At 38.7% G+C, this 135421-nt stretch overlaps 1 protein-coding gene and 2 long non-coding RNA genes across 10 annotated transcripts; all 3 read right to left on the bottom strand.

Moving 5' to 3' along the window:
- Positions 1–17480: 17480 nt before the first annotated feature.
- Positions 17481–22099, bottom strand: LOC109092491. 2 transcript variants are annotated; one of them, XR_006160187.1, is made up of 3 exons: positions 21889–22099; positions 21712–21735; positions 17481–19408 (listed from the first exon to the last, which is right to left on the bottom strand). It is a non-coding gene; the product is annotated as an uncharacterized LOC109092491 (long non-coding RNA). The 2 variants fall into 2 exon arrangements; XR_002018248.2 differs by lacking the exon at positions 17481–19408 and having other exon boundaries at positions 20736–21735.
- A 3949-nt stretch (positions 22100–26048) lies between these two features.
- On the bottom strand, positions 26049–27654 carry LOC109092378. Its single transcript, XR_002018216.2, has 2 exons — positions 26741–27654; positions 26049–26706 (listed from the first exon to the last, which is right to left on the bottom strand). It is a non-coding gene; the product is annotated as an uncharacterized LOC109092378 (long non-coding RNA).
- Positions 27655–28603: 949 nt separating this feature from the next.
- On the bottom strand, positions 28604–77160 carry LOC109092377 (trinucleotide repeat-containing gene 6C protein-like). 7 transcript variants are annotated; one of them, XM_042757469.1, is made up of 22 exons: positions 76341–77160; positions 64350–64441; positions 61169–61190; positions 50326–50646; positions 43974–46184; positions 43197–43403; positions 42401–42558; positions 42125–42202; positions 41949–42006; positions 41701–41846; positions 41438–41524; positions 40810–40956; positions 39599–39718; positions 39304–39387; positions 38901–39144; positions 38111–38275; positions 37282–37470; positions 36280–36429; positions 34738–34953; positions 34456–34529; positions 33641–33780; positions 28604–33220 (listed from the first exon to the last, which is right to left on the bottom strand). In XM_042757469.1, exons 2-22 carry the CDS (start codon positions 64401–64403, stop codon positions 32833–32835), a joined length of 5259 nt encoding a protein of 1752 aa, XP_042613403.1. In that variant the 5' UTR covers positions 64404–64441; positions 76341–77160; the 3' UTR covers positions 28604–32832. The 7 variants fall into 7 exon arrangements, with proteins under 7 accessions (XP_042613403.1, XP_042613401.1, XP_042613404.1 ...); XM_042757467.1 differs by having other exon boundaries at positions 41438–41584; positions 76341–77156; XM_042757470.1 differs by having other exon boundaries at positions 41438–41584; positions 43353–43403; positions 76341–77156.
- Positions 77161–135421: the final 58261 nt, after the last annotated feature.

Raw genomic sequence — 135421 nt, 5'->3', positions numbered from 1 at the left:
CTCACTACTAACTAGTTGCTTATTAGCATGCATATTATTAACATATTGGCTGTTTATTAGTATAAAGCACTTATTCTGCATGACCATATTCTACATCCCTAATCCTACCCAATACCTAAACTTAAAAACTACCTTACTAACTGTTAATAAGCAGCTAATTAGGAGTTCATTGAGGCAAATTCGTACAGTAATTAATGGTTAATAGCGAGAATTGGACCTTAAAATAAAGTGTGACCAAAATTTAATTTCCATCACAACATTAAACATGATACATTATTCATGATGTTTTGATTAATTAATTAAACAAACAAACAAAAACCTGCTTATCTGCTAAACACACAAAAGTGGTGTTCAAAGTTACATGCACTGTGTTATAACCTCAAAGCCATAACATTGCAATTTTTGCACAACCTAGCATCACTTTTATTAAAACAAAATTTTCAACAGAATTTGCACAACTATATAGTTTTACTACCATCCAACAGGATCTGAAACAGGGACAAAAAGGTCTATTTTTGTAATTAACGACAGACAAGAAAGTGATTTCCAAGTCAGATCAGGAGGGTAGGCCTACTTGATGTTTCAGGTAAACACAACTTGAGCTAACAAGAACTGCTTGTTTATCAACATCAGTGTATATGAAGATGCCAAAATACCCCAAAGCCAAAAAGAGTAATGTATCCTTACAGTATACTGCAGCTCACCACAGTGTTTTAAATCTGGTACCACATTGTGGAACATTCCCAGGATTTCTTCCCTTAATTTGTATGACAACATAAAGGCTCCACACTACACGCACTAAAGACTGAAGTCTTCTAATTAAGTCATGAATCAGGATTCTTTGCCTGTAATTGAGAATAAACATTGACGGGACACCCAAGCTTAGACATAGACACTCTCATACAAGAATTTACAGAGGGAAGATACTCATAGAGGTTCAAAAATCAAATTACATGAACATGTAACTTAGGCACCTTTTTGTCAACATTTAACCTATTAGACAAGACATTTCTTGAAAAAGTATGTCCTGACATGCTGGAATGTGCCTGCAGTGTATAAAGGTTTCATTTCCACATGTATGCAGACACATACTCACAAATAATATATTCAAACATATACTGTGAGACTCTTTATGAAATACACAGAAAATCCTGCACTGGGGTGGAGACGTTTCCATGACTGAAACCTAATTTCTGGGAAGATTTTAATCAAAGCTTCAGTGTCTGATCACATCAACTAGAAACACTGAAATCTAAACAAAAATCACCGGTCAAACACCCTGAAACTGCTCCAGTGATACAGTTATGACTTGCATGTCACACAACACCACAGACTGGTTCAAAGGATTAGAATAGAAGAAATATAAGTGTCATTAAAAAAAAAAAAAAAAAAAAAAAACTGACTGCAAACTTGTGTGTACATGTAATTATTATTATACAGTATTAAAAAATTCCTTCTAATATTATAACATTACTTTTACTGTTTTACAATAAGAATATGGTAAGATACATATATAAAAAATATGAAAAATAGATAATATATAGTTGGGTTCTTGGTGGCATAGCAAGTAAGATCAGCCCAATGGCTATATTGTAATGATGCACTGACATGGAACTTGCAGTTCAGTTGTCAAGTGAGTCATACAGTATGTTGATTCAGAAGCCAGTGAATGATATGTTAGAAGGATTCGTGAGATGGATGCAAACCAGAAACTGCTGAGATTGTGAGCCTTTTTGAATGATTCATTAAAAGAACCAACCCATAAATCATTTGTTCATGAATCAGATTAAACAAGTGCTGTATGCTTGTTTATGCATGCGGCATGTAAGAAAACACTGCTGTGATCTGAGACACACTTGTGGTTTGTCATGTCTTAAATATGGAAATTTTAGTTATGCCTACCAATTAAATTGTTAACTGAATTTAAGAATGTGTTTTTCTGAGATGACATGAAGGATCACTCTGCATGGCCCATTTGCTTCTTACATCTTGAGTGTGGTAAATTCTTTTTCTTTTTTCCCCCAAAGGATACTAAACTAACTGCAGGAACAGGTTGCCTGGAGCAACCTATACAGTTTTAATGAAGGACTCAACACTTATGAGAAATTGCAGTGAATCATGGGTTTCCCCTACCTGAGATTTAACCTGCAACCTCTTTCTCTGACCACTAGACTGTCACCACCCCCACTGATGAGCAGATGCTGATCACATACTGTGTATATGTGAGTGAGAGAGAGAGATAGCTGTGTGCTGGCCAGACAGCAGATGGGCTGTGAGCTCAATTTTTAGCCAAAGTGATGAGAACAGCAGAGCATGAAAGCAAGCAAAGTTCTTTATTTTGGACACACAGCTGTCAAACACGTAGCCCATGCTACCCTTAAATGTACACCCTTTCTCTCTGTCTTTTCATCATTTTCTTTTATTCTTGATTCAAGTCTAAAAGACCAGAGATATGGCACAGTCCCCTCCTTCCCACTTAATTACCACATCAAAGATGCATTTTTGAATGTTTGTGGCTTTCTTGTCCCAATGAGCCCACTATTGATACTGATACATCAACTCTCAATAAACTACACATCTATCTATCTATCTAATAAACAAAATAATTCCAGGCCATGGAGTTTACATTGTATGTAACTTGAACAAAGAGGAAGGATTTATATTTTGATATTTAAAAAAATGAAAAATCTAAAATAAAATCTATGTATAAATCTGTATTTTTGCATTTAAACTTTTTAAAGCTAAAGGAAGCTACACAGTGCATTTATTTTATATTACACAGAATCTATCAATCCATCAATCCATCAATCTATCTGGACAAGAATATCAAATTCAGTAATGTTAGTATATGTTAATATAAAAAATGCATTAAATATGTATCTAATAACAGACTACAGTTTGAAAACCACTTTTGTTTTAATTATTTAGTCAAGCTTTATTCAGTATTAACAGGTGCATCATATCAAGCACAAAGCCATGCAATATCCCTAGACAAACATTTTTGGTAGATGTCCAGTGTCTTTTCCTGCACGAATATGCCTGTGTAGAAAAAAAAAATAGGTCAAAAAAGTAATGGTTTATGGGGTCAAACTTGACCGGTCTGCACAAAGCCCCGACCTAAACCCCTCTCAGCACCATTTAGATGAATTGGAATGCTGAAGTTGAGTCAGGCCCCACTACCAACATGCCTAACATTACTGAGGTGTCTGAAAGAGAGCAGTTCTGTGCATCTAGTAGAAAGCATTCCCTTGCTTCTTGTCAATCCCTTTACATGGTTTTGTAGCCGCACTGGGTAGTACGTTAACGTTAGCTCAAATGATATATAGGGAATTTTAATAATTAATCAGGAATATGATTAATATATATATCTCGCGTAACAGTTACATTAAAATTACTGAAGATGAAAAATAGGTCAATTGTATATATCAATAACTCATTACAAGGCACTGTAATTTACTCATTAATATGTCAATATTCCATTCTTCATATCAATTAACGTGATATCTTTTACTGGGAATTAATGCAAATCAAACAGTGGTTTGTCCAGCAAACGGCCGTAAGATTAACTTATCAACTTCAATAAAGTTATCACTTCTTATAATTTCCAGGAAAAATAGTTTCTGGCCATGAAACCATTCTCCATCCTTATAAAATTTAGGTTACTTAAAAGTAACAAATAAGCTTTGTAGCTAAGATCAAACATTTCATTGACTTCGTAATGTGAGCATTTTAGACAGAAGCAATCATGAATATATTGGCTTTTAATAATTGAACTAATAATACATCAAACTACGATTCACACAGAGTAAATATGCGTATAACAATACAAACAGTAAAAACAAATACAATACAAAACGAATAACAAAATGAGAGGGAGGGAGAGAGAGAGAGAGAGAGAGAGAGAGAGAGAGAGAGAAAGGGTGAGCGAGAGAAGGTGAGAGAGAGATAGGCAGAATCATGCAGAATGATCGCGCAGTATGGCAAAATCACATACAGTTAACCTTTTTGAAAGACAACAAGGAATCAGATCACCTTGAAAAGGGAACAGACAACCTTAAGCAGCGTTTAAATCTCTATAGGAAATAATACTTGCATGTGGGTATCTTTGTGCCTGCTAAGAGCTGCGTGCGTCGTGCTTTTAGAGCTGGGCGTGTTCTCTCGTGTCTTCCGGGGCGAGCAGACTCGCGCGAAGTTTCAAAGGTTCAACGAACGTGGAGTTTACCAAAGAAATAATTCAGAGTTCGTCTCCCTCGTGTAGGGAGAGGCGAATATAAGAATAAAACTTAGTAAAGAAAAGCAAAGAAAAACGGAGATGGAAGCTCCCTAAGGAGCCATCGCGACAGACGTTCTCTCGACGAAGTGCCGAAAAAAAAAAGTGCAACGAGAAAGTTCTGTGTCAGTCTCTTATGGAGCGACTGGGTTCACGCCTCTGTTTGCGCGAACAACCAATGAACGTCCACGATCTGAAGCGGGAAAAAGTTCCTTTGTCTCTGGGGAGACACCCACTCGAGTGAGTTATGGTGTTGTCAGAATTCAGCAATTATATTCCAGCAAGATGGTAATTCCAGAATAATACATTTTACTGTAATTTCCTATGTATGAGTGGTTCGGTCAAAGCAAGACGGTTAAACAGATACCAAAAATGACAGGTAAAGGTAGGAGAAACATAAAGTTACATTCATATGCAGAATTACACACATTTAAAGTTTGATTAACACAATAAAATTGCAGATACTCCAATTTGATATGGAAGACATCTAAGCACAAAAAAGGAAATACCGTCAATACATTTAGAATATATTTACTTTCCTTTTTCCTTACAAGAATTCCTAGCGATCTGGGCTTTTTCTGTTTCTCCCAGTTTGGGGTAATAAAGTTTTACGATCTGGTCAGGAATTTAAACCCAGCCATGCTGGCACCAGGCCGGCCATTCAGCTTGCAGAGAGTTTGATTTACCTGCATGAGTTCAGGGGCTAAAAGCTTTGGGTTTTAGCCAAGGAATGTGCATTGTTTTAGATTCAACGAGCCGTGATTCATTAATTCAGAACCAATGAATCAATGAACTGCTCATACGCTACAGTCCCCCTTTCCGTCGGATGAAGTCCCTGTGTGGACATCATCGGACGGCAATCATCACAATGGGCAGATGGCAGGTGAATCATGATGGTCGTGTAGCAGGTGGATCATAATGGCAGGTGGTTCCTGGAGCTGAGGATTCAGCTTGATGAGGTTCAGTGTGGTCTCGGAATTGGCACCCCCCTTCCGGGGATTCTGTCTGAGACCTGTAGAGATGCACAGTGCAATGTCGGCAGTGGTCCAGGCTCGGACCGCAGATGACGGGTTCAGAACGGGCCGTCGAGACAGTGCTTGGAGGGCTGTGTCGATGGGAGCAATGTCAATGTGTCGGGACCCCCTTTCCTCAATCCAGAGTTCCAGTTCTGGATCTAAGATGAAGTTGTAATTCTTGAAGGATGGGAGTTCCAGTGCTGTCTGGTACTCTTCACTCAGAAAATGGTATAAGGCCAGGTCGTGAAGGTAGGGCGTGGCACCTTTCGGTACTTGAATCCCCCTATTCGGGTTGGGCAAATTGACACGGCTGGTTGTGTCATGCTGGTCGTAAGTGAGAGTAGCTGTACGCACGGGAGTGTTGACGAGCCATCTGTCACCTACAATCTCTGGTTGCGTCTCTGTGACTTGTGTACGAGGCTTGGATTCGGCAGGGCAGTGTGTGTCGCTGACCAGGGTTTGCAACCCGCAGATTCCTTCAGTGTTTTTTCTGAGGAAGGGTTTTGCTAAGGCAGAGATAATGAATGTCTTTGGTCAAAGTACACATGTGCAGGTTTGGGGCCAGGTACAGCTGTGTGTCGCTGTCGTGGTAGGCCACCACATCTGGAATGTGTGTCTTGGTGTGGGTGTTGCTTTTCCAAAACCTGACATTGACAATGTCTTTAAGTCTGTAGACTTGGCTTGACTCACTGATGGGTTGGTTCAGGAGCACATCCACTTCCCTCTGCTCGGGATTGACGTGCAGTAGGATGGCGCTACCCAGAGAGTAGGCCAGGTGTATTTGTAGAGGGTCAGCTGGCGTGGTGATGACGGAAGCCAGCACAGTTAGCACAAGGCTTAAGGGTATCATGTAAGGTGGGATTCTACCCGTGGTTAGGCTGTCATTGGAGGAGTTAACCTCCCACAGCATGTCTGTCGTTAGCGCTGTAACCAGCTGAGTCTTGGCAAAGTAATTCTGGAAGGCAGTAAACAGCGGTTTCATGGAGTTCACGGCCTGGTTCGCTGCATTGACACTGGACATACCAATGTTAAACAGAGTTCTGGCGGCAGCGGCGGCTCCGAGCAAAGCTCCCAGGAACCGTTTGGAGTGGTGGTTGTGTCCAACTAACTCCACTTGTGTAACAGTCATTTTCTCACGTTGGCTGAACACGTGTTTGACATCGGCCTCAGCGTGAGTGAGGGAGTTATCTGTCCATCGGGCACCTGCCAAGCTGTATTGGGCTACGGTGCTGGGGTAGTGTGGTCTGTAGTCGGTGGTCAGGAGTCTCAGTTGTTCTCTCTGTGGCAGCCGTCCTCTGGTTGGCTGACAGCACAGCATGGCGAACCACAGCAGCATCCTGGTACAGACAACAGGGAGATAGAGACAAAAAGGGGGAGGAAGAAACAAGCGAGGGTTGTCTTTGGTTGGACAGGGCAGTCTCTTTACTTTGTGGGCGGCGACTGGGTTTAGCTTGCCTTGGCCCATGTTTTGCCACATCTTGCTGTTGGCATGACGCTTGCTTCAGTGTCTCGTCAGTGGCTCTGGTGCTGCGTTGTGCAGCACATGATGCGTCATGAAAATACATTGGCATTATCCCCCTTTTGCGCCGTGGCATTACAAGCCTTGGCATTGTGATGTCAGACGGTGCACAACCCAACATGTGCTTTGTTTCATGCAGTGGTCTGAGGCACTGGTTGTCAGTGAGTGTGGACAGCGTGCAAGGGTGGATGGAGGGGTTTGAGAGGTGGATAAGCAAAGTCTTTATGGAGGTGTCAGAAACCCGCTCGTCTGCTATGTTGATATTTGTAAACAGCGGAGCCAGCGTAAGCGGCTCTGAGGTAGGCAGTCTAGTTTGTAAAGTTCTTATGCTTTGTGTAATCACTTTAACCTTGAAAGTGGGTGGGTGGGTTGGGAGTGACCACAGCCTGTTGTTTAGTGCGCCAGTTTTGGCGAGGGTGTCAGTTTGAACATTTAAGTCCTTGTCGAGACCTGGTAGCTTCGAATGTCCTTTTACCTTCTTCCAGTACACAGTCACATTGCGTGTTTTTGTGATGTTATCACGTTCCTGGAACAGGTGTTGGTTTTTGACTGGCTTGTTGTTTGCAGTTTTGAAACCATTCTGTTTCCAGCTCGGAAGATGGCACACAAAACTGAGTCTGGCATAGTTAGAGTCTGTACATGCTTTGTTCAGAAAGATGTTGAATACAGCTGGTGAGTTGGCGTAGCTGAACGGGCACCTGTTGAAGGTGAACTGTCGGTTGCCAAATGTGAATGCCAGCTTGTGTTGGTTTTCCAGGTGCACCGGAATGGTCCAGAATCCAGAGGCCACATCAAGTGTAGAGAAGATTGTGGCTCCTCTGATTTGGGTATTTCTTGTTCTAGCTGGGTCATGGGCCGTTGTGACAGCGGCACCTGTTGATTCAATTTCCTGTAGTCAATGGTGGGTCGCCATTCGCCGTTAGGTTTGAGGACGGGCCAGATGGGGGCTGAGTAGGTGCTGTTGCATGGACGGATGACACCTTTCTCAAGCCTAGATTTGATCATCTCCTGCACTGGTTCGTGTGAGGCGATGGGAATCTTGTACTGTTTGACAAAAGTGGGAGGAGCATCAGGGTGCGTAGGGATGTGCACCATGTGGAGGTTGGTAAGACCACAGTCTAAAGAGTCTTTGGCACAGGATTCTTTGAATTTATAAAGAAACTTGTCTGAGTCCTTGACGAACTGTATCGCTCTGAAGTGCATTAGCGTCTTGTAGAATTCGCTGCACTGGAGATTCAAAACCTGGGTAAGGCTCCTCCATCGGTGTGTCATCAGGTCGGTTTGGTATTAAGAGGTGTAGCAGGTTCATCAGTCTCACCGACGCTCTGGTGGGAGACTGTGTATACTGCGAGGTGTTGGTCCTCGGTCAGCTCCGTTCTGCACACCTGGTCTTTGGTCACTGACATGACAGATGTGATGGCGATGAATTTGAAGGGTGCAGTGAACAATGTGTTGTCTGTACTCCCTTCAGGTATCAGTGCAGGTGGAATGGGCCCTATGACAGGTCGTACACGTTCAAAGTCATGAAAGTCATGGCTCACTAGCCATCCCAGCCGGTAGGCCTTGGGAATGTTGATGTCAGTTACCGTCCAGTTGTTGCACAGGATGTAAACTATATGAGATGACACTTCAGTGAGGGGTGTGGCTTTAAAGTGTGAGTCCGAGTTCCACACATTCAGATGAGGGTTGGAAGGAACCCAGCGTGTGGTTTAAGGTTTGAACACATCGCATGTTGAGCCGAACAGCGACCCCTTTGGTGTAAGCTGGTATCACCGTTCCCTGTTCGTTGACTAAGGTGCAGAGGAGCGAACTTGAGCCCTGGTTTGTTGTTGAGGCTGTGTACCCATGGCTGGCTGCTGGGGTTCCCGTGAGCTCTGTGACCTGGCAGTCTGGCTCTGTGGGAGTTCCCGTGACCTCTGTGACCTGGCAGTCTGTCACCGGCGACCTGTGTGGCTGGAGGGGAAGAGTTTCTCGCACTTGAGCCCAGACTTTTAGCTGTTTGAAGTCCAGTAAAGGTTCAAAGCGATCTAGCAGGTCTTTGCCGTTGGGGAGTGGGTAAGTGTCCATTGGTGAAATGTACACAGGATGTACTAGACTCATAGGACCAATCGTCAGGTGAATGGAAGCTACCTTGTCAAACCGGATGTCATTCTGGCTGTATGACTGTACATTCAGTTCACAAGTTTGAGGTGTAAGAGTTCGATCTTGTCTCTTAGCTTCAAACTGGAGTCTTTTGAAAAGTTGAGATGAGATCACTGTAAGGTCTGATCCTGTGTTGATCAGGGCTTCCATGCTCACTCCTTTTCCTAACGTGATGTTCAGGTGGAGTTTTTTCGGCCCACCCCCTTTCGACGAGGTTGCCCAGGAATGTTGGCATCGGGGCAGGTGTGACGATCGATGGGTGGTTAGGACCGGTCTCGTGTAGCTCGCTGCGGAGGCAGGTAGCCAAAACAGCATTTTCTGGTACCTTGGGATTGTGGTACCTGGTGTGAGGAACTGTGCTGTCTCGTTCAGGGTGTGCAGCTGTCAGCTGTGGAGCTTGGGTGATGCTGTCACCTTGTGATGTGACAGTTAGCTCTGTGGTCTGTGGATGACGAGCAGTGTTCGGGGTGCTTGGCTCAGTCAGATGGCAGTTAGACAGGGTGTTGGTTTCAGTTCTTATGCTTAGACATAGGAGGTCTGGTTCATCTTTCTTGTCTTCCTTGTCTTCCTTGCGAGTTTTCATGTAAAGAAGCTCTTTCAGCACCCTCAGGATCTCTGCTGTCTCAGACGTGGCTGCCCTGTGTTTTTTCTGATGTGTGCTCAGGATTGAGCTTACCAGTGTCGTGTCGAGAGTGGTTCCACTGCCGGCTGTCGGGGCTTTGTGTCCTGGACGGTGGGGATCGGCTCTTTTTGGGTCGCCGGTCCCAGAATCTTTCATAGCGCTTGCTCTGGTGCTTTGGACGAGCACCACCACGATTATGTAGCCCTCTGCTGGCTTGGAACGGTCTTGACTCTCTGTAAAAAGGTCTGTGACTGTGGTGTGTGTGGGGCGCCCTCTAGGGTCAACTCCGAGCAGTGCTCAGAGACAGAGTAGATTGTGGGGTTTTTCACAGTCTTTTCAGAAATAGTCTTTTGCTTGGTGTAAGCTTTGTGGGCTAAGTCCCATGACTCTTGTGTAGACATGCTACACGGACACGCTGAGAATCCGAGATGAAAACTCCAACTGGCATGTAGGTTTCGGAGGAACAGAGTTTTAAAGTTTGCATCCTGTTGCATACCTGGTTCGTTGCGTGCTCCGAAGTAGGCTTTCCGTAGTTGACTGTAGAAAGTCTGTGGGTTTTCAAGTCGGCCCTGTTTGAGGTCCATAGCGTTAAGGAGCCTGTGGTCTGAGTCTGGATCAGAGAATTCAAGAATCAAAGTTTTTCTCAGTTGCTGGTAGTCCACTTTGACAGTCTCTGGTTGACGATCCAGAATCCTATGCACATCACGGCGGGACGTGATTCTTAACAGGTACAATTTGTCCAAAGCTGTCACGTTGGCGACAGTTTGTAAGTGAAAGTCAATGTCTTGTAAATAAGCGTGAACGTCATGACCTCCTGCAGGATCTGGATTGAACGTAGGGATGTTTCTTGCTAGCTTGTCAAGTTCTCGGGGAGCCGTGCAGGGTTTAGTGGCATGCGTTCTCTGGAAGGGCTCTCCCCCCCTCCGTTGCTGACAGGTATTCTTGGAAGCTGGCTGGTGATGTCTTGAGCCATGGGCTTACGCCCCCCTTTTCAGCTCTGGGTTCTTGGCTGAAAGGGTTGGAGTGGCGGGCCGGGAGAAACTCTATGGTGTGTGTTTCTCTGTTCCAGCCACTCTGTAATCTGTAAGAATGTTTCAGTTCAGCATGAACAGTGTCAAGTTCATCTTGGAGGCTCGTCTCTCTGCAGAGTAAGCTTGTCGATTTTAGCTCGGGGCGCTTGCAAGTGTTTTTCACAGGCCCTGGCTTTAGAGTCTCTTTCTTTCAGTTCAGTCTTTGCTCTCTCTAGGAGAGTGTCACATTGCTGGAGTTTTTCGTTGAGTTCCTTTTGGGCTTCTCTCTCCAACTGTCCTCTTTGGTCTGTGTCGAGGCGAAGATCTTGCAGGGCATTTTGAAGTCTTTCTACTTCTTTCTGTATCTCTGGATCTGTGGCGTCCTCTTTCTCGGGCTGGTTCTGGGTCTCGAGGAGGAGCTGATCAAGGCGACTCAGGGTTCGGGCCTGGTCCTTCCAGGCCTCCTCCGCTTGAAGCATAAGTGTTGCTGCTTGCTGTTTCAGGTCGATGTTGCTCCATTCGCTGAGCCGTGCCTGGGTGACGAGAATGTGAACTAGGCTTCCGAGGATCCTGGCGAGCTCTTTGTAGTTGTAGCTTTGGGTTGGATCATGTGCCATCAGTTCATCTGGCTCGGTGTCCAGTTGCTCTTGGTTTAAGGTGCTGCAGGTTACTGGCGTCCTTGGGCAGGAAGGGGGTCATCACTGCTTTCAACCATGTCGAGAGGTTTGCCCCCGTGGACTGCTGGACTGGATGAACGGAACATCCTGGCTCACTGTAGGTGAGAGAAAACACAGCATACACACAAAGAGACCAATGCAAGTTCGTTCTACGGTTAACGAGCTATACTCATACGGGCTATGCCGTTTATGAGAATTTTGGGGATTACTGATGCAAACAGTCAGACAGTTCGCGGAGCCAATTAACTTGGGTCAACGAAGGACCTGAAATGGAGATTTGACAGGCAGTAGCCTAGCGGGTCACGTGATTGACACCGGCTGCTGGTTGTCACTCTACTATTTAGCTTCCTTGGTGGCTCTCATAGGTTACTGTCTTTCTGTGAAATGAAAGAAACAAATCACAACAGAACAAAGGACAGAAAAGATCAAAGTGAAACAAAACACTTGAAATGAGATAAAACAGTAGTAACACGATATGTGTTAGGGAGAATAAGGAGGCCTAAGCCTACTGCTAGGTTTTAAGATAGGGCCAACAGGTGAGTGGGGCTATCGGGGTAGGAAACCTAGGAAGATGGTGTGGTTTGGAGAAGAGATGGGCCAAACACTTAAAATATATCCGGGGGAATATCTAATATTCTGTGGCTTATAATAAGTGGATGGGTTTTTATCACATTTCGGTAACGCTGGTCGGGCAACCTTGCTCACTGGAAACCTGAGATGACTGTCCAATCACCAAGGGAGTTCTACAATCAAATACACAAAGGACGAACAAGGGAAACTTAAAGTGAATTAAGGCTTGTTTGTTTAAAATCAATTGAGTAAATATATATGTAGAAATGAGAGGTAACAGCTTTACCTAATAATGATAAAACAAAAAGGGAATTATGATAGTGATGGTAATTATCAAAATAACCTAACCCAAAAGAGAGAAGAAAAAAAATCAAAATCACAATAGAAATAGACAGGATGAAACATGGGAGAAGGCAGCAGTAGCTGGTTTTCACCACAAGGGGATGAAACTCCCTCTCTGTGCTTCACCTGGTAAATAGAAAACTTAATTCAAATTTTAAAATTCAAAACTGGTTTAAACTGAAATTTAAAATAAGCAAGAAGAGAGCTGAAAGCTATGAACCGACTTAACAGGAGACGGCCACTAGATGGCTCACTTCCTTCTAAGTGGGTCAGTCAGTGGTTAACCTGAGACACTTTACAATTTACACTATTAAACAATTAAATTTTAATTCAAATCATGTATGAACCAAACTTAAAGTAAGTGTGAACAGTCAAAGGCAGGAAAATTTGTCTAACATAAAATAATATTCGCACGAGCAAAGCTGTAAATGCAAATAATTATTGAGAATTTAGACGGGCTAATTCAACAACCACAGGTAAAAAAAAAAAAATAGCATTATCTGAAACGGCCACGAGATGGCGTAATTGCACTCATGCAGACTGAAGTCAGAAGGCAGGGCGTAATTTGAGACTACTAAACCCTTAAAGGACGCCCTCTGGTGTTTAGTTAGCGGAATCTACACCCTACTTCAGTGTGATTTAGAATCTGAGCGTTTGTCAGCGCTGATTCTCCAACAGACAAAGGTTTGTACCTTTAAGGTGCTATACTGCACAAGAGCGTGAGGCAGGATTTCTTCGCTGCAAAACACGCAAATGTGAACAACAGGAATTGTCCGTCTGTTGCACTCCCATACACATTTATCAAAATAGCACATATGAATTAAATGTTTTAGGTTTAAAATTGGGTAGCTAAGCCAATTTTTCAACCAGGAGTTTTATCGTTTATTTTTGAATATCACTGTGGTTAACCACGAATTCAATAACGATATGTAATTACAAGGCCTTTTAATTACTGAATCAAAGGAACATCGCTCTGATCAGATTTACGTCTCGTCCTAAAAAAAAGAGATTTCTTCGTCTTTAATAGGCGGGTTACTAATATTAAAATGTTCTCACTGCAGAGAGATCTTGATCTTCTCTTAACAGGACATTTAACATTATACTGCAGTGTACTTTCAGCAAAATAACAGTGACTATATACTGTTAGGTATTTCTAGAAACTGTTAATGTGCTGACTGATCAGCATTTTTGCCTCAGTCAGTTAGGAGTGAGTTCGCGTCTTGCGACTTATCTCACAATCTCATAATTTCATAGCGCGCGTGCAGAAATTATTAATAACCATATAAACAGATTGAAACTGAATTGCTCATAAAACGAAGTTTGAAATGCCCGCATTCTCCACCAAAATAATGTAGCCGCACTGGGTAGTACGTTAACGTTAGCTCAAATGATATATAGGGAATTTTAGTAATTAATCAGGAATATGATTAATATATATATCTCGCGTAACAGTTACATTAAAATTATTGAAGATGAAAAATAGGTCAATTGTATATATCAATAACTCATTACAAGGCACTGTAATTTACTCATTAATATGTCAATATTCCATTCTTCATATCAATTAACGTGATATCCTTTTACTGGGAATTAATGCAAATCAAACAGTGGTTTGTCCAGCAAACGGACGTAAGATTAACTTATCAACTTCAATAAAGTTATCACTTCTTATAATTCCAGGAAAAATAGTTTCTGGCCATGAAACCATTCTCCATCCTTATAAAATTTAGGTTACTTAAAAGTAACAAATAAGCTTTGTAGCTAAGATCAAACATTTCATTGACTTCGTAATGTGAGCATTTTAGACAGAAGCAATCATGAATATATTGGCTTTTAATAATTGAACTAATAATACATCAAACTACGATTCACACAGAGTAAATATGCGTATAACAATACAAACAGTAAAAACAAATACAATACAAAACGAATAACAAAATGAGAGGGAGAGAGAGAGAGAGAGAGAGAGAGAGAGAAAGGGTGAGCGAGAGAAGGTGAGAGAGAGATAGGCAGAATCATGCAGAATGATCGCGCAGTATGGCAAAATCACATACAGTAACCTTTTTGAAAGACAACAAGGAATCAGATCACCTTGAAAAGGGAATAGACAACCTTAAGCAGCGTTTAAATCTCTATAGGAAATAATACTTGCATGTGGGTATCTTTGTGCCTGCTAAGAGCTGCGTGCGTCGTGCTTTTAGAGCTGGGCCTGTTCTCTCGTGTCTTCCGGGGCGAGCAGACTCGCGCGAAGTTTCAAAGGTTCAACGAACGTGGAGTTACCAAAGAAATAATTCAGAGTTCGTCTCCCTCGTGTAGGGAGAGGCGAATATAAGAATAAAACTTAGTAAAGAAAAGCAAAGAAAAACGGAGATGAAAGCTCCCTAAGGAGCCATCGCGACAGACGTTCTCTCGACGAAGTGCCGAAAAAAAAAAGTGCAACGAGAAAGTTCTGTGTCAGTCTCTTATGGAGCGACTGGGTTCACGCCTCTGTTTGCGTGAACAACCAATGAACGTCCACGATCTGAAGCGGGAAAAAGTTCCTTTGTCTCTGGGGAGACACCCACTCGAGTGAGTTATGGTGTTGTCAGAATTCAGCAATTATATTCCAGCAAGATGGTAATTCCAGAATAATAACATTTTACTGTAATTTCCTATGTATGAGTGGTTCGGTCAAAGCAAGACGGTTAAACAGATACCAAAAATGACAGGTAAAGGTAGGAGAAAACATAAAGTTACATTCATATGCAGAATTACACACATTTAAAGTTTGATTAACACAATAAAATTGTAGATACTCCAATTTGATATGGAAGACATCTAAACACAAAAAGGAAATACCGTCAATACATTTAGAATATATTCACTTTCCTTTTTCCTTACAAGAATTCCTAGCGATCTGGGCTTTTTCTGTTTCTCCCAGTTTGGGGTAATAAAGTTTTACGATCTGGTCAGGAATTTAAACCCAGCCATGCTGGCACCAGGCCGGCCATTCAGCTTGCAGAGAGTTTGATTTACCTGCATGAGTTCAGGGGCTAAAAGCTTTGGGTTTTAGCCAAGGAATGTGCATTGTTTTAGATTCAACGAGCCGTGATTCATTAATTCAGAACCAATGAATCAATGAACTGCTCATAGGCTACAGTTTAAAGAAGACCTCTGCAATGGATATTACCACACTCCACGTTTCCACACTCCAGAGAGTACTACTGAACTGATATTTTAGGCAACTATTTTTTTTTTTTTTTTTTTTTACAACTCTCCAGGATTTTTTTTTCATGCTTTGCAAGTTGGAGATTCCTCTTATTATCACAGTCTCTTAAGTAAAGTGTCAGAGAAAGAGTGGGCTGTGAAGAAAGACCATAGAGTGAGGAAGAGATGAGGGAAGTACACTGAAAATAGAACAAGCAAGAGATATTGGATAATGACTCGCTACGTGTGCCTGAAACAGAAACAAGGCCACATACAGTATAGAGATATTTGGCTAACTTTCATCACTGAATGTGAAGAAACACAAAGAGGGACACACACAATGTATGTGATTGTTATGTGTTAATTGGCCACTGGGACACAAGGGGTTGTGTATATGCACATGGCCTCCTTTTCTGTCACTTTCTTTTTTTATTCCTTTCATAAGGAGCAGGTGGTGAGCAACGGCACACTTCAAAACAATACAAGAAGAAAGGAGACAGACTACACATTTGATGTTAGATTTTAGATGTCCCTTGTGAAACAAAAGTGCATTTTAAACATACTTCTTATAATATGATTTAGAAGAATACTGTGTGTTGTTACCTAGAGGTTATTTTTTTTGGGGGGGTTTGTGATATAGTTGTTCATGAGTTCTAAAATGACTTGAAAAAAAGATTTTTATTTTGCTAAACAAAATTCAAAGATCAAGTCAGTAAAATGATCCAATCTCTATATCTTCTTTTTCACAAGGGGTTATAAGGAGTCTGTACCCCAGATTCAACATAATCAGCAGAAATTAAGTGAAGTTGCTTGTGTTTTATGGGGCTCCGACATTTTCAGCAGTTGTTTTTGTGTGACTTTGGACATTGTAAAGCTAGATATCTGTGGAATATCTGTGTAGCTATGTCTTGGGTTCATGTTTGGGTATTACAGGAAAGAACCCACCAAAACCATTAATGTTAATTATATCCCCATGTATTAATTCTAAGACCCTTATGAGCTGCAAGAAATCCAAACAATAAAAAAAATTCTAGCACAAAGGTCATGTCTAAAACCCGGTTTACGTAAATAGAAGCAGAACTATTACAGAGCAACAGCATTTCCTGTGAATCAGATGAGTTACACAACAAACAACTGCTAGTAATCAATTAAGGGTCCAGCTGTTATTTACTATTGATCGATTAGTTACAGTTTTCAATTTTAACTGGTTAGGAGGTAATCCAAGAGCACTGATATAACAGTCCAACAGCACTAGGACTTTTCAATGTCTGTATGACGCTGCGTGTCTGTGTTTTCAGGGATCTGGACAGGCTGTCAGTTTTGCTTGGATTGGCCAGCTATCCAGTGCATTGTGATTGGCCGAATACCTCAAGTGTGTGATGGAAATGTTATGCCCCTTACCATACTGTGATTCTGTGTCCCGGCGCAACAAGACAAAACAATAAAAACCCATTATAAACAAGGCATTTGTTGCATTCAGTGAGGACATAATTACTGATTATAATGACTTATACTGTCTTTTTATGCGTTGCGTATCTCTCTGTGTAAACATAAAACCATGTCTGCATTTGTGATCGGAGAAACGACAAACAACAAGCGCTACTCTACACTGCTCAAAGTTCGTGATTAAATCATCAGTGGCAAATCCTTTAAATATAAAAACGTACTTACAGACTGTGAGTCAGAAGGACCAGGCTGTCCTTGCAAAGTTGGAATTGCCCCAATTTATAGAAACAGACACCGGCATTGTAGAATACTCTCCTAGGAAACAGTCCTTGTCCTGCGTGAAATGCGCTGCACACATCTGAATATTTGGGTTGAACTGTTCTGGAACAGTGTTGTAAATACAACCTAACCACTGATTTCTAGTTGTGTAGAACCTTCCTTCTGGAAGGCCAAACAAAGTAGTTTCGCTTTCACAACGAAACACAGCGTCTCCACAACATAGCGGCGGCAACAGCAAGAATAAAAGTTACGCCTTCTTTCTTTGCATGAACATTTGGGCAGTGTTATGCAAATCTTCCCACATCGTGATGTAGACGTAGGGGCGTGTTAGAATGAGCCATTTTAGGAGGGCGTGGTTGACTTAACTTTTATAATGAATATCTTTTTGGATTTGAGACTTTAGTCTTTGTAACTTTACAGATCTTCTTTAAGCACCAAGAGCTTGTAACACACCAAAGAGAAAGGAAAAATGTAAATCTTTCTCTCAACTGTGCAAAAACACGGCTCCATTCAGGAACAAAACACCAGCATTGCTCAGAGACACACAACAGTTAGTTCTGCTTTGGCAAGTTTTTGGAAATATTTTCATGGCGGGACAAAAATAGATAAAACTGGCAACAGCATTACCACCTCAGGTATGCATTATTTTTTATTAATTCAATTGATTGTTGTCAATTATTCCTTACATAAAAAATTAATTATACAATGTGTGAAAAAGATAATCAACCTGTCACGTAATGACTCAGAGAGATGGTTTGCAGTTCAACAATAAGAAGTTTATTGCAGCCTGGCAGGGTAAACAGATGCAGATGAGTAAATGGTACTTTGTAAAATTGTACGGGATGATGAAATGGTAATGGACATTTTTTTGCAGGTGCGGTGGAGATTGTGGACTTCTGGACAGAGGATTAAGCACACACCTCGAGTGGATGTTGGTGAGTAAAGAGGTAAGCAGAACACTTTGGAACACACAATGGGAAGACTTGGAGACACGGAGAACAGGACTTTGGAGAATACGTTGGAATATTGTTGCTGGAACTTGGAATACAGGTAAGCAGTCTTTACTCAAACAAGACCAGATAACTATGAGCATCAAGGTGCGTGCTTAAGTATAGTGGCTGCTAAGGAGCTGAATTGGTGTCAGGTATGGGTGGTTGCAGAGGGAGTGCAGTGAGTAGCAGGAGGGATGATGGGAATTGTAGTGCAGACATGACTGAGCTGGTGACTGTGACACAACGAAGTCGGACCCTAACAATAACAAGTTAATTGCAGCATGGAAGGTTAAACAGATGCATGTGAATAAATAGTACTTTGTAAAGTTCAATGGAAAGATGAAACGGTAATGGACATTACTTTCTTTGCAGGTGAGGTAGAGATCATAGACTAGTGATGTTTGATTCTTGAACGAATCGTTCGTTTGAGCCGGTTCTCAGGAAGTAACCAGTCTAGCCAGTCAAACTGAATTGAACTTTAGTTCTGGGTTGATGATGCAGGACACACAGCCGAAGTACCACGTCTGACTCAAAAAGAACCGAATGAGCCAGTTCAACTAACTGTCAAAGTTTGCAGAGGATTCTTTTATTCTTTCTTTATACATTAGACATGTAGAACATATCCGTGTTTGTTTATCAGTGTCTGTAATGTGTGCTGTAGGTGTGAAACTTTTAGGAAGTTGTAGGCTAGTCAATACTGGTCAGTCGTATCTGACACAAAGGATCTGTGAATGAAACTGTGACCACAAACACCATTTACTTAAGTGAATGAAAGGCAACAATCAGCAATATGCATTCACACAAATAACTTTTTATTTGAATGTTTCAATATGTGTTGACACAAATTACTTTATGGTTCATTGAAACAACATGGCACTGAGTTGCAAATATGCTTTTTGATCTGGTTCAATGATCCAAACTGTCCAAAAAAAAAAAAACTGGCTCGCGGAAATGAATTAGACTTTGCATCACTATTGTGGACTTCTGGACAGAGGATCGAGCACACACCTCGAATGGATGTTGGTGAGTAAGGAGGTAAGTAGAACACTTGGAACACACAAAGTGGGAAGACTTGGAGACACGGAGAACAGGAACTTGGAAAATACGTTGGAATACCGCTATTGTAATTTGTAATACAGGTAAGCATTCTTTACTCAAACAAGACCAGATAACTATGAGCATCAAGGTGTGTGCTTAAGTATAGTGGCTGCTAAGGAGCTGAATTGGTGTCAGGTATGGGTGGTTGCAGAGGGAGTGCAGTGAGTAGCAGGAGGGATGATGGGAAGTGTAGTGCAGACATGACTGAGCTGGTGACTGTGACACAACGAAGTCGGACCCTAATTTATGGAAAACAAATATAAAATAATTAGTATTGTGAATGAGTTGAGCTATGTAATTTAACTGAATTACTTTGCAGTCATGAAACTTAATTTAACTGGGGTGAGAAGCAAACATCCTGTGCTACTGTAAGATAATTGTTATTTATCCACAATGAGTGGTTTAACAGCTTTCCATGTTTATTAATTTTTTTTTTTTTTTTTTTTTTTTTTTGTATACAGTCAGCTAGTAAGTTGTCAAAAACAAACAAACAATTTGCCAGCACCACAGGGTAAGAATGCAATCATCTGATGCTGACAGCTTTTCATCAACCGTCAGGTTTGAGCATATGAATATGTATGAGTGAATTATAGATTGTTTGTACTCTAACATTGTGTCATATAACAACCCAGCTCCACCTCCTCTTTTTCATTAGTCTTTTACATCTGCAATCAGTAAAGTGTATTCCTGGCCTTTAGATCCCACAATGCACAATTTACAGCTTTGTAGGGCAGTGACCCCAACACTGGATGAAACCCCTAAACAGTAGGCCACTTGAGGGACTCAAACTGTCGGCTGTATAAAGGAAGTGGAGTGAGAGGCCCACTTGTAAGGCAGCCCCCTCCCTCCCCTATCAAATCTAGTAGGGACAGAGGGGGTGTGCCACTAGCCTTTTGCACCCTTTGAGCTCCCGTTCTCTGTTCATGTCTGGCTCCCTCTTAACCCTAAAATCTCTCTTTCTCTTAATATTGATACCCATCTCTCTATTCTGCATTTGGGCCCCATTCATCCTTCATGTCACCATCTTTAACCCTGGGGAGTATGTGTAGGGGGTCAGGGTTAGGTAGGTGCAGAGCCAGCAATAAAGCCTAAGAGCAAGGGAAAAGAAGGGGTGGAGGGGGGACAGCTCTCCGTCTGTCACCCAGCTCTGTTTTCTCCCTGCAAACCACTAACTACCCCCCACCCAATGCTGGATTCAGAGTGGACCAGACAAAGAACTGTAACCATGATACTGTATGTGTATTTAAATTACACATTCATGCCTTCCCCTGAGACTAGTCACAGATCAATATATTGAGATTATTAGCTTCAGCCAATAATCATGTCCACTTGGCCATTTAACAGAAGAGTCTATTTCCTTGCTTTGTAGGGTGGCCATATGCGTTGTTCATACGGGACATGTCCTGGCCAGGATTTTAATATTGCCAAAATATCCAGGTTTTGGCTGTTTGCACTGTGCAGGCCGATCACTGTGTGACATTCATGAGAGCTATAGAGAGCAGAGCAGACGGCTCCTTATGCTTTCGAATCGCTCTCGCTCCTACTTTGGTCTTTTTTGATCGGTGCGCAGTGACGCTTCAAGTTAAACGAATGAACAAACACATGCGCTTATTTGCATCGCTTTGATCGTTCCCTGTAGATCTCACCTTCTCACGCGCAGCCCCACGATTGGTTGATTATGTACAATACCTGCATGTTATTGGTCAAACTGCTGTTTTAGGCAATATTAAAATCCTGGCCAGGACGTGTCAAGTATGAACGGCGCATATGGCCACCTTATTGCTTTGTCAGCTCCAAAGTCTGCTGGCCATTTTGTCAATGCAATTTCTGTTCAGATTTGTGAATTTCGAGTAAATGTTGTATAAAATACATTTTCATTTCAGCAAGTTTGTGTACCAGGGTTGTGAATCTTTTTGAAATTAACTGAATGCCTTTTAAATTTCAATTAAATTCCTGACTTGAATTTAGATAAAAATAAAAATAAATAGGATACAGATCTGTGTTATTGTGTCAAAGTCTTTATAGTACTGTACATCATAGGCCTTACATGTCCTAAACAATGCATTAAACACAATTTACTATGTACTCTGTCTAGTGTAAGAATTTTTTATGGTTATTTTGTCAGGGTCTGATAATCAACAACCCACCACCCTCTACCAAGGAAAGCCTTGACAAAGTTGAATGCATTAAATGTCCAACATTACACAGTTTCTTGGGTACATTAAGTGCATCATCTGAATATTTGATTTGCACTGTGTTGAATTTCTTTAAATTAAAATTCAGCAAGTTCCAATTCCAGTCATTCCAAAACAACCTGTAGAATGTCGCAGATTCAATTCAAATTAAAGCTCATCAATTGAAAGAGAGACGATTCATAAATTCTCAGTTTTCCCAATCCGCTCATGCATATTTCACTTATTTTATAGCACCATTTTATCAGTTATTGTCATATTAATAAACAAGCATGGCCTGCACATGTTACACAACACCAAACCAAAACATACAGACAAGAAACTGTCAGGAACAAGAGCAGTAATCCTACCTTGTCAAAAAGAGACTTCCATTGCTGAGAGAAGCATTTATGTAATACAGAGAAAGAGGAAGGAGAAAGGAAAGAACAAAGATATAATTGAGAAAAAGATAAACCAATCTAAAATTAATCTCTGTTCATTTCTGCTTTTCAACAACATAAATCATGAATCTGCACATGGTCACTTACGTCCTCTGGAGCTACAGGAAGGACATTGGTGCTCTCTAGCACCTCGATCTCTTCACCTTCTGCGTGAGCAGCGACCGCTGGGGATGAGTTGACCATAGCCCCTTTGCCCCCTCCAATTCCACCCAAATAATGATTATCTCTTCTCATACAATTCTGTCATGATGTCTTGTTCAGGTATATTCCACCACATATATCCACATATATGGTTTTGACAACTTCTGGCATTATTCCAGCCCTGTCATAATATCCTATTGCACGTGAGCTTATCCCAAACTAAGTGGGTATGTGGAGTTCCTCCTCGCTTCCATATTTCATTAAAGGATGTTTTAGACACTGTTAATCCAGACGTCACACATAAATTCGCGTTAGATTTTTAAACACTTCCTAGTAGCATCTGGCTTCATCCTCAAACAGTCACCTGCAAGAGAAACATCGTTTCTTTCTGAAATCCATTTATGCTGTTTTGTGTTTTGTATTAAATTATAATCATCTAGTGTTGTGCCTGACGTGATTTTGCTCAAACTGGATACCCGGTGTGTCACAAAACAGAATGCGATAACATAAAGCGTAATGATCAGGTTATTTACAACAGCGGCTAGAATTGTTTATCGTACCACAGTTAATCCAGGCAAGACTAAAAATAAAACAGTGTGAAATGCGTAAGTGTTAATTTGTGGTGCGTCATTGTACCTTGCTGTTGTTTCGCATCCACAGAGTGTGCCAGCAGCGCCCGAGAGGAGCGACTCCTGCCAGCATCCACAGAGCGCTTTGCCAAAGTTCACTGTGACCGAGCAAAGCGCAGACAGCATGTGGAGGTGGAGTGCTATCTCAAGTGATGGGAGGTGAATATGGATGCGCGTGAATTATATTTCATCTTGTTCGTTTGTGTAGTTTGTCTTTTTTGTTGTTGCGGTTTTGCCACTGGATTTGTTTTCTGGATCAATAAAGTACATCTATTTACAGCGACTAGGGTAATTTAAAACAAACGGACAAGGGGTCCTGTGATTTTTTTTTTTAATAGGAATCACAGGACCCCTTCTCCGTTTGTTTTAAATTACCCTAGTCGCTGTAAATGTACTTTATTGATCACAGGACCCCATATATATATATATATTTATATATATTCCTATAAAAATTTTTAAAAAAAAAATCACAGAACCCCTTGTCCGTTTGTTTTAAATAGCCTATATACTGTAGATTTACTGTACCACACACAGATATATATATATATATAAAATATATATAAAATATAAAATTTGAAAAATAAACTTAGACTCTAAAATAGACCTAACCTGAATGATATTAAGGTTTGAACATGCAATAGAGTCACATTTAAATGTTGTGAAATAAATTGTCTTTATTTATCTGAAAATCAAATAAAGCCACTTCTAATGAAAAAAAGAACATTGTCTTCTTCTCAGCAAAAGACTAGTGATTAATGAACACTAGCCAAAAACAACAACAAAAAACCCCCCACATTTTTGACATATTTTTGCGTGTATTTGTCCATTCAAGTGTGATAAGACACAAAGAAGGACTCAATTTAATAGAGCCTTTGGGTCTGTGCGCACCGAAAACCATACCGAAATAGGTTTCTTTAGCATCATCAACCTTTTTCAAATTTATACATATGTCTGCTCTTCTCCTTTTTTTATTTTTTATTTTTACATTTTATGAGACATGGAACAAATGTATGCTGACTTATGCCCTGCCAGGTAGATCAGTAAATTTGCACATCTAACCTGGCTACCATGCTACAAAATAGTTCTGATTGGATCTCTTTCCAAATTGTCCCTTCCTAACATTTCATCTCATTTTTATTCGTTGAGGAATTTTTTTTTTTTTTTTATATAGCTATAATTTCATTGGTGAAAAAATTTGTTGACAAAAACTTTTATTCATCAATGAAATTAATTAACACTGGACTGCACCTTTATACAAATATAAATGACTGATAATGTTAAACTTAAGCTCACATTTACAGTTGTTTGGTGCATTTTCACAGTCAAATTGAGTAATTTAAATATGAATCTGCATAATTGGAAATTTAGTTTGAAAGATTTCCCTATGCAGATTTTGTATCGTGTTGACCAACAGAAAGCTGGTTGGTTTAAAAGTGACTTCCATATCAGCTATATATATATATATATATATAATATTACTATGTTCAAGTTTTAAACCAAATATTATGCCTATAGACAATATGCAATTTCAGACACAGTTTTAGTCTATTTCTCTTCCATAACAAAAATAGTTCTATCCAAAGCCAGGACAGAATCAACAGTTGTGTGTCAGGCAGTAGGCCCTACACATTAGCTATGTTTTCTTCCTGACTGAATGTGATTTTCAACAAATCAGCTGAGCAAATGATTCAATGACTCACTATGACCCACTGTGACACTATCACAATGACACAATGATTCACATGGAGTGTCGACGTTAATGCTTCTCATTTACTTTGAATGTGTGACGTCATGCATTGCCAAACTGAACTGTGGGTCCGTTGTGTCGCGTCACTGGCATTGCTTGGGTTAAGGCTAGATAGCATATAGCAAACACTACTGGGCTTTCTCACATCAATATAGTGTCATTTTTCTCACACTGTACAACAATAATTACTATTTTTACATTATTGTAAGGGGTAGGTTTAGGGTTTGAGGTAAGTGTAGACATTAATAAAGCACAATCTATGTGAATGCCCGTCATAATACACAAAATGTCACTTGTTGCCATCTACTGGTATAACAATATAACCAGCAAAAAATCCCCACTACTAAAGGGGCGGTCACACTGCATTTTTCATTCCATTGACTTCCATTCATACGCATTCGAATGCATCAGACTGGAAACGCAAGCTCATGTGAAAAATTTTGCATTTCGCTGTGTTCCAAAGTTCAAGTGTGGTGAACTCTGACCTGCTAATTCGCATCACGTGAAGACGTGTGACCAGTAGAAGATCGATACGTCACTGCGTGACCTCTCTGTACAGAAATTAAAAAATGGAGGGAGCACTCATTTTAACTGTAGCGCAGCGTTCAATTTTATATAATACATCTTTAAAAGGTTATAAAAATCAAATAAAAAAAAAAGAATATGCATGGTTCGCAGTGTCAGTGGAAACAGGAACAGATGGTATATATAACTCCATAAAGAAAGACTAGCAGAGTGATACTAACAGTGAAACATCCCAATGCTTTTCATTACTCCTAGCTGCTCAGCCAGTCAAATTTAAAAGGGCCCTTTTATGCTTTTTACACTATCAACTTCCTTTAGTGCATATATTGCTGTTTGTGCATGAACAAGATCTGCAAAGTTGCAAAGCTCAAAGTCCACTCCAAAGGGAGTTGTATTCTCTGTATCAGCACTGTTTCTGATCTCCACAAATGCCTTGAATGTAGTCCACTTTAAGGATGGGTATTCAAGAAACTTAGCCACTTTTAAAATGCATATGGAAAAACACTTACGCATCCAACACAATTTTTTTAAATGTAGCACAAAGAATACCAACAAAGGCCTAAATGATTACACTCTAAAGATTAGACAAATAAGTCTCAGAGGCCTGATGAGTAAATAAGATGCTGTCCTTAAGGACTGGTGAGGATATAGAAATGAATGTAGCTCAATACTGCCTTCTTGTGTATGATTTGTGAAACACAAGCGCTAGAAGACAACTCTTCCATTTAGGAATTTGTTAAAGTAGCAATTTGCACATATTTTTAAACGGTTCTTAAGAAAAAAAAATGTAGAAAGGTTACAGTAGTTTTTTATATTTAGCCTATATCCCTGTTCCTTGGCAGTAGGTATAGATAGAGGTGCAAAATGCAAAACTGAACCAGAATGATCAAAGAAAGCACGTTAACTTTCTGCATGTGCCATTCAGCTACATAATTTACAGGTGTCCTCAGTAAAGGTTTTTTTTTTTTTTTTTTTTTTTTTTTTTTTGTCATGCAAGTATAGCTACCATCTAATGTAAATACCAAAATGTATTACATTGCTTTAAATAATACCCAAACTCACATTTCAGTATAAGTTCAAGATGACTGCCATGCCAGCCAGCATACAGAGGACACCGAGTTCCCAGAAAAACCCAAATGTTGACTAAATTTGGTTTAAATAAAATACTGGCTCACAACGTAAATGAAAAAACAAACAAATACAGATCAAGAGGAAAATGCTGTTTATTAATATAGGCTGAAATAATCTCCATACCACATGGAAAGGCCTCAAATGATCACATTCTATTAAAAGGATATTTCACCCAAAAATGAAAATTTTGTTGTTCCAAACCTGTGTGAATTTCTTTCTTCTGTTGAATGCAGAAGAAGATATTTTGAAGAATGCAGGTAACCAAACAGTTGTTGGTAGCCACTGACCTCCACAGTATAGTGAGAGAAGAAGAATAAAAAATGGAACAAAAGAAGTCAATGGCTACCAGCAACAGCAACTGTTCTTTTGTGTTCACCAGAAGAAACTCATACAGATTTGGAACTACTTGAGGGTGAGTAAATGGCGACAGGATTTTCATTTGTGTGTCAACTATCCATTTTAAGGGAAAGAGAAAAAAGAAGAAGAAAAAAAAACATTTAAAAGTCAGCAACATTGTTAGATCTCAGTACAGTCATGTTCTTAATAGCTGAACAATAAAGAGAAACAGTTAAATTCCCTTTCAAAACCAATCATCCCATTTAAACACCAGAATGTCAGAGATTTGCATAAACGCACAGTGCTTGGTTGATGATACTCCTTGGTTGAGAGACACAGAGCATGGTGCTGACACTTTAATATCTGCTGATTCAAATAAAAACTCGTACAAAGAAACTTGAAATCCCCACCCACCATCCCCTTTACCCACCCCACCAAAAAGATCCTTGCAAGAATAGCGTATCCGGACATACTGTCCACTCAAACTTGTGCATAGATTCTTAATCCTTTCATAACATCTTATTTCTGCATCTAGTGCTAAACCTAAATGGAGAATTAACTTTCATCCCACACTCAAAACCTTGTAAGACAATCTAGTAAGAGTTCAAGTTGTATGTTGATCTACAATTCACAGACTGCATACAGGCCTCTACTGAATTTTTAAAACAAGTAAAGACAAGAGGATGGAATATCAAGCATCTTTTACTGGACCTCGTTAAGAACCATCAGGCAAGGTAAAATCAAACAGTGGTAGGTCCTTCCACAACCTAAACAAAACTGTATTTGTACATAAAGCGACAGATACAAACATATTTCAAATGGAAAGTACTCCACTTCAAGAAATATAATACATAGGTTCACTACAAATCTATTATTTGGTAAATGTGTGTCTGCTACGGATTAAAATTCAAAAAGACATTTTTAAATCCATAACCTTCAGTGCTTAGAGCTGGATTTCCATCAACAACAATTTTTTTTATTTTATTTTTTTAATCTCTTTCATTGATCGATTTGTTGAATTCTCATGATAATAACAGTGGAACTGGAACTCTGGACCCCTAATTATCCTGAGAAAATATCCAAGTCCATTGTCAGTGTGCAAGACAGTGACAGAATCCTGTTGCTTTTACACAAACTAAAATTAAAAGAAATGTAGGCATAACAAGAACAATAATGTAATTATGTAATTCATAAGCATAATACAATGCAACACTGAAACAATCCCAGAGTTCAGCAAGTAGCATACTGTACGTTTTCATTTGAAAAGGTTGTTTTTTTTTGTTTTTTTTTTGATGGAAGATGTAATTGTAAAAGTTTTTTTCTTTGCATTCCTGTAATCAATTTCTTTTAAAAAAAAAAAAAAACTATAAGCTTATAGAAAACAATGATAATTCAATCATTTGTAAACGACAGGTAGATTTAAAAAGAAAAAGAATTTCACAGAATGGAAGAGAGGCACCTTTTGAAATAAGTCAGAATTTCACTAACTATCTGGTTATCTTTACTGTTCATCCATGAAGGTAACTGCTTCTCTACCAACTTTCTCACTATGGCCAAAGTTTTTTTTTTTTTTTTAATAATAATAAAAAAAAAAAAAAAAAAAAAATACATTTTTTTAATAATAATGCAATTGAAATGATGCAACACTCTTCAAAATGATAACTCTTGTGGGAATTAATCCACAATGAAACCACTATAAAAATACAATTTTAAATGTTTCAAACATTTTAAGATGAAAATAAATCCATAAAGTCCTTGAGTAAACATTAACACATGAATTGTCATCATCTCCCTTGCAGGTGTCAGGTTTTTATTTATTTATTTATTTTTTTATAGTATAGCTGAGCAAGGGAAAAAAAGACACTCAGTGCAATGCTAGATGGTAACCATGTTGGAACAATTTTTAAAACACAGGCACATACAAATAACAGACAATACAACATACTAAATGGATCATAATTGCAGACAGTCGCCCCGTGACGAGAAGCAGTGATTAGAGAGCACACACACAGAACCATTCAAACTTTTTTTTCACATTTTTTTTTTTTTCCTCGGGAAGAATGTTATACCTTGTGAGCATGTTATACAATAACTTGAAAGTGTCAGACCCAAACAAAAACTGAAGAAAAAATAAATTCACATTTTACAATTGACACACTTTAATTCAAGTATCGGTAAAGATATATCTTTTGATATGTTTATGATTTTTCATTCTTTGCACAGAGACAAAAACATGGTTCATAATTATGGGTTTCAACATAGGTATACACAAATACTGCATGTATGTTCTGTGTCATTTCATTTTAAACATGCTTATCCAGTAAGACTATTTGGTTCATATCTATCATTAATCAGTCTTTCGTTTTTTTATTTTTTTACTTAGGCAAATTCTCTCGAATGATACACTGTAAGGATCAAGGTCTATTGCTTATTTCAAATTATATTTTACCCAGTAGATTCAAAAGGGAAGGAATCAGATATCTGATAGCATTTTTCTACATAATGAGCATTATAATATACAGGATAATGTTTAGCTTTAGTCTACCTAGAGTGTCACCAGAGACTTCTTGTGATGTTTGGCTGTTTGGAATTACAGCCACATTGTGGTTCACTGTCAGCTAGCCACGACTGAGTTTGGAACAAGGCAGTTACATACACAGGCAACAGTGACCCCCCATCCACCCCCCACCCCCACCCAGAAACAGACAAAAAAAATAAGTCAATGAACAACTTTAGTATCTTAAGACATCTGTTGAAATGTCTTTTCCCAAAAGAAAAAAAAAAGAAAGAAAGAAAGAAAGAAAGAAAGAAAGAAAGAAAGAAAGAAAGAAAGAAAGAAAGAAAAAGAATGTTTATACAGCATAAAGGCCCAAAATGTCTGAGATGGAAACGTACAGTTCAGGGCCCCATTTTTACAAACAAACAGTTAATACAGCATACACAAAAGGCACTCCAGCTTGCTGTCAATATTCACAACGTGACCAGCAAACAGGAGATAATATCAGCAAGAAGTGCATTTTTAAATGTTGTAGATCTTTTTCCTTCATTGTTCACATGTTTTTGTCAATCTTTTACATATACACACACACACGTATATATATATATATATATATATACACACACACATATATTTATATATATATATATATATATATATATATATATATATATATATATATATATATATATATATATATATAAATTAAAATGCTATTACATTTTTGGTATTCAAAAAAAGTATGCCTTTAGCATACCATAACCCCAATGCTGTTAAAGTTCTTGTTTGTTATATAGGATTCTTCCAATGACAGTAACAAGATTATCACAAATAATCAGGATGAGGTGACAAATATCTGACGAATATCCTCAACCATTTTGAACCTAATCCCACCTCAAACACACAACAATCATCAAAGTGCCACTCAACAGAAGTGCTCAATAAACAAAACGACACGCATTGGAATTTAAGATGTGAAGTCAGAGATGCCACAGTGTACTGTACATATATCTATGTATATACTGGCACATGAGACCATAAGGGGAATTCAGCACAACCAGCAGCAGAGAGGTAAGATACACAGGTCCCATTTACTGTATAAACAAACTGATGGCTCTGCAGCAGTCCCTGTTCAAAAGGATTGAGAAGACTCAAACTAGCCACCCTCCTAAATTTATTGCCCCACTGATAAATATCCCCTTGCGTTTCTTTAATGTACACTTTGTAAGCTTCATACACATCATTAAATGTGTAAAGCTTACAAATGATAAATCTCCAAAATGATCGACTTTCAATAAACATAAATTTAGTTAATCTTGTCTTGCCCTGAGATTATACTGAAATGAGATTGATCAAATTCAGCAGAATTAACACACAGTCCTCCAAAAATGTAACTGGCTTAGTGTCAGACAACATTCTAAGTTTAAAAGGATGACAATGACCTTGAGTATGCAAGAAAGTATTATGGGAGGACTGTGAGATATTTCCTACTTTCTTTCAAAGCCACAGATTGGCACAGGGCGGACATTACTTGCCCATCTTCTCTAACTTTGCATAGTGACAGCATGCCATGGGCTGTAGTTAAAGAACCAGTGGCAGAAAGAGTCTGTCCATAGAAACACTGCTTGGACAGGGCTTTTTCAAGTATGGGTGGCTTGTCTCGATAACAGGGTTGGCTTCACTGAGGCCACATAAGAGAAAGAAGATGCTAGCAGCTGAGTTAGAGGTGGGATACCCAGGGTGAGGTCACATACACGCACATCAACAAAAGAGGCCCTAATCTAAATGACCTAAGAACACTGTTAACAACAAAAACCAACATGGCCCCCATCACTGATCTTTGTTTGCATTCGTTACACAAGACAGCTATACAGAGGCACCTCTTTTAAAGTGTATCTGCATATGAGCACTGCAAGGCAGTTAAAGACCACTGCATGAAGACCAAAAGAATGTGAAAAAGCATGTTTCACAACACTGGCAATTCCATTCAGTCTCAAACTTGGTAAGGATGCATGAGAGGGGTGATGTTATCCAGAGAAGGAACGGGGAGACATTCAAAAATCCGTACCCAATTACTACAACAAGGATGCAAATGATAAATGACGACGACAACGTGCACATCATGACGTCATTAATGTCCTTTCTTGCATTCCATTGTACTAGGTGCACGGAGAGAGTTGTGATGGAGAATCAAACGTCCTCCAATCAGTTCCCACATTGAGGCACTAACACACCACACATCCTCCTTTTCAAATCCAATCAAATCGAGGTGCCTCCTTCAGACAGATAAAGACATTTGACTATTTCATTTGAGTAACAATGTCAATCACTTTGAGAGAGAGTGGGAAAAAAGTACAGACACAAAAAACATACATTGTGAGTTTTGTTTGATTGTAGAGTTTGTTCTTCCCTTCATTCTGAATTTTTTTTTCTTTTTTTTCTGTACTCAAGTTTCTGGACCAGAGAAAAAAATAAAAAGTAAAAAGTTGCCATTAGAAGGTTGTTTTTTTTTTTTTTTTTTTTTTGTAACTATACACTCCATTATCTGATTTATTGGCTTCACAGAAGGAGCATAACTCTTGCAATAAGTGCTATGATAATACCCCATTTAAGAAGAGACATAGAACGCATAGATATCTTTTATGTTTGTACCAAATGCACAGGTCTCTTACTCTGTACTGCATTAAGAGAAACCCATTGTATTTGGTATTGTGCCTGACTCCCATGCCATGTGTCTCCGCTCTGGATTCCGTTTCTGTTCTGTTTGGTGAAGAAGTGGCTGGGAGACTGTGTGATCCCACACATGCCAGGTTTAAAACTGCATGAAGTGACGTCAAACACAATTAACAGTTCCTCCTTTCCACGCAAATACCGAACAGCCAGCAAGCCAGACAAGCAGAGGCAAGGTGGGAAAATGAGTTCAAAGGTTAAATTCTTTCAAAATCTTCAAGAAAAAAAAGGAGTCTTAAGTTTCAATAAGCTTCAGTGTGGACTGAAGAAAGGGTCTCTGGCTTCTATTGCACAATGCATCAGAATGAGTTTCTTGTCTCTGTGGTATCTCAATAAAATGGCCGATCAGATACATAACATAGTAACTGAATAAGTTCTGATTGATTCAGCACTGAAGTCCATTAGACTAAATTAAATTAAAAAGCCTCCACTGAGAGTGTTTTTAACAGTGGTTATGTACTCGTGCACAGATGCTTGGTCAAGTTCCAGCAGACACTGACATTCATTCATCTACATCAAAGCTTAACATTCAGCTTATTTTTTTAACCATACACATAAAAAAACTAAAAAAAAAAAAAAAAAAAAAAAAAATGGTGTGAGTGAATAGAAATCATAGAGCAGTGCAGCTCCCTTTTGTAAAACTAAAAGAATTAAAGTAAAGTAAAAAGATCATTGGTGATTCGTCATGCTGACAGGCCACTGCTAGGAGTGTTCTTCTCATTTGCTCTGGCCTATTCGCTGGCTCAGAAACAGAACTGTGCAAGATACAAGTTTTTTTTTGTTTTTTTTTTTATAAAATAAATGTTTTTAAGGAGGACCTGGAGAGAGAGCACTTACGGCTAATAGAAGTTCTGAAGAAACTTTGCAAAGTTTAAAACCAAAAAAAGTACCAGGATTATTCCAATCATCAGAACAGTGTTGTTATAGAGTGTCATGAGGTCTCACTGTGCCTGGGTCGCTTTCAGATGGCTGCCTCGTTGATGGCTTCTCCTGAACAACACTTTTGAACAAAAACAACCTTTAGAAATAATTAAAAAAAATGCATCAAAAGGCTTCTGCTTCTATTGATTCTTGCTTCTCAAGGTCTTTGAACATTAAGAATAAAATCCAGGAACACAACAAACAGTCTGACGTAAAAACCAGAGGACAAATAAACAGCAGTGGAAGGTTTGCAGCTTTGTTTCACCTTAAACCTCCGTTACAGCTCCACAAAAGTGATTATCGCCACATTGATTTGCTTGGGTTTTAATCCATTAGGTCTTTTGACTTTGTTGGTTTACGATGTCTGATACATCCTACATGCTCTCTCCACTCAGCAGGTCTCCCGGGAGCAGAGTGTTAATTGGGATGGGGCTGCCGATTACCCTGGCATCGTCTCCATTTGGGGGAGCCCACAAACTGGAGTACTGCGGCACACCGCCCCACAGCAGGTTGCCTCCATTTCCGCTGCTGTTGTTCCCAGTACTACAGACTGTCTTGGTACCTCTACCTCCTCCACCCCCGCTCCAGAGGCCTGTGGGGTGGCTGACAGCAGGGTTGCCCAGCCGGGGTTGATTGGAGCATGGTGCTTGGCTGGCCTGCCAGCTGGTGGTGGGGGTGAAGGACTGGCCCTGTGCAAAGAAGCGGTTCACATCATCCTCACCGGCAAACTCTGCCAGGATGGTAGTGTTACCCAGCACACACTGAGAGGTAGACAAACAATTGAAAGGGATTCAGGCATTCTTGATGGATAATACATAAAAATCATGTTGAAGAGAGAATGACAATGCACAATTATCTAGAAGGTTTTCAAAAAATATAGGACTTGAATTTAGAAAAAATGGCATACGGCTAACACTCTAAATCGGAAATATAACTATAAATCTGTTCTTGAACATTCTCTCAGGCCCTGTCACAAATGGCACACTTTCAGTCTTGTGGACATACAAGGCCAGCAACGTGCACATGACTGTAAAGTCCATAAGACCGTAGGGGTCCGTAGCAGACTTTTAACCAACAGTCAAAGGATCATTACATTACAAAAGTGTGGACTCCGTAGGGTTTAGGTTGCCATATGGGACAGCGTCTCAGAGAAGTATGATGTAGAAGAGCTTGTTGTCTTACATGTGCAGGGATTTTTGAGCTTTGGCAGCCTCCTCCTTGGAGCTGTAACGTACAACAGCATTGCCCTGCGTCAGGTTCAGATGGAAGGTAATGAGAGGGCCGTGCTGCATGCACAGAGTCCGCAGGGTGGAGCCATCAATCTGATGCGCACACATACATAAATTATTAAATTCATTGTTATTCATATCAAGTGCTAAAGGGCTGTTCAGAGAGAATGCATTCTTGCAAAAACAGGCACGGAATAGTAAAAAAGACCTGCACAGAATGCAAGGGTTTTGAAATGCCCTTTTTATGATTACGAACACTTTATACACACATAAATCTGTGTCTCATTGCTAGGTGGTGAGTTAGTGATAAATAAAAACAAGGTGTTCTAAAATCTTCTTTTATATCCCTGTATACCTAAAAAAAGCTCCTATTTTAATGCTGAAAAATGATACATGGATGCCCCATATACTCATGCTTAGAATATGCCTGCCTTTGTCTCCTTCTGATTGGCCCAGTGTTTTGAAACTAATATTGTTGAGTTTCGCTTTCAAAAAAGTTTTTTAATTTTTTAGTTTTTTACGTTGCAAAACAATTAAATAGCAGCACAGTGGAAACCACACACACACACACACACACACACACACATACACACACACACACACACACACACACACACAAAACACTAAAATAGTATAGTGCATAATGCTACATAAAAACTCTCGTTATATAAAAAGTGATATATACTGTAGTTCTGTACTTTCAAGTGACATGAATTGAAATAAATCATACTAGTTTTTACAGTAATATAAATTGTTTGCGCTATGCACCTGAGGAGTGAGGTTTCTCAGCACCAGCCAGCTGCTTCCTCTGTTGGGACTGTCAGCGCTCCAAGTTCCCCCTTCTATAACAAAGAGTAAAGAGAGACAGGTCTGGAAAAACATGTTACAGCTGAGAATATTTTCCACTTAATTCTTTACTTTTTTTGCCCATTTGCAACTCTAAACACACACAATTTGAGACAGAGTCTGACTGGTCGGCCACACTACAGCAGAACCTCGTAAGTAACTAGTTGTGCTGTTTTGTACCACACAGGTGTACTGAGGATTTACCTGAGGAGTAAGAGCTGGTCCAGCCCTGGCTGAGACCAAGAGAGTTTCCTCCCCAGGTGGAGGAGGGCTTGGTGTTGGTCAGGCCTGGAGGGGGGCGTGAGGGAGCACTGGAGTTACGTGTCCCTGGGGAAACCTTCCATAGCTCATGAGATAAAGAGGCCTGTGTGTGGGAGATGGGTCCAGGGGACCAGGTGGACTTCATTTCCAAGAGTTTACCTGAAGAAAGGGAGGAGACGAAGAAAGAGAATGACAAATTAATAACAGCAGCAGGTACAGTCACCATCCATTGTTGCCCCTAAGGATTGGATATGACAACAGAAATTTGTTTCTGCTTGGGTTTATGCAAACAGCCACAGTGGGATAGAGAAAGTCCATTCCAATACCCATTTATTTCAAATAAATGCTATTTTTTTTAAAATTTCTATTAATCAAAGAATGCTGAAAAAGTGCATAAAAAAACTATTATTTTATTACTAAGAATTATTTATTGAGCACCAAAACAGCATACTAGAATGATGAGACACTGATAACTGTAGTAATAGCTGCTGAAAATTCAACTTTGCCATCACATTATTTATTCCTGTGATGGCAAAGTTGAAATATTTTAATATTTTAAATAAAAATAGAAAACGATTTGTAGTATATTTCACAATATTACTGTTTTAGTGTATTTTTAAACAAATAAAAGCAGACTATGTAAACCTAAGAGAATTGTTTAAGAAACATAAATAAATATTTTAATAGTAATCGCTAAAAACGTTGACAGTATGACCAGTATTACCGAAACTGGAAATGAGGGAAACTGTGTGATAGAGAGACTTGATTCAACAGAATGATATAAGGAATGAAGAGTTCAGCTTTCCATAAGTGACCAACATTTTTTTAGAATATTGTAAATGTTTATTATAAGATTATTATAAATGTCTGCTTGTATAACCTACTGCAACCTCCCTCAGCAGGTGTTTCAAACATTAAAATATTCACTCTTAAAAAGTATCTTACTGACTTTTTCAAATGCTACATGCTCTGAATGGCCTCAAAAGATCAACACTTAAAACAGGAAAAGTATAACAGAAAAAGGGAGAATGTGGGTCTTAGGAGAACACACACTCGGTGAGGGCCCTTTCTAGGCGTAAGGACAGCGGCCAAATAAGGGTATAAGTAGGTTTAGTTTGGGGCAGGGCCATTTAGGATTTAGGGCTGTACCTGGCTTGTTAGCATCCCTTTCATTCTGAGAGGACAGACTGAACGAGTTACAGGCACTGACCATCCACTCACACGAGGAAGACATAGTCCCATTCTGAGATGGGGATGAGGCTATTATGGGCATTTGTCCCAAACAGACAGCAAAAGGGGCAGGGAGAAACAGGGAAATACATTTACTGTGTAATGATCCTTAAAATAGTGATTTCTGTTATAGCTTTAGTTAATAAGCAAGACAGTTCAATGTTCATTTGGCAGTAAAAATATCATCAAAATTTCAAGTAACAAACTCTGTTGGTCTGTTATAACTTATGTCATAAGCCATCAATCATCCCTCACCTCCAGTTCTGTCACGTAACAGGTAGCGATTCACATCCTGTATGTTAGTGTTAATGGTGGGGCCACTTGGAACGCTTCCTGGGGTCATGTTGGGGTCATTCTCAGGGTCAATGTTCTGCAGACCTTTCCATGGCACCCCAGGGCAGAATTCTGAGAGAAAGCAAGAACAAAATTGGTTTTCCAGCATAAAATTTTCAAATTATATAACAGGGGTCAGCAACCTTTTGGTCATGGAGTTCCATCTTTAATTTTTCTGGTTAATCACTGAACCATCCCATACACATAAAAAAACATGGCCATGATCTGTGCGGACCAGGCTCTATGGCTTGGAGATCGCGATTTTAAACCATTTAAGTTCTCTTAAATTTATCTGCTACTGTCTGTCATTAATGTTAATCAAACAACAAAACACAACTTTAACAAGGATGGGTTTCACTTTATTTTAAGGTGTCCTTGTTACAGTGTAATTATATATTTAAGTACCGAGTAGTATTAATTAAATACATGTACTTACTATAGGGTTAGGATTAGGATTACTTGCATGTAATAATGCATAATTAATTGTTATTATAATAGTAAGTACATGCAAGGACACCTTAAAATAAAGTGTTACCCAAAGAAGAATCTATATTTAACGTATACAGTGAACACTTTGCAGTGTTAATTTACACTTAATTATTATATTTCTGTACCTAAAAACTAGTGCGCATTTGTTTACTAGCGCAGGTTAAGTAAATATTTAAAGCTTCTAATTAATAAATCAGGATGTGAAGAATCAGGCTATGAGGATTGATAACCTCAAAATGCATGTTGGTATGAGGGTTTGAGGGACTTTATTCAAATGAAATACCTCTTTTGCTATTGCTTGTGTGCCAGTGTTTATGCCTTTGGGTGCCAATGCTAGCATGTGTGCAATAGGTTGTCGACGTTTGGTCTACAATCACTATGACCAACAGTGATAATTATTATTATTTTTTATTATAATATGCCACTGAAGCTTACCAGGAGGCCAGTTGATACTGGAGTTATTAGAGATTTTCTCATTGGGACGTTTGCCCTGTGTCCAGCTGTCTGGAGACACCATGGTGCTGGTGGGGGATTCAGATCTTGACATCAGATTGTATGGGCTGAAGGAATCTTCCATGGTGCTCTTTCCGATAGGCACATGGGACTGAGCAGAAGAGACTGAACCTGAAACCAAAGAGCAATCTGTATATTCACAGGAGGTTTTACTCAAAAACATCATATAATAAAACATTTAGAGACTAAGCACCCAAACTCAGATATAAAGTATATAATGATGACCAATTTCTGAACAGCTATTTTGCCTCTCTAAAAAAAAATCCATCATCAAAGATACAATCTGAATAATAAAATTCAGGATTACAGGCTTGCGCTTTTGTCCTCAGATGACCTCACTCCAGTAAATTGCTGCGGGTTGGCTGGACTTACTGTTCAGGCAAGGTTTATTGAGAACAAATGCCAAGGAAGGATAATATTTTAAAAGGACCTGCTGACTCAGAATAAAAATAACTCTGGAATGTCTGCAAGCACTTAACTTGAGAAGGAGTTTTGTCTGTCCTTTTGAAATACACAAATTTTAGGGAGAGAAATTGTGACTCAGTGTCTGGAGTTTGATGTTTGATTAAAGATATTGCTGTGTTGTCATTGAATGGAATGTTGTTTGTGGACGCAGAAGTATTTTAAAGGATGTTAGACCTAGAGGATATCATATGATTGTCTTGACATTATATTAGATTAGAAAAACTTATGTATGTCACAGCACAAAATCAAGCCCATAATATGTCTGGAGCAATAAATAAATTAATACCATGCTTGTTGAGGTTTGCCTCCATGTGCTGAGCGCTAGCTGACAGGGAATCTATGGAGTTTGAATGAGTCCACTGTGAGAGCCGGGATTGAGGCTGAGGGGGGTCTTTAAGAGATAGACTTCCCACCTCCATACAGTTTACATTCATGTTCGAGTTCAAACCAGCTACAGGGGTGCGGCAAAGAGACAAGGAGATTAATGCACATTCACACACACAAACACACGGCAAAAAAACAAACAACAACAACAACAAAACCTTGATCAAGATCAAAAAAAATATATATATATATATATATAGCTTGTCAATCAATGAATCAAAAAAGAATCACATTCATTACACAATATTCCAATTCATTATTTGCATTATTTTTTATTGCATTGTTTTTTTGTTTTAATCACACTAAATAAATGTTTTAAATTGACTATAATTACAAACAATGCTTTTATTACAATAAAGAAATAAGTGCAATTATCAGTTACTATTTAAAAAATTACACTTTGTTTTAAGATGTCCTTGTTAATATTTAATTATTCAAATAATTACAATTAACAACATGCACTTACTCTAGGGTTAGGGTTTGTCTTAGTTGCTTGTAATTCTGCATAATTTATTGGCATTACTACAGTGAGAAGTTGTAACAAAATTGCATGGACAAAGTGAAAAGTGTACACACACACACACACACACACACACACACACACACACACACACACACACACACACACACACACACACAAACATTAAGCATATGCATGCAGGCATGTGTCCACATGAGGCTTGTTCTCTTACAGAGTGTATAAGGGCTGAAGGAGTTTGGAGAAGACTGCTGCTCTTTGGTCTGCAGGTCTGAGACGGAGAGGCCTGAAGTCTGAGGGTGACCCGTGAAAGTGTCCAGGCTGGCCTTACCAAGGTTTGGGTGCAGGCCAGTGTGAGAGGAAGGTGGAGGCTGCTGCTGTTTCATAAGCAGGGCCTGGGCCAGCTGACGCTGGTGCTGCTGGATCTGCTGCTGCATGTTTGTGATTGTACGTGCAACCTGTGTGAGTGGACGAAAATGATAATAATTTTCATTGTATATTGAGGATTATCTGTCATAGTCATCAAAAGATAAATATGAACTAATACTTTAGTATTTAAATGACTGTCACTGTATAAATATCAGGGCCAGTAAAATTGGAGTGTGTATGTGTCATACTTGCTGCTCTTGTTGTTTGATGGGACCAGAGACATTACGCTGTGCCTGCATCATTTGCTGCTGAATCTGCAAACGCTGATACGCCTGACAGAAAGAGAAAAAGATGCAAGGTAAGAAAGAGAGGAACATACAGAGAAATATAAAGAAATAAAAATAAAGATAGAAAGGCCACAGGGTCATTTTCAGAACAGAAAGCAATAGCATCTCGCTCCCTACAGATAGGACAGTGAGTAGATGACAATCATTGGGATTCATGTGGAATCAGCAGAGCAGGAGACTGAACTGTTTGACTCACCACCTGCAGTTGTTGTAGTTGGTACATCAGGGTCATTTGTTGAGGATTTATTGGTGAGGTTAAAAGTGCAGGATTCAGTCCAATGTTTTTTGCTGCAAACTGTAAGAGCTGTGCTTGAACCTACAGAAAAGCAAAAAACAAGCCGCAAAGAGAATTGTATGTGTTTTAGTGGAAGCAAGAAAATCTGTCTTTTTGGTAAATTTCACAAAATTGCTTTTATTAATGACACATAAAATCCTAAATATACCTAATTAATTTCACATCAGTGACACCTGATGAAAATTAACAAATTTTCATTTTTGGACAAACTACCCCATTAAGTTACATTTACATTCAATACTGCATATATTGTACAATGAAAATAATTCCAAACTATGCCACAAAAGAACAGAAGTAATTTTCTCCATAACACTGAAGTTGATGGGGACCATTAATTGTTTGGTTACCCATACACTTCAAAATATATACAAGTTGAGGGTGAGTAAACAATGACAACATTTTCATTTTTGGGTGAAATATCACTTTAAGTAACAGCCCTATAGTGTCTTATTTTTCTTCTGGTCTTATTATTGATGGAGTTTGGGCTCCTTGCCTTCTGGCTTGCTTAGTTGGGGTCTGGAAGACACTTTAAGTATGACCGCACTGACTGACACTATTGGATGAGAAAAATACATGAACTGAATTAAGCTGGATGATGGCACTATTGATGTCTGTAGAGCTGCTTTACAGCTGAATCACATCTTGCAACATCGACAGTGGAATTGAACTGAATTGAATCAACACTGAACTGACTCGAGCTGAATAACAACATAGCTGCATTTTGTAGAAGTGTTTATAGCTGATTAATTTCACACTGTTATCTGAACTGACTTTAGCTAAATAATGACACTATTGCCTTTTAGGGCCTGTTTACACCTTGTCACTTTAACCGTTTTCTTTGATCAAATAGCTATTTGATCATGAAAAGATGTGCAAAATGCCACAAATGAAACTGAAAGTAAGTTGCAGACGTTCAACAAACAATCTTCATTAAAAGTAGTGAGACTAAATTATGTTACAAACATCATTTATTGCTACATACATTTGATCAGGTTAGAAAAATTTGCCCTTGGAAATTTATTTATGAGGGCAAATATTACTCCTTAATGGATAAGTTAATTTGTCACAGACGCAGTCACACTGGAATTTGAAATAATGAGTGCAACTTGTACCTGAGGGTTGAGAAGCTGAGGCACTTGAGCACGTAGAGTAGGCTGGGCGGAGCTTAGAGGTGGCACTGGTGGCTGAGGGGGCGGGGCCTGCTGCTGCATGACCCGAGTTTGTGCTGCTCCGTTAGTGCCAAACATTCCATTCTGCATCTAAAAAACAAAGAGAGTGGGGGTGGGGATCAATACAAATGAAATGCTTTTATATACTCTGATGCACTTAACAGGAAAAAAAAAAAAAAAAAAAAAAAATCAGATCAATTTCAGCTCAAATTTACCAAAATCTCTCTTACAATGCAGTCTCTTAAAAAAACAAAAACAATGTGCTTTTGACATTGACCTGAACACAATGTCAAATTCTCTTGCCACTTTCAGAATAAAATAAATAAATATTAATTTGATATAAATTAAATAGAAACGGAAGAGTCAGTCATGTTTCAGTGTTTACATATCTTTAATTATAAATGACAAAAAACTTAATTTCACCACTCCAGGCTTAGTGGCTTTTAAACAACACTTTTCCAAGAAAAAAGTGGGAGTAGGGCATTATACCAGACATTGCAGCTTCATAGGTGCATCCAAATTTAAATCTCTTGTGTGATATGCCCTTTTTCAGATATTTTACAACACTCACCTGTCTGTTATTCAAGTTTTGCATGGACAGGCCAGAGGAGATTCCACCCAATCCATGGTTAGTGAGGCTGCTATTGGCCAGTGGGACCTTGAGGCCAGGAGAAGGCATAAACGGTGAGGATGAAGCATCATCTGACAGCCTTCCATCCTGAGAGACCAGAAAATACTTAGCAAAAACTAGTAGTAAAATTTTTCCTGGATCAAATTTCTCTCTACTCTAGTCCAGAATTTTTTTTGGAAAAAATGTTTGAGATAAAGCTATACCTTGTCCAAGAAGGGGGCACGATCCAGTGAGGTGTCTTTGGAGAGGTTTGTGGGTCGGCACACTATTGATTTATTCATTCCATTACTGTAGTCTGACATGCCCATCCCCCATTTGTCCAGTTCACTTTTCTTCTCTAACAAAGCGCCTGAAGAAAGGCAAGTACATAATCAGTGTTCTAGACCAAGATCATATGACTCACTGCATGTCTGTCTGCTGTTATAGGATAACTTGAAAGTATACTACGTACTCATGGCCTGATCCAGATTCATATTGTTGCTCTTTAGGGCTTCTTCTGCAGGATCCTTCTGTACCAGGTAAAAGAAAAATAACTGTTATGTTAAACAGCATTTATTTGTCATATCTTGTTAATGATTTAAGCAATGAGTCTTTTTCAATGAGAACATTTTTATGGTTTTAACATACTGGAAAACCCATATCTGTAAGCTGCTTGATAAGTCTGGTCATAATCCAAACATCATCCTGCTTGTTGGAGACCTTGCCCTGTTATGAACAAACAACAGCAATATTACATATGATATATATATATATATATATATATATATATATTATATATATATATATATATATATATATATATATATATATATAGACTAGTAGTCATAAAAATAAATTGTAAACAGTTTCTTAACCACACTGTAAGCATGTGTCATTACAGCTTCATGGCTTTAAATGGCCTACCCTTTGTGGGCCCTTCTTGGACTGACCCCAGGAGTTACAAGTGGAGTCTTGGGACGTAGGACTGCTCCACATGTCACCATCATCAGCATCCCACTGGCCAGTGTTCATGCCAATCTCTTCCCCTCCTGATCCCCAGCCATCTTGCATAGATTTGGGACCTGGCGAAACACAAATGGTCAAGACTGCTCAATTTAATCTATTTTTAGATTAGTGGATGACCAACATAGTTGACTAAATTATTACATTTGGTCTGCCCAATACTAAATATATTGTTACATGTTGTTTATCAAGTATGATCCACAAAAACCTTAAAGGTGAAGTATGCAATTTCTGTGGCACCAGGGTCACCAAACGAAATTGCAAACATAATTGCAGTTTCCACACAAGCTTCCCAAATACTACCACTTTCTGTCACTTGTTGGACAAACAGATAGCCCTGCCCCAAACCAATGCCACTGTTTGAGTATTTCCAAGTAAATGGAGCATTTTTTTTTAAATCTCAGAGAGCCACAAAATGTATATTTTATGATAGGAATAACTTAAAAAAAAAAAAAAAAAAAAAAAAAAAAAACTAACTTAAAATTTAAAGTGAGGTAATGCAATCAGTGCTCTATTAATTCAACCACCAGAGGTCAGTGTAGTTTAACTTTATCATCAAATGGCAACAAAAAGGAATATGAATTACATATTTGAATACAGCAAATTTATGTATCAGCAATGTCTTCATTTCTAGCAATGTCCAAACCTCTATAATAGCGAGTGCTTTAATATGAAAAGGTTTCTTTAATTTCATTACATTCCTGACAGGAGCCTGATCCAGCAGGTGCATTTCCTCTGCCATAAGGTCCATTGGAGTCATGGCCACCTTCACCCCATCCCCCACAGCCCCTAGAGGGCTGGCCCCAAGCTGAAGTTCCATTGTCCACAGAAGTGTTAGAACTGGCTGGCTCACCCCATGAAGTGGGTTCTTTGTTTGGCTGTACATTAGGGAGCTCTCCCCAGCCTGGTAATTAAAATACAGAAAATAAAATTGGCTTTTTATGTCCAAATAATCAATAGATTGATTATCAAAATAATTGTCTTACTTGTTTTGTATAATACAAAAAAAAAAAAAATAATAATAACCTTAACCGAGTAAGTACACTACATCAAATTAAGTGATCAAATTATTACTAACAGAAAACTTGTAGTACAAACAGACACTAAAGACACACTTGTAGAGAAATAACGATATAATGGATCAAGCTCTCGGAAATATTGAAAAATCAAACTTTAATTATCAATATCCTATATTATCCCCCAGTGTTGCAAGAGATAGACACACACACACACAAAACAGGATGATAACAGGGCACCGAGGCCTAATTCTTGGCTCAAACCTGGGGAGGGGCAGCAAAACACACACTTAGGCATCTTAACTGGTGAAGTTTTTTTTTTTTTTTTGACAGTGGACAACAGATATGGCACTAACCTTGACTTCAAAAATAAAAGCATATTTTATTAATGTTTGTCAGATGTACAGAGAACTAAAATTAGCTAAAATTAAGAGAAAAAAAATAATGCATTCTCTTACCAGGGTTCACCATGGGCATTCTGTTGAGAGGAGATTCACCTTGATTTGGTGAGCCATTGTTGTTGCTACCACTGACATGGTTCTGAGTAGGACCTTGGCTGTGGTGTTGGTGAGGATTGCTATTGTTGTTTGGCCCAGTGAGGCTATTACTGTTGCTGGTTCCCGGATTATTTAGGGAGTTATTCCTGTCCCACATGTTTACACTCTTACTGTAAGCACTGGGGTCACCCCAGGTGGAGGTCCCATCATCAATTTCCATTTTGCGACGAATAGAAGAAGGAGAGGGATCTTCCCAGCCTGTGGCCTCATCTCCCAGATCCTGTCGGCCTCCTGATGCCCAGCCAGGGTTGCTCTGTTTCACAGAATTTGGGCCACCCCATGACCCTATGCCTCCAGCTTCACCGTTGCCACATGTGGATTCCTGAAGTTTTCCACCCCAACCTTTGGCTGAACCATTGGAATGTTGAGCATCACCCCAACTACCACCCTGTGCTGGTGCTGCTTTACCCCATCCTCTCTGGGTTTCTTTCCAGTTTCTGTTGTCAGGTTCCCAAGAAGAACTTCCAGAGCCATTCTTCCGCATTTCTGAATGGTCACTCCACTCTTCACTATTCCCACTGCCGGTACTTCCCCAGCCTAAGGAAGTTTTGCTTCCATCACCCCAACCTTGTGTTTTCTTCTGAGAAGTACCATCATCCCATTTAGGGGACTTTTCTTCAGGCCAAGACTGGCCATTACAGCCATTGGTATTGGGGCCTTCAGCAATATGATCACCCCAGCCACATACTGATCCATTGGGAACCTTTTTATTTGCAGGTGGTTCCCCCCATCCACTGTTAGGCTGAGCAGAGGCTGGGACTGATCCTCCCCAGCCTGCATTTGGCATAGCTCTGCAAGGTCCCTCACTCTTGCTTGTCTCCATTCTAGGAGACGCACTGAGGTTGGGACTGGCACATCCAGAAGGAGGTGGTGCAGGTCCAGTTGAAGGTGTGTTGGAGGAAGACCCCCAGACCTCTGTCCCTGCACCATTCTTTTTGTCTGGACTTTCTTCCATTTCCCAAACAGTGTGTTGGCGAACTGGAGTCTGTCCCCAGCCTGTGTTACAAAGGACACGTGGGTCCAAGTCCTGCCTCGGGAGCAAAGGGGCCAAATCATCACTTGAGGACCTCTCTCTACTTCTTGGGTGGCCCTCACTACTATCCCTGCTGCCCTCACTTGCTGGAGTATCAGGGCCCCAGGAACTCATATGTTCCTGGGAAGGACCATCATTAACATCCCATCCTGTACCTTCAGTGCTTGGTTGTTTGCCCCAGTCACCCCAGCCGCCACCACTGCTAGCTCCTCCTTGCCCCCAAGAGGAGACGCCTGCAGAATCCCAGCCTGAGTCCTTTGATTCTCCCTTTTTGGCATCTCCGCTGCCCCAGAAGGCAGTTCCATCTTCACTGGCAGGCTCAGTAGGTGACTGACTGAGATTTCCTCTCCAGCTGTTCACTGGACTCATTGGCTCTGGTTTAGTGTTATTTGGTCCATCAGTTTTAAGGTTAGGAGGTTTCATGTTGAAAGATACATTTGTGGGTGACTGATGCTGTTCTGGGATATCGGGGCTGCCCCATGCACAGTCCCCTACAAGGTTTCCACTGACACAACCAATGCTACCATTTCCATTAGTGCCTTGAGGTGGTGGCACTCCTCCTTGGCCACACATACTAAGCGAAAGTGGATTTGAGCAAACCATGCTACTTGGGCCTGACCCTACCCCAGGCCCCTCATGTCCAAGAGCTGGCCAAGCAGCAGGGTTGGCACTGGGATTTAAGTTCAGATTAGAGGCACCCCATTTGGACTGCCCTCTACTGCCCAAAGACAAGTCATTATTTCCCTCTAAGACCCAGCCCCTGGTAGGGCTACTTTGACTAGAGACCATACTAGAAGATAGATTGATGCTGGCTTTGCTGATTGGGTAATGACCCTGCTGGCTAGCTCCTGTAGCCATAATAGTGCTGCTACTGTTGCTGACAACCTCTGATGTACATTCAGCGTCCAAGGTGCATTCTGGTGTATGGTGGCTCTTGCCGTATGTATTGGAAGGCCAAGTGTCGGTTTTGTTACAGTTAATAATCACTTTATCCCGGTTGCTGCTGTTGCTTTTGCTGACTGGAATGCTCCAAAGACAATTCTCATGCTGGTCTCCCTGTCCACTTTGATGGGGAAGTCCTGTAGAACAAATACACAGGGTGGATTTTATTCAAAGCAAAAATAGATAAAACTGTGCACCATTTATCTTAAAATAAAATCAAGGGTATTCTTTTTTAGTTATTTTTTTATTTTAGCATCTCCATCACTGAAAGGGAAATTGAGGTTGAGCAGTGTTCATTTACTGGAATTAATCCAAGACAAGCCCGTCGTTCATCATTCATTGTGGTCTGCCAAGTCCCCACAAAAATTAAGCTTCACCAACATGTTCCACGGATACTCAAGAGGATAGATACTAAACCAAGATGCACAAGTTTCTCTCTCTCTCACTCTCACACACACACAGCTTTACTTCATTCCAGCTATAATCAATCATGAGCCAGCAGGTAATCGATAGTGTGTAAATTATGGTAGAGAGCAGAAAGAGGGCAATGATCTACAATGCAAAAGCAAACGCACTCTCCACAACCACTGAGAGCATTCCTTAGAAACTGTACACACGTGTCCACCCCCTTAAAGGGGCATGTGGCAGTTTTATGATTCACTGCATAAATTAAATATGGTGCCCATGACTAAACTAATGTTTAGTTAATAACATTTAAATTTTTATCCATTTCCTTGGTGAGTGCCTTCTTAAGAAACTAGTGTATTCTTTTGTAAATTAATTTAAAAGCTGAGGTGGAACAGTGTTCATTTACTAGAATAAAACTGAAACCTTAAAAATAATTTTCTGTATCAGCTCAAACAGATGTGGGGTTTATGATATTGCCTGTCGACAATACTACGCAGTCCCTCAGAATGCAGTTCCATCTATAAACTTGTCTCCTCTTTTTGCGTAGCCTTATCACACAGGCCTGTCAGGCTATAGTGCATTTCAGCATCAACCATGCAACCACTTCTTAACTTAGCATTATCAACAAAGAAACAACTAAGCTGAAATGTCATTAGATCGACTTTTGCTACCATTGGTGCAACTGCAAGATTTGAATAACCTGACATCTTAGGTGTAGTGTTTTCAAATCAACAAAAAAGCTGATGTTTGCTGAACAGCATGTCAAAAGTAGTGATTTTGAACATGGCAAAGAAAGAAACCAAATGTTTCTTTCCTGTGTTTTTTTTTTTCTTGATGGAGCTCAGACAATCCAGCAACTTATTCTCCTGTAGCCAGACACTCTCAGGGACGCCATTTTATCAGAGCTGAAATACAGCCAAGAGAACAAGTCTGCTGTCTACAATTCTGTCTCTCTTGCTTTCATTCCCCTTTTCATTTTCTCCTCATACACTCTCCTCTGATCGCTCTTGTTATTAGTCACATTCTCTATCCCTACAGGGAGAAAAAAAGAGAAAAAAGGCTGCATGATAAATTAACCTCACAAAAGGCAGAGGCTTTTTCATTTTACCTTGTTACTTGAGTATCCTGGACAAAACAAAACAAAACAGAAGACGGAAGTGGGAGTTTATATACCTCTACAGCCCTGCCAGCGAAGACCATGTCATCTAGATGAACCCTAGAGACAGATTCCCTGTGAAGACCTCGTCGGCCATCAGCACAAGACCACAAGAACCAGATGAAACCTCTGCTCAATCAGACATGTGTTGCAGCCTGGAATTACACCACACCATGCTGGTTTAGTCTGGCCAGAGGAAAACTGGCCCCCCGATTGAGCCTGGTTTCTCCCAAGGTTTTTATTTTTCCATTTCTGTCACTGATGGAGTTCTGGTTCCTTGCCACTGTCACCTTTGGCTTGATTAGCTGGGGACATAATTTCTGGCAACACTGATTAACTTGACTGCACAGACAGCCTCAAAAAAGCAATTGAGAGAAAGATGTTGTAACCATTCAACGCCAACTTACTTCTGCAACTACGAGTCTTTATGCAGCATGCTGCCTCTGCTTGCAGTGCCTTAAATTGAACATTAATCTGCTGAACAATTAATTATATTTTTGTTTTTCATCCTGGTGAATGCCCAGAAAGGGGAATTTATAAACTTTGGAAATTAACAGCTAACCCAAAGGAAAGGGAAAAAAAAAAGAAAAAAAGAAAAAAGAAAATTAGATGTTTACCTACAAATTTAGATTTTCTTAAAACATTTGCTTTAATTCAGTCTACTATTACAGCTTTCCAGTCCCAGACTTTCTCTAGCCAAAGTCTCAATGATGGAAAAGACTGCTTTTTTGTCTGAAAATAACTTCCTTTCATACTAATACTGTTCTCTGGATCAAAGGCCTCACTTCTTACAAATAGTGGAATGGCAAACATGTTTTAAAAGTGCAGCAGTCATGTTCTCCACTTGTCAAAGTCAGACCACGGTGTTCTTTGAGAAGGGTGCTGAGAGAAAGGAGAAAGAAATAGCCTGAGTAAAAGAAAAGAGAAAGAGAGAGAGAGAGAGACCCAGAAGGGCATCAGCTGGGGAGACACTGTGCTAATGAAGCCACAGAGGGGACTGGCATGTGAGACGGGGACCACCTCTAGTTTAGACACAGATGAGATCATATCTGTAACATAAGTCAAAGCACCACCCTGCTAATTTAGCATTTCCATGCATTTATAACTTTCTCAATAATGCCTGTTCTATAACTAATCAATTCTAACATGAGTACAGTATACAGCACTTATATTGACAAATTCCAAAATTGTGATTTGAACTGTTAAATGATTTATTTTTAACATATCATATTTCTGTTGCTTTAGATATCTTAAGACTAAACAACAAAAAGGTATTAAAATCACATTGAAATAGCAGCTCTCAAAACTTGTTTTGCATACATTCTGCTGACTGTTTCATTGAGTACAGCAATATATCTAATGTAAATGCTCTAAGAAATGTGTCTGATCAGGGTCATGTGAAACGAAACCATATAGGGCTTCTCTACGACTGATTTATTTACTAATTATTATTAAAGGGAAACCATAGACTAATCAATTATGAAAAAGTTCTGCACATCCAAAAATTAAACCTTATCTTTTGCAGTTCAAAACGCCATTTTAGATTAACAAATTAACTTGTTTGCTTAACTTGGATTTTTGATGGTATCTGAATCCCAGAAGCACATATTTCTAAAATATTAATTAGCAGAAAATGAAATGCATATAAAACAGCGAAGACAATAATGATTCAAGAGTTGACAAAGCCATTACTAGGCATGAAACAGCTGGTGAGCTAGGGTCGCTTCAACCCGCGGACATGAAAAACAACCGCAGACTTGGCAACACTGGTTCAGGTGGAGCGGCATTTACTACACAGAGCCGTAATTCACTGACAGTCTACACAAAATCGATTTTAAAATCGCAGGCGATTCTTTGTCGATTTTGAAAGCGATTTTGTGTAGCTTGTCGGCGAACAACGGCTCTGTGTAGTAAATGCCGCTCCACCTGAACCAGTGTTGCCAAGTCTGCGGTTGTTTTTCATGTCCGCGTGTTGAAGCGACCCCAATACCAATAAAGTGATATTTAGCCCCTAAAATGTGAATATTACCAGGGCAACCCTGCCAAAAACGTATACTTTAACCCCGGGATGCATTTTTTATCGGGGAACCTCCTGGAAACGCGATTGGGCTAGTTTTGGACTAGTTTTGAGAAGCAACTGGGCAGAATTTGTTGTGAAAACCTGGCAACCCTGATCTTAACGCACGTGCTGGAGATATACTACTAATCACAGGAGCGTCTTTACTAAAGAGATGCGCATGAAAATCGTATTCGATTTTTTGCACAGCCCTATGGTGAGCCCCTGTTCCCAGGGATTCCCCTCTGTCCAAGCTCTGCTGTTCCACCTGCCGTTAAACCAGATTGGAGTGAATCGCAAACACTCTCAGTCATCAACCAAAGGGATGTAGGGGAGGGGGCCAGTAAACAATAACTGCAAAAAACACTAGAGACAGAGTCCCTTAACCATGCCGCTCCCATGACCTTGGGCTTAGAATGAGACTTAAGAGGTCAATGCCAGGCTTTGTTAGGGTGTATCAGGGTGGGGGACACAATCCTACCCTCGACCTTTAAATCATAGCCAGTCATAGACATCCCAAGGTCATGAGGAGGAATACAATCTCTCTAAGACAACAAATGATAAAAAAAAAAATACCACAATCATCTCTATTCACAGTGAAAAGCCTATGAAAATAAATATCTTAGTGTCTCCTTCAAAAACAGAACATTATTCTCACCCGTGTGCCGTTTGCTGGTGGGCGTCTCGGGAGGGGAGATGACCCCGGACTGAGGGCAAGCAGAGGTCGGGTTCAGAGCGCCTGTAGGTAAAGGTTGACCCCTCTTCAGTAGCTGCCTCTGCTCCTGCTGTCGGAAGCGTGGAGGAATCTCTCTGGGCACATATCGGGGACTGGGCTGCTGTAATGGAGGTAACTGCTGTTGTAGGGAATTACAAGGGCTACGCTTGCCATTGCTGGTGGAGGCAGGACAGGGTACAGGCAGGTTCAGGGTCAGAATGGGGTTTGAAGGGATGCTGGGATTGGGTTTAACAGAGTCTGGCACTGCAAGAGAAGGGGAAATTTAAAGACAAAGTTTAAATTTAGATAAATTATTTGATAGAAATAAGTGCCAATATATCAAACTACAATAAAACTGCAATCATCTTATTAATAGTCTTTGTCAGATATTTTTAAGCTTCACCACAGAAGATTTTTTTTCTTCGTTAAAAATGAACAAAATTCAACTGTTAAATGAGTACATAAAATAAATAATAAAATCAGGTTATAAAAATTTATATTTTGGCATTATCCTGATTCACTACGGTAAGCCTAAGTAATTAATTTACATTTTGAGCTGTCAAGTCAGATTTTACATTTTGTGCCTGTGTCATTCAATATTGTTCATGTCAAGCCCATGTGCACAGAAGACAGTCTACGACTACAATAGCATGTAGCATGTGTAGATTCAGTTTACAACAAGTAGTGTTTTTCAACTAGTCAACTAGTGACCAGTTGACCATGACCAGTTCTGAACAGCAACCCTGGTAGACCTTTTTGGGAATCACTCTTTCAAAATAAAAAGAATACTTGAACTCCAGAGAGTCAAAAGGGGAAAGCAACACAACCTGTGTCAAAAAGTTCTGAACCACAATGGCAGAAATGATTCCTAATTACTCAGAAGACATGCTTTCGCATACAGGTGCTGGTCGTATAATTAGAATATCATCAAAGAGGTTGATTTATTTCACTAATTCCATTCAAAAAGTGAAACTTGTATATCATATTCATTAATTACACACAGACTGATATATTTCAAATGTTTATGTCTTTTAATTTTGATGATTATAACTGACAACTAATGAAAATCCCAAATTCAGTATCTCAGAAAATTTGAATATTACTTAAGACCAATACAAAGTAAGGATTTTTTGAAATCATGGCCAACTGAAAAGTATGAACATAAAAAGTATGAGCATGTACAGCACTCAATACTTAAGCCGAGTTCAGACTGCACGATTTTAGCCCAGTTTTTGGCTCGCCGACAGGTTTTGAGAAATCGCAGACAAATGCCCAAAATCACAGGCAAATCGGTGCTCGTTCACGCGAGTGACAATCACGCAGTGTGAATGAGCAAAGACGCGATCTGAGAGAATCGCCGACAAGTCGCCGACTCCCGTGAGATATTTGGCATGCTAAATATATGGACCTGTCGGCGATTCAAAATCATCCTGTGTGAAAAGTGTTCTGACTGAAAGCTACATCGGCGATGACCGACAGCCAATGAGAGAGCAAGATACAGAGCAGCGGGGAGTTCGGGGAGGAGTTATAGACCACAATATTAGCAAGCATGGTGTGCTGTCCTCACTGCAGTGTAGCAACTGTAGCTATACAGCCAGCTAACACATGGCTTCTTTTCTTTTTTCTTGTTTTTGCTGCAAATCAGCGCACAGGCAATTCGTATTGCAAGCTTCTTGCGGGCTACAATTTTTAATAATAATCCCAGTCTCACATGAGAACTCCGGTCTTGCACGCGTTGTTTCCTAGTCACATCTCGCGTGTGTTTGGTTGTGAAACGTAGTTTGCGTGCCAGACAGAGTTGTCGGCGATTCTTCCTATTGTAAAGTCATGCAGTGTGAAACCTTCTGTCGCCGATCCAACGTGCAGTGTGAACACAGCAGAGACTGAATGCTGGCCAAGATAGTCATGCAGTGTGAAAAGAACAGTGACCCGACTACTTTGAAAATCGTGCAGTCTGAACTTGGCTTTAGTTGGGGCTCCTTTTGCCTGAATTACTGCAGCAATGCAGCGTGGCATGGAGTCGATCAGTCTGTGGCACTGCTCAGGTGTTATGAGAGCCCAGGTTGCTCTGATAGTGGCCTTCAGCTCTTTTGTATTCTAGGGTCTGGCATATCGCATCTTAAGAACAGGGATACCATGGTCCTTAAACCAGGTACTGGTAGCTTTGGCACTGTGTGCAGGTGCCAAGTCCTGTTGGAAAATGAAATCTGCATCTCCATAAAGTTGGTCCGCAGCCAGGAAGCATGAAGTGCTCTAAAACTTCCTGGTATACGGCTGCGACTACATCTGAACTCAAAAAACACAGAATACCAACACCAGCAGATGACATGGCACCCCAAACCATCACTGACTGTGCAAACTTTACACTGGACCTTCATCACAGAACATAACTTTGGACCACTCAGCAGCAGTCCAGTCTTTTTTGTCTTTAGCCCAGGCGAGACGCTTCTGAAGCTGTCTGTTGTTCAAGAGTGGCTTGACACAAGGAATGCGACAGCTGAAACCCATGTCTTGCATACGTCTGTGCTTAGTGGTTCTTGAAGCACTGACTCCAGCTGCACTCCACTCTTTGTGAATCTCCCCCACATTTTTGAATGGGTTTTGTTTCACAATCCTCTCCAGGGTGTGGTTATCCCTATTGCTTGTACACTTTTTTTTCTACCACATCTTTTCCTTCCCTTTGCCTCTCTATTAATGTGCTTGGACACAGAGCTCTGTAAACAGCCAGCATCTTTTGCAACATGACCTTTTGTGTCTTGCCCTCCTTGTGCAAGGTGTCAGTGGTCGTCTTTTGGACAACTGTCAAGTCAGCAGTCTTCCCCATGATTGTGTAGCCTACAGAACTAGACTGAGGGATCATTTAAAGGCCTTTGCAGGTGTTTTGAGTTAATTAGCTGATTAGAGTGTGGCACCAGGTGTCTTCAATATTGAACCTTTTCACAATATTCAAATTTTCTGAGATACCGAATTTGGGATTTTCCTTAGTTGTCAGTTATAATCATCAAAATTAAAAGAAATAAACATCTGAAATATATCAGTCTGTGTGTAATGAATGAATATAATATACAAGTTTCACTTTTTGAATGCAATTTGTGAAATAAATCAACTTTTTGATGATATTCTAATTATATGACCAGCACCTGTATATGTTTTGCTGGAAATGTTTTTATGGTCTAAATTAGCTTTGATACTGTGATCATATATGAAATTTTGAAATAGATTTCCTTGGCATATTCTTGAGAATTTATGAAAAAAACATCCATGTCTGTTTCATGAAATAATAATTTTGATGATCATTTCAAAGGAGCATTTGAGCAACTTTATAAAATTCTCTCAATAATTTGGTGAAGAAATAGACTGATCCAGTTCTTAATATTAACTGATCAACTCTATGTACCAGTTGCACTGGTTAAAGGGATAGTTCTCCCAAAAATATAAATTGTCATCAACTAATCTTCATGTCATTCCAAAACTTCTTTGTCTTCCTTTTTCTGTAAAACACCAAATAAGATATTTTGTGTTAGCTGATTTTGTCCATACAGTAAAAGTTTATTTGGTCCAATGGGATTTTGTGATAGAATTTTCATTTTGGGGTTAATTATTCATTCCTTAATTATTTCCTATTTAATTCACTGGAAAGTGGGGCTGGGCGATATGGCCAAAAAAGATAATAATCATTTTTTTCATATCAGTCGATATTGATAATTATCACAATACATTTCAAATCTTTATTTCTTTCAAGTTTAAAGGTAGATTTTTGCTCCTAAATGAAAGTTGTAAAAACCAGACCATTAATTGTGGTTTTAAACTACTCTTTATGGTCAGAACATGACAAACACGTTTTTGAATTCTTTACAGTTTTCCAGTCATTTTTCCTTAAAATAAATGTCAATATACAGTAGCATAAATAATTTCTTAGTATCTGCATGTTCTAAGAGTGATATTGTTTCAATTCATGAAACAGGTTTGTGCCTGACTTTGATGACATGTATCTTCAGCACAGTTTGCATTGCAGGCTGCAATATTAATAATATTATGTATTTTTGTCTCTTAGAAATGCACATTTGACAGTAGCTTGAGTTGACAGTAGTAGTAGCCTGAGTTAGGATGCAGATGTACATTTATGTTCATTATCAAAAACAGTAACATCTCTAATTGTAACAACCTCATTTTTATATGGTGAAATTTAATTATTCTGACTGCGTTTTATTAAAATTAACCATTGGTCTATCATAGTAGGAAGACCAATGGTTAGATCATGATAACCACAGTTAAAACCACACATATAACACCTCAATAAATGGTAAAAATGTAACTATGGTAACTATGGTACACTTCACACCGGATCTCACAGGACTGTTTACTGTCGTCAGCGAGGGAACGCATCAATAAGGAGGTTCAACCAACTCTGAGTTGAAACTTAAACTCTGAGTTGACTCACCCTGAGATGGGAAAAAAGTTTTTGGGTTGAGAACAGCTGAACTCAGTAAGTTCAATCGACTCTTGAGGAGGTTGCCTCTGAGTTTAGCGCATGCACCACAACAATGAAAAGCCATGATCAATGGAGCTTATGATTTTGATTCACCATGGCAACAGCACCCGAAAAAAAAAAACGAAAAAAAAAAAAAAAAAAAAAAAAAAAAAAACGTTTCTATACTTCGAGTCAATACGTAACTGTAATTCTTAATCACTGTTACAATATCAAAGGTAAAAAGTGGCAGAATGGGAAATTATTGAAGTAATATTAATTTTCATGGTATCCTACAGGCAAAATAAAATAAAAAAAGAACAATAACAACAAAAAGCAGCTAACATGAGGTATAAAAACTTAATTCAATTTATGAGTGTAGGCTACAAGCATTTGATATATTAAATATTTATCATACAGTGTCTATTTCAGAGCGCAGCAGCTTTTTCCACATAGTCCAATGCTCTTTTCACAATTAAATGTTCTCTAATCCAAACTGTTGGATTTCTTAATTAGAGTAATTAAATTAACATTTGACTACTACTCAGCCAACAGCAAGAAGGTTCACAAAATAATGAAAAACAGATGAAGAGGAGATGGCCACAATACCAAGTATTGGAAGAATATTAAAATCCAACAGGAAAAATAACTATGACCAAATAAATTTAACAGCTGTGGTGGTGGTTACGGGATATATCTCGAACTACCCTTCCATCTGGCATCCTTCCATTCCATTCAACAATCAGAAAACTAAACGAATATTATAAGAAAGAGATTGAGAGCGAGACACACTTTTCTTCTCTGCTCTGCATACAGCGGCCTTACTAACGTGCTCTGCATCCCTGATGTTACTGTATATAGAAAACTAACGCTCAAATAAATGTGCATGCAGATATGGCAAAAAAATAAATAAAAATTAATCTAAATAATCCTCTCCCGATGTAAATGTAACTCCCTACGAATATAGCCTCCTCATCTACAGGATTCAGTATTAAAGGACATGCCATTTTTGTCACTTTCAGAGTTTCTGCATGATGAAAATATGTACAATGAATGACTGTACCAGCACTGCAACAAATGCTTTTCTATTTTTGTCTTGTTTCCAGTCAAAATGTCTACAGATTCTTAAATTAAAAATTACATAAGGTATTTAGTCTTTTCTGTGTATTTTTCTTATTTAGCTAATTATCTGCCAATGGGGTAAGAAAAATAACCTTGTTTTCATTTGCATTAATTTTATTTTTCTTGTTTTAAGTAAAATGTACTTAATTTAGATTCCAAAATACTCACTTAGAAACGCGAAAAATTTCAGAATTATTTTGTATTTTTTTGCAGTGTGAATGAATGAATGAATGAATGAGTTATTTAAACATCGATTATGCTTTAAAATGAGGGTTGAGACCGAAAAAACAAAGAAACTCTGGGTTTAACGTAGAAAACTTGCTCCCGACCAATTTAGGTTCACAGAGTAAGTTACCATGGTAACTGACTCTGAGTATAAGTTACCTCTCTTTCAGAAACGGGCTTGATTTATTCTGCTTTCTCGGGTTTGACAAACCTCCCATTCTGAAACCAAAAACCCAGAGTTTCCCTCATTTCAGGGTTAACATACTCAGACTTTCACTTAACCCTCTTTTCTGAAACGGGCCTCTGCTCTAGTGAGCTCGCGCTGCGCTGCCTTTTGAACTCTGAGTCAAGCGGATAAATGCCCCATGTGGTTCACTTCAAATGAGTAGCCCTGTTTTGTTCCACTTTTGACGTAAACATTAGAAATAAACATTATATTGAACATTTATTGAACTCTTCGTTTTATAGAGGAAAAATTATATCGTGATAATTATCGTTAGCATTTCATCGCCCCGCCCTACTGAAAAGAAAGATCATCATTAAATAACAGTTTAAATGTAATTTTTGGTTGTCACACAGCTCTATCGAATGGTTTCTGAGCTCTTGGAATCTAGCTCTCATGTCACATGACCTACATTTATTGCACTTCCGTTTCCTTTCGAAGCTTGTAAAATTCAAATCAGTGATAAGTACATGATTCAAATATTCTCTTTTACTGCTCCAAATTCTAAATGGCAAAAACCTACATAGAAAATATTTTATTTTCAATAAATAAATAAACAAACAAACAAACATCCAAATGCCACTGAATTATGCATATTCAGACAGAGATCTCCTTGCCAGTGTTTACTATGAATGCTGTAGAGGAAGAGGAGGATGTATAAATATTTTGTCTAAGCTATTGTGCAGTGCATCACAAAACATCTGGAAAAGCTGAATGCTTCAACAATATCCCTTTTCCAGCCTAAGCGTGATTTCCACGATTTCCACGGTATTCTGAATAAACACTACACAGGAGGGCCATCTGGGGCAAGGTTCTTTGAGAAGCTTACACACAATGCTCGGGAGAAAAGAACAGGATTAACATCAGCCTCAAGCACTGAGCAGCTCTGGGCACAGTTACTGTAACTCACCAAAGGATTTGGGTTAAAGATAGACACAGTACAAAGAAAGATTCATGCCAAGATGAGCCATTTATAACAGCATTAATGGCAGATTTGCCTTTGAAAATTAAATGATCTGGAAATTCACACAATGACAAAAATAAAGCATGATCTAACTGCCTCGTGCAGATCTCTACAGACTTAAAAAAAAAAAAAAAAAGCCTTGAGTTTGTCTCGCAGTTAGTGTGTGGCATCATGAGAAAATTACTAACCAAGCAAAGAACTCTTAATGTTTTCCAGTTGTGAATTGAATACAGAGATCCCCTGGAGTCATTTAAAAACAGAGAGCTGCTCAGAGCTGCTGGCCGCTGGATGAAGATGGTGACGCACATCTATGATTACATTCTGCTCAGCCTATCCATCGACCATGCTTCCAGCCAATCAGGATGCAGAGCAGTCTTGTCTGTCTCTTTTACTCCAGTGACCTTCTCCTTCGCACATTTCCCCTCCTCCCCTACCCTTTCCCTCTCTCATTCTCTACTCCATCCCCCACAGCCTGTTCAACTTTTTCATTGTCCCTATTGTTCAAAGTGCTTGTGAATTCATTAGAGGAAGCAGATGGACACTGGGACCACAAGATCTTCACACTGGCAATCTCAGACAGGCAAATTGCTGTGGGGTGCCTCTCATTCCATCTCTTCCTGTCTTCTTCAATTTTGTGTTCTTGTATTCCATCTACAGGTCCTTCTCTCTCTCTCTCTCTCTCTCTCTCTCTCTCTCTCTCTCTCTCTCTCTCTCTCTCTCAAAAATGCACAAAAAGTAAGCACAAATGTATGGCTCTTAATCCCAGAATAAATCTGGCACCACTTCTCTTCAAAGTGCTCAGAAGCTGGAGAAGAAACTGACTCTTTAATAAATTAGAAAAATAATGTAATTACTGTATATGTCTTATGTTAGGGGTGGGAATCATCAGGGACACTGGCAGAAAAAATACTATATAAGTACTAGGTTCATGATATAATGGTGTTGTTTTTTTTATGTTAATAACTGTTTGTATGTGTTTCCTTCTTTTATTGTCAAAACAGTAGTCTGGCTGCAGTTGAACCAACTATTTCCCCTCTAGATTACCCAGAATTCCATCTGTCAGTTCAACAAATATGAAAAGACCATCTTAATAACTCTTTTCTTCCCGTAAATATTTGTGAATTATGAACTTTTTATAAATACCCCCTCTCGAAATACAAATTCCATTTGCATTTGTCTTGGGATGATATTCGGTTAACAATGCAAAGAGAAAAGGAGAAATTCTCAAAGACGCACAGGCGTGAACTGCTGACGAAGCGCAATAGAGTCAGTGCCGGGGATGAGAGATGGTTATTTATGATAAAACATTTATCAAGAATACACTTTGGGCAGCATTTGAGTCATTCTACTTAGTTTTAAGCCTGAAATTAAACCAAAGGGCAAACACTGATACAACTTTTCCACTAAAATGGTGTTGTATGCAAGTTAGCAATCAGTCTAGATTAGTTACTGGTTTCTGTTTAAGAGGCCAGAGCATCTTTTTTTGATGGAAATGCCTGGAAGGTTTCAAGAGGAGATCCAGTTGGTAAAATAGGGGCTTGAGAATGCAATGATTTTTCTGAAACACCAATTAAAGTTTTCATTTAGCTAAAAATAAATATTTGGTTAATTACATTTGGTTAATTGGGTATTTGAACCTGCAACGCCATTTAGGGTGACTCCATTCTCAGGCGAAAAATCAATCCAGTCGTAGTAAAATTCTTTGGCGACAATTTCATTAGGCAAGGCTTTAACATCAAGACACACAATGGAGGAAGTACCTCTTTTCTCTTCACAGAAATTATATGGCAAGTCAGTCTGCCTTTTTAAGTAAAAAAAATGTAATTCATAAGATATTTCTGCCTTTTAGTCTGCGGTATTTGAAGAACCAGACAGACCATGCTGTGTGTTGTTATGTGGGGTTGTGAATTTGTGTGGAGGATTTTTTTTTTTTTTTTATGAAATATTATTATTATTGGTATTATTTGCTTCACTGTACTAAAGAGTGTTCTTTAGACTGTCTCTGAATGCTTCAGTTTTCTTCAGTATGCTTGAGTTTTTGATGAGCTGAGAAATAACAAGAAACCTATTTAATGTGTGTGTGTGTGTGTGTGTGTGTGTGTGTGTGTGTGTGTGTGTGTGTGTGTGTGTGTGTGTGTGTGTGTGTGTGTGTGTGTGTGTGCGCGCAAGCAAGTGTGAGACGAGAAATGCTATTTTAAACCTAGCATCTTAGTTGATGATTTGCATTAAATACTTAGAAACGCATCTGGGGGGGACATAGTTGGACACCTTAAGTGGACACGTGTCTTGAGTATGCATTATGATTGGATGAGATACTGTAAAAGATACTGTTTTGATTTGGGTATAAATATTGAGTTAAGGTTTTTTTTTTTCTGTTTGTCGCAATCTACAGCCAACACTGAATAGCTGTATGCATGTAGAACTTTTTCTTGCAAGAAAATAGTCAGCGATATTCAGGCAGAAATCGCAATGGGTTCAATTTAATTAACAGACCTTTTTTGTCTGTAAAATATTCACTATAGTCTGAAATTTTACTTTAGTTCTCAAAAAGCAAGTAACTATATATATATATATATATATATATATATATATATATATATATATATATGTGTGTGTGTGTGTGTGTGTGACAAATAACCTGGAGCACAAAACTAGTCTTAAGTCGCTGGGGTATATTTGTAGCAATAGCCAAAAATACTTTGCATGGGTCAAAATTATTGATTTTTCTTTTATGCCAAAAATCATTAGGATATTAAGTAGAGATCATGTTCCATGGAGATATTTTGTAAATTTCATACTGTTAATATATTAAAACTTAATTTTTGATTAGTAATATGCATTGCTAAGAACTTCATTTGGCCAACTTTTAAGGCGATTTTCTAATTATTTAGATTTTTTTGCACCCTCAGAATCCAGATTTTTAAATAGTTGTATCTCGGCCAAACATGTCCTATCATAACAAACCATACATCAATGGAAAGCTTATTTATTCAGCTTTCAGATGTTGAATAAATCTCAATTTTGAACAATTGACACTTAAGACTGGTTTTGTGGTCCAGGGTAGGGCTGTGCAATTAATCGAAATCAAATCGCAATCGAGATTTGAGACGTTGTGATTTGCTAATTGCAAAAGCCTGCGATGTGGACGCGATATTACTCTCTTCCCCACGCTGCGTGAATCCCGCATCACGGTTGAGCCGTTCACACTTGCCGCACTCACGCAGACTGTTTTATAACGCTTGGTTATATTCGTGCGTGGCTCCGCACCGCAAATCTCCACGAGCGCATCTGGCAGTATGGATGAGGCTTGACGCACATGCGCAACCTGCGTCGACTCGCGCCTGGCTCTGCTTTTAAAATAAATGTAAATTCAGTCTAACTGCTTACTGCTCCAGGGTCACATATATAAAAGAAAATTTGAGCTTTAGAGATTTAAACTGTTTTAAGACTATATGAAAAATAAAAATAATAATAATAATAATATGTCCATAAATTAAATCCTGCAAACCGCTGATACTGAAGAGTCTCTGTCATCCCAGTATTCCTCGCCTGGGTTTCCCCAGTGAACATATGCTAATTAAATAATGCATGTGTCACCAAGCATTAGCCCGCACAGGAATGAAATCAGAGTGACAAAAGTTCAGACTAATGAGGGAGATCTCCATATCTGCTGACCTTACTACACATGAGCAAAATTAAAATTTAGCTCACTTACATTACTCTTCTGTTGAAATATTACAATATTGTATTTTCAAACATTAAAAAGACTTTCAAGAATACCTACCTTTGGTTTTCTGTTCAGTTGCCTGTAAATGAAAGCAAGAGATGCATTATCAGCAAAAGCCATGATATATTTGACTGTACTTGTTCAGTGTGGTAGTTAACTCATACGTCAGAATGCTGTTCATACACTTCAGTTCAGCATTCAACACAATCATCCCTCAACAGCTCATTAAAAACCTGGACCAGCTGGGGCTCAACACTTCGCTGTGCAACTGGCTGTTAGACTTTCTGACCTGAAGACCTCAGGCAGTACGTGTCGGCAGCAACACATCCAGCACCATCACACTGAACACTGGGGCCCCCTAAAGGATGTGTGCTGAGCCCCCTCTTCACTCTGCTGACCCACGACTGCACACCGTCACACAACTTCAACCTCTTTATTAAATTTGCGGATGACACAACTGCGGTTGGTCTCATTAGCAACAGAGATGAGACAAACTACAGGAGTGAGGTGAGCCACCTGGCCGGTTGGTGCAGTGACAACAATCTCTCTCTGAACGTGGAGAAGACAAAGGAGATTGTTGTTGACTTCAGGAGAGCGCACACTCAGCATGCTCCTCTGACCATCAACGGTGCGACTGTGGAGAGAGTGAGCAGCACCAAGTTCCTGGGTGTGCACATCACAGAGGACCTCTCCTGGACCGACAACACCACAGCACTGGCCAAGATAGCACAGCAGCATCTCTACTTCCTCCGCAAACTGAGAAGAGCCAGAGCCCCAGCCCCCATATTGTGCACCTTCTACAGAGGCACCATCGAGAGCATCCTGACTAGCTGCATCACTGTGTGGTATGGCGCCGGCAACGTGTCATGCCGGAAGACTCTTCAACTCATAGTGAGAGCAGCTGAGAAGATTGTTGGTGTCTCCCTCCCCTCCCTCCAGGACATTTATGGAACCCGTCTCACCCATAAAGCCCTCTGCATCGCAGGTGATCCAACTCACCCATCACACAGCTTCTTCAGTCTGCTGCCATCAGGGAGGAGACTGCGGAGTCTCCAGGCCAGGACCAGTAGACTGAAAGACAGCTTCATTCATCAGGGTGTTAGGAAGCTGAACCCCCCCCCCCTTTTCCCCATGCACCACTGTACCCTGAACCTCAGTCCCCCCCACCCCCAGCTCCCATTAACAAACTGGGACCTGCACCAGACACTTTGTATAGCATTTTTTTTTGCTACCATACTACTAACTGCAATTAACTTTATTAACGTACTGTTAATGTACTTTGGTAATAAAATCAATACCAACATTAAAATAAAAAAGTAACACTACCATACCAGTATCAGTATTAATGAGCACAGACTCGGTTTGGTACCCAAGTGCTCTCTGACTGACAGGTGGTGCAATTTTTATTTATTTTTTGTTCTGAATAAGAACTGTTTCTCGATTTCCAACACTAGTCATTAATTGGAATGATGTTAAAATTATTTGATGTACTGATTTTTTTTTTTTTTTACTAAAGAAATACTTGACATGTCATTTTTTTTTTACATTTAAATTTAAGATATATTTTTATGTAGCATTTTAAATAATATGTTCAAGAGCACACATTGGTGTGGTATCAAAATCGGTAAAGACATCATATTTTTTAGTGTGAAAACCCAGTGGCAACCTCCCGCTCTCTCTCATGAAGCCAACAAGGAAGTGACTAAAACTGCAATTCATCGACTGGCTGCAAAAGGGAGTCAATCCCATAGACTCCCATGTTAAAATGCCCAACTTAACAGCAGAAAAAAACATGTTTACAACCTGGTTCAAAAAATGATTTTGGTCTTTATAGCTAATTTTGCCCTTCATGACAACTGTGAGGGGGGTGAATTTTTCTATAACTCATCCGTTTAAATTATAATAAGCCTTAAAGTTCTGCATAATTAAGGGCGTGGCCACTTGAGTGACAGGTGGATTGCCGCTGCTGACACTGCCGTCGAGCTAGGTGGGCGTGGCTTCAGCAACCAGCTCCCACATTTTTGCCCATTTTCGATTATCTGGGAGACTTGCACGGTGACGCGCTGCCAAGATGGCGACGGCCCGCCCTGCACACTTTGAGCTTCAAAATCGCTCTTCAGGAGTCTATGGGTGACGTCACGGACACTATGTCCATGTTTTTATACAGTCTACGGTGAAAACACACCATTAGTTTTGCGTTTTTTTGAGCTTGGTGAGACATAACACCTCATAACCTTGATAAAATACAAGTAATCAAACATTCTGAGATTGCACCTCTTTGAGTAAGTTTTGCTCTCGTTTTTTAGGTTCAAAATTGTACCCAGCCCAAAAGAACAGCATGACTCAACAAGCACTAACCAAAAAAAAACAAAACTCAACTTCAAGTGTTAAAACACACCCTGCCTCGTAATCTCGACAAGAGGCCCAGCAGGGGCCTGGAGTGAATCGCATTGCCACAAACAGTGGCCTGCTAATCGAGTGGAAATAGACTACAAATGGCCCTCTGTGAGAGAGGAGGCTAGGGGGAAGAGGAGTAAGAGAAGGGAGCAAGGCCAGTGTGCAAGTTTACATTCCCTGGTGCTATTCCAGAACTGTTACAAAGACTGTTCTTTTCTTCTGCCCTTTTAAGTGCTTCAGAAGAACTTCAGAACACCCAACTGAAAGGTTCTGATTTAAGTACTCACTGTGCATTTGTTGAATGCCTAAAGATCTTACCACTGATTCAAACACTAATTACAAATTCTTGATAGGAAAGAAGCTTGACAGATGAAAACTGTTAAAGCAAAAGTATAATCTGTTGTACCTGATATTAAAATAAACTCGATAGGGTTGCACAGTATATCTGTAGCATATCAGTTAATTTCAGCGATTTTCTAAAATGTATCAATATCAGTCAATACTGGATACTTAACTGTGCGTGCTCACCCTAACAGTATTTTTGTCATCTAATATTATATTATTTATTTATATATAATATATATTATATAATATTGCATATTATGATTTTTACAGTTTTATTTTAAGTAAAATAGTAGATAATTTTAATATCAGTCATCCATCAGTTACTGGCCTTATCTTAAATAGAATAATATGTCTTCTCGGTCCAGACTGCACCCAAGCCCCCACTCCCCCAGCACTGCCCCCCCCCCCCTTTTTTCTTTTTTTTAACCCCCTTTCTTTCTTTACATCAAAAAAACAAACAAACAAACAAAAAAACAACAAATTAAAACACACCGACCGGTTTCTGTGCAGTATCCTTGTTTGTCTCTTCTTGCTTTTTCTTGTCTTCCATCAAATGGTTCTCTCCTTGTGATGTTCACCTTCTCTTAGCTAGAAGACAGACAAAGGGTGAATCGTTAGTAACTGTCAGGATGAAAGAGACCACACAAGAACTTAAAATGAAATAAAAGACTTGTGGACAATAGTATCTGCAAAATTTGGACAATGAAAGAACAGATAGATACAAATAGTTTCCAAATCCAACTTTATCACTCACTCATTTAAATTATGAAGTGGGAGGAGGGTGAAGGATTAATCAAGCCTTTATTTAATGTATCTGGAGACTGGTAATGTTTTCTGAGTCCAAACCTGAGGCCACTTTGAGGGCACCAGTTTCTAAGGTAAGTCCAGTTAAGTTCAACAGTGAGCCAAATCCCATACAAAGTCATCCTAAAGCCCTTGGTAAAACTCTGACCGTGCATTGATTTGACAAACTGATCCTGCTAATGGGGGTCCCATCCACATTTTGTCACCAGTGGGTATTTTGACTTCACTCATCTCACTCATGCACGGTTTAAGCAGCATGACCAAGCCAAGTAGACAGATGATCCTCATCTTTCCAAATGTAACTGTGCACAATATATCACACCCCAAATCCAAATGCATTTCCCACCCAACAACACACAACAATATCTCATTCCACTGACAATGCAAACATAAAAGTCACAAGTCAGTCACCAAAAATACCAAAAAACACAAGTCACCAAAAATAATGGGGAAGGTGTCCTGCTGTGTTGCCAGTTTGTAAAAGAAAAGCTGTCAAACAGTAAAACTGCAAGTGACAACAGTGCATTGCACTTAGAAACAACACACTGGCAGAGAGCCATGGTATGACTGGACAAATGCTTAGAGTTGCCAATCAGCTGTCCTGATTTACCCTCTGGCTAAAACCCCTCCCATTGGCTAGTAAACTTATCCCCACTTTTGCTGTCCAATCAGAACACAGGTGTTTGAGCGATTGCCGTCCACATTGACTCTTGACAGAGTTCCAGAGCAAGATGACAGGAAGCTGCAGAGGATCATGTTGAAATTACATGCGCATTTTGTAGAGGGGGACAGTGAACGGCTTTATAAATATCCTACACCCTTTGTGTGCTGAAATTTTCCAAAGCCTACCAGTTCAGCTGTTTATAAAATATAACCATCTGCTCCAGACACTCGAGCTGATTCAGTCCCATTAGGACTTATGTATACATAATGTGTTCTTTGATTCTCATCCATTTGTTTTCAATGGCACAGATTATAATATATTCCAGGTTTTCCTTGCTCAACCTCTCAAATAAATGTAAAAATACATTGTGAGGGATGTGTTCAGACTAAAATTTTGGCAATTGTGAAAATTTATTAATAAAAAATATTTTTGAGGTTTAGAAGTCTGTAGTAATATTTTTTGTAGTTGCTTACATGACTTTTGATTAATATTGGACCATTCCTCCACACAAATCTGTTGATCAATATATCTGAGAGGTCATGTTAGTACAGCCGTCTCTAGTTTTTGCCACAGCATCTGCATTGGGTTAAGGTCAGGGAAACACATATTTTCCTTTCTTTTCTTTTTTTTTCAGGCATTCTTTAGTTGATTTACTTGTGTGGTTCAGGACCTCCATGAAGCTGGCCACCCGCCCAATGCAAAACGTTGCCAAAATAGTCTCAATCATTTGTGCTTGATTTATGAGGTTTGACAATTTCTTTTTTGTTTGTGCTGCTTTGTTATATATATATATATATATATATATATATATATATATTTATATATATATATATTTTTTTTTCTTTAAATAATGCTTATGAGGTCACTCATAACTTGATCATGTTCCCCTGAAGAAAATAGTTGCTATTGCACTATGAAAGCTGGCAACCAACAGTGACTACAGAAGTATTGGCCATCTTTTTGGTGTCATCAAAACAACAGTGTGGCAGTGTGTGCAGAAATTCTGCAATGCTGCCTGTATGTTGTTAGTTCCAGAACAGACATGTTTTCCTGACCAGCAGAAGCTTAAAGAAATGGCGACCAACTTTAAGAAAGGATGGGGGCTTCCAGTGTGTTGGTGCCATTGATGGGTCACACATACCCATTTTAGCCCCAAAGGAGTACCACTGTGAATACTTCAACAGAAAAGGCTTGCATTCCATCATCCTGCAAGGACTTATAGAAGGAAAAGGATTGTTTTGCAGGAATGGCTGGGAGTTTGCATGATGCTCGAGATCTGAGACAGTCCAACTTTGTAGGAGTTAGTTGAGCGTGGAAGACTTTATCCAGCTTGCAACAGGAAAACCAGCGGGGTGAATGCTGGCTATTATGTGCTGGGAGACTCAGCCTATCCTTTCCAGAATTGGCTCCTAAAACCATTACCTGACAATGGCCAGCTGAAAGCAGAACAACAGACCTAAACAATGTGCAGGTCTCAGGAGGTAGTAGAATGCTTTTGAGTACAAAGCTAAAAGAGGTTGCAGTGCCTTATGAAGAGGAATGATAGCGACACAGAACTGGTGAAATCCATCGTGTTGACTTGTGCTTTGCACAATCTTTATGAAAGTCATGGAGAGGATTACCAACATGAATGGGACACACCTGCTGTAGCAGAGCCTGTGGTGGTAGCAGTGGTACAGGGTACAGAGGAGGGGCGGGGATGTACGTGTGGGTCTGATGAGTTATTTGAACAGTTAAATATTTTGGTCTTTGCAGTTGTAGCAAAAAAATCCTGTGTAAATGCTAGGTTATGTTTTGTTTACCTGTTTTGACTGATATTGTAATGGACACATAAATCATATTTACTTTTACACTGCCTCTTCATATTTTGTAAAAGTGAGGACTAGTCTGCAATAAAATGTAGAAAGAAATTCAGATTTTGCCATCACTTGTTTAAAAATCACATAAGATTACAGCGTAAAATTTTTGAAGATCAGCTATTGTAAATGTAAAGTAACACATTAACAAATATTGTATGTTAAAGGTAAGGCATAATCTCCCAAATGGTGATTTTATCAAGGTAGCAAACAAAAGGTCCATACACTCTGGCATTGTCAACATCTGATGGCAGGAACATTAAGCGAATTACATCAATTTATAGAAGGGGTATGGGAGGAAGCCTGTGAGACAGTCATTGAACACATGACATGACACATGAGGTAATGGAAAAATTACTTTAATTTGAAAACAGTCAAACAAATGCTTAAAATACAAAGTGCTGTGCAACAACAGTTTTGTGTGAACAAAAAGTGAAAACGTGTCAAACAAGTGTAAAGTCCTGTGTTGTGGGCAAAGCATTAGTGGCTGGATGGTGGCACAGGGTCACGGCGATCCTCAACTGAAAAATGTCACAAGTCACATTAATCAATCAAACTGCAACAGTACGGTTCGAGATAACATACAAAACATACAAAGTACTAGGACTGAACGGGTAGCTAATTATAGTGGTGGACAGTAACAAAGTATTAGTAAATTTTTCAAGTATCTGTACTTAGAGTATTTTTTTTTATAAGAAACTTTTACTTCACTACATTTCAAAGCATAATATTGAACTTTTTTTCTCCACTACATTGCTGTAAAGTGGTGAGCTGTTTAAGCCCAATAAATGTGCACACATTCTCACATCTCTTTCCATTTCTTAATTTTAGATGGAGCTCTTTCTCTTAAGCTCTATCATTACACCTGTCTCTCCTTAATAGCTACCTTGAACAGTAGGATGGATAGAAAATTCCATTAAAAAAAATATAAATTGAGGTTCATTAATCAGTACTTTTGGTTTTAGTATTTAAGTACATAAAAATGAAGTACTTATGTACTTTTACTCAAGCAAATATTTAAAATGAGTACTTTTACTGAAGTAATATTTCAATGTGGTATCTGTATTCTATCCAACACTGCTAGCTTGAAAATAACTGGGTGATACCGCACTGGCTAGCAAACAACAAACAAACAACAGGCTTCCTATAAAGTTGTACATTGAAAGTGAGCTTTTCCGTGATCTTTTAATACTTTGTTACACAACTATAAGAACTTACCAGCAGACTTCATTTACTCCAGCAGAGAGGTGGCCATATCGATGCCAGCTCCTCTTGCCAAACTCGCCAGTCTGTGTCCATAAATGGCGTCCATCATATCGAACCACTTCCACTTCTTTTGGTTTACACCTTTCGGTTTGTGGTCTTTCACCTTCTGGTAGTTGCTCTGTTTAATTCTGCAATGCTTAGATGTCCGCTGGAACCCATCTGCAGCCATCCTCTCAGAAACATTCTGGAAAACCTTTTAGTTTCTCACCATGCCATCGAGTTCTCTTCGCAGACGTTCTTCACCGATGATACCCAGGAAGGTCTGCACCTCCTGGGTCGACCATGGTTCACTGCTGCATGCTGACATTAAAAAAAGGCTGTAGCACACGCAAGTGACGATTCTCTGTCAACTAATCAACAGTCTGTAGTGAGTCTAGCTCCACCCTTTTGGTATCGGACTACTGTGCTAGCTACCCATACTGAAGGGTCCCAAAAAAGTGGTACGGTCCAATTCGCTATTTTGGTACCATTCACAACTTCTGACAATGGAAACGTAAAATATTGCATACTGTACTGTACTGAACTGTACCGCTCGTACAATTAACTGTACCGGCAATTCCATTGAAGGTATACAATTTGCCGGTTCATGCATTCCCTGTGAATCGAACCTATGAATCCTGGCATTGTTAGCACCAATCTCTACTCTAGGAATAAGCATCACAGTCAATGTTATTTGTTTACAATTAACAAAGATCACCAGAATCCACATTTCAGTAGTGACCCAAGTTTCAGGATAAATATATCACTTTCTCTGTGCAAGAGACCTGAAGAGCACACTGAGCTCTAGTTAATGAAAACAGTGAGACTTTCTAAATGCTCAAAAAGAATGAAAGAGGATGAGAAAGTTATATTAAAATTTAAAAGCCTTAAAGGCAAAATAAAAACTAAAAGTGTGAGATTCATTTTAACAAATGAAAAGTCTCAAACTGCATGATCAAGCTTAGGTCAAGCCACGCCTAAGATGCAGAGGTGTGATGGATGTGGTTATGGCAGGACCCGCAGGGCAGGATAGGGGAGGTATACAAAAAAACACACTGAAAGGTAGTGTGTTTTGGAGTGGGCTGTCTTGGCTAATATCCAGACTTGTGGAGGCTGTGAGCAGAGGCTTGTATGCTCACAAGGACTTCTGGCAGGCAACAGCGGAGGGGAGGGGAAAAAGCGTTAACCTTTGGCCTTCCTGCCATCAAGTAATAGCAACCTGCAACTCCCCTCGGCAGTTCACTGCACTGACTGGATCATCAAGAGGCCTTCTCAAACTACAACTAAAGAGCAGCTTAGCACTTCCTATGTGCTAAAATTACTGAGTGCTAAGGATATGTGGAACTGGGGGGAGTGGACACAACCTGATAGATTTAGAAAGCTGGGTTGTTACAACCTGACTCCAAATGAACTGATTTGAAACTTGACTTCAACTCAGTGAATTAATGATGTGTGACTTGTTGCATAAACTGCTAAGACTACTTTTACAAGTTAGTTAATTGTATAAAAACATAGATTGGAACTTAAATTAGTTTAATTCATCGAGAGCCTATATATAGATTTATCTATTTTTGGAGTTTACAAAAAAAAAAAAAAGAACAATTCTGTGACATTCTGTTTAAGGCACTACTTATCCATTTCTATTGTATTGCCAAAAAGTGATTGACTGTCGTACAAGTCTGACAGCAATTAAATTACTTCAAGGATATAATGTGATTGACTATCACAGCACACGCAATCCAAGTTGACCGTTATGCTTTCTCCAATGATCGAGCCACACAGAGGCTGGTATCTCCTCATCATAAGGCCGTCTCTGCCTTGGTCACAGCTATTCACAGACCACATTTACTATTGGTGAATAACAATTTAAATTGTCAATGATTCTATTTTCCACAAAAAAAGCTATTGTTCAGCTTCAATAGACTTGGAATATATGGTGCTTTAGTATTTTTGAGGCATTCACTTTAATTAGCACTCTTAGTAAAGAGCAGTGTCAACATTCTGCTAAACTTCTCTTGTTGTGTTTCACAAAAGCTTAGAATAACATGAAGGCAAGTAAATTAGTACAATAGTTAAAATTTTGAGTAAACTATTCTTAACTCGCAACCAGATGGAGACCAATCAGCGAATACCACACCTTTAAAGTTAGCGAAGAGCCTTAAGTTGTCTTCCAGACTTACCATGTGATGCTTAAAAAGTCAGGCATACAGCGGAATTCGAGGCTAAACAAGCCAGGATTGTCCTACAGAGGAACAATAGCTTTGTCTAAGCTGTCAAAACATCAATGTCAGCTCTATTCTGATTAAATTTATCGAAGTGAAATCGGATAAGAGACTATACAAAAACACACAGCTCCAGGAGATGGAGTCAGTATCATTCCCGAATGGTTTTTCCTTTCATCCTGAAGGTTATACTGACAGCTAGCGCAGAGGCCACACACAGAAGAACAGACAACCGCTTCTGACAACCTGTCAGGGGTACAATGCACAATAAAGGCAAACAAGTAATTATAAATAGAGAAAGGAAAACCACACACTCATTTTTAATAGTACACCTGAGAGTTCAAGCAGTACTGAATCAATGACAATACAACTGCTGTATCCAGAAATCAGCTTAAATTCTTGAAAATTATGTTAACTAGCAAAACAGAAAACAACTGAAACCGAATGAATAAGATTTATACTCCATCTTGAACTACAACCTTCTTGGAGTGTTAAAGCCATCATTTATGATGGTGATTTTAGAGGTACATTCTCTTTGTGGTTTCTCAAAACAACAAATTCCCATTATTTACATACATTAGGGCTCAATAGTGATAGCTGGCTGGCAATTAACAAAACTGTCACTTGCCCTAATAGGCCAATTCTGTGTTGTCACTGACATTCATTAATCAAATACATGTATTCTATCCCTTGGTTTTTTTTTTGTTTTGGTTTTTTTTTGGCTGCGAGATGAAGTAAAACAGCTGGCTAGAAATTCTATTATAGTTCTAATCAGAATATGTTGAAAATTATAAAACAACCAGTAATGTTTTGCGTCAAAACAATTATTTTACAACAGTCTTTTATTTTTATGTAAATATTTTTGTAGAATAAAATATTGGAACTACTGCACTAATATAATCTGTGCTATTGGCACAACTAAGCAGGATTTTCTTTTTGTTTTTACAAAACTGTCCTATAACTATACTTAGAAACCACAAATAAGAAACTATAAAATATTAATATTTGTGTTCTTCTGACACTCTGCTTTCATTGTTAGTGTTGCTTGGTGCATTTATTCATGTTGTTTTACCTAGGCTCTGAGATCACAAACATAATCTATTTTTTTAAATATTATATGTTATATAAATTAGCAGAAGTCATTAAATGTGTTGTTTAAGATTTATGTTTTCTGACCTATTAATAGGGAAACAGAACAAGGGTTAAACAATTTATAATCTGAAATTCAATAATCCAATAATCCACAAACAAGAACCATCCACAACCTTAAAATCTCAAAGACACAAAGCTTTATTTTACCTAGAGTCTATAGCAAAATGCTATCATAAGAATGGGGGAAGGACCCTGCAACACAGCAGAGACATTTTCTGGGACACCAGCCAACACTCACAAATGCTTTCTTCTCCATTTCTTTCCCTAACCCGTACCCCATCCTGTCCTGCTGCGTGGCTCACCATTCTCCTTTCACGTGTACAAGAGGATTTCAGCCTCTTACATCAGAGGGTAAAATGTTAAACTGAACTGGACTATAGTGTGATGATGAGGTTATGAGAGAAATATGGGTGGAAAGGTCTCATAAATTTTCCCTCTTTAAATTTGACATCAGGGAGGAATTTCCTATTAAAACTATCTTAAAAAATGTAACTTAAAAACATTTCAGGTAGACTACATATCTAATTACCAGACAGGGGTTTTGATGCCAGGTCAGCACCTCTTGAGATATTTTATTCAAGACATTACAGAAATGTGGTTAGATAGTACACAATTGCCTGAAGAAAAATACCTCCTTTAAAATAATAATAATAATAATTAAATAATAAAAAATTCAATGCACAGGAAAGAACGAAAATCAGGCAAATTCTACTGTTATAGAAATGCAACCTGAACTCCGGCAAAGGACGGTTCACCACAGCCAGCCTTTGAAATATGTGCAGACAAGAACAACGTGCTCTAATTTTATAGAGCAAGACAGAGGCAGTGTGCACCCACCACAGAAGCCAATATTAAATTATGTCCAGCTATAAAGTGGGGCTGACACCAAATAGAAAGCCACAACGTACACAGAGAATCTCATGAAATACAAGGAATTCCCTGTCTCTTTCTGATTTTACAAGCTCTGCGGTCTGCACCCTTACAGCCCAGAGTGAGATCGCTCATCTGTATTGCTTGCCCTTTTTGACAAGCTGAACACTGGCTTCTCACGCCTCTAAGATTTGACCCCAATCCCCTGCAGTGGTGGTTTCTTAGACCCAGACGAAAGGGGGAAGAGCTGAATCTGGGTGTATTGGAGCAAAGGAGCTCCTCGTTATGGTGTGATTTATAATTAAGGTTGAGCAGCACACACTCAAAGGGCAGACAGGTTATGAATTATAAGTGAATTGCCCTATTCATTTTATCACTGGCATCAGCCAAGTGTGAGGTGATTTTCAAGAAAGAAAAATAGATGGAAGAATAAAATGATGGCTCTCAACTAAGCGCACAAGACAATAAGCAAAGCTACAAAAGAACACAACAACATGAACAAAAAGTACTAGAATAATAGAGGGAAGGATGACACATACAAATTCCTTTCGTTTTCAGAGAGCAAAGATGGTTATTAAAAAAAATTATAATATATATATATATATATATATATATATATATATATATATATATAATTTTTTCATGAAGAGAAAGCAAATATTCTAACTGCTCTGAAGTATTTAGCAAATAATACTGAATGTAATTTTTTCACAAGGTGAAGCAAATGACCCTGAGTATGTGACTATAAACAGCTAACGTCTATTGAATCTTGGCTAGATCTAAGAAACTAACATAAAAAAGCATTCTTAGAGTCAACAAAGCAGAAACTTTTCAGTCTCTTTCTCTCTTTCCTGTATAATATATGTCTGTACACTGAACGTATAGGCTGTCCTCTGTGTGTTTTTCTGGAGATCACAGAACCAACAGAAATTAAAGGGGTCATATGATACAATTTCAAATTTTCCTTTCGCTTTGGATTGTTACAAGCTCTTGGTGCATGAAGAAGATCTGTAAAGTTGCAAAGACTAAATTCTCAAACCCAAAGAGATATTCTTTATAAAAGTTAAGAGTCAACCACACTCTCCTAAAACGGCTCATTCTAACACGCCCCCACGTCTACGCCAGATGTGGGAATATTTGCATAACACTGCCCAAATGTTCACACAAAGAAAGAAGGCGTAACTTTTATTCTAGCTGTTGCCGCTATGTTGTGGAGACGCTATGTGTTTCGTTGTGAAAGCGAAACTACTTTGTTTAGCCTTCCAAAAGAGGACACAATTTGAAATCAGTGGTTAAGTTGTATTTACAACACTGTTCCAGAACAGTTCAACCCAAAATTTTCAGATGTGTGTAGCGTTTTTTACGGAGGACGAGGACTGATTCCTGAACCAGTAGACTACAATGCTTCTGTGGCACAAAGGCTGTTTCTATAAAGGGGAGCAATTCCAACTTTGCAAGGACAGTCTGGCGTTTCTGACTCACAGCCTGTATGTACGTTTACATATTTAAAGAATTTGCCACTGATGATTCAAACGCGAGTTTTGAGCAGTGTAGAGTAACATTAGCGCTTGTTGCTTGTCATTTCTCCGATCACAAATGCAGACATGGTTTTATGTTTACACAACACGTAAAAAGACAGTATAAGTCATTATAATCAGCAATTATGTCCCCACTGGATGCAACAAATGCCTCATGCCAGGAGACAGAATCACAGTATGGTAAGGGGCATAACATTTCCATCACACGCAGGAGGTATTCAGCCAATCATAATGCACTGGATAGCTGGCCAGTCAACTCACACTTTGCTTTTCAGAACGATGAGCTTTGTAAAAATCGACATGTTTCAGAAAGGCGGGGCATAGAGGAGCAACAATAATGTACATTATGTGGAAAATAATGTGTTATTTAACCTTAAACCGCATAAACACATTGCATTACACCAAATACACAAAATAATGTTATTTTTAGCAACCTCATATGACTCCTTTAAATATGATGAATAGATCCCTTTCAGCATGAAAGAACTTGGCAACAGTGATCAATCTGTTAATTGGAAGGTTTTAAAGGGGTCATATGATGCTGCTAAAAAGAACATTATTTTGTGTATTTGGTGTAATGAAATGTGTTTATGCGGTTTAAGGTAAAAAAAAAAAAAAAAAAAAAACACATTATTTTCCACATACTGTACATTATTGTTGCTCCTCTATGCCCCGCCTTCTGAAACACATCAATTTTCACAAGGCTCATGAAAAGCGAGGTGTGCTATGATTGGCCAGCTATCCAGTGCGTTGTGATTGGCTGAATGCCTCAAGCGTGAGACGGAAATGTTACTACTTTTAACATATTGTGATGCCTTGCCTGGCCGGAGCAACGAGACAAAAACATAAAACCCATTATAACATGATATAAACATGATTTCTAGTCATGTTTTCTCTTGGAAGGCAAAAACAAAGTAGTTTCACTTTCTCAACAAAACAGCCTCACACACCGCGGCCTTTAGTGAGCAGAGGCCGGAGGCCTAGAGTGAGCCGCGGCCGGCTTGAGTGAGCAGAGGCAGGTGGCTTGAGAACGGTGAGGCAGGTGGATTATACGAAGGAGCGCACCTCGGTCTTGCAGCAAACACATGTTACGACCCCGGGCTGGACGCCCCTTCATCCACGGTGAAAGCCGATTTGCCGATCCACAGTGCAAAGTTGATGTATTTCCTCAGCAACCAGCACGGATCAGCTCCAGGCATGACGGAGCAGATATCAAACCTCTTTTGGAAGGCCAAACAAAGTAGTTTCGCTTTCACAATGAAACACACAGCGTCTATACAACATGGCGGCGGCAACAACAATACTACAACGAGAATAAAAGGTACGCCTTCTTTCTTTGTGTGAACATCTGGGTGGTGTTATACAAATCTTCCCACATACTGACATATATATGTGGGGGCGTGTTAGAACGAGCCGTTTCAGGGGGTGTGGATGAGTCTCAACTTTTATAAAGAATATCTCTTTGGATTTGAGACTTTAGTCTTTGCAAATTCACAGATCTTCTTTATTCACCAAGAGTTGTAACACTCCAAAGAGAAAAAAAATTGAAATCACATCATATGACCCCTTTAAATATAACATTTAATAGGATCAGAAGCATGTAATATTAGTTGTACCAAGATTAGAATTAGCTGAACCTTCTATTATTTTGAGAGACAGAAGTGTAATAGCGAATGTCAAGCCCTTCATTTTGTACCACCTCAAACATAGAAAAGAAAAAAAAAAAAACTTATTTCTGTGTAATAAGGCTCTAAATACAGATTACACAACTAAATCTAAAACACTTTTATCAAAGTAATCATTTATTTGATACTAGCAAAGCAACTAACAGTAAACGCATTACAGGCTCAGTTTACCTCAAGTAAACTGGTTAAGGGTGTTTATGGTCAATCTCGTCGCTAAATTAACCTACAAGCTTTCAGGTAACACCCCAGATTTTTAACCCTTGCGCAACAGCACATAAATATCTCCAACGGATTAGATTTAAATTGAAGATAATTTTAGAGATAATCAGAAGTTTTTTTTTTTCTTTCTTTTTTTAACCTAGTGAGCTGCCTACCTAGACATTGGTTACAGTCATAGATGTTAAAGAGTCAACAGCCGAGGTTTTGAGATAAAACCAATATCTCAACTTACCTTTTTGTTCACAAGTCGAGCTTTGGCAGCTTTCGGTTTAAAAAAAAAAAAAGAAGAAGAAGAAAGTGTTGCTTGTACAGCGGTAATAAGGCCTTTTTTGCGGAAAAAAAGTACCCGTAAAAACAGACAGACCCAAGTAATTAACAATGTACTATATAATTAGCTGAACCTCCGAAAGTGTCCCAAAAAGGCAGCAGAACGAAAATAAACAAAATTCAATATGCAAAGAGAAAAGGACTGACGTGAAATTTATATGCAAACTCAGAGCTTTGAGTTCTGATGGAGATTAGATGCTTGCATGCTGGAAAAACAGCAGATGGCATTTCCATGACATATACGCTACGAAATACCCTCGAAAAGACAGAATAGAATACATGAAAAACAGAGATGCAGTTTGTCAAGTACAGTAGCATAAATTGATCATCAGAAATAGCATCTCGTCTACGGTGCAAAACGAAGAAGAGGGCAGTTTAAAGCTCCTACTGTCTGGTAGACTGACATGAGATTATGCGATGCAAGCTGCTTCATTAAAGTGCAAAAATAAAGATAGCGAGCGATGTGGCGAGCAGCCTGGCTGCAGTTGTGTGGAGAATCCAGAGATTTTTTTTTTAAACGACGGTGAAAATATCCAGGAATAAGTGCGGAGTGTCCGGAAAAGCACCGAGAGTGTCGGGTCAGGATAAAGCCTCTGCAGCCATTTTGTTCGGTATCAACACAGCAGACGAGCGCCTCAAGTATGGTGGGAGGGGCTTAGCCGCTAAAATAATTTCCATATGACGTTTAACCAACCAAGCAAGCAGACTGATTTTACATCGGAGCACCGCCCATAGTTTCAAGCGTCCAGTTGGAAATCACAAGGGCTGAAATATGGGTGTTCAACTGACCTTGCATGCTCTGTACAGAAACAAACAATTTAAAAACCCGGTGTTTTCATTTCACACTAGGGGCCCAGACTAGTCGACTTTAAAGTCCCTATCAAATCAAAATGGATTTTTTTTTGGCTTTTAGCATTAATAATATTAATTAATATTAATAGTATTAATGTTAGCGTACCAGTGCTCGAATTGAATCAAGTCTTATGGGGGTCCCCACTTTTTTATTTTGCAATATTTTGCAAAATATATTTAGAATATGAAAAAGGGTCAGGAACGATAGATAGAAATGATAGATGTAGAAAACACTATAAAATACATTGACATATCTAAAAAACAAACAAACAGTATAATGCCTCATAAAACTGTGTTTCCTAAAAGCTTCGTAAGCCTAAAAGGTTCGTAAAAACGATCGTACGACTGATCTTAATATTACGATCTGTATCCCAAAGCATCGTAACTTAAGTAGCACTTGAAAATCATCGTAGATCTACGAGTTTTCTGGAATAATCGTAAAGCCCTAAGTGCGTCGATTTATGCGTTCACCTCACTGATCTATAATATATAATATATAATATATAGATCAGTGGGTCACCTGCAGGACAATCGGCATATTGCACCTTTAACTTTATTCAAGTGCAATGTGATTATAATATAAGGATTTGATTGTACTTTATTGTACATTTTATTACTCGTTTTGTTGTTGTTGTTGTTGTTTTAAATGAATTTATAAATTAAAAATAATTTAAAAGAGCAGAAAAAATAGAAATACACATCAAAATAAAAAAAATTAATAAAATAATGTAGTCAGGTCAAGTCACCTTTATTTATATAGCGCTTTAAACAAAAAAGATTGCGTCAAAGCAACTGAACAACATTAATTAGGAAAACAGTGTGTCAATAATGCAAAATGACAGTTAAAGGCAGTTCATCATTGAATTCAGTGATGTCATCATGCAGCTCAGTTCAGTTTAAATCGTATCTGTGCAATAATTTGCAATTAAGTCAACGATATCGCTGTAAATGAAGTGACAGAATGGAGGAAAAACCTTGGGAGAAACCAGGCTCAGTCGGGGGGTCAGTTCTCCTCTGACCAGACGAAACCAGCAGTTCAATTCCAGGCTGCAGCAAAGTCAGATTGTGCAGAAGAATCATCTGTTTCCTTCTGGTCTTGTCCCGGTGGTCGTCTGAGACAAGGTCTTAACAGGGGATCTGTCTCTGGGGCTCTAGTTGTCCTGGTCTCCGCTGTCTTTCAGGGCTGTAGAGGTCCTTTCTAGGTGCTGATCCAACATCATCTCAGTATACGTACTTGATCTGGGTGACTGCAGTGACCCTCTGACTTGGATACAGACTGGATCTGGTGGCTACGGTGACCTCGGAATAAGAGAGAAACAAACTAATATTAGCATAGATGCAATTCTTCTAATGATGTAGCAAGCACATCGGGTGTTATGGGAAGTGTTCCCGGTTCCGGTTTACCTATTTAATGCAGTCTAAAAATCCTTTAACGGATTTGGATATTAGAAGCGTATTAGTGTGCTATGTGTAAGCCAGGTTAAAGAGATGGGTCTTTAATCTAGATTTAAACTGCAAGAGTGTGTCTGCCTCCCGAACAATGTAAGGTAGGTTATTCCAGAGTTTGGGCGCTAAATAGGAGAAGGATCTGCCGCCCGCAGTTGACTTTGATATTCTAGGTATAGTAAATATACTTCAAAGACTGGGGGTGGGGGGGTTATCTGTCATTGACTTGCTGATTTGCACTTAAAGCATGGCTACGTGCGATTGTGTTAAGTGCATTTTTGGGAAACGCACGTGAAACAATAATGAACGATCATAAAATGACTCATAGAAAACGCTCTTAAGCTCTAAGATCAATCTTTATCGAGAAACGCAGCCCTGCTTGATTGGTTTGACTTATTTTTGGCTTTTTTTTTTTTTTTTTTTTTTTTTTTAAATCACAAAAATAAATTAATTAATTAATAAATTGACGCCACAAGTAATTTTTGATGACTTTGCAATAATTAATAAAGTGTTTGAAATAGTAACAATATAAAGATGCATGAAAATGTTTCCAATTTATGTAAGGAAAACAAAATCCCCGACATGGAGTGCATAGATATAGTAAAAAAAAAGAAAGAAAGAAAGAAAGAAAGAAAGAAAGAAAGAAAGAAAAAGAAAAAAATGCCATGCCAAAGAGAAAGAAAGAGAAAAAGTTGCCATGCCAAACAATGTCAAGCGCTTAGCGGTCTTGAGATGAAGGGGGTTTTACATTTTAAAGGGACATGACAACCACCCCCCACACCCCATTCGAGCACTGGCCTTATCTATCTATAAGCTAGTGTACTCCAAAACGATGATAAAATATGTATTTAGAAGATATAAGCATTCAAAACTTACACAGTCTTTCACTTCCGGCAATATGAATCAACGGTTTTGATGACGTCACCCCTCACTTCAGCTTCTCATCAAACTTTCTGTCCAATCAAAGGGAAGGTAGGCCTATTCTTTTAGTAAGACAGTTAGTTAATTCCCATGGGAACTTGTCCTATTCATGGGTTTCATGTGACATCACACAGTGGTGCGGCTGCCATTTGTAGGACCGAATTGCAATCCAGTCAGTCTGCTGAGCTGTGCTTTGGGCTTTGATAACAACAAATCACAATGGATTATTTACCAAAAGATGTGAATGTATGGGATTTTTATGATTAAATATTTCTCGTAAGCATAGATGCGTTTTTTACAATTTAGTATTTTAGTTCATATTGAAACTTGCAAGAGGTTAAATTCGCGTGCGAGACTGCTGATTTGCCAGAAAACTTTAGATATGCTCCTCCTAAACCTAATAAATCAACGAGATGTTTTTGATATTTGATCTAAGAACAGTTATGTGAGTCTAGTTACGCTGCACTAAACTTTGACGAACAACACTCCGATATGCAAACAAACAGATGAGGAAGAGGAGGATGATGATGGTCCAGCGAGTACAGGAGAAAGGTTTGTAGTTTTAGTTTCCACATTCTTATTTTTATGAATGTTACTACTTCAAGGATGTTAGAGTGAAGATGATTTCTTTGTACTATTAGTATTATAATTCTAGAAAAACGTTCTTTTCAAATAATATCAGTTAACTAAATATAAGCTAGTTGCAGTGATTTTTACGATGACAATGTAACGTACTGCAGTCAAATTTATATGCATCAGTATGTCCGAGATCATTTGCAGTAGCTGTGTCCTACTTTTACAGTTGCTATGTTAGCAGACTTATATGTACATGTGCTCACCACTACCAAAGCACATGTAACTGACTACAACGAAACACTGAATCACAGTTTTGTTGCTGGTTGCATCTTCATTTAGCATGTAGAGACATACAGGAATAACTGAATATTTCTCTTAAATGTGCCACAAATGTCTTTTAACCTATGTTTTGTAGTAACCAAGAGAAGTGATGACTTCTGAAAAGTGTTTCTACTAATTTACTTAAAAGTATAGTTAACCCAGAATTCAGTCATCATTTACATTATACTTAAAGTCCCCCTCACTTTTTTAAACCCCTGACTTTTGTTTTTCTGCAGAACTCAAAAGAAGGTACTTTGAAGAATGCTGGTAATCAAAACCAACAAGTTTGTCATGTGTAGATGACATAAAGGGAGTAAATGATTTTCATTTTTTGGTAAACTATCTCTTTAATTAGGATTATACACACTTTAAATTTCAAACATACTGGACACAGACACTTAATGTGCTAGAATTAAATGGGTAAATAACAATAAATAAATAGGCTTTCAAACAACATGTGCTTTAATACAATATAATTTCATTCAGTTTGGTGCATTCAGTTAGACCTTTAGTAATAGATGCATCATGTGCTCTTTACAGGTGCAGAAATTAAAGCTCCCAAGCAAAGAACTCACTGGACTAAGATGCGGAAAGATATGCTGCACAATGAGCAACAACCAAGAACAGTATTCACTGATTACCTTTAAAAATTATTCATGGTAATGGTTAGGTAATAATTATTTCAGTTATTTTACCAAGTACAATATGTTTCATTCCAAACACTTTGCCATTTACCAATGTGTTTTTCAAAACACCTTTTACAATTTTAATGTTTTAACCTTTATTTATTAAATGTCACGGTCCAAGTGTACATATAAATGCCTCATTCATTCAGGTAAATATATGGGTCATTTTGCAAAATGTTAAATATTTTATCTACACTTATTGTATAACTGCTGTTTTTTGCAGTAATCACATGGTTTTGTAAATAATTTTTCCTCATGCTAGCTTGATAAGGCAAGTTCTTTAATGGATTTTAAAATTACTTTTATAATAATGAGATGTTTGTAGATTTGTTAATTCATGTTATTTGTGTATTATAATCTATATAATTAAAATAAAAGTAAACGTTTTGTCTAGGTAACCTTATCAATTATAAATGAAATATTAATGAACAGTACAGTAGATATAGAAATTAAACTGGGCAAAGTCTGGCATGCTGCGTAACTGGCCGAGTTCGGCTTGGATGAGGCAGTGTAGGTAAATTATGGCTGTTGCATGTGGTCTGGTCGATTCAGACCAGAATCTGAAAGTGAGTACACAGGCATCCAGCCCGGGTGTGGCAGATGGATCCGGGCCGATGGACAAGTCTCTAGCAGGTGAAAATGTCTGAAAATGGCCCGAGTGTATGGAGAGGATTTGTGTATGAGGTAAATGAAAATAGCCTATCAGCAAACGTCAAATTGGTAAGTTTTAACTAGACTTTAATGGAGTCAGCAGTTCGCTTGACAGAAAATAAGGATCTAATCCTAAAGTATCTATTTTGTTTTTAAATACCATTGTTTTCCGTTGTTGGTGGAGTGTTATTTTGGTTTCCAATCACTGAGGAGAGGCTACGCCAGATCCTAAAGATGGCGAAGAGATGTATTGGCAAAAAAAGTCAAGTGGCTGAAACCCATGAATACTGAATTTCTTCAGAAATTCCAATTACCAGTTAAACCAAGATAATTTGCTATTGTTTTTGATGCAATTCCAAAGAGTGTGATGTTACTTAAAACAAAACAAAAAAACTGTAACTTAGAGGAAGTCAAAATGGTTAATCATTGTGTAAACATTTTCATTGAAAATATTGATGTTTTAAAACAACAGTGTAGCAATAAGATTATAAGAAATGCTCTTTGTTCTGTGTCCTTACCTGCAGCAAGATTTTTTTGGTCTTCTTTATTTGGTAATATCTCTTGGGTTAAAGCATGGAAACTGCCAAAATATGTTTTGTATCAATAACAAAATGAAGGAAGAATTTATCCTGCTGAGCATGTTTTGGAAAGATTTTGTGAATTTTGTGGTCAAGAAAAAGAAACTATCTTTTTTTTTTTTTTTTTTTTTAAAGAACAACATATTATACAATATATTTTGTTAGGGAATTCTATATTAACAGAAAAATGCAGTGTATGATAGAAATTTGTATATTTGATGTAATTTTTTTTTACAGAAAACGAAAATTTGAATGGTAAAGCACAACATACAGTATTATACAGTTGTTTATTTTGTTAGGAAAATTCCATATAAATAGGAGAAAAAGTGGGCTCAATGTAAACCAAATGTATGTAAATCTCTTGGAACAAAAAAAAAAAAAAAAAAAAAAACAACAACAAAAAAAGCACTGAAACCATGTAATGCTCTATAATCACTAAAATGTATTTAATTTTCTCTCTCTCTCTCTCTCTCTCTCTCTCTCTCTCTCTCTCTTTCTCTCTCTCTTTCTCTCTGGCAGCTATCTCATGATATCTCATGTTCTTGTGGCATTGATTAATAAAGCATAAAAAAAAAGATTTCAGTCCAATCAAATGCTGTCTAGAATCTGAAATGTCACGCCCCCTACACTATAAATACGCTGAAACTGCAGCTGAAATAGGTAGTGATAGGAGAAACGAACCATTTTGAAGCTTCGAATCAACTGAACCAATTAGTCCACAAAATGTTTCACTGTTTCGAAGCGTTTGAAACACGCACACGCTTGTGACGCCTGCTGGTCAAAACTGTGTAAATGCAACAAAAACTCTCTGGTCAAGAGACATGATAACATGGAGCGGATCATATGCACGAGTCGTGCAGATCACAAAATGTAGACCCATTTGAATTCTACACAGAATGCTATATTTTATAGTGATTTGGATCAAATTAGGAGGAGAAACTGCTAGACAAACGTCACTAACGAGTAGAAGAGATAACACCGGTGCCCTGCACCAACCTACACAATTTTCAAACTACACAACCTCAGCATCATTATAATCAATGTTTTGCTTTAGTAACAGTTTCATATTGAATCTATAGAGCTAATCTATTAGACTGTGGCTGTCAAATGCAGCATTACCAAGCTCAAAGGCTCTTGCCCAAGTTGTGATACAAACAAAACGCTATTGGCTGTTTAAAAAAGGGGGCGGGGCTTTTCGATATGTCCCGCCTCATCTTCCTGTTTCAGTTGAAATTACGTCGCCATATAGCAAAACGCTGCGTGTTTCAAAACCACTTCATTTGACCTTTAGGGTTGCCTATAAGCTGGGTGTTCAACTCAGGAGTGCAAGTCCAGAAATTCTGCAACTTGAAACAGCAGCATACTTGATAACTCAGCTCGCCTTGGCTACTCCGGTTATCCTCAGGGCCGTCCTTAGGGGGTTGCGACTGGAATGCACACAAATTCAGTTTACATCTCCTTCATAAATTTAATAAAAACAGAAAAAAGCAAGAACACAATGATACACATTCTTTATTCATAATTTTGTACAAACTTCCCAGGAAGACTTGAATGCACCATAATTATATCTTATGTTTAACCACAACAGAGACATAGCCAGCGGCAAATGTCAGAATGACTAGCCAAGATAAGGCTGCTCTCGGTAGGAAACACTGACAAGCTTGTGAGCAGTATATAATGAGGTGAGGGCTGCATTCTCAGTCCAACTGCGTGCACTGTGCTGACTTGCCGGCACAAATTTTGAGGACTTGGACTCACTCATGACCATATGAGGACAAGGCCCACTGCCTGGGGGGCCCTCCCCTCCTTTCTGCAGTCCTTTTCACTGACGAGAGCCTCCACCAAGCAAGGTGTCAGTCTACACACATCCCTGCCAGTGATAGCAAACTAAGTCAGTTCCTAGATGTATGAAGAGCTATTCCAGGCATTTGTCGCTGGCTGATGTAATAGAACACAGGTATTCTCACCAGTCCAAAAGCAGACCACCCCATTTCAAAGGCATGGTTCCAACACTGACATGGCCTCAAAATGCCACTGTTTTGAGACAGGAGGTTCACAGTCTGCTCACAAAAGGAGTGATAGAGTGAGTTCCTCCGAGTGAGCATATAACATATCTGGGTGTGTGTTTCGACCCCTGGGACTGGTGACATGCACTGTAGTTATGACAGATGCGTCAACCTCGGGTTGCGGAGCAGTGTGTGAGGGCGTACCGACTTCAGGTCTGTGACTAGAGTCACATAGCAGGTGGCACATAAACCACTTGGAACTAAAAGTGGTGTCCTTAGCCCTAGTGGCTTTTCTGTCACAGCTGGAACAACAACATGTGCTGATTCACACTGACAATATGTCTGTGGTTTCATACATAACTTGCCAAGGTGGTGTGCTCCAGAGCCCTTTTCAAGCAGGCTGCAAGCTGATAGTCATCTATTTTCCATCAGAGCGGTGAATTTCCCCAGTCTCCTAAACCGCATAGCGGACATGCATGACATCTCAGTTTGGTTCGGATGATTTGGGACTGCTTCGGGAGGGCAGAGGTGGATCTGTTCGTGTCAAGCGAGTAACATGCACTTCACACTGTTCTTTTCGCTCTCTCACTCCTTGCTGATGGGGGATGCTCTGACGTTGTGCTGGCAGAGAGCCAGACTTCATGCTTTACCTCTGGTGAAGATTTTGCCTCTGGTATTATGTAAAATCATAGAAGATAGAGCATTGTAATCCTCATTGCCCTGAACTGGCTGAATCAATCTTGGTTTCTAGACCTAAGGAGATGCTAGTGGCTCCCCCTTTGCGAATTCCCCTCAGGAGGGACATGTTGTCTCAAGCAAACAGCATGATATGGCACCCCAGCCCAAAGCTGTGGAGCCTTCATGTGTGGTTGCTTCAGGTGTTTTAAAGGAGCTATAGTCCCTGCATCCCTTTGTACTTGAAAGGCTCACCTGAGTCTTGTGCAGCTTCTACTAGGCATCTGTATGCTCTTAAATGGGGAGTGTTTGTGAAATGATGCTGTGATAGAGATATCGACCCGGTGAGTTGTTCTGTGTTGGACGTTTTATGTTTCCTGCAGCACAGGCTAGATAACGGGAGTCTACAGTCAACTTTAAAAGATAATGTGGCCTCTATTGCCTTGTTTCATTCCCCGGTTGACGATCAATCGATCGTGAGCTATGCGCTGGTGGTCAGATTTCTCAGGGGGGGCAAGGAGATACCCACCTTTGGTGAGGCCATGGGACCTAGAGTTGGTACTGAAAGCGCTCTCTCTAGCCCCGTTCAAGCCCTTGGCATCCATTGCTATGAGGGAGTTCTCTCAAGACTGCTCTGCTTCTTGCCCTTGCTTTGTCTAAGTATAGAGGTGATTTGCAGTTCTCTGTGGACTGCAGTTGTCAACCTTGCGTGACGCAGAGGCCTTTAAGGATTTATATCGACCGCTCTGACATCTTTCAACAGTCTGACCAGCTCTTTGTGTGTTATGGTGTCTGTACTAAGTGACGAGCAGTATCTAAGTAGAGGCTTTCTCACTGGATAGTGGACACAATCATGTCAGCTTATGCGAGCCAGGTACAGGAATGCCCTTTCAGCATCAGAGCTCTTACGATAAGGGCTATTGCCTCTTCATGGGCCTGGTCTAAAAGCATGTCTATTCAGGATATATGCTTTGCAGCCATCTGGTCCTCACAGAATATTTTTGCCAGGATTTACAAGTTGGATGTGCTGTCCTCGACATCTCAAGTGCTTTCAGCGAGTGACAAACCTCAACTATTCTTCTAGCTTTATTACTATGCTGCTTCTGGGCAAAGTTTGTTACCACTTATTGCTGTTGATACTGTGCAGGCCTATTTCAAGTCAAGTCAAGTCATCTTTATTTATATAGTGCTTTAAACTAAAAAGATTGCGTCAAAGCAACTGAACAACATTAATTAGGAAAACAGTGTGTCAATAATGCAAAATGACAGTTAAAGGCAGTTCATCATTGAATTCAGTGATGTCATCATGCAGCTCAGTTCAGTTTAAATGGTATCTGTGCAATCATTTACAATCAAGTCAACGATATCGCTGTAAATGAAGTGTCCCCAACTAAGCAAGCCAGAGGCGACAGCGGCAAGGAACCAAAACTCCATCAATGGGAGAATGGAGAAAAAAACCTTGGGAGAAACCAGGCTCAGTTGGGGGGCCAGTTCTCCTCTGACCAGACAAAACCAGGAGTTCAATTCCAGGCTGCAGCAAAGTCAGGTTGTGCAGAAGAATCATCTGTTTCCTGTGGTCTTGTCCCGGTGGTCGTCTGAGACAAGGTCTTTACAGGGGATCTGTCTCTGGGGCTCTAGTCCTGGTCTCCGCTGTCTTTTAGGGCTGTAGAGGTCCTTTCTACTTACTAAACCAACATCTTATCTGGATACAGACTGGATCCGGGTGACTGCAGTGACCATCTGACTTGGATACAGACTGGATCTGGTGGCTATGGTGACCTTGGAATAAGAGAGAAACAGACTAATATGAGCGTAGATGCCATTCTTCTAACGATGTAGCAAGCACATCGGGTGTTATGGGAAGTGTTCCCGGTTCCGGTTTACCTAATTATTGCAGCCTAAAAATACTTTAACGGATTTGTATATTAGAAGTGTATTAATATGTTATGTGTAAGCCAAGTTAAAGAGATGGGCCTTTAATCTAGATTTAAACTGCAAGAGTGTGTCTGCCTCCCGAACAATTTTAGGTAGGTTATTCCAGAGTTTGGGCGCTAAATAGGAGAAGGATCTGCCGCCCGCAGTTGACTTTGATATTCTAGGTATTATCAAATTGCCAGAGTTTTGAGAACGGAGCGGACGTGGAGAACTATAATGTAACAAGAGCTTGTTCAAATACTGAGGTGCTAAACCATTCAGGCCCTTATAAGTAATAAGCAAGATTTTAAAATCTATACGATGTTTAATAGGGAGCCAGTGCAGTGTTGACAGGACCGGGCTAATATGATCATACTTCCTGGTTCTAGTAAGAACTCTAGCTGCTGCATTTTGGACTAACTGGAGTTTGTTTACTAAGCGTGCAGAACAACCACCCAATAGAGCATTACAATAGTCTAAACTTGAGGTAACAAAACGCATGGATTAACATTTCTGCATTTGACATTGAGAGCATAGGCCGTAATTTAGATATATTTTTGAGATGGAAAAATGCAGTTTTACAAATGCTAGAAACGTGGCTTTCTAAGGAAAGGTTGCTATCAAATAGCACATCTAGGTTCCTAACTGATGACGAAGAATTGACAGAGCAGCCATCAAGGCTTAGACAGCGTTCTAGGTCATTACATGCAGAGCTTTAAGGCCCTATAATTAACACCTCTGTTTTTTCAGAATTTAGCAGGAAGAAATTACTCGTCATTCAGTCTTTTTTATATCGACTATGCATTCCGTTAGTTTTTCAAATTGGTATGTTTCGCCAGGCTGCGATGAAATATAGAGCTGAGTATCATCAGCATAACAGTGAAAGCGAACACCGTGTTTCCTGATGATATCTCCCAAGGGTAACATGTAAAGCGTGAAGAGTAACGGCCCTAGTACTGAGCCTTGCGGTACTCCATACTGCACTTGTGATTGATATGATACCTCTTCATTCACTGCTACGAACTGATGGCGGTCATATAAGTACGATTTAAACCATGCTAATGCACTTCCATTAATGCCAACAAAGTGTTCTAGTCTATGCAAAAGAATAGTGTGGTCAATAGTGTCGAACGCAGCACTAAGATCCAATAGCACTAATAGAGAGATACAACCATGATCAGATGATAAGAGCAGGTCATTTGTAACTCTAAGGAGATGTGCATTTTTATATGTGTTTTTGTAATGTTGCATGGCACTACCATGCTTAATGTTGTATTCAGTGCAGACGCTCATTTCTTCTGGCTAGGTATGCATCACGGGTAGCCAGACGAAGGAGGCAGATATCAAATAATAAATCCATAATAAATAAATCCACTTGGGAAAAAAAAAAAAAAAAAAAAAAAAAAACTTCTTTACATGGAGACAGGACAAAGAAACTGAGGAATTGCAGGGCCATTTATACTAAACCACGGATCCTACATGACCTTAGTGGGCTTGGCCACAGGCATATGCCCAAATTTTCTTGTGGAAGATTAGGAATTGTGGGGGTTGCTCTGAAGGAGCAGGTGCTGGAGGGCACTCTGGAGATGCAGGGCAGGCTAACTCCGGGGAATCAGGAGATGAAGGAGGGCTGGACATGACCAGCAGAGATGATGGAGAGCTGGACGGGACCAGCAGAGATGAAGGAAAGTTTTCTGGAGCAGATTCTGGGGTGAGGGTAGGAGCCGAGGACTCTGGAGGTAACGCCATGTCCAAGAGTGCTGTGTCAGCGATAGCCAGCAGACCTGAGTCAGCGGCTGGTGATCCTGGGCTGAGGACTAGAGAGGAGCTTTGGAGGACTCTGGGAAGTGAGGGAGGAAAGGAGGGAGCGGGCTCATTGGAGTGGCATGTGGTGAGCTGGAGCACCCACATGCTTCCAGATGGGATCAGGACGATTATCTTCCACGTCAACAAAGAAATCAGAGTCATTAAAATCAAGGATGTAATTTATAAAATCTGCTACGGGTCTATAACAAATCACCAGGAGACAGAAATTGTCACAAATTATCATTGTCCAGTCCCATCCGGAAGCAAGCATTAAGCATATGATCGCTCCAGCTCACCAGATGATGCTCAGTCAAACACTCAAGAACTCCTCCACATATCATTCCAATGGCCACCCCTCCTGCTGGATGTTCAGAAGTAAATCCTCTGCCCAGTATATCCTTTTAGGGGTCCTGTCTTCTGTCACAGGTTGACAGGTGAAGGAGCTTGAATTAGCATGAAGGAGGCAGATATAAAATAAACAGAGTCTTTTAATAAATCCACTTGGGAGAAAACAACCTCTTTACATGACGGAGACAGGACAAAGAAACTGGGGAAAGGCAGGGCTATTTATACTAAACCAAACGATCGACTAATCAGATGATAAATGAACACAGGTGGAAAATAATGAATGATGATTAACTAAATGAGAACAGGAATAGAACTAAATAAGGGCAGACAGGAACTAAACAGAAACAAACACGTGACAGTACGCTAACATGGTATACCTGAGTTAGGACGTAGGACACTTGTAAGTATTTGCATGTGATTTGCATAATTAGTGACAATTGGACAGTTTATTTAATTGGCGTTATCCTATAAGGTTTCAGGAATTTCAGAGAAGGGAGGGAGTTCCAACAGCCAATGCTTCACAATTTCTCATTCTCGCTTCTCAGGGAACCAAGGATATGACAGTAACAACAACTGACAGAAACTACATTGTCACCTGAAGAACTCTTAAAACTACATTTCATGACATAATAACAGTATTATTTTCAAAATTATGTGAGTTTTCTCCTCTGCCAACAACACTTGCTGGCTGCTGCAAAATGCATTCTGGCATACCTGGCTGCCTCAAGTTCACACAAATCACCTCTTAATGCATCCTCGATAAAAGGGGTGGAGCAAGAACACATCCAGGGATTTGAACTGTACTTGGCTAGATGCGAACCTTAAGCTCAACTCTACTTAGGCAACGACTCACAAGTCCACAAGAACACAAGTACAGACAAGAATGCATATTGAGAAACAGATCTTATTTAGAAGATATAAGCATTCAAAACTTACAGTCTCTCACTTTTGCCAATATGGATCAACGATTTCGATGACATTACCATGCACTTTAGCTCCTCATCAAATTTTCTGTCCAATTAAATGCTCTCTAGAATATGAAGTGTTCCACCCCCTACACTATAAATAGATCCTGAAGTTGCGTCTGAAATTGGTTACTTGTTTACAGAGTAAGTATTTTCTGTATGGTGAATGGCATACAGTGCACTACATAGTAGTGATGGGTCATTCTTGAACGATTCATTCATTTTGAACGAATCTTTAATGTGACTCGGGAAGAACGAGTCGTCTAGGGGAATGATTCGTTCAGTCACACATGAGCAATATTCTATAGGTTCTGTACTGATACTAGTAGTTCACCTGTTTCAGTCAATGTAGTCTGAGCCGGAAAGAGAATTGATTAGTTCATCTCTTGAGTCTTCGGGTTTTTCGAGTCATTCGTTCATCACGTGACAGACCCATAAGGGTAACCAATGCAGTCTTGAGCCGGAAAGAGAATTGATTGGTTCATCTCTTGAGTCTTCGGGTTTTTTGAGTCATTCGTTCATCACGTGACAAGCTTTAACCTATTCAGTCTGAGTCGGAAAGAGACTTAATAATAATAATAATAATAATAACCAACTCTTTATTACCTTTGTTACAACATTCAGTGTATGGAAAATAACCATCATGACAGAAATTCACACATTCACACAAAAAAGTAAAAAGCTACAATTTGAGACCAGAAACGCAGTAACTATAAGAGTAAATAATTATAATAATGATAATAGTGGTAATAATAATAATAATAATAATAATATTAATAACTATGCACCCCTTTGTAAGGAAGCTTGTAAGCTAATTTCTCTATTCAATGCTGTCACGACACGTGACAAAAGAACGAACGATAGGTTAAAGCCTTTATATACAGTCTATGGTTAAAGCTGTAAAGCTGGGGCTGTCACGTGATGAAGGAACGACTCAAACCTGAGGACTTGATAGATGAACTAATCAATTCTCTTTTCGGCTCAGACGGCATAGGTTAAAGCTTATAGGGCTGTCACGTGACGAAAGAACGACTCAAACCTGAGGATTCGATAGATGAACTAATCAATTCTCTTTCTGGTTCAGACTGCACAAGTTAAAGTTTATGGGGCTGTCACATGATGAAAGAACGACTCAAACCCGAAGACTTGTCAGATAAGAGGTGAGGTGAGCTAATCATAGACTGAAGAATCAGGTAAACAATGAATTAATATTTTCTGTTTCTTATAGCATTATAGTTTTGTATTGTTTGTGTGATCAACGTTTACATAAGTACTAGTAGACATGTTAGGGAAGTAACACATAACATTTTAATTATATTTTGATAAAATGAATGAAATGACTCGAAAAAAAGATTCGTTCATTTTGCTGAACGAGACTCAAAGGTCCAGGGCCTGGGGACATCTGCATGTGGGATTCACTCTCGAAGTAGCAGTGATTGACACAACGTGTCCTTGCATTGAATCAAAGACGGCGCCGGCCGTCCATGTAAATTTTTTTGTTGGGCAAAACTTAAGCCCTTTTGACATTTTGCCTGATGTGCTATATTAAAAAAATCGCCTCCCAAGACAACTCATTATGGAGCTGCTGGACCTTCTCAGACCTGCGCTTGCCAGGGTAACGTGGCGGAATTTTGCTTTAAGTCCTGAAGTCCAGCTGCTTGCAGCGCTAAGGTTTTTTTTGCCACAGGGAGCTTCATCGAGGTCGTGGGAGAGGGCTACGGCCTAAGCAAGACCTCGGTGTGGAGGTGCGTCCACACTGTCACCAACGCCCTTCTGCGCCATGCAGGGGAATTCTGATTGTAAAGTACCTTACCATTAATATAAAAGTGTATAACATAATTTTTAGAATTAGTTAAACCCATGTCAAGAAGCGGCACAAGTGGCACAACGGGATAAGGAGGGTGGATGATTAGCGAGGGATACCTGGTTCGTCTACCTGTCACAACATATCGTGTGAACATATTACTGACAATTTGATAATTTAATTAATAGTCTATATTTTATGGATAACTTAAACTATGTTAAAATAAATGTTACTGGAATAATTTGAAGAATGTTTCATTTGCATAGAACGTGTTGTCTTTCTTAACGCCGCAATGCACCTTCGCGTGAAGTTGAAAATCGATTCCTGAGCAATCGATGCCAACTTATTCAGCACCTTCACGTGGGACAGCGCCTTTGTAACGTCGGACGTAAGAGGCAGCATGTTAAGAAGCTTCCTAAGGGACACTTCGGGGAACACACTTAGGAACATAAACAACTTTGGTAAGATATATCTTTCGAGTCTTCTTACCGCGCTAAGAGTGAGCGTTATCGGGGAACCGGGCCCAAGTTGGTAAAATGATCCGAACTTCCTATCACTAGGGAACGATTCAGACAGTATTAATATGCTTTTCTTTTGGTGCAAATGAAGTCTGGTTTTATGTTGTGTCACACGAACCACCACAGTGCACAAACAGTCTGCTCCGTTCCAGAGACATGATAGCCTGGCTTAGATCATAAGCGTTAATTGGCACCAGTGGAGCAAAAAGGGGGTATGCAGTAGAGGTCTTCATGGGTCCAAAAATTTGTGTCCGAACCCGAAAGAGACCCGTAATGTACTACACCGAACCGACCCGGACCCGTCTATTATTTCAAAAGCTGGACCCGGACCCGTGTAGATCAGAGAAATGCCTACCCGGACCCGACCCGGACCCATCTATTATTTGAAAGCTGTACCCGAACCCGCCGGGAAGACACAGACCCAAATGGACCCGATTGTCACATATTCCACCTTAAATTGCTATTACAAGTCAATAAACCTGTTGCGAAAAATACAACTTTTGTATATATAGCCGTAGTCTCTCTTCCTTGTACCTGACTGCCTGTGATGCATTACAATCCTCCGACAAGAAAGTTATCCATGTTATTCCTCTCGTCCAAGCTTAATCCACTCATTATTTCAGCTTCAAAAGTCCACTTGATGTTAAGGTGACGGATGACAAATGCAACTGTGCACATGTACATTCTGACTCGAGTTAACTCGCATAATAACTTCGACTGTTTGCCCTTTTGAACTATAATAACGACTGCTCGTTCAGTGCCATGGCTGCTGACGTTATTTATTTGCTATCATCTCTGTGCTCTCTGCTCTGCGTTGAGTCTGAATCTGACCACTAAAACTTTAAGATTAAACGGTTCATTTATATTATAATAAAAATGGAAGAAAATGTAAAGCGCGGTTTGGCGGTGTCCCTCACTGGTTGCCATAGAAACATGACACGCGCTTGAGACTGCACATGCGTGCTAGCTGGATCAACCTAAAATATGCGTTTTAACGCAATTTGAGCATCATATAAAACATTCATGTGACAGTTCACCTCAGATTTTGTTGCTGATTTTACATATATTAAATATGAGTGTTTCAAGTCTGCAAGCATTATTACCGTGCGTGCACTTGAGTCTGCGCGCTCTGTTTCTGACGACAGAGAGAGAGAGAGAGAGAGAGAGAGAGAGAGAGAGATCGCCTTTTTTTTCTCATGCTTTTCTTTTCCTAATTTTACAAGTTGCAAGTTATAAAAAACACAAGCAGTGTCTGATCACGGCCGGGTGTTCTCCGAGTCCGATGACTCCAATCGCACGGGTATTACACACAATGTTAAACAGACCCGAAGTAATAGATTCGGGCACGACCCGGACCCGGCTGATCATTTAATGATCGGGTCGACTGGTCTCGGGTGCACTGTGAAGACCTCTAGTATGCAGTAAACAGTATGCAGTGCATGGGGTGCCGCACATAGGGGGGCGCTATTTTGCGGAAATCATTCTGTGAAAATCTTCTTTAATAAAACATCATAATAAATAATCAAAAGTGTAGTTGTTAAATTAATGTAACAAAACATTTTAATTTAACGGTTTTTAGCATTTTTAATAATAATAATAATAAAAAAACATTACATTTAAACTAAATGTTCAAGTTTCAGCAGCTAAGCAGATTTACAAACATGCTTACAACTGACATCACAGGGAAGAAGGTAACACAAAATGACAGCACACAAAATGACTACATTAAAATTCAAACAGGAAATTCTGGTATGCGTCATAAGTAACACTTAATGATCTAAAATAATAAGCCAAAGCCAGTTTAAATGCAACGCACACACACACACACACACACACACACACACACACACACACACACACACACACAAAGTCTTGTTGCCACTTTTGTGGCTCAACCTCTCTCATTAAACTAATTATGGAAAATCAGTCCAGTGCTGGTTTTATGGTGTTTTGGAACTTGACTGCTAAATCTGGTTTATTACACACTTAAGCTTAATTGATTGCCTTCATGGTTTTAAATGAATAATGAGGAGCTAATAAGCATTGTCTTTGTTTCAAGAACCTGGAAGTGAACAGGGAAAAGAGGATAATGACCATGGGCAGAGAGAGAGAGAGAGAGAGAGAGAGAGAGAGAGAGAGAGAGAGAGAGAGAGAGAGAGAGAACTTATGAAGGTGTCATTATATCTGTTCTGCATGTTTGTTCTGTTGCCAGCTGCAAGTTTTTTTTATATATATATATATATATATATATATATATATATATATATATATATATATATATATATATATATAATCATAATCATAATCATATATAAAGCTAATCAATATTCTATATCAAATGAATGCAAATTTGTGACATTGGCCATAATAAGTACTTTGAATCGGATAAGTTCTTTCCTTGCTCACAAGATGATTATTGGATCATCGGATTTTGCTCAAAAAAGTGCAAAGGTGCATACCAAATGATAAGAAATTCAATTATTTTCAACAATAGAATTATTAATGTAAAACAGAAGAATTTAGGGGTGTAACGATATTCAAATGGAACCAAAAAACCATGATACACCACCGCAGGATACGTATCTTGGTCTGCCCCGCCCCCCCAGCTGGAAATGCTGACGTCATCACATTAAAATTTCAGTATCGAAAGATGCCGACATCGATACTTTTGACAACATTATTTTGGAATATTATATACTACAGTAGAAACACTTAACATTTCTGGTACAAAACACACTGTTAAAAATTGAAGATAATTTTTAACAACAAAACTCTTTATAAATATCTATCAAAATGTAACTGAGTTGAGCACCTGACCGAATCTTGGACAGACCAATAATTCTATTGGATTAATTTCCTCAGGTTAAGTCTAATGCCCAGCAGACACATGAAGCAACAGATTTATAGGGGATATATTTGTGTTGACAGGATTTGGCTGAATTAAGTTGTCAGAGCAATATTCTATAGATTACTGGTTCTGACCAGTTCGATCACTTGTTTGCCATTGGATTTTGCTAAAAAACAACAACAACAACAACAACAAAAAAAACCCTTGGCTCTGACCAAGCTCCAGCCGAGCACCAGCTCTAGCTTGAGAACCAACACAATCTTAACGAAAAAGTGATATGGCTGCTAGTTGGCTGCCTCCTGGTCAGAGGTGGAAAGAGTACAAAAATATTCTACTCAAGTAAAAGTACCATTACATGAATGAAATTTTACTTAAGTACAAGTAAAAGTACCAGTCTAAAAATCTACTCAAGTAAAAGTAAAAAGTAGCTTGTTTAAAATTTACTCAGAGTAAAAATTACTTAGTTACATTTTAACAGTGGTGGGGAGGCAAAAATGGGACCAAGGGTGTCAGACTCAGTTCCTGGAGGGCCACAGTCCTGCACAGTTTAGATATAACCCTAATTAAACAAACCTGATCCAGCTAATTTAATCATTTAGGCTTATTTGAAAACTACATGATATGTGTGCTGGAGCAGGGTTAGAACTAAACTCTGCAGGGCTATGGCCCTCCAGGAACTGAGTTTAACACCCCTGGCACAGGCCTATTAATCTCAAACTACTTGTTTTTAATTAAAGAAATCAGTTATTTAGAATAATAAGACATTTGGGCTGTTACCAGGCAAATCAGTATCAACAAACTCATATTTTCAATGCAGACGAAATGCAGAAGCTTCATCGGGAGTGGCATTTAGATGTATTTACACACTGTTTAGTGCAGGACAAGAATGCATTTAACCTGCAGTTACAAATGCATGAATAATGTTTTGATATACAAGACATAAAATGTTGAATACTCATTTGAAATGATAAGAAATAAATTATTTAAAAAAAATAAAAATCAAAAGATACTTTAATTGTGAAATTAAAACGAACAATATAAATCATCAAGTCACTGTTAATAAGTGAGTGATTGCGATTGAACCGAATCATTTAAATGATTGATTCATTCAGGAACGAAACAGTCATGTTGCTCAGAGACGCAAAACTGTGCTTTGGTGGCTGTGTTTGGAATTATTTTTTGTTGCAAAAATAGAGCAAAAACAGGCAATATGGTATCTAAAACGCAAGTCTCTTAATTAACTTGTTTTCTGACCAGTTGTAAAAAAAAAAAAAAAAAAATATTAAAAAAAAAAAAAAAAATATATATATATATATATATATATATATATATATATATATATATATATATATATATATAATCATGATGATTTTTGGAGGAAAAGACGGTATTCTTTGTGTGATTTTGATTTACTATATGAAATGATATATGTAAATTTTCTGCCCCTATTATCTTCAATTTTGTGATCATTCTAAATGCGCTTTACAAGACTGAATCACACAGTGAAAGAACGCACTGTAAATGTGCGCGCACATTGTTAAAACAACAATGATATTATCGCAGACGATATATATCGCACACTCCGCACCAGTCTTTTCGGTTAATTTGTGCAAAACCTCTTGCTAAAATGTCAAAGCTTCATTTTAACCACCAATGCAACGTTGCAATTATTTAGCTTACCTCTACATGCTTGCGAAGGGTTGATGTCGAGATTTTATAAGCTGCTAGTTTGGTCTCTCTAGGTAAGCACAGCTTACACTGCATAATAAAGCATAAATATGGCCAGGGGTTCACTTCATTTCCTTCGAGTTCAACTTCAAAATATGACTGGGTTTCGTTTTCAGCGGTGTCTGCACCACTAACTCCTGCATCTTTCTTGTGACTTTAGCGCCAGTTTGCCCTCCTGCCCATTATTTACTGACGTAGTTTACAGGGAGCGAATTTTTTTTTTTTTTTTTACTCAGCAATTAATGTGTTTTAAAATGTGGCGAAGTACAATACTTCAAACAAAATATACTTAAGTAAAAGTAAAATTACAGATTTTAAAAATTACTTTAAAAAGTAGAAGTACACAAAAAAGCTACTCAATTACAGTAACGCGAGTAAATGTAATTCGTTACTTTCCACCTCTGCTCCTGGTCCAAATGGAAGCAACATCCAGTCTATAGGATTTTTTGTCTGCCAGAAAAATTGCAATTCAACCACTAAAGATATGCCCCTAGTTTTAATAATCAGGGTTAGAGGTTTGTTCAAAAAACAATAACAGTAATGCAAGCTTTAGCAAACACAAGATTACTTCAAATGTGGATTGTCTTACAGTAAGACTGAGATTAGATGTTCTACTTGTAATATATACTTTGATACCTCTTAACTTGTAAGACTTTTGATTGACTTGATTTCAGTCATAGGGGGACTCCTGGTCCACTACAGTCCCTCAAGCCCAAAATGAGTGTTGAGGCCAACAGCAGCATTTCCTCTGTTTTGATTTGCTTTTTAACAGTATGAATAATGTCCTTTAATATGCAAGGAGCTAAGGCTACAGTATAGACTCACACTATGAACCTCACACTATGAACTCAATTTGCCAAAAGAGCACAGATGAATTCCTCCTCTGTTGTAAATGTTAGAGGAATTTATCCCGGGCTCAGGTGAGGGGTGATATTCAGGAGTACACAGCTGTAATAGGGGTTGGAAATGGGTTAATTTAGTTTTTGGGAATCAGAGAAACAGAGGCCTTTTGCCACAGGCAGACACAGCGCAGGGGGGAAAAGGAGATAGAAAAAGGGAAAGTGTGGGAGCAAGAGTTTGGAGGTATTACTGTCTGTGGTACAACCCCTCCTCTTTCTCTCTGTTTCTCTGTCTTTCTTTCTCTCTCTCTCTCTCTCTCTCTGTGTCTCTCTTTTGACAGGGTGTCGTTGTGATTAATGCATCCTTTTTTTGTATGACAAGAGGGTCAAAGGAACTGAGGCAGAGAGGGGTGAAACTGAGAGGGGTAAAGCAGTGCATAATTTACTCCTGCAGCAAACGCCTCTCTGCTGCTCTAATCTGAAATGTAATCAAACTTGCTTTAATACAACTGGCTTGGAAGAACCAATGATTGGTGGAGGGGGTACTGATGGTAGACAGTAAGCATAAATATAACCGACACACAGCAAACACATGATCAGAGTCACACCATATATACAGATATATAGGGTAAAATGGGGGAAGATGGCTCCTTACAAACAATGTGCATTTACTTTCAAAATGTAATATACTTAGATATTTAGAAGTTTAGCATGTGCAGGATGATGATGCAACAGTCAATGTGTTTTTTTTTTATTTTGTTTTTGTTTTGTTTTTTCCAGTCAATTTGCTGATTTAATTGTTAGGGTTGGTGGGCGATCTTGCTCCAGGGGGCAAGATAAATAATAAATAATTGTTTTAAGTGTGAAAATATAGGAAAAGTAAAACAGGAATTCAATAACAATGCACTCAATCACACATTAAGATACAACGTGCACACAATTGGCATAGCCAGTCGGAATGGACCATGTGCGGGCCACTAGTCAAGTCAAGTCAAGTCATCTTTTTATTTATATATTTATATAGCGCTTTAAACAAAAAAGATTGCGTCAAAGCAACTGAACAACAATAATTAGGAAAACAGTGTCAATAATGCAAAATGACAGTTAAAGGCAGTTCATCATTGAATTCAGTGATGTCATCATGCAGCTCAGTTCAGTTTAAATAGTATCTGTGCAATAATTTGCAATCAAGTTAACGATATCGCTGTAAATGAAGTGTCCCCAACTAAGCAAGCCAGAGGCGACAGCCGTAAGGAACCAAAGCTCCATCGGTGACAGAATGGAGAAAAAAACCTTGGGAGAAACCAGGCTCAGTTGGGGGGCCAGTTCTCCTCTGACCAGACGAAACCAGCAGTTCAATTCCAGGCTGCAGCAAAGTCAGATTGTGCAGAAGAATCATCTGTTTCCTGTGGTCTTGTCCCAGTGGTCGTCTGAGACAAGGTCTTTACAGGGGATCTGTATCTGGGGCTCTAGTCCTGGTCTCCGCTGTCTTTCAGGGCGGTAGAGGTCCTTTCTAGGTGCTGATCCACCATCTGGGCTGGATACATACTGGATCCGGGTGACTGCAGTGACCCTCTGACTTGGATACAGACTGGATCTGGTGGCTACGGTGACCTCGGAATAAGAGAGAAACAGACTAATATGAGCGTAGATGCCATTCTTCTAACGATGTAGCAAGTACATCGGGTGTTATGGGAAGTGTTCCTGGTTCCGGTTTACCTAATTAATGCAGCCTAAAAATCCTTTAACGGATTTGGATATTAGAAGTGTATTAGTATGTTATGTGTAAGCCAGGTTAAAGAGATGGGTCTTTAATCTAGATTTAAACTGCAAGAGTGTGTCTGCCTCCCGAACAATGTTAGGTAGGTTATTCCAGAGTTTGGGCGCTAAATAGGAGAAGGATCTGCCGCCCGCAGTTGACTTTGATATTCTAGGTATTATCAAATTGCCAGAGTGTTGAGAACGGAGCGGACGTGGAGGACTATAATGTAACAAGAGCTCGTTCAAATACTGAGGTGCTAAACCATTCAGGGCTTTATAAGTAATAAGCAAGATTTTAAAATCTATACGATGTTTAATAGGGTGCCAGTGCAGTGTTGACAGGACCGGGCTAATATGATCATACACAACCACCCAATAGAGCATTACAATAGTCTAACCTTGAGGTCATAAACGCATGGATTAACATTTCTGCATTTGACAAATGCTAGAAACGTGGCTTTCTAAGGAAAGGTTGCTATCAAATAGCACACCTAGGTTCCTAACTGATGACGAAGAATTGACAGAGCAGCCATCAAGGCTTAGACAGCGTTCTAGGTCATTACATGCAGAGCTTTTAGGCCCTATAACTAACACCTCTGTTTTTTCAGAATTTAGCAGTAAGAAATTACTTGTCATCCAGTTTTTTTATATCGACTATGCATTCCGTTAGTTTTTCAGATTGGTATGTTTCGCTGGGCCACGAAGAAATTTAGAGCTGAGTATCATCAACATAACAGTGAAAGCTAACACCGTGTTTCCTTATGATATCTCCCAAGGGTAACATGTAAAGCGTGAAGAGTAACGGCCCTAGTACTGAGCCTTGAGGTACTCCTTACTGCACTTGTGATCGATAAGATACCTCTTCATTCACTGCTACGAATTGATGGCAGTCATATAAGTACGATTTAAACCATGCTAATGCACTTCCATTAATGCCAACAAAGTGTTCTAGTCTATGCAAAAGAATAGTGTGGTCAATAGTGTCGAACGCAGCACTAAGATCCAATAGCACTAACAGAGAGATACAACCACGATCAGATGATAAGAGAAGGTCATTTGTAACTCTAAGGAGAGCAGTCTCAGTACTATGATACGGTCTAAATTCTGACTGGAAATCCTCACAGATGCCATTTTTCTCTAAGAAGGAATATAATTGTGAGGATACTACCTTTTCTAGTATCTTGAAAAGAAAAGGGAGATTCGAGATCGTTCTATAATTAACTAGTTCTTTGGGGTCAAGTTGTGGCTTTTTGATGCGAGGCTTAATAACAGCCAGTTTGAAGGTTTTGGGGACATACCCTAATAACAATGAGGAATTAATAATAGTCAGAAGAGGATCTATGACTTCTGGAAGCACCTCTTTTAGGAGCTTAGATGGAATAGGGTCTAACATACATGTTGTTGGTTTAGATGATTTAACAAGTTTATACAGTTCTTCCTCTCCTACAGTAGAGAATGAGTGGAACTGTTCCTCAGGGGATCTATAGTGCACTGTCTGATGTGATACTGTAGCTGATGGCTGCATGGTTACAATTTTATCTCTAATAGTATCGACTTTAGAAGTAAAGTAGTTCATAAAGTCATTACTGCTGTGATGTTGAGAAATGTCAACACTTGTTGGTGCTTTATTTTTCGTTAATTTAGCCACTGAATTGAATAAATACCTGGGGTTATGTTTGTTTTCTTCTAAAAGAGACAAAAAGTAATCAGATTTAGCAGTTTTTAATGCTTTTCTGTAAGATAGGTTACTTTCCCTCCAAGCAATACAAAATATTTCTAGTTTTGTTTTCCTCCATCTGCGCTCCATTTTCCGGGCTGCTCTCTTTAGGGTGCGAGTGTGCTCATTACACCACGGTGTCAGACTATTTTCCTTAACCTTCCTTAAGCGTAAAGGAGCAACTGTATTTAAAATGCTAGAAAAGAGAGAGTCCATAGTTTCTGTTACATCATCAAGTTGTTCTGAGGTTTTGGATATGCTAAGGAATTGGGATTCATCAGGAAGATTACTTACAAAGCAGTCTTTTGGTGGTAGAAGTGATGGTTCTACCATACTTGTAACAAGAAGTGGAATTTACAGTTTTAGCTATATGAAGTTTGCACAAAACTAAATAATGATCTGATATATCATCGCTTGGCTGCATAATTTCAACACCATCAACATCAATTCCATGTGACAGTATTAAATCTAGAGTATGATTTCGACAACACAGAATATATGTTTAAATTAACATGCCATGTATTCAAATCCCCATTTACCAAGCTGTGAGGCTTACAGGCTTTATACATTGAATTCCAAACAGCATTTCTGCACCCTTTGAAGGGTGCTTCGGGAAGGGGATGGCATGTGTAGGGACATTCCAAACAAAAGTGAACAACTGAATCCCTTAACGAAGTATCTTTCCACAAGTCTGTTAGCAAAGGTATGCAATGATCACTTTAAGAAAGTGATTTCCATTTGTGATCACATGATCTTGGGTGCCGAGTTATTGCAATGCATTTTGAAGAAAAGTTGCAGTTAATTTCTACATATACAAATGCAAGTAGTGTAGTTCAATTCGAATTTATTTTAATGTAATACAGAAAAAAAGTCTGACTTGTAACCTGAGGGTCGCAGGTTCGAGTCTTATTGCCGGCAGGAGTTGTAGGTTGGGGGAGTGAATGAACAGCACTCTCTTCCACCCTCAGTACCCATGGCTGAAGTGCCCTTGAGCAAGGCACTGAACACCCAATTGCTCCCCGGGCGCTGGAACAAAATGGCTCCCCACTGCCCCGGGTGTGTTTCCTACTTCTGAGTGTGTGTTTGCACTTGGATAGGTTAAATGCAGAGCACCAATTCCGAGTATGTGTTACCATACTTGGCAAATGTCACTTTGTAATTGTAATGTAAGCAAATTTGTTTTGCAGGAAAATGCTTAATAGTATCCCACTGCAGTAATTTGAATTCTGACAAAATTAGACAACATTTGAATAAAATAATAATAATGATAAAATATTTATTTGTAATAACTGATGTAGTGCTGGATGCTGCACACACTCAGCATTGTCAAGGTAACATTCCCTTTGCCAAAAGGAGTTCCAAACACTTACAGTAATGGGCTGTATCCTTCAAAGAACTTACTTTGAGTGCTTTTTTTTATATCTATATATATATATATATATATATACATATATTACTTTTCATGCGCAAGTAAACAGAACCATTATAGAACTTCGACATAGGCTTTAAGATTCATAGCATCGTGTGATGATTAGATGGGCAGGCTCTGACTGAATATCTAATGCCTTTACACAGTGTTTCTGAGTGATTACTTTATGCTGATATGAGTCACATCTTTCTGAGTCAGACTTAAACAGCTCAAGACTCCCAAATAAGAACTAAGAAGTCTATGAGTCTTTTCCTTTGAGTCTGCAGTATGTGGTGCCATCCATTACTCTTACTGTATCTGCGATACTAATGCTTTCTCTCTCTCCTTTCTTCTTCCTGGCTCCTTATTTTCAGTCTGAGCACACGCACGCACCCACACATGCACACACACACACACACACACACACACACACACACACACACACACACACACACACACACACACACACACACACACACACATTTCCTGGGTGTCATGAATCTTTCATTCTGCCGCTTGCTATAATCCCTGAGGCGTGCTCCCAGGAGACACACACACACACACACACACACACACACACACACACACACACACACACACACACACACACACATGCCCATTACCTTACACCAAAGGAGAGAGAGGGAGAGAAAGGGCAAGAGAGAGGATGACAAATTGATGCAGGACTGAGCTTCAGAGCAGCTATTACAAGGCTTCTTTTACAAAAAAGCTTGAGAGAGAGGCAAAAAGACAAGGAAAGGCAAGTCTCTTTTGTTTTGTTCTTGCAGCTTTATACAGTCCACTTCTCCCAGCTATCCCACATCAGACTAAACATGGGGTATGCTCACACAATTTGCAAACATCTTTCTCTGGCTCATTTTGAACAGTCAGACGAATTAGAAGTGCTCATGGGAGAGGATTTGCCTTCAGGGGAAACATGTTCCACAATCTCTACTAATGACCATATAAAAAGACAAAGAATCTAATCTGACCACTGTCAGTAACACAACTAATGTCCTAGCGAGCACAGTAGTCACATATAGGAGTTATAAAAACATTTGCGAGTTTCCCCCATGTAATTCAGCTTTCTTAATTCTATTTGTGTTATTCCATGTGGAACAAAATAAATTGGAGCTCTATTAAGTAATGATGTGTTGTTGCACCAGCCCATAAATACACAGTCTATGTGATGCTATACTGATAACAAAGTGATATTACATAACAGTGAAGTGAAAATGAAAGACAGAAATAGAGGCATGATAAGGCCTATTTTTCTAATAATCACAGCCCAAAACTGATAAAAAAGTACTGATAATATAAGGTAACTACATAGATTAGGGTTAGGTTAAGGGGTAGGTTCAGAGTTAGTACATAGTTATTACACAGTTATTGTAGTTACTATAACAAGTACATAGTATACTGTACATGCGGAACAGGATGCTACCGATTAATTCTTTTATTTGTTTACATTTTTTTTTTTTTGCAGCGCAGACAGGAGAATGGGAGATAGAAAAAAGAAAGCAAGAACCACCAGCATATTGGTAAGGTCTTTTACCTTTTAGAATAGAAGAAGGAACTGAAATCAAGTGGTATAAATTTACAGACACCTAAAGTGGCCTTGACTATCATCTACCAATCCCCAAATGCGTTTCTGTGTGCTGTCTCCACACATACTGTATATATGGGTTATAGTATTCTGATAACCACTTCTGAAACACAATTATAGTGAGTTATGAATGTGAAACACAGTGTGTGCAGAAAATGGGGGAAGGGAGGTCAATAAGCTCATCGGTATAGCTACGGTCTTGCAATCTTGTGTCACTGCCTCTTGGAGGGGGCAAATGGAGAGGACAGAGCAAATTTTATGTCTCTGCCACCATTTTTTTCAAGCTACACTCGTCTGCCAACTCCAATCCCTCTCTCTGCCCTCCTTTCCCCATCCCCCTGTCCCCACGGTCAGAAAATGACAAAAGCACAGAAATTCATCTCCAGCTAAACCAGCATACTATCATCCACATAATGATAAAAAAAGAGAATGAGATAGAGAAAATATCAATTTCAATGCTTCAGCCACAGTCACTGAGCTGTTTCCATATGCACAGGGACAACATTTGCTTAATTGGGGATGTTAAATGGCCTATTTATCATGTGTCCAACACCTCTCCACCAGCACATGCCTAATTAATGCCCATAACTGAATAGGATTACAATTATGTTATTTAGATGCAACAACACAGTGTTGGCTTGTCCCCACCTGTGTTCATGTCAGATGAATGTGATTTTAGCTGCTACTTTCTTAACAGTGTTAGAACCAGCAGGATGCCTCTTTTTAATTGCACATAGCAGCATGAGGAGCTGTTTGATTCCAGTTGTTATGGTTGAATGTTTATTCCAAAAGAATGCAACGTTAATGCCTTTTTTTCTGCAGCCATCCTAAATGACAGTGATAAGACATTTCAGACCCCTGGCAGCCATACACAGACAGTTTCCCATGGGAGGTATATGTCTGAGTGGGGGCTTTCAGACATCCCGTCCTTCATTTGCAAGTCTGCAGGCACAGCTGTTTGCCAAGGACACCTAAAGGTCATTAAGATTTCAATTAATATGACTTTAGACAGGGCCACAAAGGCAGAATGTTTGTCAAAACTGATAAACTTTCTTTGTCCAGCTTTCATTATGATCTTTAAGACATCAAGACTCTTTCCTTTTTTTCCAGCTTTTAATAGAAACATGGGTAATACTTTCCATGAAGCCCATATTTATAATACATTATAAGGGTATTCATATGTATGTATGTATATATATATATATATATATATATATATATATATATATATATATATATATATATATATATATATATATATATATATATATATATATATATAATGTATCATCTCATGAGTAATCATAACAACAATTATGATACTTATGCATCTGTGGTTATAACTTTTAAGAGTATTAATATTTATAACACACACTGAATACCATATTAAATCCACTTATGGTCTCATATCTTGCCATTGTTTATTTAAGATCTGCACATTATCTTACTGCATCTTGTGAGAGGTTAGGAGTGGTTGAATGTTTTTAAGTGTTTCCTGTGAGTTGTTATTATTATTTATCAGTAGTCTTTGTCTGCTTTAAATAAAGCGAAGTTACTTAAAGCGGACAAAGACCACTTATAAATAATAAGACCACATTATAAAGCCTTTTGGATGTTTTCATGAAGACTTTGTATTTGTCATTTTACAGTAAAAACAAGTAATAAGATGTTACTGTTAAGTTATTGTGCAGATCTTAAACAATGGCAAGATATGAGACTTATAATACATTAAAACTGGGAAATATAATTAATTTTAAGTTCAGTGGATGCAACTTCATTGTGTATTATAAATTATCATATTCTTAAAAGCTATAACCACAAATAAGTAGGTATTATAATAAATTAAAACTGTTCTTATGATTATTTATGAGATGATACAGCATATTATACAGTTTTTTTTATAATGCATTATTCATTCATTATAATGCCTTAAGAATACCCTTAAAATGTTTTATAAAAACGGGCTTCATAGAAAGTGTTACCGAAACATGGTTTGCAGGAAAGCAGCATTTACAGATGTAGAGGTGCCAGCCATGTCTCAGCGTGATAAAACAGCCTGTTCTACTCACACATTACTGGAGCTGAAGGGCTCATATCCCAACTCTTCCCAAATGGGATTTTACACATGGATGAACTGTGAAAATCCATATTTCCATGACCGCATCCATGCATTCCAGCAGGAGAATTACTTTGCCCTCTAACACTTTACCTCAAATTAGAGGGATGTTTATGAATGGGATGAGAAGGAATTCATTATTGGTTGGGTTGGTAGAAATAACACATTATAAATGTAGCAGAAGTAAGCTATTAAAGGAGAATCAAACATTATCAATGTGGTAATATCTGAGGAGTAATCGCAGTTAAGCTAATAATGAACTATCAATCATAGGTCACTTAACAGATGGGGGTTGGTGCTCTGGAGCAAAAGTGTTCACACAGACACAAGAAGGAATATTTTGGGAATAATTCATCTGCGTCTTCTGTAATTTGGAAAAATACCAGAATTTTGTAGCAAATTAGCTCAAAAGGCAAATATTTAAAATTAATTATGTATTATTCTTATAAGTTATGATTAATTATTAATAAACCCCTTTTGAGCTACTTTACTACACTTTTGATTAAACAACAAACACTGTACAACAAACTCTGCTTAAAGAAAATGAATCCCTATTCACAATCCATTTCTTATGAGGTCATGGATCAGATCTCACAGTTAAATTGGTACCGCATTTAACATAGCCTACATCATCTTACACTGAATGCTTAGTGACGAACATGATGCAGAACTGACTGTGTGATGCAGATATATGTATAGATATGTATTGGTAGTTGCCACATTTGACTGTTTGAATCAATTTAAAAATCAATGAGTTTTCCAAGATGGCACAACATTGTGCAGCCTCATCTATGTATACATATGTATGGCTATATGTTCCTAAAATTCAAGATATGAGGTGAAAAAAAGCCTTTTTATGAGTTTTGGTCATATACTTATATCATAAGATATATGTATAACATGAGCAAGAGTGCTCTTTTTCCCCGAACATATGCTCAATTGCAAATCTGATGTTGATTTTATACAACAGTTAAATAAACAAGAGAATTATGAAAATATGCAGCGGTGTATTGTTAATTAATAAATCTTTTTGAACAAAACAAGTGAGCAGTGACCCATTCATAAGGTTTGCATCCAAAATCAAATACTTTACTACTATACAGTATGCAAAAAACAGTATGTGACAAGAATAGTATGACCTAGATCAGTGGTTCTCAATTTCAGTCCTTGTGCTGGGCTTGTGCTCTGCATATTTTGCATGTCTCTCTTTGTTAACACACCTAATTCAGATAATCAGCTAGTTAGAAGTGAGCTCCGTGCATGAACTGTGTTCCCATTGACATGGTCCCTACACAATGTTAATTGCTCCCTACTCCCTGAGCAAGGGAATTCTGTTGAAGTTACCTCACTTCGGAACATTCATTCACTGATTTGCGCTGTGCAACATCTTTACAAACGGACAAGTGAGACATCATATACCTCTGTAAATAAAAACAATTTAAATTCACGTCTTGCACACTAAAATGCACTTTGAATGGAACATACAGGTATACGTTCACTTCGAACTGGAATCATGGCGGAATATCCTGTGATGTCCAATTCGCAGGACACTTACGTTTGAATAGAACAAACGTCTGAAGCCATAAGAAAAACATACAAAATGTCCAGAGCAGGGGGGCGCGAAGACTGGAATTGAGGGCCGCTGACCTAGATGAACTGTTGCTTTCTGTGAGATTTTGAAGTGTCCATCTGATGCCATGGGAGAGGATTTTTTAATGACAGTGAAGCGACCCAACTTACGCTGGTACAGTAGGTCACATGACAATAACAAAGTGCAAATGAATGTCGGGATTACATTCATACTACATACATTGATACTACAAAAGGAATAAACTTTTTCAGCATTGCAAAGTATTTACTTATTAAAAATAAGTACCTACTCAAGAAAGTATGTGATTTCAGGCATAGCCAAGGACAGTCACTTGCTTCGTTTATTGAATAAATCAGGAGTTTGAAAGAAATGGTTGAATGAATAATTGAATGACTCGCTCATTAAGACAGTGACATAAACATACACTTCTAACAACACTATACTAAACACTACAACACAAAATATAAATTTTATGGATCGTAATAAAAAAAGCATCTGAAAATCCAATTATGTCACGTGTTTGTTCAGCACTCATGCCTGTCAGCCGCAGCTCTGTCAAGCCCTGACATTTAGTCATTTTGCAGACACTTTTATCCAAAGCGACTTACATATAAGGGATACATAAAGCGATTCTTCTTAAAGAGGCAAACAGACATAGGAAGTGCTTGTAATGCCAAGTTTTAGACATTGTTCAAATAAGTACAAGCTAGAAAAAGAAGGAATAAATAAAGAGAAAGTCAATTGTGTGTTTTTCTTTATGATGCCAGGAATGGTGAACGAGAATGTTCTGGAATGTGATTTTGAGGCTCTCTGTGATGGTACCACAAGGTGTCGCTCACTTGTGGATCTCAGACTTTTGGAGGGGATGTAGATTCGTAGTAGTGAGTGGAAGTAGGCGGGTGCTAAGCCTGTGGCTGTTCTATATGCAAACATCTATATGCAAACATCATGTCTTGAACTTGATGCGAGCCGCAACCGGTAGCCAGTGCAAGGAGATAAAGAGAGGTGTAACATGGGCTCTTTTGGGCTTGTTGAAGACCAGTCGTGCCGCTGCATTCTGAGTCATTTGTAGAGGTTTGATTGTGCTTGATGGAAGGCCAGCCAGAAGAGCATTGCAGTAGTCCAGGCTAGAAATGACAAGGGGCTGGACAAGAAGTTGTGCAGCATGCTCCATTAGAAAGGGCCTGATCTTTCTGATGTTGTGCAATGCAAACCTGCAAGATCGAGCAGTCTTTGCAATGTTGTCTTTGAAGGTCAGCTGGTCATTAAAGGTTACACCAAGATTTCTGACTGAAGTTGATGGGGTAATTGTAGAAGAACCTAGCTGGATGGAGAAATCATACTGTAGAGTAGGAGTGTCAGGGAAGACAAGAAGCTCAGTCTTTGCCAGGTTGAGCTGTACGTGACATTCTTTTATCCAAGCCGAGGTGTCCGCCAGGCAGCCTGAGATCCGTGCAGCTACCGTTGGATCATCTGGTTGAAATGAAAAATAGAGCTGTGTGTCATCAGCATAGCAATGGTAGGAGAGGCCATGTTGCCTGTATGATGGGACTCAGTGATGTCGTGTACTGTATGTGGAGAAGGGGAGGGGTCCAAGAACTGATCCCTGAGGAACCCCAGTGACAAGTTGATGTGCTTTGGATACCTCCCCTCCCCAAGCCACCTTAAAAGACCTAGCAGTGAGACAGGATTCAAACCAGCGAAGTGGAATCCCTTTGATGTCTAGTGATGAGAGGGCAGACAGGAGGATCTGATGATTGACAGCTAAAGCCAAAGATAATGTTCAGCTAAAGCATAATAGATTCAGCTAAAGCAGAATAGATCCAGCAAATGCTCCTGTTTGCTCTTATTTGGTCCTTCCTGTTCCTGTCCTCATTGTGTGCATTCGTCTCCAGCTGTGTTTGATTAATTAGTTCATTTGCTCCCAGGTGTTTCCCATTGGTGTCTTTATATTTAAAGTGTTCTCAATTCCCAGTTCTTTGTCTGCTGTTTAATGTCATCCCAGAGTTCCTGTGTGTGTGTGTGCGCGTGTGTGTGTGCGTGTGTGTGCGTGTGCGTGCGTGTGTGTGTGTGTGCGCGTGTGTGTGTGCGCGTGTGTGTGTGTAAACCTTTGCTTGTTGGATTAAAGTGTGTGTGTGTGTGTGTGTGTGTGTGTACGCGCAAGTGACCTTATTTGTCTCAGTCAAAAAGAACATGTCTAAGAAAAAAAACAGGATGGTAAAACGTATATATTATCTGACTATGTAAATATATGGGCAAGCTCTTTCTGCATGACTTTCTCTCTCCTAACACCCACTGAGGATTGCATTAAACTCATTCTGTACAAAATCCAATGGATAAGCACACAGATAAATACATAAAACTATGAACCTGTCTGTGTGAACTAGACTGACAGCTCAAACAAGGGCCAGTGATCTCATAACAGTAAGATAATTGTAAATTTTAACAGTGTTTGTTAAAACAAATAGATAGATGACAGGGTCACTAACAAAGAGCAAATTCACTAGACCAGCAAAATGAGTGAAACATAAAAAAGATAAACTCAGTGGCGCTAACAAAGCAATTACATCCATGACAAGGCTGTAATTGTGTCTGATTGCAGTGCCATTACATCTATTTGTATCACCTCTCCTTATGGTCACCTTTTTGAGTGCCTGATAATCTCTAAGCTGCCTCGGGTTTTATGCATTAACTGGTAAAGGCCCTGAAATTTACACACACACACACACACACACACACACACACACACACACACACACACACACACACACACACACACACACACACACACACACACACACACAATTATTTATGCACGAGTATGCAAACACATTCATACATGCACACATACTGTACATATTTAGTCACTTGTAGTCACACACACACACACACACACACACACACACACACACACACACACACACACACACACACACACAAACACAAATTCTTAGAGCTTCCAGCGACACTGCAAAGATCTCCATTCAGAGGCTGTAATTATGGACTCTCAAGATAAATCAATTAACATGAACCTATAGCCTTTAATTTAATCCACAACTAATTAAAGCCAAGAGGAGGGTGGGCTGGGTGGTGGTTGAGCCATGGGAGGTGTGTGAGTTATGAATGAAAAGATGTCTATCTAAATGAATGATTCAGAAAGATTACAGTAATCTAATAAGTCTAGTTAATGGTGTCTATAGAAACATCAACTGTAGTTTCATTTGTTCTCTTTTAGAGACTCCAATAACTTTTTTGGCAGCTTTAAATCAAAAGTCTTTAAAATTCAACCCAATTTCTTTATATGTCACAAAGCTTGTGTCTATGTTTAGGGTGTGTTACTCTATATGGCTGTGCAGTGCTAAATACCAACAAATGAACATACCACAGTCTGCAGGAGCTGGCATGAAAGGACCCAAACTGATCAAAATCTTTCCCTTTCAATTTAGCATTGCATCTGACTCCATCCCCGCTAGCCATTTATCTTTCTCTGCATCCTTCTCTCATTTGTCTCCCCCTCTCTCTCTCGGACAAATGGAATGGAGTGGGACTAGACACGCTGTCTGGAACTAGCATGGGGCAGCTGAGAACAGACTGGCACCCTCTGGTTGCAGCATTTATATCATTTTCATCAGATTCATTCAGCCACAAAAACATTCATTGCTTGAGTTACTGCAGCCATTCAACTATGAAAGTAATCAAGCCCAAGAAATACAGCTTTAATATCAGTGTTTGCAGAGTTTACTCATCCCTAAATATACAACAGTTACTTAAATAAAAGTAAATAGAATGCTGATTTTCAAGGGGACTATAAGAAGTCCGTTATTATGAATGCTAGCTGTTTGAGGTGAAGTAGAACTCAATTTTGGATGATAATCCAGAGCTGTTTTTGTTTAATAAAATTTATTTATTTAATTACTTTACTCATTACTGATTTTGATTCAAGGTGAAAGTTTTAAATCGTGTGTAAAGAAAGAGACTGTGGAGTGATAGGAGAGACATGCAGATATGTACAGTATATGGACAAATATAGGTCATTACAAAAAATACTTCACTGCATAATCCTGCACCTGACCAATCAAAATCAAATAGTGTGATCTAATATGTTAATATGTATACAACTCAAAATAGCATTTTCTATTGACTTCCTAAAGGCTTTTTTAACTTTAATATTTGCATATTTATTTGGGCTATAGCCTAATTGTCTGGCTATAGGGAATGCTCATAAAGAGATAATTCAACCAACAATGAAAATGCTGTCGATATTTGCTCACATTCTTTCAAACCTGTATTTTATTTTATTTTTTCATTTGTGGAATATAAAAGGAAATATTAGGCTGAATGACACTTTTTTTCCTCATATGGAAAAATAATACAATGAAATTAAATGGTGATTTAGGCTGATTGATCCGCTATTTTTCTGTGGATGAAGAAATGTCATACGGGATGAATACAAAATTAAAGTAACTACATAAAGTCCTTTTGGGTAAACTCTGCCTTCAAGACGAAGTAAAATAATGTGTTGTACTGAAATTATAAACATTTATAGAAAAAATGTGCCCAAAGTTTTTTTTTTTTTTTTTTTTTTTTTTTTTGCAAACTGTTAAACATTGTTCAGGTGTTCAAATAAAAACTACAAGGCTTACCTAAAATTACATTTTACTTCTCCCAGATCCTTTTTGCCTAAAGACAACCTAAATTTATTACAAGGTCATACACTCCAGTTAGCTGAAGGAGAATGTGGAGGAATGGATTCAAAAGTCCCACACTGTCCATAATGTGTACTGTTTTTCTTGTATTTGCGGAATTAATGCTGTCTAAACTCAGTCTGTCTAAAATCTTATGGGTTTTGCCAAGTAAAATCATCTCTTCATTTTTAATTACATTTTTATCTTACTTGTTTATTCACTTTTAACCACCAAATGCTGTGGGGTAATACAAACCTGCTGCTCTCATTTGTTGTTTGGAACATTTATCTTCATCCAGGTCTTAGTCTTCAACCAGCAGAGAGACATGGAAATGTGCAGAATCTGGATTTATACTGCCTTTCATTGAAATTTGTCTAATTAAGCTCCCAGATTAGCCCTGAGGCTACATTGATTTTTCAACCGTTTTCTTATTCATTGGATTTCCTTTCCCTAGTTGCAACTGTGGGATTGAAATTCAAGATAACCTTGTTGTTAGAAGGTCAAATTAGAAAGGCAGACACTGGTTAAATTCAATGCTTGGCTTGAAGTAAAATTGTTTTCACTGGAGACATAAACCTACTAGGAAACGAGAGGAATGCATGGACAACATGTCAATGCTAATTTAACTAAGTAGCGTAATACATTTATTATTAATCCTTAAACATAATCAAGTCTTACAATAGACTATTTAGCTGCTTAAACTGTCTCTAAGGGGAAGAGAGGGGTTTCTAGTCAAGGTTGGGAATGTTAGAGATGAGGTGAGTTGCCCTCCAGTCAGCAGTGCTAACTTGCTAACCTGAGGCCCTGTGATTGTTTCCAAGGTGACGGCAGCCAGGAGATATAGAACCTGCCAAATGGAAAATGTCAATTACAGCAAATATGTAAATATGGTGCAGTGCATGTGCAGCAGGGCAGACTGGGAGAGATTGATAGGAGGGAGGGGAGGGTAAGGTGGGAGCTATAGCGAGACAAAAGGCTGAATTGTGCCTGCCTGGGTGACAGAGAACATCTGTCATATTTCATTTTATTACAGTCTCTTCAGTAGAAAAGTGGCAATCTTAGTGAGATTTTCCCCTTTACAAGCCCCCCATACACCTTTTTGTTCACCATCAGAAACATTCGTCCAGTTCAGCCTGTAGGATGATTGAGCCACAGAGATAAGGTCAGCCAGATGAGGAAAGCAAGAAAAGGAATGGGATGGAAAGACAGGTGAATAAAAGGAAGAAACTGAAAGGAATGTTAGGGAGCGAATTGAAGGGGAGAAAGGATAAGAGAAGGGCATAAGAGGGTATTCTTGCACAGCCATTTTTCATATGGACTCGACGGAGGAGATCAACCCTATTTACATTGAATGTAAAAGTGGTAATACCAAATTCAGTTGTTTATCATGCAAAAATGGTTTGTAAATGTCTTGCATTGTGGACAGCACAAAGTTTTATCCTTGAGTCCATGAATGCCCAAGCCAAATTGTATTTACCAGAAGGAAACTTGTTACTTTCTTGGCTTTCCAGTTTGGGTGTGTGGTAACTACAGTATTTATGGAAAAAGTACATTGTTATTGAATAGTTGTGAATGTTGATTGTATCATTTGGATTGTATACATTTAGTGTAAAGTTCATGAAAAATATCAAAAGCCCTTGCTGGAAAACAATACTCATTTAGCTGGTTTATAAAGAGACAGATGTATTCGACAAAATGGCTAGACCAATAATAATTTAGTGCGTGCCGGTACAAAGCTAGAGATCTGATTTTACTCCCATAAAATAATGAGAAAAAGTGAATAATTGCTAATAACATGCCAATACAATAAAAAAATAATAATAATAAAAAATAACACATACTCATCAATCTCACAAAAAGTTTTACATTTGCCCAAAAATGGGCTAATTTTGCTATGTAGCTCACTTCTACTGGGTTTGTTCTTGTATTAAAATTATTTCTGTAATTAATGAAGGTTCTGTAAAACTGTGGGAAACGCTGTCTGTTAACTGAATAACTGTAGCAGCTCTTTGTGAAGCTACATTTAATGATGTATTTTAAACCGTCGTGATAAAAAGGAGCTCTGTGTTTTCCAAGATGCTCTGTTTGAAACCCGGAAACGAATACTTCTCATTTAGTACAGTGACCAATTACATTAATATCCTTGTGATAGTAGGTAGCCTCTGCTACCCAGGTGGCCCAGGTCTTTTGAAAAGGAAGATAAATAGGCCTACTACAAGCATCAGGATCTTTTGAAAGTCTTTAATACATTTCTGAACACTACTGCAAATTCTAAAAATTAAAACTATTCTAATTAAAACAAGCAAGCAAAACAAACAGAGGTAAAAAAAAAAGAAAAAAAAAGAAAAAAAAAAAAAAAAAAAAAGCAGTAGATGTTAAAAAAAAAAACTCATGGAAGGTCAATTTTAACTTATAAACAGAGATAACGAGCTAATTAAAACAATGAATAACTAATTGCTAAACTATAACGAGCAAGCTTGTTATGAGGCACTGACACTGACACTGACTATTAATATAATTTTGATTATCACAGCTATAATTATTAGCATCATTATCCCTGACAGTATTAATAATGATAACTATGTAGGCCAGTTCAAGGCACTTTATTTTCATTATCAGTATGTAGAAAGGTAATCCTTTTATTAATCAAAATGAGGTAAACTTACTTCATTCTCTGAATAATATTTTTTAATCTCCACCCTCAACTGATATTGGTGCAATTTATTAGATGGCATGTGTGAAGCTAGGTAGTGGATTACTGTCAGTGTAATCCAATTAGTTTGAGCACAGCAATGTTCAGGCTCCAAGCTGTTGTTGAGGGAATTCTGTCTGCATGCACCCTACCGAATGCTTCCCTGCTGTGAGTAAGAGCATTGGCAATGCTGCCTGGACACAAGCAGGCAGTTTTATTAGCATTATTATCACCTTTCTATGAAGAAGGTGGGGGGAAAGCTCTGCTTTGTAAACAGCCAGACAATAGTGATCATGGGAATCACCGTTTTGGTTGAGGGATCTCTCACAATGCTACCATTAACTCATAATAGGTATTTACAGAAGTGACTATTCTGGAACATGCTATTGATGATCATTGTAGGAATTGTCACCGCAGGCTGTTGTAAAACACAATCCACTTACAGCTAATGCATTTTCGTACCCTTCTGTCCTGTTTTGGGTCATTTTGAACAATTGAACAACATAATTTTAGCCTGAAACATCACGGCATCCTCCACAGATGCTGATTCTGTAATTGCAGCATTAATGGCTGGACTGAATAGAATAGAATAGAATAGAATAGAATAGAATAGAATAGAATCATTAGAAAGTTCGAATAATAATAGAATGTTAGAATCATAACAGCGTAGAATGTGACAATTTTAGTTATTAACAGAATGGAATAAAATAAAATGGAAATGTAATAACATGGAAGGGATAGAATGTGACGTGACTGTTTCTAGTAAACAGAAAATAATACAATGGTGGTGGTGGTTGAGGAGATTCCCCCCTTCTAAGTAGAGCGCTTTGAGTGCCCAGAAAAGCACTATATAAATGTAAGGAATTATTATTATTAAAATAGAATATCATTTTAATAGCACAAACCAAAGAATAGAATAGCATAGCATGGAACAGTATGGACGGGCTAAATCCTAACTTTCTACTGAGTATCAAAAATAAGTACTGCACTTGTGATAAGAAAGTGCTGTACAGTATGTACTTTTGAGTATAGAAAGAAATTACAGTAGTATGTTAATATAATACTGCATCATACCATTGTGTCTTGATGATAAATCTATATCAGCCCTAAATGTATGGATGCATTCTATTTTCAGTGCCTGTATGATTATAATCTAGCCTAAAATATAAGTATTTCAAGTTGTATATAGCATTTTTTTCCAAACACACTGTCAGTGAAGACACCATTATAATCACCCACTCATTGACATTTATGTTTTTAGAATGTGTGCAATATACAAATGTAATGGTGGTCATTTTACTATGTACACAAGGACAGCTTGCAGAGAATATATACTCACCTAAAGGATTATTAGGAACACCATACTAATACTGTGTTTGACCCCCTTTCACCTTCAGAACTGCCTTAATTCTACGTGGCATTGATTCAACAAGGTGCTGAAAGCATTCTTTAGAAATGTTGGCCCATATTGATAGGATAGCATCTTGGAGTTGATGGAGATTTGTGGGATGCACATCCAGGGCACGAAGCTCCCATTCCACCACATCCCAAAGATGCTCTATTGGGTTGAGATCTGGTGACTGTGGGGGTCATTTTAGTACAGTGAACTCATTATCATGTTCAAGAAACCAATTTGAAATGATTTGAGCTTTGTGACATGATGCATTATCCTGCTGGAAGTAGCCATCAGAGGATGGGTCCATGGTGGTCATAAAGGGATGGACATGGTCAGAAACAATGCTCAGGTAGGCCGTGGCATTTAAACGATGCCCAATTGGCACTAAGGGGCCTAAAGTGTGCCAAGAAAACATCCCCCACACCATTACACCACCACCACCAAGCCTGCAATGTTGCTCTTCTATCAGCTTGAATCAGTCGGCCCATTCTCCTCTGACCTCTAGCATCAACAAGGCATTTTCGCCCACAGGACTGCCGCATAACAGATGTTTTTCCCTTTTCACACCATTCTTTGTAAACCATAGAAATGGTTGTGCGTGAAAATCCCAGTAACTGAGTAGATTGTGAAATACTCAGACCGGCCCGTCTGGCACCAACAACCATGCCACGCTCAAAATTTCTCTCCCATTCTGACATTCAGTTTGGAGTTCAGGAGATTGACTTGACCAGGACCACACCCCTAAATGCATTGAAGCAACTGCCATGTGATTGGTTGATTAGATAATTGCATTAATGAGAAATTGAACAGGTGTTCCTAATAATCCTTTAGGTGAGTGTACAATACTCAAGTGAAAAGCTTGTAGGTCATTACAAACAATTTGTGATGTTCACAGAGCCCACTTGCATCTATTTTTGTGTCATGTCATAGCAAAAGACTTCTAAAAATAATGTATTGTTTTTTTTAATGTTGATTTTTAATAAAAATGCAATAAAAGCTCTACTGTTTATATAAAAAAATCTATACATGTGCAGCAAATCAGACATTTTGTAAATCTTATGCATATAGATACAGATAACAAATGTTATAAAAAATTGTCTGTCATATATAGACACACAACAAGAGAAATTGGATAAAAAGTATTCTAAAATACAAATAAAGTGAGAATATCTGAACAAATGATTCCAGAAATCCATTTCTTTTGTGAGGGCAGTGGGGTCACAAATAAGGGTGCTTGCAGAAACACTCTCACACAAACACGTATATCAACCTCAGCCTATCTGTGGAGAGGAACAAAATTATTATTATTATTATTTTTTTTTTTTCATGCTCTGATATGGTGGTGTGCAGAAATGCATGAGACATTTTATAATCACAGATTCTAGGATTGAGTGTCAGAGAATGCTTGGGTGACGATCTATCACTGGCTCACCACAGACACAGGAGGTCTTTAAGAGAGATGACTTCAAATGCACTGAGCAGAGCTTCTGTTATTTGGCCCATCACTGCCATGTTGGTGGGTTACACACTTTCTAAATCTACTGGAGCACTTCTACAGAAACACACATGAAAAGTGTACAGCGTGTCTGTTCCGCATGACTTACCTTTAGAACACTTTTAGGAAAACCAACTGCTAACACACACACACACACACACACACACACACACACACACACACACACACACACACACACACACACATACATACACTCTGCACAGCTCTCACACTCTTGCTTCACAGTCTGAACCTGTTTGCTATCTCAAGCTGTCTGCTATTCAACAGAGTTTCCTCTGAAAGGCTGTCAGTCAAAACATCCATTCTTGTCTCATCTTATTATAGTATCAAATATTGGAAACACTTTACATAAAGGTTCCCTTTGTAAAGGTTTATAAAAGTGTTCATAAATGACTAGTAACTCATTTACAAACACATTATAAATAATCTGCCAAAATAATTTGCCAATAACCTGCCAAACAGTGAGCCATTTTTATTCACTCACATGTCATAAATGCTTAAAATATATATTTGTTTATACTTATTTTACTCAAAACCAGATTCCTGATTTATTTCATGATGCATAAACATAGGCTATTGTAGCGAGACTGAAGGGTGTCATATTTGTGGTTTTCCAATATTATCCAATATTAGTTACCTGTGAACCTAAATGTAGATGTTAATAACCTGTGACAAAGTGAACCTTAATGTAAAGTGGACACATTTTAACCATTTATTAATGAGTTATAAATGTTAGTAACCTGTGAAAGTGAACCTTAATGTAAAGTGAACACATGTGAACCATTTATTGATGAATTATAAACATTGGTAACCTGTGAAAGTGCACCTTAATGTAAAGTGAACCTGTGAACCTGTGAACATTTATTAATGAGTTATAGATGTTAGTAGTGTGAAAGTGAACCTTAATGTAAAGTAACCATTTATTTATCAATTATTAATGCACACACAGAAGAATTTTTTTTTTTTTCTGGTGTAATATATTTAATTGTTGCACTATATCAGTAAACACAACTTTATACCTGAAACAAAATTTGAGCATAACTTTGCACAGAAAGTGGCTTATGGAAGTAAACTTACATTAAACAATTAAGAAAAAACAATCAAGTATTCCACCAAATTATACCTAAGCATCACATCTATAAGCCAAACATTTTGGATAAATGTAAGCTGAATAAAGGCACCTAAATATTCAAATTTTAGCTGATATAACAGTATAGTAAAAATCATTAAATCAATGAGAAAAAAAAAAAAAGTTACAGAACATTGTTTGTTATACACTATTATATTTTGGAAATAAAAATGGTTCACATCACCAAAGTTTAACTGTCTTACCTGCCTGTGTGTCACCAAAGCCTGTAGTTGGCACTGGTGAGCATCTGGTGTAAAGCCACTTTTCATGAGAAGTAATACTTTTAGGGCTGCTCCAGAGCTTCCAGGCAGTTGATGTGCAACCAGCTTTCCTCCTTTGACCAGGAGCTGAAAGCTTGTTTGCCCTCACACAAAGCTCTCCAACGCATCTTTTGAGACAACCTTCCTTCTGTAGACCATGCACATAGTCATGCCCTTTTCCAGCCACTGGGGGCTCTTCCAAGGGGCCAGAGCTGCCACACAGGCCTGGTCTGCCTTGATACAAAGGCGTCCGTGACAACAAGCTTGGGGCGGAACCTGCCACTGAATGAAGCACGGAAACCACCTGGCTGGCCGAAGAGTACGCTTGTCCCGCAAGGGCAGATGTAGTTCTGCACGCCTTGGAGGAGTGAGTGACTTTTGCTTTCCAACCAGTGGCAGTGGGCGGGCAGAGGTGCGTGGCCACAGTCTCATCCAAGGGAGGCAGCTTCTTGTAGACTTTCGCTTCAGCGGCATCTATGGAGGTGAGGGCAGAGGACATGGAATAATTCGCCATCCACCCCAGGTTTGGCGTCGCTGGCTTTGGACTGCAGCAAGGGGGTGAGGTCAATGACTGAGCCCGACAGCTGATCTGCGCCCGAGGCAGTTAATGACATGCTGTCATCAAGCCGCTTGACGTCACTACCACCGAACGAGATCAGGTTGCTCATGAGAGCGGAGAGACACTGGTCTGGCTGAGTGAAGAGTATGGGGGAAGCCTATCTGTGTGGAGAGAGTGAGGCACGCGGGACCTGAGATCTGCTGAGATCCTCTGCCCCCCTGTTTTTTCCTTACAGGTCCCTGGGGGGAAGGAAACAGGAGGACGCTAGGGGCGGAGTTGCTCTCTGAAAAGAGAGCTATCCGCGAGTGCAGAGTGGGGATATTCATGTTCTTGCAGTGAGAACAGTTTGCCTCCGTGAGGGCGGCTTCCTCATGGGATTTCCCCTAGCAGGAACCGCACTCACTGTGGCCGTCATCAGCATGCAGGAGAGACCTGCACACGCTGTAATAACGGCGTGGCATTTAAAACAACACCGCCAAAAATTTGCTCTTAGAAATTTGCTCTTTGAATATGTTCACCGAATGGTGGCAGGGGAAAAGCCATGACCACTGCTGCTGTAACACTGAGGGCAGCGAGAGAAGCAGCAAATCAGGCAAGCAGAGAGAGATCTGTCGGCTTGTTCAGAGACTCATAGATCAGCGAAGATCATCGTCGTCGCTGAAGGAGAAGGAATCTGAGAATCCTATGGTGAAATGCCTGCTTATATATCTAGATGACCCCGCCTGCTCTGGCTTCATTGTCATAGGCTTGTGCAGCTCCGCTATGTCTGCAGTACATTAGATTTGTCTAAAATAATAGTTCCGTTTATATATATATATATATATATATATATATATATATATATATATATATATATATATATATATATATATATATATATGGAAAGGGTATGAACATTTAACATTGCAAGAACTTGCACTTAATTTGCATGATACATTCAGTACTACCTCCATGGAGTCAATTTCCCACTTCTCTAAGCAGCCTGAAACACCCAGCTGTAGTAATACAAAACATCAAAAATGCACACACAAAAATTATTAATATTAATGCATTATGAGACAAAAAAAAAAAAAATCTTAACTAAAATAAAACAGATGAATACAAACAAAACATAAGCTTTGGTGTGGAGCGACTGATGTTAGTAAACAAACACCAGTCATCCATGCCAGTTGGTGTCATTATAAAAGCCTAAAGTTAAGTCTAAAGTAAGCTCAGCCTTGCACTGTATCTATTTCGGACACGAGCATTGTGACGTGCCATGACAAAAATCTCCCAAAGGATTCCAGATGTCATTAGTTCCAAATGACACACTATACACTATGCACTTATATTATGTACTCAGCTGTGTAGTGTATACATTTTCACTATGTAATTAAATCTGCGACAGCTGAGTGCATGAGGTGTCCAACATTCCACACTTTTTTTTTATTATTATTATTAAGTGCATCATCCAGGTATTTAAAGTGCACTTTTTCTTTTTGGAATTTTCAGTGTGAACACACTACTCGCACTATTTATACTACAAAACGGCACAGAATAGTGCATAAGTACGCAAATTGGGATGCACCTATTGTCACAGTAATGGACTTCTTTTGTTGTGTTTTCATTTAGTTTCTGTCATCCTTTGGTTAGTTTATTCAGTTCACCTGTGTTTGATTAGTTATCATCCGCACCTGTCTGTTGCTAGTATTCTCACCCTACTTAAGATCCCCTTTCAGTTCAGTTAGCTGCCTGTGATAAGTTGTGTATACTGCTTGTGTTGCCCTGTGTTTTTATGAATCTTCATCATTTTGGATTACTATTAAATGTTATTTGGATTACCTTCGTCTTTGTGTGCCTCCATTCACAAGAACGTGACACCGATTGACTCAGTGAAATAGATATTTTACTGTATTTTTTGTTTAAAAATATTTCAACCATTTTGGCTTTTCATAGTCTGATGTGCATTGTATATGGATGTCATTGACTCAGTGGATCAGATGTTTTATGTTTAAGTTAGTTCATAATAAAAGAATTGTGCAAAAACCAAAACAAATTATGAATTCCTCAAATTCTTCTGCAAACTGTTTTTTGAATTATTTTCAGAGGTGTATATGTAACTCATTCTGTGCATTTTACTTGGTAAAGCAAAATCAAAACAATTGCTGAACATTTTGTTGCTTAATTTAATTGTCTTCCACCCATTGCATGACTACATGAATTGTGTTTGTTGCATTAACTGAAACTGGGCAGTGAATTTTTTAGCTCCTAGAATGTAAGTTTTTTTATGTTCATTTTTATTTTACATTATCACTGTTTCTGTATGTTTATGTGTTTAAGCTCATCAGTGTGCTGAATAGTAGAGCTTGCGGTTGTGCCACCCATTTGCCTGCATGTCGTATGGACTGAGGACACAAAACTACAAAAGAATAAATCTAACTACTTTAACATCCAGCTGAAATTAGGACAAAAATGCCTTAGTTGCATTGTACTATTATTAAAAGGTCAAATAGTGAAATCATTGCTTTTCCATATTCAGTGGTCCAAAGGATAACATATATTTGAGTGAATATGAAAAGCACTTAGTTATCAGGACCGTTACTCACAGCCCTAACCATTTCCCACAGGAAAATGAAACAAAGGCCTTCATTAGCATATGTGACCCTTCATTACACATGACTACTGAATGATGCATAAGAGCTCCACAGAGCTTCTGTTATTAGCAAGGGCCTTCACCTTTGACCTTTTATCACTCTTACTTTTCATCCTTACAGAACGATCCTTCATAAAGACTTTGATGGATTTCACTTGTATTGGATTAAAGTGGCCCTGGACTTTATCTGTTCACATTAGTCGAGAGACGTAGTGGCAGGCACAGTGTGGTGAAGGCTTTGATTTGAAGTTAGTTAACTCTGCTTGCTGCACCGTTTACTCATTTTAATATGTCTCAATTCCACTAAGATCTTAAACAATTCAGTAAGAGTGAGAGAAAATGCCCTTCAGCCAATTTCCACAAGTATAAGAGATATTGCACCAGGGACTGACACTGTGCATAACATATGACTTCTAACGGTGTATATATACATACATATGTGTATATATACAATAGTTCAGTAGTTGCAAATATTGACTCTGTGTACATCATTTTGAAGATTATTATTATTATAATTATAATTATTATTATAATTATTATAAAATATATATATACAGGTCCTTCTCAAAAAATTTACATATTGTGAAAAAGTTCATTATTTTCCATAATGTAATGATAAAAATTAAACTTTCATATATTTTAGATTCATTGCACACCAACTGAAATATTTCAGGTCTTTTATTGTTTTAATACTGATGATTTTGGCATACAGCTCATGAAAATCCAAAATTCCTATCTCAAAAAATTAGCATATCATGAAAAGGTTCTCTAAACGAGCTATTAACCTAATCATCTGAATCAACTAATTAACTCTAAACACCTGCAAAAGATTCCTGAGGCTGAGATTCCAGCCTGGTTCATTACTCAAAACCGCAATCATGGGTAAGACTGCCGACCTGACTGCTGTCCAGAAGGCCATCATTGACACCCTTAAGCGAGAGGGTAAGACACAGAAAGAAATTTCTGAACGAATAGGCTGTTCCCAGAGTGCTGTATCAAGGCACCTCAGTGGGAAGTCTGTTGGAAGGAAAAAGTGTGGCAAAAAACGCTGCACAAACGAGAAGAGGTGACCGGACCCTGAGGAAGATTGTGGAGAAGGACCGATTCCAGACCTTGGGGGACCTGCGGAAGCAGTGGACTGAGTCTGGAGTAGAAACATCCAGAGCCACCGTGCACAGGCGTGTGCTTTTGAACCAGAAACAGCGGCAGAAGCGCCTGACCTGGGCTACAGAGAAGCAGCACTGGACTGTTGCTCAGTGGTCCAAAGTACTTTTTTCGGATGAAAGCAAATTTTGCATGTCATTCGGAAATCAAGGTGCCAGAGTCTGGAGGAAGACTGGGCAGAAGGAAATGCCAAAAATGCCTGAAGTCCAGTGTCAAGTACCCACAGTCAGTGATGGTCTGGGGGTGCCATGTCAGCTGCTGGTGTTGGTCCACTGTGTTTTATCAAGGGCAGGGTCAATGCAGCTAGCTATCAGGAGCTTTTGGAGCACTTCATGCTTCCATCTGCTGAAAAGCTTTATGGAGATGAAGATTTCGTTTTTCAGCACGACCTGGCACCTGCTCACAGTGCCAAAACGTAAATGGTTTACTGACCATGGTATTACTTTGCTCAACTGGCCTGCCAACTCTCCTGACCTGAACCCCATAGAGAATCTGTGGGATATTGTGAAGAGAAAGTTGAGAGACGCAAGACCCAACACTCTGGATGAGCTTAAGGCCGCTATCGAAGCATCCTGGGCCTCCATAACACCTCAGCAGTGCCACAGGCTGATTGCCTCCATGCCACGCCGCATTGAAGCAGTCATTTCTGCAAAAGGATTCCCGACCAAGCATTGAGTGCATAACTGAACATAATTATTTGAAGGTTGACTTTTTTTGTATTAAAAACACTTTTCTTTTATTGGTCGGATGAAATATCATATAGTTTTCATGAGCTATATGCCAAAATCATCAGTATTAAAACAATAAAAGACCTGAAATATTTCAGTTGGTGTGCAATGAATCTAAAATATATGAAAGTTTAATTTTTATCATTACATTATGGAAAATAATAAACTTTTTCACAATATGCTAATTTTTTGAGAAGGACCTGTATATATATATATAAAGAAACTGTACAGATTGGACTGAAAATTGTCCTAAGAGAAGACTGCTCAAACTCTGAGCATACATACACAGCAGCCGCTGGCTTTGACAAGGATTGGTCAGTTCTGAATGGCATTGTGTCTGACATCTGTGGTTCTTGGTTGTGAATGTATATTTATTTTGTTTCCTGAGTATACCAGACAAGTAACCGGTGATCAATTCACTTCTTGTCTGAAACCCTGACTCCCGAAAGAGCACTCTGGGTAAGAGGTCATGACCCAAGTCTGACCTCTTCTGTGTGGACATTGATCGCAAGCTAACGATTCTTTGTAATCAATATCACAGTCGGATTATGTGATTCAACCCATTCAGAAAGCTGCTACTTATGGGGTCAGTCAAGATAATGCCCCATGAATACAAATGGAAGATAAAAATGGAAGTTTTAATTTCTCACACAATAGAGAATTCTGTGTTAGACTTTGTAATAATACATGGCTTCAAAAAAATCACTGACATTTTCAGGTCAGTCTGGTCGAAGAGAGCTTTCCTCTTCATTTCTGATCAAAAGGTCAACACAGCAGGGTCTGTTAACAGCCTTATAAGTAAGCTGTGAGGAATGGGATGGCCGGGGTTCCTTTATGGTTTTAAAGCAGTAGAGGTTCTTCATATGCTGGCTGCATGTCTGCCAGTGTGAGATTATTGTCAAGTTTCTCCCACATGGCTTCACTCTCTGTACAGATTTCCACAGTTCAGCAAAGCCAGCTAGTGATAATAGATCAGAGAAAATCATCATTCTCCATTAAAGGAATATTTCACCCAAAAATGAAAATTTGCTGAAAATGTACTCACCCTCAGTCCAACCAAGATGTACATACGTTTCTTCTGTTTCTTCACTGGAACAGATTTAGATAAATTTAGCATTACATCACTTATTCACCAATGGTTCATCTGCAGTGAATTAGTGCCGTCAGAATAAGATTTCAAATAGCTGATTAAAAAATAGCTCAATAATCCACAAGTACTCAATTCTGGTCCATCATTTAATGTCTTGTGAAGTGAAAGCTGCATGTCTGTAACAAAGAAATCAGAAATCTTTTCTGATGAAGAAACAAACTCATTTACATCTTTGGATGGCCTGAGGGTGAGTACATTTTCAGAAATCTTTTTAAATATTGGCCAGCTATTTCTTTAACGGCCATTCAGAAGAAGATGTGTATTCTGGCTAAATACCATTTATGCAAGCAACATATATATGGTTAATATTTATATTATGTTGGTGAAGTTTAGTCTATTGAAAATGAATGTCTTGTTTATTTTCCAGTACCACAAATTCTGCACAAACACTGATGCTGCCTTCAGCATACATGGGAAACTCATATCTCAGAGTTGGGCATTTGATATTATTCATTATTATTGTTAATTGTTACACATTCAAAACGGAAACATAAACATAAAACATAACTGAACATATATATAGATTATATAAATATTATATTCTTTATATTATAGATCGACACACCTCTACATTTAGGGGGTCCTGCGCCTACCAGGCAACTGCAATTAAGATGAATGGGGATGCTAATTGTGATCAGATTTTTTTTTTTTAATGTTCATTAGTTCATTTTGTATTAATATACTTCATTTTCTGTGTGTTAAAATATATACAAAACACAGTGTACTTACACTACACACTTGGCCATCTAGTGTATTCATTATTATTATTCTTTTTTTTTACATTTACATTCATGCATTTGGAAGACACTTACATTAGTCTCTTACATTACTATACATTCATGATATTACATACATACATTTTATCAATTCATATATTTCCAGTGAATTAACCCCAAGACTGTGAAGTTGCTTGCTATGTTCTACTATTTGAGCTACAGGAACCTTTCTTGACAAAAACATGATTTTTTTTTTCAAATTGAGGGAAATTAGCATGTTTATCTAAGCTACTAATGCATACATTTTTTTCAGGTGAGCAGGTACTGTACATTGTGAAGTGCATAACATGTAATTGCATTTTTCAGTGTGTGCACAATGCTCACATTACATACTGTATACTGCAAATGGGGTAAAATAGTGTTATAGTCTACAAATGTAGACACAGACATGCACACATATTTTTCTAGCATTGTTTTATTTTTTTGTTTTTTGGATTGCTTTTCTCACATCTTGTCCTGGATCATACATTTCAATGTTACTAAACACTGCACTTGGGTTTCAACTTAACTGGGAATACGTGTTATAGCTGTCAATGCAAAGAAAACTGTAAACACAAAATATGAAAGAAAAGCATGAAATAAAGATGTTATTTCTTAACATGGTGAAACAAAAAATTAAAAAGCAAGAAAAACAGAAGTCAAAAAATAGTTTATACCAGTTGGTTATGTGAGGCTTTAATTGGCTATGTGGCTGTTCAGCATTTGAGCTGTATTTATTTGATGAATTAGAGGAGAGGTTCAGTTAATAAATCAGCTGAATGATGAATAAAGGCCTTAAGTAGGATATTAAGATTTATATCAGCAGCCTGGTACTCACTGACAACTACACAATCACTCCCCAGCTCACAGCAGACAAATCCACATTGCTGCAGACAGACGGATTCCTTATCACAGAGAGAGAGAGAGAGAGCAAAAGAGGAAGGGGGTGAGGTGCCCAGGGAAGAGTGATTGAACTCAACTGCATTAGAGATTAAAGGAGGAGGGAAAGGGCGAAAAAAGAGTGAGGGAAAAAATAATAATATACACAGGCATGAGAAATAGAGGGTAGAGAATGAAAGGGAGAGATGGGGAGAGCTATAAAGGAGGGGACACATGTTTCATAGAGAGGAGTTTCTTATTAGAGGCTGGCACATGAGAGGGGAATGTGTATGTGCGTCTGTCACACTCTACCTCACTCTCAGCGCTCGCTGATGACAAGTTATTTACCCCACTGCAGGCTCTTGAGGTTACAGTAATTGTAAGGTAGGAGAGACTTTTGCTCCTAAGATGCAGGTGATGTCCACCACCTGCCATCTCTTTGTAGAGGAACATATTCTGATAGAAAGCTGATGGAGAGGACAGCATCGTTTGTGTTAGGGAAGGTGGGGACATGTCCCGGCAGGGATGTACACTACAAAAGAAATAAGTTAAAAGAGGTATATTTAGGTCTAAATGGGTCTTTATAAAGATGTTCAGTTGCCTTAATATTTTAGGAAGACAGCCTTGGACCTTGCCAGGGGCTCATGATATATCTTGGTCCTTGGCATCAAAAAGTTTGATCTCAGTTTTAGAGATCTGATTTGTGCTTAAAAGAATAAAGAAAGTTAAAACATGACAGTTCTGGCCCCACTGACACAAAATTATGTCAAAAAGAAAGACAAATCAGACAGATGCAAGGAGAAAATAAGAGACTGAGAGATGAGCAGAGAGAAAGTGAGAAGAGAGAGAAACTGATCTTAATAAAGTGAGAGAAATGAGAAGAGATTCAGAGAGAATGGGTCTCTTAACTGTTTTCCCTCTTTCAAAAGCAACATCCAAGCAGGCATGAAGAAGAGTAATTGATTTTGTGGCTGTGGCTGTTGAGGATGTGAAGTCAGTGTTTGAGCTCTGTTAGAGAAATAACAGATGGGTTTTCACCTTTGCTCATAATTAAGCCTACAGAACAATGGCACACTCGAAACCATTTAGTTGCACGAGTAATGAGCTATATTAATGGTCTGATGAAAAGAGCATGATTACCTTTAGACTCACCAACCATAACGGAACCTATTAAAAGAATAAACACACACACACAACCACACACACACATGCACGCACTTGATTTTCTGGGTAAACATTCTGTTACATAACATATTACACATCAGTGATAATGGCTACATCATTGTCTCAGAAAAAAAGGGATATTGAAAACCCTGTATGTGATTAGTGGGGCGAGGCCGAGAGCCATGATAATTAATGACACCTGCTCCACTCACCGGTCTCGAGTCCCACAAAGGAGCTGTGGAAGCATAAAAGGAGGTGTGATGACAGTGCAAGATGAGAGAGGACCAGGCCTGGATTTAGGTTGTTGTTTCATTATGTTTAATGTGGCAGTCATCTGTGAGGGGCAGCTGCTTTTACTTTCGTTTTGTGTTTGTTTGTTTGTTTATTTATATATTTATTAAAGTTTTATGTTTAAATGTTCGCCAGTTCCCACCTCCTTCTTTCTGATCTATGAACTTTGTTAAATTGGTGCCAAAACCCAGGAGGAAGGAGGGACATGCTGTCAGAGAGCCCTTGCTGCTGAGGGGAATTCAAGACCGGTGAGTGGCGAAGGTGTCGATCATCATTTACTCCACCGGCCTTGCTCCACTCCCACGACTCTCAGCCCCGGCCCACTCATCACACTGTAATTTTATTCTCTGATCTTATACTCACCTCAGAGTTTTAGTATTTGTAAGATTTTCCCTTGATCAGCCTAGACTTAAATATATTTTCAGTGGTACTTCCTTTAAACAAGTACACAAACACGTATGTGAATGGAAAATCAATCCAAATAAATACCAACCTAAAAAATACTAAAAAATATACTTCACAAAAAAAAAAAAAATCTTTTTACAGAACGCCCAAGCTATTTCATTCCAATCCAAACCCATAACTTTTATTTATTTTCGAAAAGAAAATACCTATAGTTTTAATGAAGCCTGAGAGAGTTCTGTCCATCTATTGAAAATCTGTTTAACCAAATCTTTCATGCTTCAAAAAGTCCATAAAGACATAATAAAACAAATCCTTGTGATGAACAGATTTAATTTAAGCTTGTATTTACAAATAAACATTGGTAAATGCACATATATAGAGAGCACATCTATTATGTTAAATGGAATCTCTACTGTATGTGCTTAATATGCAACAAACAACCTCAGAACTGGTTCTTGTAGAAGTTCAAACATTACTCACAAGAACAAATCTTTTTTAAGATTCTAAACACACACATAACTCCATGATGCATTATTCTCTGTTATATACATTATTCTAACACACAAACACACACAGGTACTCAGATCTTGATGTTTTTAACAACAGCAGATATGTGGAGCAGTAACACTGTCCTGATGGCCTAGGAAATGAGGATGAGACAAAAGAAAAATAAGAAAGAAAGCCCCTGAATGGGCCGTTACATGTTCACAAAACAGCTGATGGAAGACATCTGTCCATCCAGCTGTTCAACACATGCCATTATCATGTTCATAAAAACATATGTGTATGCACACATTCACAGGCTCAGTACAACACATCCGGAAACCAGCAGGAATGCACAATATCACATGTTGCGCCAACATAGGATTATTATTGATTGTTACTGATATTGTTCAGGTTTTAAGGTTATGTCAAGGCCTTGAAAAGGTCACCAGGTCTGCTTTTCCTCAGAAGTTATTCAAACTTGAATAAAGATTTCATACTTTTCAAATGAAATCCTCTGGGACACTCAGACTCAAGTCGAGTCACCTTTATTTATACAGTGCTTTAAACAAAAAAGATTGCATCAAAGCAACTGAACAACATTAATTAGGAAAACAGTGTGTCAATAATGCAAACTGACAGTTAAAGACAGACTCAGACAAATGACTTCAGTTGGCCAATGTCATGCTGTCATTTTTGGCTGATTGAGCATGTTGAATTTGTGTTGAAGCAACCATCCAGAAGGAATTGGTGAGAGAGACCACTCTGATTGTCTGTTTTTCAGAGCAAACCAGTGCTATATTTACAGAGATATATTATTTCAACATGTGAATATTTTTTTAGAATGCCATGGTTGTCTGAAATGTAGAAAATGAAGACCAACTAATCAAAATGACTCCTATTTTTAATGGTAAGCCAGCATTACTTTGTTTACGGTTTGTACATTCCCACTCCTAGTCCTGGTTTTCGTTTTTAAATGACAAATACTGTACAGATAACTGCAATATGCTAGTATGGAAAGTTATTCGGTAACACTTTACAATAAGGTTCATTAGTTAATGGTGTTAACTGTATAGTTAACTTGAACTAAGCATAAGCAATACTTGTACAGCATTTATTGATCTTATTTAAAGGGGTCATATGATGCTTTTTTAAAGATCATTATTTTGTGTATTTGGAGTAACCGAATATGTTGACACTTTAATGTTCAAAAAACACATTATTTTTCAAATACTGTACATTATTGTGGGTCCTCTATGCCCCGTCTTTCTCAAACGCATTGTTTTCTACAAAGTCCCTCCTTCTGACAAGCGCAGTCTGCTGATTGGCCAACTGACCCAGTGCATTGTGATTGGCCGAATACCGCAAGCAAAAATCAAAAACCCAATTCCAAAATCCAAAACCTCAACCTTCAAAATAAAAAATAAAATACAAATAAAAATGTCCATGGTTAATTATTTAGTTTTGTAATCAATATCACAGTCAGATTTTACAATCAGCTCAAGCCCGAGAGGGGAACAAAGTCGCGTGACAGACACAGTGATGAAGCTCCTATGTGTTTGCAGTAGACAAGCCACGGACAGTTAAGATAGCTGAATCCACTTTGTGACCCCTTCTCTCTCTCTCTCTCTCTCTCTCTCACACACACACACACACACACACACACTGAAACCACACCTTCTTTCTTTGCGTGAACATTTGGGCGAGATTACGCAAATATTTCCACATAGTGATGTAGAGATGTGGGGGGCGTGTTTGAATGAGCCGTTTAGTGGGGTGTGGCAGAGTCTTAACTTTGATAAAAAATATTTCCTTGGATTTGAGACTTTAGTCTTTGCAACTTTACAGATCTTCTTCATGCATCAAGAGCTTGTTACACTCCAAAGAGAAAGGAAAAATTGAAATATCATCATATGACCCCTTGAATGTTAATTTCAACCTTTACTAATACATTATTACAATCAAAAGTTGTATTTGTTAACATACACTTAGTTACTGCACTGTGAACTAACATGAACAAACAACGAATAACTGTATTTTCATTAACTAACATTAACAAAGATGAATAAATACTGTAACAAATTCATTGTTAGTTCATGTTAGATAATACATTAGCTAATGTTAACAAATGACACCTTACTGCAAAGTGTTACCATTATTTCTCTTGCAGGCACAGAACATGCATGCTAGGAATCTGTTGGCTGTAGTGTTTTTGGCCCAGACATAGGTGATGCAAGGCAATGCCACAGTCAGCTTGGTGTATCACGGCTTTAAAAGAAGCAGTTGAGCAGGTGCATTTGTTCAACTTGGCAGATAACTAGAACATTCCACAGAGATTAATAATAGTTATATTGATAGACAGAGAAATATTGTAAATATTATACTAAACAGAGAAAGTATAAGCTCAATATGGCATGAATGCTGTAGAAATCCCACGTTTCAGTAAAAGAGACAATCATCTCTTTCTAGAATGGCATATAGTGTTAACTGGATTAGTTTGTAAAATATTGTAAAATATTGTTCAAGCATGGATTTTTTAGCATGAAAAAAAATCATGATACCAATGTAATTGCTGATTTTGTAACTATGTTATTAAAATGTAAACAGTTTTGAAGATTTCAAATGGGCTACATCAGAGCACTAGTATGCCACAAAATATAGCTCCATTGAGTGTTACCAATCAAATCTCCCTTTTCTGTCCAAGATACTAGAAAAGGTAGTATCCTCACAATTATATTCCTGCTTAGAGAATAATTATATCTTTGAGGATTTCCAGTCAGGATTTAGACCGTATCATAGTACTGAGACTGCTCTCCTTAGAGTTCCAAATGACCTGCTCTTATCTTCTGATTGGGGTTATATCTCTCTATTAGTGCTATTGGATCTTAGTGCTGTGTTCGACACTATTGACCACAACATTCTTTTGCATAGACTAGAAAACTTTGTTGGAATTAATGGAAGTGCATTAGCATGGTTTAAATCGTACTTACGTGACCGCCATCAATCCGTAGCAGTAAATGAAGAGGTATCATATCGATCACAAGTGCAGTATGGAGTACCTCAAGGCTCAGTACTAAGGCCGTTACTCTTCACGCTTTACATGTTACCCTTGGGAGATCTCATCAGGAAACACGGTGTTAGCTTTCACTGTTATGCTGATGATACTCAGCTCTATATTTCTTTGTGGCCCGGCGAAACATACCAATTTAAAAAAACTAACAGAATGCATAGTCAATATAAAAAAACTGGATGATGAGTAATTTCTTACTGCTAAATTCTGAAAAAACAGAGGTATTAATTGTAGGACCTAAAAACTCTGCATGTAATAACCTAGAACGCTGTAAGACTTGATGGCTGCTCTGTCAATTCTTCGTCATCAGTTAGGAACCTAGGTGTTCTATTTGATAGCAATCTTTCCTTAGAAAGCCACGTTTCTAGCATTTGTAAAACTGCATTTTTTCCATCTCAAAAATATATCTAAATTACGGCCTATGCTCTCAATGTCAAATGCAGAAATGTTAATCCATGCATTTATGACCTCAAGGTTAGATTATTGTAATGCTTTATTGGGTGGTCCAAAAAGCAGCAGCTAGAGTTCTTACTAGAACCTGGAAGTATGACCATATTAGCCCAGTTCTGTCAACACTGGACTGGCTCCCTATCAAACATCATATAGATTTTAAAATCTTGCTTATTATTTATAAAGCCCTGAATGGTTTAGCACCTCAGTATTTGAACAAGCTCTTGTTACCTTATAGTCCTCCACGTCCACTGCGTTCTCGAAACTCTGGCAATTTGATAATACCTAGAATATCATAATCAGATCCTTTTCCTATTTAGCGCCTAAACTCTGGAATAACCTACCTAACATTGTCTGGGAGGCAGACACACTCTTGCTGTTTAAATCTAGATTAAAGACCTATCTCTTTAACCTGGCTTACACATAACACACTAATACACTTCTAATATCCAAATCCGTTAAAGGATTTTTAGGCTGCATTAATTAGGTAAACCGGAACCGGGAACACTTCCCATAACACTCAATGTACTTGCTACATCTTTAGAAGAATGGCATCTACGCTAATATTACTCTGTTTCTCTCTTATTCCGAGGTCACTGTAGCCACCAGATCCAGTCTGTATCCAGATCAGATGGTCACAGCAGTCACCCGGATCCAGTACGTATCCAGCCCAGATGGTGGATCAGCACCTAGAAAGGACCTCTACAACCCTTAGCCCTCAGCGGAGACCAGGACAACTAGATGAGCCCCAGATCCCCTGTAAAGACCTTGTCTCAGACGACCACCAGGACAAGACCACAGGAAACAGATGATTCTTCTGCACAATCTGACTTTGCTGCAGCCTGGAATTGAACTGCTGATTTCGTCTGGCAGAGGAGAACTGGCCCCCCGACTGAGCCTGGTTTTTCCCAAGGTGTTTTCTCCATTCTGTTCCCAATGGAGTTTTGGTTCCTTGCCGCTGTCACTTTGGCTTGCTTAGTTGGGGACACTTCATTTACAGCGATATCATTGAATTGATTGCAAATGATTGCACAGACACTATTTAAACTGAACTGAGCTGAATGATGACATCACTGAATTCATTGATGAACTGCTTTAAATGTCATTTTGCATTATTGACACAATGTTTTCCTAATTAATGTTGTTCAGTTGCTTTGACACAATCTGTTTTGTATAAAGTGCTATTTAAATAAAGGTGACTTGACTTGCCTTGACCATAATGGCAAGATAACTACCAAGAAAAGAACTAACTTGCCCTAAGCAGTTAGAAAAACTTGCCCATGGGGCATCAGCAAACTGCACACAAGATGACTTAAAATTATTTAAAATATGACAAGATGAGCTTTAAAATAAACTAACATTATATATATATATATATAAAAAAACCTCAAGATATTTCAATTTTGTTTCAGCCCCTAAACAACATTTATTTTATTCTATTCTATTTTATTGTATTTTATTTTATTTTATTGATTGATTGAACCATAATATAAATTTTGAATAAAATGAATACAATTTTATTTTATTGATTGATTGAACCATGCAGGGTTCCCATAGTCCTGAAATATATGGCATTTATATAGGAAGAAGCCTAATTTTTAAAAGTGTGATTTCTAGAAATGGAAAGTCATGTAAATTAATAAAATAAAAACATATTTTTAAGAATATTGTCACGTCCAAGGACTGTCCTGTGTTCCGTGTCCTGTGTTTTCCTCTCCTACATGTTTCATGTTCTATCCCGTGACCTAGTTTCTCCCTCATTCTCATTAGTTTAATTTATTCCAGGTGTGTCTTGTTAATTTCCTCATCTCATTCCCTATGTAAGCCCTGAGTTTTCCTGAGTCCAGTGTCCTGTCTAACTGTCAGTCCCCATGTGCGTGTTCCCATGTATTTGTAA

Source organism: Cyprinus carpio, chromosome A6 (genome assembly GCF_018340385.1).
Source record: "Cyprinus carpio isolate SPL01 chromosome A6, ASM1834038v1, whole genome shotgun sequence".
NCBI lineage: Eukaryota > Metazoa > Chordata > Actinopteri > Cypriniformes > Cyprinidae > Cyprinus > Cyprinus carpio.
The sequence above is the reverse complement of the archived record's forward strand: the minus strand, read 5'-3'. Positions and strand labels throughout refer to the sequence as shown.

Coding starts and splice junctions, on each gene's coding strand:
- LOC109092377 (XM_042757467.1), bottom strand. CDS start 64,403: ATGGAAGACAAGAAAAAGCAAGAAGAGACAAACAAGGATACTGCACAG. Junction 40,957..41,437: donor AAAACTTGAATAACAGACAG/GTGAGTGTTGTA, acceptor TTTGTTTTTTAG/ATGCAGAATGGAATGTTTGG. Junction 38,276..38,900: donor CTTCAGCCCTTATACACTCT/GTAAGAGAACAA, acceptor GCACCCCTGTAG/CTGGTTTGAACTCGAACATG.